This window comes from Peromyscus eremicus, chromosome 2, assembly GCF_949786415.1.
Source record: "Peromyscus eremicus chromosome 2, PerEre_H2_v1, whole genome shotgun sequence".
In the NCBI taxonomy this organism is placed as follows: domain Eukaryota; kingdom Metazoa; phylum Chordata; class Mammalia; order Rodentia; family Cricetidae; genus Peromyscus; species Peromyscus eremicus.
In genome coordinates, this window is record NC_081417.1 from 103896607 (window position 1) to 103999604 (window position 102998).

General features: G+C 49.0%; 14 protein-coding genes and 2 pseudogenes across 14 annotated transcripts; all 16 read left to right on the forward strand.

The window, feature by feature from the left end:
• The first annotated feature begins 3274 nt into the window (after positions 1–3274).
• On the forward strand, positions 3275–3847 carry LOC131905008 (interferon alpha-12-like). The gene has a single exon (XM_059255978.1). It carries the CDS (start codon positions 3275–3277, stop codon positions 3845–3847), a length of 573 nt encoding a protein of 190 aa, XP_059111961.1.
• A 4716-nt stretch (positions 3848–8563) lies between these two features.
• LOC131905009 (interferon alpha-12-like) lies at positions 8564–9136 on the forward strand. Its single transcript, XM_059255979.1, has one exon. It carries the CDS (start codon positions 8564–8566, stop codon positions 9134–9136), a length of 573 nt encoding a protein of 190 aa, XP_059111962.1.
• A 5801-nt stretch (positions 9137–14937) lies between these two features.
• Positions 14938–15510, forward strand: LOC131905011 (interferon alpha-12-like). Its single transcript, XM_059255980.1, has one exon. It carries the CDS (start codon positions 14938–14940, stop codon positions 15508–15510), a length of 573 nt encoding a protein of 190 aa, XP_059111963.1.
• Positions 15511–20300: 4790 nt separating this feature from the next.
• On the forward strand, positions 20301–20872 carry LOC131905012 (interferon alpha-13-like; annotated as a pseudogene).
• Positions 20873–26672: 5800 nt separating this feature from the next.
• On the forward strand, positions 26673–27245 carry LOC131905013 (interferon alpha-12-like). Its single transcript, XM_059255981.1, has one exon. The coding sequence runs from the start codon at positions 26673–26675 to the stop codon at positions 27243–27245; it is 573 nt and encodes a 190-aa protein (XP_059111964.1).
• Positions 27246–31861: 4616 nt separating this feature from the next.
• LOC131905014 (interferon alpha-12-like) lies at positions 31862–32434 on the forward strand. The gene has a single exon (XM_059255983.1). The coding sequence runs from the start codon at positions 31862–31864 to the stop codon at positions 32432–32434; it is 573 nt and encodes a 190-aa protein (XP_059111966.1).
• Positions 32435–37204: 4770 nt separating this feature from the next.
• LOC131905015 (interferon alpha-12-like) lies at positions 37205–37777 on the forward strand. Its single transcript, XM_059255984.1, has one exon. The coding sequence runs from the start codon at positions 37205–37207 to the stop codon at positions 37775–37777; it is 573 nt and encodes a 190-aa protein (XP_059111967.1).
• A 9399-nt stretch (positions 37778–47176) lies between these two features.
• On the forward strand, positions 47177–47749 carry LOC131905016 (interferon alpha-13-like). The gene has a single exon (XM_059255985.1). It carries the CDS (start codon positions 47177–47179, stop codon positions 47747–47749), a length of 573 nt encoding a protein of 190 aa, XP_059111968.1.
• Positions 47750–49998: 2249 nt separating this feature from the next.
• LOC131905017 (insulin-induced gene 1 protein-like) lies at positions 49999–50751 on the forward strand (annotated as a pseudogene).
• Positions 50752–58964: 8213 nt separating this feature from the next.
• LOC131904808 (interferon alpha-1-like) lies at positions 58965–59387 on the forward strand. The gene has a single exon (XM_059255828.1). The coding sequence runs from the start codon at positions 58965–58967 to the stop codon at positions 59385–59387; it is 423 nt and encodes a 140-aa protein (XP_059111811.1).
• A 3679-nt stretch (positions 59388–63066) lies between these two features.
• Positions 63067–63489, forward strand: LOC131904809 (interferon alpha-1-like). The gene has a single exon (XM_059255829.1). It carries the CDS (start codon positions 63067–63069, stop codon positions 63487–63489), a length of 423 nt encoding a protein of 140 aa, XP_059111812.1.
• A 3683-nt stretch (positions 63490–67172) lies between these two features.
• Positions 67173–67595, forward strand: LOC131904810 (interferon alpha-1-like). Its single transcript, XM_059255830.1, has one exon. It carries the CDS (start codon positions 67173–67175, stop codon positions 67593–67595), a length of 423 nt encoding a protein of 140 aa, XP_059111813.1.
• Positions 67596–71277: 3682 nt separating this feature from the next.
• On the forward strand, positions 71278–71700 carry LOC131904811 (interferon alpha-1-like). The gene has a single exon (XM_059255831.1). The coding sequence runs from the start codon at positions 71278–71280 to the stop codon at positions 71698–71700; it is 423 nt and encodes a 140-aa protein (XP_059111814.1).
• A 3709-nt stretch (positions 71701–75409) lies between these two features.
• Positions 75410–75832, forward strand: LOC131904812 (interferon alpha-1-like). Its single transcript, XM_059255832.1, has one exon. The coding sequence runs from the start codon at positions 75410–75412 to the stop codon at positions 75830–75832; it is 423 nt and encodes a 140-aa protein (XP_059111815.1).
• Positions 75833–79535: 3703 nt separating this feature from the next.
• On the forward strand, positions 79536–79958 carry LOC131904813 (interferon alpha-1-like). Its single transcript, XM_059255833.1, has one exon. The coding sequence runs from the start codon at positions 79536–79538 to the stop codon at positions 79956–79958; it is 423 nt and encodes a 140-aa protein (XP_059111816.1).
• Positions 79959–83710: 3752 nt separating this feature from the next.
• Positions 83711–84133, forward strand: LOC131904815 (interferon alpha-1-like). The gene has a single exon (XM_059255834.1). The coding sequence runs from the start codon at positions 83711–83713 to the stop codon at positions 84131–84133; it is 423 nt and encodes a 140-aa protein (XP_059111817.1).
• Positions 84134–102998: the final 18865 nt, after the last annotated feature.

Below are 102998 nucleotides of genomic sequence, written 5' to 3' on the forward strand. Positions count from 1 at the left end.
GGCCTCACCAACAGATCAAGCCACACAAGGTTCAGTCACATTCAGAGGGCATAGTTGGGTCCCATGCAGGTCCCCCAGATGTCAGTCCAGTGTTCCTGAGGTCCCATTAGCTCAGGTCAGCTGTCTCTGTGGTTTTCCCCATCATGATCTTGACTCCCTGCCCCCTTTGCTTCTAGGTTCCCACCTCCCTCTCTTCTGATCTCCAGGAGCTCAGCCCTGTGCTTGGACTAGGAGCAATGAATCTGTTTGTTAACTGTCCCCAGTGGTGCATATATACACGGCCATCTAGTGAAACCCGGGCAACCTCTCAGGGGCCCCATTACTAAGGATAACTGAATCTTCCTCTCCCAGCAGCCATCAGATGAAAATAGTTCCTCAGCTAGGGCTGGGATTTCCTGACATGCTCCCTACTTGAAACTTTTATTTTATCTATCTGTATCATACTTAGACTGTGCATGCAGTCACAGCTGCTATCAATATGGACCTGCACCTACTATATTGTGTCTACAAACCCTGTTTCCTACAGTCAGAATCTGTCTCTGGGAATCCCCATCTTCCTGCCAGCTCTTGTGTAAAGAGTACTGCCCTATGGAAGCTAGGAAATCAATAATGGTCTTTATTCAGACACCTATTCCCTGTACATTAACCACTTGTAAGTGTCTGTGTCCAGTCATCTATTTCCAGAAGAACCTCCTCTGAGGAGCACTGAGAGGTGCACTTATCCTCTGTGAGATATGGACGGTGATGTATAAAATCATGCCTTTTGACACCACGGCCATTGCTCTTATTCTTGACATTCCTGCTCTCCAGCAGCTTCCTGTTTCCACAGGTGTGTTAAGATTGATGTTGCCAGGAAGAAAATCATTGAAATTTTGAGTGTGATTGCATTGACTCTACAGTTCAAGTTCCAAAATGCACTCGGTTTGATGTAAAATTATTTTATTTTATGCTATTGAACTTTTTGTTTTGTTTTGTTTTGTTTTGTTTTGTTTTTCGAGACAGGGTTTCTCTGTGTAGCTTTGCGCCTTTCCTGGAACTCACTTGGTAGCCCAGGCTGGCCTCGAACTCACAGAGATCCGCCTGGCTCTGCCTCCCGAGTGCTGGGATTAAAGGCGTGCGCCACCACCGCCCGGCTATGCTATTGAACTTTTAAGTTGAACACTCTCAACATTGTTGCTTTTGCTTCCCCTTTGGGATGACATCATTTCCTTTCTCTTGCTTTCATTTCAAGTGACACCACAATTTGAGTTCATTGCCACCAACAACGTCAGTATCTTCTCTCTAGGAAAGTGGAATAAAGAAACAAAATATTCAATGCAATGAAAATTCAAAAGAGAAATGACATCCACCATGGAGCCTCCATCACCATAGAAAAATTAAATGAAAAATTATACACATTGGCAGTACTGAAACTCTTCTATGTGATGGAATCCCTCAAGGCTCTTCTGCTCAGCTTTCAAATGGACAAAGACAGAGTTTGGGCAGTATCTACTACTAAAGTAAAAATGCATAAATATCTGTAGGGACAAACTTCTGGGTAACTAATAGGCAATCAGAGTCACTGCTATCACTGTGTCTTCTGGTCTGTATTTCTACCTCCTAATTTCAGGCACAGCAAGCACTCAGTGAGCAAACATTGATCATAAAACTAGATTTTGGAAAAACCACAAATACTTATCTCTTACAAATGTAAACTGGGATATTTACACATCACTGCGGATCACAGGGTCTTCTGCTTTTGACATCTGGGGATTCTTGACACTGTGATCACTGGTCATGTGTTCACTGCTGAAAACACAAGCCTTTCTAATGAATCCACTGAAATGAGAGCAGCGATCTTCTAGGCCTTATGTCCCCAAAAAACAAGCAAACACCACACTGTGTGTGAGTGCTGATGTCATGAAGGGATGGTGAGCACTCTCAAGGAGTGGGGTACAAGAAGAGGGCTGAGGACACTGTACCACTGTGCAACAGAGGCTGTGAGTCGACTCAAACTCCACTGAAGAAGTCACAGGGCACTTAGAGAAAAGGCAGCAACCAGGGATCACAGTCTCTAAACTCACACACAGCTAGAAAGAATGTGCATTTTGTTTTGGGTAATGTCATTAGTCGAAAAATCCTTTATAAGGGAATATGGGCCAGAAAGGGAGATGTATCCATAGATCCTGACTTTGAAGGCACCGTGAAGCACAACCCTAAGGCTAATGAAATTGGTCCATGACAGAGAGAAATTTCAGAGATGCTCTGTTAACAGTAGAAGTCACAATGGCTATAACACAGAGAAGCCCAGAATGTTCTTCATTCAGACGAATGGTCTTCTCTAACACTAAACAGTTCATGAAAGCTACAGGCCAAGACGGCATCCCTTTCCATCTTAAGGTCAGAGGACACCAAAAGTGGCAAAATAACGCCGAAACTTTCCTTAGACCAAAGCATAGATGATACATCTTATGAGTTTTTGTGAACATATGTGTGTGTACAGCAAAGATGTGGAGTGAGAGAACAACTTCCATGAATAAGTTTTCTGCTCCCACCATGAGTTCCAAGCATCAACATGAATATGTCAGTCTTGATCAGGAAGCTCTTGTTGATTGTGCCATAATAACCAACAAATGATCATTCAATATGTACCTAATAATATGCAATAAAAACAAAATTTGATCCTTCATATACTTAAGAACTCAAGTGTATTAAGACAATTAGAATAAAGTAACACAACCTCGCAACCCTAACCAACATAGACAAGATTTTCACATGTGTCATTGTTTCAAATCACACCTGTAGACTCACAAAAAATTAGTTGAAACAAAATTGACTTTACAATACAAGTAGCTATATTACAAATAAATATGATGCACGAAATTCAACAGCAGCATGAAATTCAAGAAATTTCCAGGCCAAGTATTAGAGGTAAGGTTTTATGCTTTACAAGAGTGTGATTTCACACAGGAAAGGTATATCTGTAACATAAATATCAACCATAATTTCTTTCAGGAATAAACTCTAGAAAAAGTTTGTTGAGTGGGAACATTAAAAGTGGAAGCAATAATGAAAACAAAAATGGCAGAAAAAAATGGCCAAACACAAGCAGAGAATGACTGAAAGAAAGTGAAAAGTACATGGGAGAGTATTGGGAGGGCAATCAAAAAATGGAAACTAATGCTTTCTCTTATTTAAGACACATGGACCCAGCCAGGAGGGACTTCAGAGAACCTAGAGGGGAAGATTCAGGACCACAGAGCCCAGAGGACCAGCAGCATCTGCCACATTCACAATGGCCAGGCCCTGTGCTCTGCTGACATTCCTGGTGGTGATGCACTCCTGGTCAAGCTGCTGTCTGGGATGTGACCTGCCTCAGACTCATCACCTCAGGAACAAGAGAGCCTCCACACTCCTGGCACAAATGAGGAGACTCTCCCCTCTCTCCTGCCTGAAGGACAGAATGGACTTTGTATTCCCTCTGAAGAAGGTGGATGCCCAGCAGATCCAGAAGGCCCAAGCCATCCCTGTCCTGCAGGAGCTGACCCAGCAGGTCCTGATCCTCTTCAGCTCAAAGGACTCATCTGCTGCTTGGGAGACAAGCCTCCTAGACACATTCTGCACTGGCCTCCACCACCAGCTCAAAGACCTGCAAGCTTGTCTGAAACAGCATGTGCAGGTGCAGAAACCTTCCCTGAGCCAGGAAAACTCCCTGGTGGCTGTGAGGAACTACTTCCACAGGATCACTGTCTACCTGAAGGAGAAGAAACACAGTCCCTGTGCCTGGGAGGTGGTCAGAGCAGAAGTAAGGAGAGCCCTGTCTTCCTCAGCCAAGCTGCTGGCAGGACTGACTGAGGAGAAGGATTAAGTCCTGAGCCAAAGTGGAGAGGACTCTCCTAGGCTAGGATCCTGAAACTCACTGCTGAGATTTGGACTTCTCCAAGATCTCTTTGACTTTGACCTCATTGGTTCAACTTGCCTGGATAGTTATCCTAATATTGGGTTTTATTGTGTTGATCTGTAAGGGCATTTGCTTATTGACTCAGATGTTTTATTTGTTTGTTGGTTTATTTATTGTTTTATTTATTTATTAGTTCTTCTGCTTGTTTGTGTATCTAAATGATTTTAGTTATTTTTTTAATACCACAGAATTTTATTTCTTTTATTTAAACCATTACTGTTAATTTATTTCTTCTATTCAATAAATTTTTGACTATACATGCTTAATCTTATGTGTCTGCCACACGATCTTTTGAAAACGGTTTGATGCTTGTAAACTCATTCTGTACACCATAAATATAACACACCTGGACTTGGTAGGAAAAAATACTGAAGCAATGTGTACTGATTTGACTTAAGAGGTGAGTGGATGCAGCCATCTCATAGTTTTTGTTCACTGAAGGCAAAAATCTTACTTCTCTCCATGAGATAGTACTCCTCTGGATGTATAGCCAGCATGCTGTACAGAAGGAAACCAGAACATCTTGCTTGTGTTCCATTGTGCCTTAGTCCTCCTCACGTGCAATTCCCCCTAACCTCTCTGGCCTCCCCTAACTAACATTTGACTCCCAATTTCTATCAGATGAACTCGATTGGATTCCAAAGATGAGGGAGACCATAAAACCAACATAAAATGAAGTACAAACCAAATGAGGATTTTCCTACGTACCATTAAAAAAGTGAAACATGATAAAAGAAAAATATGGAGTGTCAGCCCTGTCTTGGTGATGGCTTCAATTGAAGAGACAAAATATCATGATCTAAAGCTTTTGGGGGTAGAAATGTTTTATTATAGTTTAAGATCACAGCACATTCCATCACTGACAGAGCTTTGGCAGGATCTTCAACAGGGCAGGAACCTGAAGGCAGTGGCTGATATAGAGGCCATGGAGGAACACACTGTCTACTGCCTTGATGACTCAAGACCTACTCAGCCTGCTTTCTAATACTCATCAGGACCAACTGCCCAGTGGATGGATCACCCATAGTGTGATGGACACTCCTACAGCAGTCATCAGTTATTAAAATGATTTAGATACTGGTCTCCAGTGTGATTCTGTAGAGACATCTTCCCTGGTGAGATCCCTTCTTCCCACATGACCCTATCAGGGGTCAAGTTGAACTTAGAATTATCTAGGGTAAATTCCCTGCATAATAGCCTCAAAAAACATGCCCTGAAATAAATCTAACAAGGGAGGTGAAAGCAATTCTTCTAAAACAACACAGCTCATCCCTCTCAATTTCATTTTTTTATTTCAATTCTTTTATTTTACATACTAAGCCAAGTTGCCCCTTCCTCCCCTTCTCGTGCCCTCACCTTCCCCCCATGAAACTCCCCCTATTCTAATCCTCAGAGGAGATAAGGCCTCCCTTGGGTTGTCAACAAAGTGTAGCATACCAAGTTGAGCATATCTTCCCACTGTTTCATGGCTGACAAGATATCCCAGCACAGGGTTTAGTCTCCCAAAAGCGAGTTCTTGCACTTGGGATAAGTCCTGGGCCCACTGCCAGGGGTCTACAAGCAGATCAAGCCACACAAGTGTCAGCCGCATTTTGAGGACCTAGTTGGTTCCCATGCAAGTCCCCCAGCTGTCAGTTTAGTGTCCCTGAGCTCCCACTAGCTAGTCAGCTGTCTCTGTATTTTCCCCATCATGATCATGACTCCCCGCCCTCTTTGCTTCTAGGTTCCCACCTCCCTCTCTTCTGATCTCCAGGAGCTCAGCCCAGTGCTTGGACTAGAATCAATGAATCTGTTTGCCAACTGTTGCCAGTGGTGCATGGATACACCGCCATCTAGTGGGACAGGGGCAACCTCTCAGGGGCCCCATTACTGAGCATAACTGAATCATCCTCTTGCAGCAGTCATCAATTGAAAATAGTTCCCCAGCAAGAGCTGGGATTTCCTGACATGCTCCCTGCTTGAAACTGGAATTTTATCTGTCTCCATCATACTCAGACTGTGCATTCAATCACAGCTGAGATCAATATGTACCTTCAGCTACTATATTGTGTCTACAAACTCCTGTATCCTACACTCAGAAACTGTCTCTGGGATTCCCCATCTTCCTGCCAGCTCTTGTGTAAAGAGTACTGCCCTATGGAAGCGAGGAAAGCCATACAGATCTTTGCTCAGACACCTATTCCCTGTACATTAACCACCTGTAAGTGTCTGTGTCCAGTCATCTATTGCCAGAAGAACCTCCTCTGAGGAGCACTGAGAGATGCCCTTATCCTCTGTGAGATGTGGAGGGTGGTGTATAAAATCAGGCCTTTTGACACCACGGCCATTGCTCTTATTCTTGACATCCCTGCTCTCCAGCAGCTTCCTGTTTCCACAGGTGTCTTAAGACTGATGTTGCTGGGAAGAAAATCATTGATATTTTGACTGTGATTGCATTGACTCTCAGTTCATGTTCCAAAATGCACTCGGTTTGATGTAAAATTACTTTATTTCGCGGCCATTGAACTTTTAAGTTGAACACTCTCAACATGGTTGCTATTGTTTCCCCAATGGGATGACATCACTTTCTTTCTTCTGCTTTCATTTCAAGTGACACCACTATTTCAGTTCAATGCCACCAGCAATGTCAGTATCTTCTCTCTAGGAAAGTGGAAAAAAGAAACAAAATATTCAAGGCAACGAAAATTCAAAAGAGAAATGACTTCCACCATGGAGCCTCCATCACCATAGAAAAGTTAAATGAATAATTATACACATTGGGAATACTGAAACTCTTCTATGTGATTGAATCCCACAAGGCTCTTCTGCTCAGTTTTCAAATGGACAAAGACAGAGTGTGGGCAGTATCCACTACTAAAGGAAAACTGTATAAATATTTGAGAGTCCAAACTTCTGGGTAACTTGTAGGCAATCAGAGGCACTGCTACCACTGTGTCTTCTGGTCTGTATTTCCACCTCCTAACTTCAGGCACAGCAAGTATTCAGTGAGCAAATATTGATCACAAAACTAGATTTTGGAAAAACCACAAATACTTATCTCTTACAAATGTAAACTAAAACATTTACACATCTGTAGATCACAGGGTCTTCTGCTGATGACATCTGGGGAGTCTTGACAATTTGATCTCTGGCCATGTGTTCACTGCTGAACACAAAAGCCTTTCTAATGAATCCACTGGATTGAGAGTAGTGATCTTCTAGGAGTTAGGACCCCCCAAAACAAGCAAACACCACACTGTGTGTGAGTGCTGACGTCATGAAGGGATGGTGAGCATTCTCAAGAATTGTGGTACAAGAAGAGGGCTGAGGACACTGTACCACTGTGTAACAGAGGGTGTGAGTCGACTCAAACTCCACTGAAGAAGTCACAGGGCACTTAGAGAAAAGGAAGCAATCAGGGATCACAGTATCTAAACACAGACACAGCTAGAAAGAATGTGCATTCCATTTTGGGTAGTTGTCATTAGTCGAAAAATCCTTGATATGGGAATATTGGGCAGAAAGGGTGATGTATCCATGGATCCAGACTTAAGGCACTATAAAACACAACCCCAAGGCTGACAAAATTGGTCCATGACAGAGAGAAATTTCCGAGACGCTCTGTTAACAGTAGAAGTCACAATGGCTATAACATAGAGAAGCCTGGAATGTTTTTCATTCAGATAAATGGTCTCCCGGAACACTAAATAGTTCATGAAACCTACAGGCCAAGACAGCATCCCTTTCCATCTTAAAGTCAGAGGACACCAAAAGTGTCAAAATAATGCTGAAACTTTTCCTTAGAGCAAAGCATAGACGATACATTTTATGAGTTTCTGTGAACATATGTGTGTGTGCAGCAAAGATGTGGAGTGAGAGAAACACTTCCATGAATGAGTTTTCTGCTCCAACCATTAGCCAGGGATCAACATGAATATGTCAGTGTTGATGTGGAAGCTCTTGTTGATTGTGCCATAATAACCACAAAATGATCATTCAGTAAATACCTAATACACAATAAAAACCATGTTTGAACCTTCATATACTTAAGAACTCAAGTGTATTAAGCAAATAGAATAAAATAACTCAACCTCACAACCCTAACCAACACAGACAAGATTTTCACATGTGCCATTGTTTCAAATAACACCTGTAGACTCACAAAATATTAGTTGAAACAAAATTTACATTACAATTCAAGTAACTATATTGAGAAATAAATATGACCCACAAAATTCAACTGCAGCATGGAATTCAAGAAATTTCCAGGCCAAGTATTAAAGGTAAAGTTTTATGCTTTAGAGTGGTGATTTCACACAGGAAAGGTATATCTGTAATATAAATATCAACCATAATGTCTTTCAGCAATAAACTCTACAGAAGGTTTGTTGAGGGGGAGCATTAAAAGTGGAAGCAATAATGAAAACAAAAATGGCAGAAAAAAATGGCCAGACACAAGCAGAGAATGACTGACAGAAAGTGAAAAGTACATGGGAGAGTATGGGTGGGCAATCAGAAAATGGAAACTAGTGCTTTCTCTTATTTAAGACACATGGACCCAGACAGGAGGGACTTCAGAGATCCTAGAGGGGAAGGTTCAGCACCACAGAGCCCAGAGGACCAGCAGCATCTGCTACATTCACAATGGCCAGGCCCTGTGCTCTGCTGACATTCCTGGTGGTGATGCACTACTGGTCAAGCTGCTGTCTGGGATGTGACCTGCCTCAGACTCATCACCTCAGGAACAAGAGAGCCTCCACGCTCCTGGCACAAATGAGGAGACTCTCCCCTCTCTCCTGTCTGAAGGACAGAATGGACTTTGCATTCCCTCTGGAGAAGGTGGATGCCCAGCAGATCCAGAAGGCCCAGGCCATCCCTGTCCTGCAGGAGCTGACCCAGCAGGTCCTGATCCTCTTTAGCTCAAAGGACTCATCTGCTGCTTGGGAGACAAGCCTCCTAGACACATTCTGCACTGGCCTCCACCACCAGCTCAAAGACCTGCAGGCCTGTCTGAAGCAGCACGTGGAGGTGCAGGAACCTTCTCTGAGCCAGGAAGACTCCCTGGTGGCTGTGAGGAACTACTTCCACAGGATCACTGTCTACCTGAAGGAGAAGAAACACAGTCCCTGTGCCTGGGAGGTGGTCAGAGCAGAAGTCAGGAGAGCCCTGTCTTCCTCAGCCAAGCTGCTGGCAGGACTGACTGAGGAGAAGGAGTAAGTCCTGGGCCAACGTGGAGAGGACTCTTCTGGGCTAGGATCCTGCACCTCACTGCTCAGATTTGGCCTTCTCCAAGAACTCTTTGACTTTGACCTCATTGGTTCAACTTGCCTGGATAGTTCTCCTAATATTGGGTTATAGTGTGTTGATCTGTAAGGGCATTTGCCCTATTCATTCAAATGTTTTATTTGTTTGTTTGCTTTTTTATTTATTTATTTATTTATTTATTTATTTATTTATTTATTTATTTATTTATTTATTTATTTGTTTGTTCTTCTGCTTGTTTGCCTATCTACATGATTTTAGTTATTTTTTAATACCATAGAATTTTTTATATCTTTTAAATTATCAAACTGTTATTGTTAATTTATTTCTTCTATTCAATAAATTTTTGACTCTACATGCTTAATCTTATGTGTCAGCCACACGATCTTATGAAAACTGTTTGATGCTTCTAAACTCATTCTGTACACCATAAATATAACACACCTGGACTTGGTAGGAAATAATACTGAAGCAATGTGTACTGCTTAGACTTAAGAGGTGAGTTGATGCAGCCACCCAGTAGTTCCTGTTCACTGATGTTAAAAATCTTACTTCTCTCCATGAGATAGTACTCCTCTAGATGAATAGCCAGCATGCTGTACAGAAGAAAACCAGAACATCTTGCTTGTGTTCCATTGTGCCTTAGTCCTCCTTACCTACAATTCACCCCGACCTCTCTGGCCTCCCCTAACTAACATTTGACTCCAAACTTCTATCAGATGAACTGGATTGGATTCCAAAAATGAGATATACCATAAAACCAAAATAAAATAAAGTACAAAACAAATGAGGATCTTCCTACATATCATAAAAAAGTGAAACATGATAAAAGAAAAATATGGAGTGTCAGCCCTGTCTTGGTGATGGCTTCAATTGAAGAGACAAAATATCATGATCTAAAGCATTTTGGGGTAGAAATGTTTTATTATAATTTAAGATCACAGCACATTCCTTCACTGACAGAGCTTTGGCAGCATCTTCAACAGGGCAGGAACCTGAAGACAGTGGCTCATATAGAGGTCCTGGAGGAACACACTGTCTACTGCCTTGATGCCTCAAGGCCTACTCAGCCTGCTTTCTAATATTCATCAGTACCACCTGCCCAGTGGATGGATCACCCATAGTGTGCTGGACACTCCTACAGCAGTCATCAGTTATTAAAATGATTTAGAGACTGGTCTCCAGTGCGATTCTGTAGAGACATCTTCCCTGGTGAGATCCCTTCTTCCCACATGACCCTATCAGGGGTCAATTTGAACTTAGAATTATCCAGGATAAATTCCCTTCATAATGGCCTCCAAAAACATACCTTGAAATAAATCTAACAAGGGAAGTAAATGCAATTCTTCTAAAACGACACAGCTCATCCCTCTCAATTTCATTTGGTATCTTTTTTTTATTTCAATTTTTTTTCATTTCCCATACTAATCCCAGTTGCCCCTCCCTCCCCTTCTCTGGTCTTCAACTACCCCCGACAATCCGATCACCCAACAACTCCTGAGAGTAGGGAAGGTCTCCCTTGGGAGTCACCAAAGTGTAGCATACCAAGTTGAGCATGGCTACTCACTGCTTCAAGGCTGAGCAACGTGTTTCATCATAGGGTTTGGGCTCCCAAAAGCCAGTTCTTGCACTTGGGACAAGTCCTGGTCCCTCTGCCAGGGGCCTCACAAACACATCAAGCCACACAAGGTTCAGTCACATTCAGAGGGCATAGTTGGGTCCCATGCAGGTCCCCCAGCTGTCAGTCCAGTGTCTCTGAGGTCCGACTAGCTCAGGTGAGCTGTCTCTGTGGTTTTCCCCATCATGATCTTGACTCCCTGCCCCCTTTGCTTCTAGATTCCCACCCCCCTCTGGGCTCTGAGCTCAGCCCAGTGCTTGGACTTGGATCAATTAATCTGTTTGCTAACCTTTGCCAGTGGTGCATGGATACACTGCCATCTATTGGAACCCGGGTAACCTCTCAGGGGCCCCATTACTGAGGATAACTGTATCTTCCTCTCCCAGCAGCCATCAGTCGAAAATAGTTCCTCAGCTAGGGCTGGGATTTCCTGACATGCTCCCTACTTGAAACTGGAATTTTATCTGTCTCCATCATACTGAGACTGTACATGCAGTCACGGCTGCTATCAATATGGACCTTCAGCTACTATACTGTGTCTAAAAACTCCTGTTTCCTACAGGCAGAAACTGTCTCCAGGCATCCCCATCTTCCTGCCAGCTCTTGTGTAAAGAGTACTGCCCTATGGAAACCAGGAAAGCCACACTGGTCTTTGCTCAGACACCTATTCCCTGTACATTAACCACCTGTAAGTGTCTGTGTCCAGTCATCTATGGCCAGAAGAACCTCCTCAGAGGAGCACTGAGAGATGCACAAACTCTGTGAGATGTGGAGGGTGATGTATAAAATCAGGCCTTTTGACACCACGGCCATTGCTCTTATTCTTGACATTCCTGCTCTCCAGCAGCTTCCTGTTTCCACAGGTGTCTTAAGATTGATGTTGCTAGGAAGGAAATCATTGAAATTTTGAGTGTGATTGCATTGACTCTCAGTTCACATTCCAAGGTGCACTCGGTTTGATGTAAAATTACTTTATTACGCAGCCATTGAACTTTTAAGTTGAACACTCTCAATATTGTTGCTATTGCTTCCCCTCTGAGATGACATCACTTCCTTTCTTTTGCTTTCATTTCAAGTGACACCACAATTTGAGTTCATTGCCACCAACAACGTCAGTATCTTCTCTCTAGGAAAGTGGAAAAAAGAAACAAAATATTCAATGCAATATAAAATCAAAAGAGAAATGACATCCACCATGGAGCCTCCATCACTAGAGAAAAATTAAATGAATAATTATACACATTGGCAGTACTGAAACTCTTCTATGTGATGGAATCCCTCAAGGCTCTTCTGCTCAATTTTCAAATGGACAAAGACAGAGTTTGGGCAGTATCCACTACTAAAGTAAAAATGCATAAATATCTGTAAGTCCAAACTCTTGGGTAACTAATAGGCAATCAGAGTCACTGCTATCACTGTGTCTTCTGGTCTGTATTTCTATCTCCTAACTTCAGGCACACAAGCAGTCAATGAAAAATATTGATCACAAAACTAGATTTTGGACAAACCACAAATACTTATCTCTTACAAATGTAAACTGGGACATTTACACATCACTGCAGATCACAGGGTCTTCTGCTTTTGACATCTGGGGATTCTTGACACCGATCTCTGGCCTTGTGTTCACTGCTGAAAACACAAGCCTTTCTAATGAATCCACTGAAATGAGAGCAGGGATCTTCTAGGCTTTATGGCCCCAAAGAACAGGCAAACACCACACTGTGTGTGAGTGCTGACGTCATGAAGGGATGGTGAACATTCTCAAGGAGTGTGGTACAAGAAGAGGGCTGAGGACACTGTACCACTGTGCAGCAGAGCGTGTGAGTCGACTCAAACTCCACTGAAGAAGTCACAGGGCACTTAGAGAAAAGGCAGGAACCAGGCATCGCAGTCTCTAAACTCAGACACAGCTAGAAAGAACATGCATTCTGTTTTGGGTAGTTGTTGTTAGTCGAAAACTCCTCGATACGGGAATATTGGGCAGAAAGGGTGATGTATCCATGGATCCTGACTTTGAAGGCACTGTATAGCACAACCCCAAGGCTGACAAAATTGGTCCATGACAGAGAGAAATTTCCGAGACGCTCTGTTAACAGTAGAAGTCACAATGGCTATAACACAGAAAAGCCCAGAATGTTCTTCATTCAGACGAATGATCTGGAACACTAAACAGTTCATGAAATCTACAGGCCAAGACGGCATGCCTTTCCATCTTAAGGTCAGAGGACACCAAATGTGGCAAAATAACGCCAAAACATTTCCTTAGAGCAAAGCATAGATGATACATTTCATGAGTTTTTGTGAACATATGTGTGTGTGCAGCAAAGATTGAGAGTGAGAGAACAACTTGATGAAATAGATTTTCTGGTGGTATTATGTTCCCTGAAATATTGTGCACCCTAATAAACTTATCTGGGGTCTGAGACAGAACAGCCACTAGATACAAAGGCTAGAAAACGGTGGCACTCACACCTTTGATCCTAGCACTCCAGAGGTAGAAATCCCTCTGGATCTCTGTGAGTTCACGGCCACATTGGAAATGGCAGGCATGGTGACACACACCTTTAATCCTAGAAATCGAGCCTTTAAACTCAATGAGTGGTGGTAGAAAGCAGAAAGGTATATAAGGCGTGAGGACCAGAAACTAGAAGCATTTTGGCTGGTTAAGCTTTTAGCTGGTTAAGCTTCAGGCTTTCAAACAGCAGTTCAGCTGAGAGCCATTGGGATGAGGACACAGAAGCTTCCAGTCTGAGGAAACAAGACCAAGCAGAGAAGTTGGCCAGGTGAGGTTAGCTGTGGTTTGTTCTGGTTCTCTAATCTTCCAGTTCACCCCAATACCTGACTCAGGTTTGATTTTATTAATAAGAACTTTTAAAATTCATGCTAAATCAATGTGGTGGTATTGTGTTCCCCAAAATATTGTGCACCCTAATAAACTTAACTGGGGTTAGAGACAGAACAACCACATTATTAAACATAGAGGATAGACAGTGGTAGCACATGCCTTTAATCCTAGCATTCCAAAGGCAGAAATCCATGTGTTCAAGGATACAGCCAAGCCTGGTGACACATGCCTTTAATCCCAGAAAGTGAGCCTTTAATCCCAAGGAGTGATGGTAGAAAGCAGAAAGGTATATAAGGCGAGAGGACCAGAAACTAGAGGCATTTGGCTGGTTAAGCTTTCAGGCTTCTAGCAGTAGTTCAGCTGAGAGCCATTGGGATGAGGAAACAGAAGAATCCAGTCTGAGGAAACAAGACCAGCTGAGAAGTTGGCCAGGTGAGGTTAGCTATGACATGTTCAGTCTCTCTGATCTTCCAGAATTCACCCCAATATCTGGTCCGGGTTTTATTTTATTAATAAGAACTTTTTCAGATTCATGCTACAAGTTTTCTGCTCCAACCATGAGTTCCAGGCATCAACATGAATATGTCAGTCTTGATCAGGAAGCTCTTGTTGATTGTGCCATAATAACCACCAAATGATCATTCAATCAATACCTAATATACAATACAAACCAAATTTGATCCTTCATATACTTAAGAACATAAGTGTATTAAAACAACTAGAATAAAATAACTCAACCTCACAACCCTAACCAACACAGACAAGATTTTCACATGTGCTATTTTTTCAAATAACACCTGTAGACTCACAAAAAATTAGTTGAAACAAAACTGACATTACAATTCAAGTAGCTATATTAAGTACTAAATATGACCCACAAAATTCAACTGCAGCATGAAATTCAAGAAATTTCCAGGCCAAGTATTAGAGGTAAGGTTTTATGCTTTACAAGTGAGTGATTTAACACAGGAAAGGTATATCTGTAATATAAGTATCAACAATAGTATCTGTCATGAATAAACTCTACAGAAGGTTTGTTGAGGGAGAGTATTGAAAGTGGAAGCAATAATGGAAACAAAAATGGCGGGAAAAAATAGCAAGACACAAGCAGAGAATGACTGAAAGAAAGTGAAAAGTACATGGGAGAGTATGCGTGGGCAATCAGAAAATGGAAACTAGTGCTTTCTCTTATTTAAGACACATGGACCCAGCCAGAAGAGACTTCAGAGAACCTAGAGGGGAAGGTTCAGGACCACAGGGCCAAGAGGACCAGCAGCATCTGCCACATTCACAATGGCCAGGCCCTGTGCTCTGCTGACATTCCTGGTGCTTATGCACTACTGGTCAAGCTGCTGTCTGGGATGTGACCTGCCTCAGACTCATCACCTCAGGAACAAGAGAGCCTCCACACTCCTGGCACAAATGAGGAGACTCTCCCCTCTCTCCTGTCTGAAGGACAGAATGGGCTTTGCATTCCCTCTGGAGAAGCTGGATGCCCAGCAGATCCAGAAGGCCCAGGCCATCCCTGTCCTGCAGGAGTTGACCCAGCAGGTCCTGATCCTCTTCAGCTCAAAGGACTCATCTGCTGCTTGGGAGACAAGCCTCCTAGACACATTCTGCACTGGCCTCCACCACCAGCTCAAAGACCTGCGTGCCTGTCTGATGGAGCAGGGTGAGGTACAGGAACCTTCCCTGAGCTTGGAAGATTCCCTGGTGGCTGTGAGGAAATACTTCCACAGGATCACTGTCTACCTGAAAGAGAAGAAACACAGTCCCTGTGCCTGGGAGGTGGTCAGAGCAGAAGTCAGGAGAGCCCTGTCTTCCTCAGCCAAGCTGCTGGCAGGACTGACTGAGGAGAAGGAGTAAGTCCTGGGCCAACGTGGAGAGGACTCTTCTGGGCTAGGATCCTGCACCTCACTGCTCAGATTTGGCCTTCTCCAAGAACTCTTTGACTTTGACATCATTGATTCAACTTGCCTGGATAGTTATCCTAATATTGGGTTATATTGTGTTGATCTGTAAGGGCATTTGCCCTATTCATTCAGATGTTTTATTTGTTTGTTTGCTTATTTATTTATTTATTTATTAGTTCTTCTGCTTGTTTGCCTATCTACATGATTTTAGTTATTTTTTAATACCATAGAATTGTATACATCCTTTAAATTATCAAACCGTTATTGTTAATTTATTTCTTCTATTCAATAAATTTTTGACTCTACATGCTTAATCTTATGTGTCAGCCACACGATCTTATGAAAACTGTTTGATGCTTCTAAACTCATTCTGTACACCATAAATATAACACATCTGGACTTGGTAGTAAATAATACTGAAGCAATGTGTACTGCTTAGACTTAAGAGGTGAGTTGATGCAGCCATCTCGTAGTTCCTGTTCACTGAAGGCAAAAATCTTACTTCTCTCCATGAGATAGTACTCCTCTGGATGTATAGCCAGCATGCTGTACAGAAGGAAACCAGAACATCTTGCTTGTGTTCCATTGTGCCTTAGTCCTCCTTACCTACAATTCCCCCCCCCCGACCTCTCTGCCCTCCCCTAACTAACATTTGACTCCAAACTTTTATCAGATGGACTCCATTGGATTCCAAAGATGAGGGAGACCATAAAACCAAAATAGAATAAAATACAAAACAAATGAAGATCTTCCTACATATCATTAAAAAAGGGAAACATGATAAAAGAAAAAAAATGGAGTGTCAGCCCTGTCTTGGTGATGGCTGGAATTGCTGAGACAAATTATCATGATCAAAAGCATTTGGGGTAGAAATGTTTTATTCTAGTTTAAAATCACAGCACATTCCATCACTGACAGAGCTTTGGCAGGATCTTCAACAGGGCAGTCACCTGAAGACAGTGGCTCATATAGAGGTCCTGGAGGAACACACTGTCTACTGCCTTGATGCCTCAGGGCCTACTCAGCCTGCTTTTAAATACTCATCAGGACCACCTGCCAAGGGGTTGGGTCACACATAGTGTGCAGTCATCAGTTATTCAAATGATTTAGAGACTGGTCTCCAGTGCGATTCTGTAGAGACAACTTCCCTGGTGAGATCCCTTCTTCCCACATGACCCTATCAGGGGTCAATTTGAACTTGAATTATTCAGGGTAAATTCCATTCATAATGGCCTAAAAAAACATACCCTGAAATAAATCTAACAAGGGAAGTGAATGCAATTCTTCTAAAACGACACAGCTCATCCCTCTCAATTTCATTTGGTATCTTTTTTTTTTATTTCAATTTTTTTCATTTCACATACTAAGCCCAGTTGTCCCTCCCTCCCCTTCTCTGGTCCTCACCTTTCCCCCATCAACCCCATCACCCAACAACTCCTCAGAGGAGGGAATGTCTCCCTTGGGAGTCAACAAAGTGTAGCATACAAAGTTGAGCACAGCTACTCACTGCTTCAAGGTTGAGCAACGTGTTCCAGCATAGGGTTTGGACTCCCAAAAGCTAGTTCTTGCACTTGGGACAAGTTCTGGTCCCTCTTCCAGGGGCCTCACCAACAGATCAAGCCACACAAGTGTCAGCCGCATTCAGAGGGCATAGTTGGGTCCCATGCAGGTCCCCCAGCTGTCAATCCAGTGTCCCTGAGCTCCCACTAGCTCAGGTCAGCTGTCTCTGTGGTTTTCCTCATCATGATCTTGACTCCCTGCCCCCCTTTGCTTCTAGGTTTCCACCTCCTTCTCTTCTGATCTCCAGGAGCTCAGCCCTGTGCATGGACTAGGATCAATGAATCTGTTTGCTAACTGTTGCCAGTGGTGCATGGGTACACCGCCATCTTTTGGAACCCGGGCAACCTCTCAGGGGCCCCATTACTGAGGATAACTGAATCTTCCTCTCCCAGCAGCCATCAGATGAAAATAGTTCCTCAGCTAGGGCTGGGATTTCCTGACATGCTCCCTACTTGAAACTGGAATTTTATCTATCTGTATCATACTCAGACTGTGCATGCAGTCACAGCTGCTATCAACATGGACCTTCAGCTACTATACTGTGTCTACAAACTCCTGTTTCCTACAGTCAGAAACTGTCTCTGGGAATCCCCATCTTCCTGCCAGCTCTTGTGTAAAGAGTACTGCCCTATGGAAACCAGGAAATCCACACTGGTCGTTGCTCAGACACTTATTCCCTGTACATTAACTACCTGTAAGTGTCTGTGTCCAGTCATCTATTGCCAGAAGAACCTCCTCTGAGGAGCACTGAGAGATGCACTTATCCTCTGTGAGATGAGGAGGGTGATGTATAAAATCAGACCTTTTGACACCACAGCCATTGCTCTTATTCTTGACATTCCTGCTCTCCAGCATCTTGCTGTTTCCATAGGTCTGTTAAGATTGATGTTGCCAGGAAGAAAAGCATTGAAATTTTGAGTATGATTGCATTGACTCTACAGTTCACATTCCAAAATGTACTCGGTTTGATGTAAAATTACTTTATTTTATGCTATTGAACTTTTAGGTTGAAAACTCTTAACATTGTTGCTATTGCCTCCCCAACGGGAAACATCACTTCCTTTTTCTTTCATTTCGAGTGACACCACAATTTCAATTCAATGCCACCAACAACGTCAGTATCTTCTCTCTAGGAAAGTGGAAAAAAGAAACAAAATATTCAATGCAATGAAAATTCAATACAGAAATGACATCCGCCATGGAGCCTCCATCACCATAGAAAAATTAAGGCAGGGCGGTGGTGGCGCAAGCCTTTAATCCCAGCTCTCGGGAGGCAGAGCCAGGCGGATCTCTGTGAGTTCGAGGCCAGCCTGGGCTACCAAGTGAGCTCCAGGAAGGCGCAAAGCTACACAGAGAAACCCTGTCTCGAAAAAAAAAAAAAAAAAAAAAAAAAAGAAAAATTAAATGAATAATAATACACATAGGCAGTACTGAAACTCTTCTATGTGATGAAATCCCTCAAGACTCTTCTGCTCAATTTTCAAATGGACAAAGACAGAGCATGTGCAGTATCCACTACTACAGTAAAATTGCATAAATATCTGTAAATCCAAACTTCTTATAGGTAACTAATAGGCAATCAGAGGCACTGCTATTACTGTGTCTTCTGGTCTGTATTTCCACCTCCTAACTTCAGGCACAGCAATCAGTCAATGAAAGATATTGATCACAAAACTAGATTTTGGAAAAATCACAAATACTTATCTCTTACAAATGAAAACTAGGACATTCACACATCACTGCAGATCACAGGGTTTTCTGCTCTTGACATCTGGGGATTCTTGACACTCTGATCTCTGGCCATGTGTTCACTGCTGAACACAAAAGCCTTTCTAATGAATCCACTGAAGTGAGAGCAGCGATCTTCTAGGACTTATGACCCCAAAATACAAGCAAACACCACACTGTGTCTGAGTGCTGATGTCATGAAGGGATGGTGAGCATTCTCAAGAAGTGTGGTACAAGAAGAGGGCTGAGGACACTGTACCACTGTGCAACAGAGGGTGTGAGTCGACTCAAACTCCACTGAAGAAGTCACAGGGCACTTAGAGAAAAGGCAGGAACCAGGCATCACAGTCTCTAAACTCAGACACAGCTAGAAAGAACGTGCATTCCATTTTGGGTAATTGTCATTAGTCGAAAAATTCTCCAAATGGGAATATTGGGCAGAAAGGGAGATGTATCCATGGATCCTGACTTTGAAGGCACTGTGAAGCACAACCCCAACGCTGACAAAATTGGACCATGACAGAGAGAAATTTCAGAGACGCTCTGTTAACAGTGGAAGTCACAATAGCTATAACACAGAGAAGCCTGGAATGTTCTTCATTCAGACCAATGGTCTCCTGGAACACTAATGAGTTCATGAAACCTACAGGCCAAGACGGCATTCCTTTCCATCTTAAGGTCAGAGGACACCAAAAGTGTCAAAATAATGTCGAAACTTTTCCTTAGACCGAAGCATATATGATACATTTTATGAGTTTTTGTGAACATATGTGTGTGTGCGCAGCAAAGATGTGGAGTGAGAGAACAACTTCCATGAATAAGTTTTCTGCTCCCACCGTGAGTTCCAGGGATCAACATGAATATATCAGTCTTGATCAGGAAGCTCTTGTTGATTGTGCCATACTAACCACCAAATAGTCATTCAATAATTACCTAATAATATACAATACAAACCAAATTTGATCCTTCATATACTTAAGAACTCAAGTGTATCAAGACAACTAGAATAAAATAAGTCAACCTCACAACCCTAACCAACATAGACAAGATTTTCACATGTGCCATGGTTTTAAATAACACCTGTAGAATCACAAAAAAACTAGTGGAAACAAAATTGACATTACAATTCAAGTAGCTTTATTAAAAAATAACTATGACCCACAAAATTCAACTGCAGCATGGAATTCAAGAAAGGCCAAGTATTAGAGGTAAGGTTTTATGCTTTACAAGTGAGAGATTTAACACAGGGAAAAAAATGGCCAGACACAAGCAGAGAATGACTGACAGAAAGTGAAAAGTACATGGGAGAGTATTGGGAGGGCAATCAGAAAATGGAAACTAGTGCTTTCTCTTATTTAAGACACATGGACCCAGCCAGGAGAGACTTCAGAGAACCCAGAGAGAAGGTTCAGGACCACAGGGCCCAGAGGACCAGCAGCATCTGCCACATTCACAATGGCCAGGCCTTGTGCTCTCCTGACATTCCTGGTGGTGATGCACTCCTGGTCAAGCTGCTGTCTGGGATGTGACCTACCTCAGACTCATCACCTCAGGAACAAGAGAGCCTCCACACTCCTGGCACAAATGAGGAGACTCTCCCCTCTCTCCTGTCTGAAGGACAGAATGGACTTTGCATTCCCTCTGTAGAAGTGGATGCCCAGCAGATCCAGAAGGCCCAGGCCATCCCTGTCCTGCAGGAGCTGACCCAGCAGGTCCTGATCCTCTTCAGCTCAAAGGACTCATCTGCTGCTTGGGAGACAAGCCTCCTAAACACATTCTGCACTGGCCTCCACCACCAGCTCAAAGACCTGCGTGCCTGTTTGATGGAGCCGGGTGAGGTACAGGAATATTCTCTGAGTCAGGAAGACTCCCTGGTGGCTGTGAGGAACTACTTCCACAGGATCACTGTCTACCTGAAGGAGAAGAAACACAGTCCCTGTGCCTGGGAGGTGGTCAGAGCAGAAGTCAGGAGAGCCCTGTCTTCCTCAGCCAAGCTGCTGGCAGGATTGACTGATGAGAAGGAGTAAGTCCTGAGCCAAAGTGGAGAAGACTCTCCCTGGCTAGGATCCTGCACCTCACTGCTCAGATTTGGCCTTCTCCAAGAACTCTTTGACTTTGACATCATTGATTCAACTTGCCTGGATAGTTATCCTAATATTGGGTTATATTTTGTTGATCTGTAAGGGCATTTGCCCTATTCATTCAGATGTTTTATTTGTTTGTTTGCTTATTTATTTATTTATTTATTTATGTATTTTATTTATTTATTTATTTATTTATTTATTTCTTCTGCTTGTTTGCCTATCTACATGATTTTAGTTATTTTTTAATACCATAGAATTTTATATATCTTTTAAATTATCAAACCTTTATTGTTAACTTATTTCTTCTATTCAATAAATTTTTGACTCTACATGCTTAATCTTACGTGTCAGCCACACAATCTTATGAAAACTGTTTGATGCTTCTAAACTCATTCTGTACACCATAAATATAACACATCTGGACTTGGTAGGAAATAATACTGAAGCAATGTGTGCTGCTTAGACTTAAGAGGTGAGTAGATGCAGCCACCCAGTAGTTCCTGTTCACTGATGATAAAAATCTTACTTCTCTCCGTTAGATAGTACTCCTCTGGATGTATAGCCAGCATGCTGTACAGAAGGAAACCAGAACATCTTGCTTGTGTTCTATTGTGCCTTGGTCCTCCTGACCAACAATTCGCCCCGACCTCTCTGGCCTCCCCTAACTAACATTTGACTCCAAACCTCTATCAGATGAACTGGATTGGATTCCATAAATGAGATATACCATAAAATCAAAATAAAATAAAGCACAAAACAAATGAGGATCTTCCTACGTACCATTAAAAAAGTGAAACATGATAAAAGAAAAATATGGAGTGTCAGCCCTGTCTTGGTGATGGCTTCAATTGAAGAGACAAAATATCATGATCTAAAGCATTTTGGGGTAGAAATGTTTTATTATAATTTAAGATCACAGCACATTCCTTCACTGACAGAGCTTTGGCAGCATCTTCAACAGGGCAGGAACCTGAAGACAGTGGCTCATATAGAGGTCCTGGAGGAACACACTGTCTACTGCCTTGATGCCTCAAGGCCTGCTCAGCCTGTTTTCTAGTATTCATCAGGACCACCTGCCCAGTGGATGGATCACCCATAGTGTGCTGGACACTCCTACAGCAGTCATCAGTTATTAAAATGATTTAGAGACTGGTCTCCAGTGCGATTCTGTAGAGACATCTTCCCTGGTGAGATCCCTTCTTCCCACATGACCCTATCTGGGGTCAATTTGAACTTAGAATTATCCAGGATAAATTTCCTTCATAATGGCCTCCAAAAACATACCTTGAAATAAATCTAACAAGGGAAGTAAATGCAATTCTTCTAAAACGACACAGTTCATCCCTCTCAATTTCATTTGGTATCTTTTCTTTTATTTCAATTTTTTTTCATTTCACATACTAATCCCAGTTGTCCCTCCCTCCCCTTCTCTGTTCCTCAACTTCTGCCCATCAATCCGATCACCCAACAACTCCTGAGAGGAGGGAAGGTCTCCCTTGGGAGTCAACAAAGTGTAGCATACAAACTCCAGCATAGCTACTTACTGCTTCAAGGCTGAGCAACGTGTCCCAGCATAGGGTTTGGACTCCCAAAAGCCAGTTCTTGCACTTGGGACAAGTCCTGGTCCCTCTGCAAGGGGCCTCACCAAGAGATCAAGCCACACAAGGTTCAGTCACATTCAGAGGGCATAGTTGGGTCCCATGCAGGTCTCCCAGCTGTCAGGCCAGTGTTCCTGAGGTCCGACTAGCTCAAGTCAGCTGTCTCTGTGGTTTTCCCCATCATGATCTTGACTCCCTGCCCCCTTTGCTTGTAGGTTCCCACCTCCCTCTCTTCTGATCTCCAGGAGCTCAGCCCTGTGCTTGGACTAGGATCAATGAATCTGTTTGTTAACTGTCCCCAGTGGTGCATATATACACGGCCATCTAGTGGAACACGGGCAACCTCTCAGGGGCCCCATTACTGAGGATAACTGAATCTTCCTCTCCCAGCAGCCATCAGATGAAAATAGTTCCTCAGCTAGGGCTGGGATTTCCTGACATGCTCCCTACTTGAAACTGGGATTTTATCTATCTGTATCATACTTAGACTGTGCATGCAGTCACAGCTGCTATCAATATGGACCTGCAGCTACTATATTGTGTCTACAAACCCTGTTTCATACAGTCAGAATCTGTCTCTGGGAATCCCCATCTTCCTGCCAGCTCTTGTGTAAAGAGTACTGCCCTATGGAAGCTAGGAAATCAATAGTGGTCTTTATTCAGACACCTATTCCCTGTACATTAACCACTTGTAAGTGTCTGTGTCCAGTCATCTATTGCCAGAAGAACCTCCTCTGAGGAGCACTGAGAGATGCACTTATCCTCTGTGGGATTAGAGTGTGATGTATAAAATCAGACCTTTTGACACCACGGCCATTGCTCTTATTCTTGACATCCCTGCTCTCCAGCAGCTTCCTGTTTCCACAGGTGTCTTAAGATTGATGTTGCTAGGAAGGAAATCATTGAAATTTTGAGTGTGATTGCATTGACTCTACAGTTCACATTCCAAGATGCACTCAGTTTGATGTAAAATTACTTTATTTCGCGGCCATTGAAGTTTTAAATTGAACACTCTCAACATTGTTGCTATTGCTTCCCCTCTGGGATGACACCACTTCCTTTCTCTTGCTTTCATTTCAAGTGACACCACAATTTGAGTTCATTGCCACCAACAACGTCAGTATCTTCTCTCTAGGAAAGTGGAAAAAAGAAACAAAATATTCAAGGCAATGGAAATTCAAAAGAGAAATGACACCCACCACAGAGCCTCCATCACCACAGAAAAATTTAATGAATAATTATACACATTGGCAGTACTGAATCTCTTCTATGTGATGGAATCCCTCAAGACTCTTCTGCTCAATGTTCAAATGGACAAAGACAGAGTTTGGGCAGTATCCACTACTAAAGTTAAAATGCATAAATATCTGTAAGTCCAAACTCTTGGGTAACTCATAGGCAATCAGAGTCACTGCTATCACTGTGTCTTCTGGTCTGTATTTCTATCTCCTAACTTCAGGCACACAAGCAGTCAATGAAAAATATTGATCACAAAACTAGATTTTGGACAAACCACAAATACTTATCTCTTACAAATGTAAACTGGGACATTTACACATCACTGCAGATCACAGGGTCTTCTGCTTTTGACATCTGGGGATTCTTGACACTGATCTCTGGCCATGTGTTCACTGCTGAAAACACAAGCCTTTCTAATGAATCCACTGAAATGAGAGCAGGGATCTTCTAGGCCTTATGGCCCCAAAGACCAAGCAAACACCACACTGTGTGTGAGTGCTGACGCCATGAAAAGATGGTGAACATTCTCAAGGAGTGTGGTACAAGAAGAGGGCTGAGGACACTGTACCACTGTGCAGCAGAGCGTGTGAGTCGACTCAAACTCCACTGAAGAAGTCACAGGGCACTTAGAGAAAAGGCAGGAACCAGGCATCGCAGTCTCTAAACTCAGACACAGCTAGAAAGAACATGCATTCTGTTTTGGGTAGTTGTTGTTAGTCGAAAACTCCTCGATACAGGAATATTGGGCAGAAAGGGTGATGTATCCATGGATCCTGACTTTGAAGGCACTGTATAGCACAACCCCAAGGCTGACAAAATTGGTCCATGACAGAGAGAAATTTCAGAGATGCTCTGTTAACAGTAGAAGTCACAATGGCTATAACACAGAAAAGCCCAGAATGTTCTTCATTCAGACGAATGATCTGGAACACTAAACAGTTCATGAAACCTACAGGCCAAGACGGCATCCCTTTCCATCTTAAGGTCAGAGGACACCAAATGTGGCAAAATAACACCAAAACATTTCCTTAGAGCAAAGCGTAGATGATACATTTCATGAGTTTATGTGAACATATGTGTGTGTGCAGCAAAGATTGAGAGTGAGAGAACAACTTCCATGAAATAGATTTTCTGGTGGTATTATGTTCCCTGAAATATTGTGTACCCTAATAAACTTATCTGGGGTCAGAGACAGAACAGCCACTAGATACAAAGGCTAGAAAACGGTGGCACTCACACCTTTAATCCCAGCACTCCAGAGGTAGAAATCCCTCTGGATCTCTGTGAGTTCACGGCCACATTGGAAATGGCAGGCATGGTGACACACACCTTTAATCCTAGAAAGCGAGCCTTTAAACTCAATGAGTGGTGGTAGAAAGCAGAAAGGTATATAAGGCGTGAGGACCAGAAACTAGAAGCATTTTGGCTGGTTAAGCTTTTAGCTGGTTAAGCTTCAGGCTTTCAAACAGCAGTTCAGCTGAGAGCCATTGGGATGAGGACACAGAAGCTTCCAGTCTGAGGAAACAAGACCAAGAAGAGAAGTTGGCCAGGTGAGGTTAGCTGTGGTTTGTTCTGGTTCTCTAATCTTCCAGTTCACCCCAATACCTGACTCAGGTTTGATTTTATTAATAAGAACTTTTAAAATTCATGCTAAATCAATGTGGTGGTATTGTGTTCCCCAAAATATTGTGCACCCTAATAAACTTAACTGGGGTTAGAGACAGAACAGCCACATTATTAAACATAGAGGATAGACAGTGGTAGCACACGCCTTTAATCCTAGCATTCCAAAGGCAGAAATCCATGTGTTCAAGGATACAGCCAAGCCTGGTGACACATGCCTTTAATCCCAGAAAGTGAGCCTTTAATCCCAAGGAGTGATGGTAGAAAGCAGAAAGGTATATAAGGCGAGAGGACCAGAAACTAGAGGCATTTGGCTGGTTAAGCTTTCAGGCTTCTAGCAGTAGTTCAGCTGAGAGCCATTGGGATGAGGAAACAGAAGAATCCAGTCTGAGGAAACAAGACCAGCTGAGAAGATGGCCAGGTGAGGTTAGCTATGGCGTGTTCTGTCTCTCTGATCTTCCAGAATTTACCCCAATATCTGGTATGAGTTTTATTTTATTAATAAGAACTTTTTTAGATTCATGCTACAAGTTTTCTGCTCCAACCATGAGTTCCAGGCATCAACATGAATATGTCAGTCTTGATCAGGAAGCTCTTGTTGATTGTGCCATAATAACCACCAAATGATCATTCAATCAATACCTAATATACAATACAAACCAAATTTGATCCTTCATATACTTAAGAACATAAGTGTATTAAGACAACTAGAATAAAATAAGTCAGCCTTGCAACCCTAACCAACACAGACAAGATTTTCACGTGTCCTATTGCTTCAAATAACACCTGTAGACTCACAAAAAATTAGTTGAAACAAAACTGACATTACAATTCAAGTAGTTATATTAAGTACTAAATTTGACCCACAAAATTCAACTGCAGCATGAAATTCAAGAAATTTCCAGGCCAAGTATTAGAGGTAAGGTTTTATGCTTTACAAGTGAGTGATTTAACACAGGAAAGGTATATCTGTAATATAAATATCAACCATAGTTTCTGTCAGGAATAAACTCTACAGAAGGTTTGTTGAGGGAGAGTATTGAAAGTGGAAGCAATAATGGAAACAAAAATGGCAGGAAAAAAATAGCAAGACACAAGCAGAGAATGACTGAAAGAAAGTGAAAAGTACATGGGAGAGTATGGGTGGGCAATCAGAAAATGGAAACTAGTGCTTTCTCTTATTTAAGACACATGGACCCAGCCAGGAGAGACTTCAGAGAACCTAGAGGGGAAGGTTCAGGACCACAGGGCCCAGTAGACCAGCAGCATCTGCCACATTCACAATGGCCAGGCCCTGTGCTCTCCTGACATTCCTGGTGCTGATGCACTACTGGTCAAGCTGCTGTCTGGGATGTGACCTGCCTCAGACTCATCACCTCAGGAACAAGAGAGCCTCCACACTCCTGGCACAAATGAGGAGACTCTCCCCTCTCTCCTGCCTGAAGGACAGAATGGACTTTGCATTCCCTCTGGAGAAGGTGGATGCCCAGCAGATCCAGAAGGCCCAGGCCATCCCTGTCCTGCAGGAGCTGACCCAGCAGGTCCTGATCCTCTTCAGCTCAAAGGACTCATCTGCTGCTTGGGAGACAAGCCTCCTAGACACATTCTGCACTGGCCTCCACCACCAGCTCAAAGACCTGCGTGCCTGTCTGATGGAGCAGGGTGAGGTGCAGGAACCTTCCCTGAGCTTGGAAGACTCCCTGGTGGCTGTGAGGAACTACTTCCACAGGATCACTGTCTACCTGAAGGAGAAGAAACACAGTCCCTGTGCCTGGGAGGTGGTCAGAGCAGAAGTCAGGAGAGCCCTGTCTTCCTCAGCCAAGCTGCTGGCAGGACTGACTGAGAAGAAGGAATAAGTCCTGAGCCAACGTGGAGAGGACTCTTCTGGGCTAGGATCCTGCACCTCACTGCTCAGATTTGGCCTTCTCCAAGAACTCTTTGACTTTGACATCATTGATTCAACTTGCCTGGATAGTTATCCTAATATTGGGTTATATTGTGTTGATCTGTAAGGGCATTTGCCCTATTCATTCAGATGTTTTATTTGTTTGTTTGCTTATTTATTTATTTATTTATTGATTAGTTCTTCTGCTTGTTTGCCTATCTACATGATTTTAGTTATTTTTTAATACCATAGAATTTTTTATATCCTTTAAATTATCAAACCGTTATTGTTAATCTGTTTCTTCTATTCAATAAATTTTTGACTCTACATGCTTAATCTTATGTGTCAGCCACACGATCTTATGAAAACTGTTTGATGCTTCTAAACTCATTCTGTACACCATAAATATAACACATCTGGACTTGGTAGTAAATAATACTGAAGCAATGTGTGCTGCTTAGACTTAAGAGGTGAGTTGATGCAGCCATCTGGTAGTTCCTGTTCACTGATGGTAAAAATCTTACTTCTCTTCATGAGATGGTACTCCTCTGGATGTATAGCCAGCATGCTGTACAGAAGGAAACCAGAACATCTTGCTTGTGTTCTATTGTGCCTTAGTCCTCCTTACCTACAATTCCCCCCCCGACCTCTCTGCCCTCCCCTAACTAACATTTGAGTCCCAACTTTTATCAGATGGACCCGACTGAATTCCAAAGATGAGGGAGACCATAAAACCAAAATAGAATAAAATACAAAACAAATGAGGATATTCCTACATATCATTAAAAAAGGGAAACATGATAAAAGAAAAAAAATGGAGTGTCAGCCCTGTCTTGGTGATGGCTTGAATTGCTGAGACAAATTATCATGATCAAAAGCATTTGGGGTAGAAATGTTTTATTCTAGTTTAAAATCACAGCACATTCCATCACTGACAGAGCTTTGGCAGTATCTTCAACAGGGCAGGAACCTGAAGAAAGTGGCTCTATAGAGGTCCTGGAGGAACACACTGTCTACTGCCTTGATGCCTCAGGGCCTGCTCAGCCTGCTTTTAAATACTCATCAGCACCACCTGCCAAGGGGTTGGATCACCCATAGTGTGCAGTCATCAGTTATTAAAATGATTTAGAGACTGGTCTCCAGTGCGATTCTGTAGAGACAACATCCCTGGTGAGATCCCTTCTTCCCACATGACCCTATTGGGGTCAATTTGAACTTAGAATTATTCAGGGTAAATTCCATTCATAATGGCCTAAAAAAAATACCCTGAAATAAATCTAACAAGGGAAGTGAATGCAATTCTCCTAAAACCACACAGCTCATCCCTCTCAATTTCTTTTGGTATCTTTTTTTTTTTATTTCAATTTTTTTCATTTCACATACTAAGCTCAGTTGCCCCTCCCTCCCCTTCTCTGGTCCTCACCTTTCCCCCATCAACCCCATCACCCAACAACTCCTCAGAATAGGGAAGGTCTCCCTTGGGAGTCAACAAAGTGTGGCATACCAAGTTGAGCATAGCTACTCACTGCTTCAAGGCTGAGCAACGTGTTCCAGCATAGGGTTTGGACTCCCAAAAGCCAGTTCTTGCACTTGGGACAAGTTCTGGTCCCTCTTCCAGGGGCCTCACCAACAGATCAAGCCACACAAGTGTCAGCCACATTCAGAGGGCATAGTTGGGTCCCATGCAGATCCCCCAGCTGTCAGTCCAGTGTTCCTGAGCTCCCAATAGCTCAGGTGAGCTGTCTCTGTGGTTTTCCCCATCATGATCTTGACTCCCTGCCCCCTTTGCTTCTAGGTTCCCACCTCCCTCTCTTCTGATCTGCAGGAGCTCAGCCCAGTGCTTGGACTAGGATCAATGAATCTGTTTGCTAACTGTCCCCAGTGGTGCATATATACACCGCCATCTAGTGGAACCCGGGCAACTTCTCAGGGGCCCCATTACTGAGGATAACTGAATCTTCCTCTCTGTGCAGCCATCAGTTGAAAATAGTTCCTCAGCTAGGGCTGGGATTTCCTGACATGCTCCCTGCTTGAAACTGGAATTTTATCTATCTGTATCATACTCAGACTGTGCATGCAGTCACAGCTGCTATTAATATGGACCTTCAGCTACTATACTGTGTCTACAAACTCCTGTTTTCTACAGTCAGAAACTGTCTCTGGGCATCCCCATCTTCCTGCCAGCTCTTGTGTAAAGAGTACTGCCCTATGGAAGCCAGGAAAGCCATCGTGGTCTTTGCTCAGACACCTATTTCCTGTATATTAACCACCTGTAAGTGTCTGTGTCCAGTCATCTATTGCCGTGTGAACCTCCTCTGAGGAGCACTGAGAGATGCCCTTATCCTCTGTGGGATGTGGAGGGTGATGTATAAAATCAGGCCTTTTGACACCACAGCCATTGCTCTTATTCTTGACATTCCTGCTCTCCAGCAGCTTCCTGTTTCCACAGGTGTCTTAAGACTGATGTTACCAGGAAGAAAATCATTGAAATTTTGAGTGTGATTGCATTGACTCTACAGTTCACATTCCAAAATGCACTCGGTTTGATGTAAAATTACTTTATTTTATGCTATTAAACTTTTAAGTTGAAAACTCTTAACATTGTTGCTATTGCCTCCCCAATGGGAAACATCACTTCCTTTTTCTGCTTTCATTTCAAGTGACACCACAATTTCAATTCAATGCCACCAACAACGTCAGTATCTTCTCTCTAGGAAAGTGGAAAAAAGAAACAAAATATTCAATGCAACAAAAATTCAATAGAGAAATGACATCCACCATCGAGCCTCCATCACCATAGAAAAATTAAATGAAATATTATACACATTGGCAGTACTGAAACACTTCTATGTGATGGTATCCCTCAAGACTCTTCTGCTCAATGTTCAAATGGACAAAGACAGAGCATGTGCAGTATCCACTACTAAAGTAAAATTGCATAAATATCTGTAAGTCCAAACTTCTTATAGTTAACTAATAGGCAATCAGAGTCACTGCTATCACTGTGTCTTCTGGTCTGTATTTCCACCTCCTAACTTCAGGCACAGCAATCAGTCAATGAAAAATATTGATCACAAAACTAGATTTTGGAAAAATCACAAATACTTATCTCTTACAAATGAAAACTAGGACATTCACACATCACTGCAGATCACAGGGTTTTCTGCTCTTGACATCTGGGGATTCTTGACACTCTGATCTCTGGCCATGTGTTCACTGCTGAACACAAAAGCCTTTCTAATGAATCCCCTGAAGTGAGAGCAGCGATCTTCTAGGACTTATGACCCCAAAATACAAGCAAACACCACACTGTGTGTGAGTGCTGACGTCATGAAGGGATGGTGAGCATTCTCAAGAAGTGTGGTACAAGAAGAGGGCTGAGGACACTGTACCACTGTGCAACAGAGGGTGTGAGTCGACTCAAACTCCACTGAAGAAGTCACAGGGCACTTAGAGAAAAGGCAGCAACCAGGCATCACAGTCTCTAAACTCAGACACAGCTAGAAAGAACGTGCATTCCATTTTGGGTAATTGTCATTAGTCGAAAAATTCTCCATATGGGAATATTGGGCAGAAAGGGAGATGTATCCATGGATCCTGACTTTGAAGGCACTGTGAAGCACAATCCCAAGGCTGACAAAATTGGTCCATGACAGAGAGAAATTTCAGAGACGCTCTGTTAACAGTAGAAGTCACAATGGCTATAACACAGAGAAGCCTGGAATGTTCTTCATTCAGACCAATGGTCTCCTGGAACACTAATGAGTTCATGAAACCTACAGGCTAAGACGGCATTCCTTTCCATCTTAAAGTCACAGGACACCAAAAGTGTCAAAATAATGTCGAAACTTTTCCTTAGAGCAAAGCATATATGATACATTTTATGAGTTTTTGTGAACATACATGTGTGTGCAGCAAAGACGTGGAGTGAGAGAACAACTTCCATGAATAAGTTTTCTGCTCCCACCATGAGTTCCAGGGATCAACATGAATATATCAGTCTTGATCAGGAAGCTCTTGTTCATTGTGCCATAATAACCACCAAATGATCATTCAATAATTACCTAATAATATACAATACAAACCAAATTTGATCCTTCATATACTTAAGAACTCAAGTGTATCAAGACAACTAGAATAAAATAAGTCAACCTCACAACCCTAACCAACATAGACAAGATTTTCACATGTGCCATGGTTTTAAATAACACCTGTAGAATCACAAAAAAACTAGTGGAAACAAAATTGACATTACAATTCAAGTAGCTTTATTAAAAAATAACTATGACCCACAAAATTCAACTGCAGCATGGAATTCAAGAAAGGCCAAGTATTAGAGGTAAGGTTTTATGCTTTACAAGTGAGAGATTTAACACAGGGAAAAAAATGGCCAGACACAAGCAGAGAATGACTGACAGAAAGTGAAAAGTACATGGGAGAGTATTGGGAGGGCAATCAGAAAATGGAAACTAGTGCTTTCTCTTATTTAAGACACATGGACCCAGCCAGGATGGACTTCAGAGAACCCAGAGGGGAAGGTTCAGGACCACAGAGCCCAGAGGACCAGCAGCATCTGCCACATTCACAATGGCCAGGCCCTGTGCTCTGCTGACATTCCTGGTGCTGATGCACTACTGGTCAAGCTACTGTCTGGGATGTGACCTGCCTCAGACTCATCACCTCAGGAACAAGAGAGCCTCCACACTCCTGGCACAAATGAGGAGACTCTCCCCTCTCTCCTGCCTGAAGGACAGAATGGACTTTGCATTCCCTCTGGAGAAGGTGGATGCACAGCAGATCCAGAAGGCCCAAGCCATCTCTGTCCTGCAGGAGCTGACCCAGCAGGTCCTGATCCTCTTCAGCTCAAAGGACTCATCTGCTGCTTGGGAGACAAGCCTCCTAGACACATTCTGCACTGGCCTCCACCACCAGCTCAGAGACCTGCGCGCCTGTTTGATGGAGCAGGGTGAGGTACAGGAACCTTCCCTGAGCCAGGAAGACTCCCTGGCGGCTGTGAGGAACTACTTCCACAGGATCACTGTCTACCTGAAGGAGAAGAAACACAGTCCCTGTGCCTGGGAGGTGGTCAGAGCAGAAGTCAGGAGAGCCCTGTCTTCCTCAGCCAAGCTGCTGGCAGGATTGACTGAGGAGAAGGAGTAAGTCCTGAGCCAACGTGGAGAGGACTCTTCTGGGCTAGGATCCTGCACCTCACTGCTCAGATTTGGACTTTTCCAAGAACTCTTTGACTTGGACATCATTGATTCAACTTGCCTGGATAGTTATCCTATTATTGGGTTATATTGTGTTGATCTGTAAGGGCATTTGCCCTATTCATTCAGATGTTTTATTTGTTTGTTTGCTTATTTATTTATTTATTTATTTATTTATTTATTTATTTATTTATTAGTTCTTCTGCTTGTTTGACTATCTACATGATTTTAGTTATTTTTTAATACCATAGAATTTTATATATCCTTTAAATTATCAAACCATTATTGTTAATTTATTTCTTCTATTCAATAAATTTTTGACTCTACATGCTTAATCTTATGTGTCAGCCACACGATCTTATGAAAACTGTTTGATGTTTCTAAACTCATTCTGTACACCATAAATATAACACATCTGGACTTGGTAGGAAATAACATTTTGAAGCAATGTGTGCTGCTTAGACTTAAGAGGTGAGTGGATGCAGCCACCCAGTAGTTCCTGTTCACTGATGGCAAAAATCTTACTTCTCTCCATGAGATAGTACTCCTCTGGATGTATAGCCAGCATGCTGTACAGAAGGAAACCAGAACATCTTGCTTGTGTTCCATTGTGCCTTAGTCCTCCTTACCTACAATTCCCCCGACCTCTTTGCCCTCCCCTACCTAACATTTGACTCCCAACCTCTATCGGATGAAACCGATTAGATACCAAAAATGAGATATACCATAAAACCAAAATAAAATAAAGTACAAAACAAATGAGGATATTCCTACATACCATTAAAAAAGTGAAACATGATAAAAGAAAAATATGGAGTGTCAGCCCTGGCTTGGTGATGGCTTTAATTGAAGAGACAAAATATCATGATCTAAAGCATTTTGGGGTAGAAATGTTTTATTATAATTTAAGATCACAGCACATTCTTTCACTGACAGAGCTTTGGCAGCATCTTCAACAGGGCAGGAACCTGAAGCCAGTGGCTCATATAGAGGTCCTGGAGGAACACACTGTCTACTGTCTTGATGTCTCAAGGCCTATTCAGCCTGCTTTCTGATACTCATCAGGACCACCTGCCCAGTGGATGGATCACCCATAGTGTGCTGGACACTCCTACAGCAGTCATCAGTTATTAAAATGATTTAGAGACTGGTCTCCAGTGCGATTCTGTAGAGACATCTTCCCTGGTGAGATCCCTTCTTCCCACATGACCCTATCAGGGGTCAATTTGAACTTAGAACTATCCAGGATCAATTCCCTTCATAATGGCCTCCAAAAACATACCTTGAAAAAAATCTAACAAAGGGAAGTAAATGCAATTCTTCTAAAGCAACACAGTTCATCCCTCTCAATTTCATTTGGTATCTTTTTTTTATTTCAATTTTTTTTCATTTCACATACTAATCCCAGTTGCCCCTCCCTCCCCTTCTCTGGTCCTCAACTTCCGCCCATCAATCTGATCACCCAACAACTCCTGAGAGGAGGGAAGGTCTCCCTTGGGAGTCAACAAAGTGTAGCATACCAACTTGAGCATAGCTACTCACTGCTTCAAGGCTGAGCAACGTGTCCCAGCATAGGGTTTGGGCTCCCAAAAGCCAGTTCTTGCACTTGGGACAAGTCCTGGTCCCTCTGCCAGGGGCCTCACCAACAGATCAAGCCACACAAGGTTCAGTCACATTCAGAGGGCATAGTTGGGTGCCATGCAGGTCCCCCAGCTGTCAGTCCAGTGTTCCTGAGGTCCCACTAGCTCAAGTGAGCTGTCTCTGTGGTTTTCCCCATCATGATCTTGACTCCCTGCCCCCTTTGCTTGTAGGTTCCCACCTCGCTCTCTTCTGATCTCCAGGAGCTCAGCCCTGTGCTTGGACTAGGATCAATGAATCTGTTTGTTAACTGTCCCCAGTGGTGCATATATACACCGCCATCTAGTGGAACACGGGCAACCTCTCAGGGGCCCCATTACTGAGGATAACTGAATCTTCCTCTCCCAGCAGCCATCAGATGAAAATAGTTCCTCAGCTAGGGCTGGGATTTCCTGACATGCTCCCTACTTGAAACTGAGATTTTATCTATCTGTATCATACTTAGACTGTGCATGCAGTCACAGCTGCTATCAATATGGACCTGCAGCTACTATATTGTGTGTACATACCCTGTTTCCTACAGTCAAAATCTGTCTCTGGGAATCCCCATCTTCCTGCCAGTTCTTGTGTAAAGAGTACTGCCCTATGGAAGCTAGGAAATCAATAGTGGTCTTTATTCAGACACCTATTCCCTGTACATTAACCACTTGTAAGTGTCTGTGTCCAGTCATCTATTGCCATAAGAACCTCCTCTGAAGAGCACTGAGAGATGCCCTTATCATCTGTGAGATATGGAGAGTGATGTATAAAATCAGACCTTTTGACACCAGGGCCTTTGCTCTTATTCTTGGCATTCCTGCTCTCCAGCAGCTTCCTGTTTCCATAGGTGTGTTAAGATTGATGTTGCCAGGAAGAAAATCATTGAAATTTTGAGTGTGATTGCATTGACTCTCAGTTCACATTCCAAAATGCACTCGGTTTAATGTAAAATTACTTTATTTTATGCTATTGAACTTTTAAGTTGAACACTCTCAACATTGTTGCTTTTGCTTCCCCTCTGGGATGACATCATTTCCTTTCTCTTGCTTTCATTTCAAGTGACACCACAATTTGAGTTCATTGCCACCAACAACGTCAGTATCTTCTCTCTAGGAAAGTGGAAAAAAGAAACAAAATATTCAAGGCAATGAAAATTCAAAAGAGAAATGACATCCACCATCGAGCCTCCATCACCATAGAAAAATTAAATGAAAAATTATACACATTGGCAGTACTGAAACTCTTCTATGTGATGGAATCCCTCAAGGCTCTTCTGCTCAGCTTTCAAATGGACAAAGACAGAGTGTGGGCAGTATCTACTACTAAAGTAAAACTGCATAAATATCTGTAGAGACAAACTTCTGGGTAACTAATAGGCAATCAGAGTCACTGCTATCACTGTGTCTTCTGGTCTGTATTTCCACCTCCTAACTTCAGGCACAGCAAGCACTCAGTGAGCAAACATTGATCACAAAACTAGATTTTGGAAAAACCACAAATACTTATCTCTTACAAATGTAAACTGGGATATTTACACATCACTGCGGATCACGGGGTCTTCTGCTGTTGACATCTGGGGATTCTTGACACTCTGATCACTGGTCATGTGTTCACTGCTGAACACAAAAGCCTTTCTAATGTATCCACTGAAATGAGAGCACCGATCTTCTAGGCCTTATGGCCCCAAAAAACAAGCAAACACCACACTGTGTCTGAGTGCTGATGTCATGAAGGTATGGTGAGCACTCTCAATGAGTGGAGTACAAGAAGAGGGCTGAGGACACTCTGCCCCAATGTGCAGCAGAGTGTGTTTGTAGACTCAAAAGCCACCGAAGAAGTCACAGGGCACCTAGAGAAAAGGCAGCTACCAGGCATCACAGTCTCTAAACTCAGACACAGCTAGAAAGAATGTGCATTTCATTTTGGGTAATGTCATTAGTCGTCAAATCCTTTATATGGGAATATGGGCCAGAAAGGGAGATGTATCCATGGATCCTGACTTTGAAGGCACCGTGAAGCACAACCCTAAGGCTAATGAAATTGTTCCATGAGAGAGAGAAATTTCAGAGATACTCTGTTATCAGTAGAAGTCACAATGGCTATAATACAGAGAAGCCCATAATGTTCTTCATTCAGACGAATGGTCTTCTCTAACACTAAACAGTTCATGAAATCTACAGGCCAAGACAGCAACCCTTTCCATCTTAAGGTCAGAGGACACCAAAAGTGGCAAAATAACGCCGAAACTTTCCTTAGACCAAAGCATAGATGATACATCTTATGAGTTTTTCTAAACATATGTGTGTGTACAGCAAAGATGTGGAGTGAGAGAACAACTTCCATGAATAAGTTTTCTGCTCCCACCATGAGTTCCAAGCATCAACATGAATATGTCAGTCTTGATCAGGAAGCTCTTGTTGATTGTGCCATAATAACCAACAAATGATCATTCAATATGTACCTAATAATATACAATAAAAACAAAATTTGATCCTTCATATACTTAAGAATTCAAGTGTATTAAGACAGTTAGAATAAAATAACACAACCTCGCAACCCTAACCAACATAGAGAAGATTTTCACATGTGTCATTGTTTCAAATCACACCTGTAGACTCACAAAAAATTAGTTGAAACAAAATTGACTTTACAATACAAGTAGCTATATTACAAATAAATATGATGCACTTAATTCAACAGCAGCATGAAATTCAAGAAATTTCCAGGCCAAGTATTAGAGGTAAGGTTTTATGCTTTACAAGTGAGTGATTTCACACAGGAAAGGTATATCTGTAACATAAATATCAACCATAATTTCTTTCAAGAATAAACTCTAGAAAAAGTTTGTTGAGTGGGAACATTAAAAGTGGAAGCAATAATGAAAACAAAAATGGCAGAAAAAAATGGCCACACACAAGCAGAGAATGACTGAAAGAAAGTGAAAAGTACATGGGAGAGTATTGGGAGGGCAATCAAAAATGGAAACTAGTGCTTTCTCTTATTTAAGACACATGGACCCAGCGAGGAGGGACTTCAGAGAACCTAGAGGGGAAGGTTCAAGACCACAGGGCCCAGAGGACCAGCAGCATCTGCCACATTCACAATGGCCAGGCCCTGTGCTCTGCTGACATTCCTGGTGCTGATGCACTACTGGTCAAGCTGCTGTCTGGGATGTGACCTGCCTCAGACTCATCACCTCAGGAACAAGAGAGCCTCCACACTCCTGGCACAAATGAGGAGACTCTCCCCTCTCTCCTGTCTGAAGGACAGAAAGGACTTTTCATTCCCTCTGGAGAAGCTGGATTCCCAGCAGATCCAGAAGGCCCAAGCCATCCCTGTCCTGGAGGAGCTGACCCAGCAGGTCCTGATCCTCTTCAGCTCAAAGGACTCATCTGCTGCTTGGGAATCAAGCCTCCTAGACACATTCTGCACTGGCCTCCACCACCAGCTCAAAGACCTGCAAGCCTGTCTGATGCAGCAGGTGGGGGTGCAGGAACCTTCCCTGAGCCAGGAAGACTCCCTGGTGGCTGTGAGGAACTACTTCCACAGGATCACTGTCTACCTGAAGGAGAAGAAACACAGTCCCTGTGCCTGGGAGGTGGTCAGAGCAGAAGTCAGGAGAGCCCTGTCTTCCTCAGCCAAGCTGCTGGCAGGATTGACTGAGGAGAAGGAGTAAGTCCTGAGCCAAAGTGGAGAGGACTCTCCTGGGCTAGGATCCTGCACCTCACTGCTCAGATTTGGCCTTCTCCAAGAACTCTTTGATTTGGACATCATTGATTCAACTTGCCTGGATGGTTAATCTAATATTGGGTTATATTGTGTTGATCTGTAAGGGCATTTGCTTATTGATTCAGATGTTTTATTTGTTTGTTGGTTTATGTATTTGTTTTATTTATTTATTAGTTCTTCTGCTTGTTTGTGTATCTACATGATTTTAGTTATATTTCAATATCATAGAATTTTATATTTCCTTTAAATTATCAAACTGTTATTGTTAATTTATTTCTTCTATTTAATAAATTTTTGACTCTACATGCTTAATCTTATGTGTCAGCCACACGATCTTTTGAAAACTGTTTGATGCTTCTAAGCTCATTCTGTACTCCATAAATATAACACACCTGGACTTGGTAGGAAATAATACTGAAGCAATGTGTACTGCTTAGACTTAAGAGGTGAGTGGATGCAGCCATCTCATAGTTCCTGTTCACTGATGGTAAAATCTTACTTCTGTCCATGAGATAGTACTCCTCTGGATGTATAGCCAGCATGCTGTACAGAAGGAAACCAGAACATCTTGCTTGTGTTCCATTGTGCCTTAGTCCTCCTGACCTACAATTCTGTCCGAAATCTCTGGCCTTCCCTAACTAACATTTGACTCCAAACTTCTATCAGATGAACTAGATTGGATTTCAACCATGCGGGAGACCATAAAACCAAAATAAAATAAAGTATAAAAAAATGAGGATCTTCCTACATGCCATTAAAAAAGTGAAACATGATAGAGAAAAAATGGGGTGTCAGCCCTGTCTTGGTGATGGCTTCAATTGCTGAGATAAAATATCATGATCTAAAGCTTTTTGGGGTAGAAATGTTTTATTATAGTTTAAGATCACAGCACATTCCATCACTGACAGAGCTTTGGCAGGATCTTCAACAGGGCAGGAACCTGAAGGCAGTGGCTGATATAGAGGCCATGGAGGAACACTCTGTCTACTGCCTTGATGCCTCAAGGCCTATTCAGCCTGCTTTCTAATACTCATCAGGACCACCTGCCCAGTGGATGGATCACCCATAGTGTGCTGAACACTCCTACAGCATGCATCAGTTATTAAAATGATTTAGAGACTGGTCTCCAGTGCGATTCTGTAGAGACATCTTCCCAGGTGAGATCCCTTCTTCCCACATGAACCTATTTTGTGTCATTTTGAACTTAGAATTATCCAAGTTACATTCCGTACATAATAGCCTCAAAAAACATACCTTGAAATAAATCTAACAAGGGAAGTGAATGCAATTCTTCTAAAACGACACAGCTCATCCCTCTCAACTTCATTTGGTATCTTTTTTTATTTCAGTTTTTTTTATTTTACATACTAAGCCCAGTTGCCTCTCTCTCCCCTTTCTGTCCCATCACCCACCCCCCATCACCCTCCCCCCAGGTTTTCTAAACCATAGAGGAGATATGGCCACCCTTGGGTCTTCAACAAAGTGTAGCATACCCAGTTGAGCATAGCTCCTCTCTGCTTCAAGGCTGAGCATGGTATCCCAGCATAGAATTTGGGCTCCCAAAAGGTAGTTCTTGCACTTGGGACAAGTCCTGGTCCCACTGCCATGGGCCTCACAAACAGATCAAGCCACACAAGTGTCATCCACATTCAAAGGGCCTACTTGGGTCCCATGCAGGTCCCCCAGCTGTCAGTCCAGTGTCCCTGAGCTCTCATTAGCTATGTCAGCTGTCTCTGTGGTTTTCCCCATCATGATCTTGACTCCCTGCTCCCTTTGCTTCTAGGTTCCTACCTCCCTCTCTTTGATATCCAGGAGCTCAGCTCAGTGCTTGGACTAGGATCAATGAATCTGTTTGCTAACTGTTGCTACTGGCGCATGGATATGCTGCCATCTAGTGGAACCCGGGCAACCTCTCAGGGGCCCCATTACTGAGGATAACTGAATCTTCCTCTCTGTGCAGCCATCAGTTGAAAATAGTTCCTCAGCTAGGGCTGGGATTTCCTGACATGCTCCCTGCTTGAAACTGGAATTTTATCTATCTGTATCATACTCAGACTGTGGATGCAGTCACAGCTGCTATCAATATGGACCTGCAGCTACTACATTGTGTCTACTAACCCCTGTTTCCTACAGTCAGAAACTGTCTCTGGGAATCCCCATCTTCCTGCCAGCTCTTGTGTAAAGAGTACTGCCCTATGGAAGCCAGGAAAGCCATACTGATCTTTGCTCAGACACTGATTCCCTGTACATTAACCACCTGTAAGTGTCTGTGTCCAGTCATCTATTGCCAGAAGAACCTCCTCTGTGGAGCACTGAGAGACGCACTTATCCTCTGTGAGATGTGAAGGGTGATGTATAAAATCAGGCCTTTTGACACCACGGCCATTGCTCTTATTCTTGACATTCCTGCTCTCCAGCAGCTTCCTGTTTCCACAGGTGTCTTAAGATTGATGTTACCAGGAAGAAAATTATTGAAATTTTAACTGTGATTGCATTGACTCTGCAGTTCATGTTCCAAAATGCACTAGGTTTGATGTAAAATTACTTTCTTTTGTGGCCATTGAACTTTTAAGTTGAACACTCTCAACATTGTCTGTATTGTTTCCCCAATGAGTTGACATCACTTTCTTTCTTTTGCTTTCATTTCAAGTGACACCACAATTTCAGTTCAATGCCACCAACAATTTCAGTATCTTCTCTCTAGGAACGTGGAAAAAAGAAACAAAATATTCAGTGCACTGAAAATTCAAAATAGAAATGACATCCACAATGGAGCCACCACCATCACCACAGAAAACCTGAATGAAAAATTATACACATTGGCAGTACTGAAACTCTTCTATGTTCTGGAATCCCTCAAGGCTCTTCTGCTCAGTGTTCAAATGGACAAAGACAGATTGAATGCAGTATCCATTACTAAAGTAAAACTGCATAAATATCTGTAAGTCCAAACTTCTGGGTAACTCATAGGTAATCAGCGGCACTGCTATCCCTGTGTCTTCTGGTCTGTATTTCCATCTCCTAACTTCAGGCACAGCAAGCACTCAGTGAGCAAATATTGATCACAAAACTAGGTTTTGGAAAAACCACAAGTACTTTCCTAGTGCATATGTCCTCAGGACAAACTGGGACATTTACACATCACTGTAGATCACAGGGTCTTCTGCTCTTGACATCTGGGGATTCTTGACACTCTGATCTCTGGCCATGTGTTCACTGATGAACACAAAAGCCTTTCTAATGAATCCACTGAAATGAGAGCAGCCATCTTCTAGCACTTATGATGCTAAAAACCAAGCAGACACCACACTGTGTGTGAGTGCTGATGTCATCAGGGTATGGTGAACAGTCTCGGGGAGTGGGGTACAAGAAGATGGCTGAGGACACTGTACCCCACTGTGCAGTAGGGAGTTTTTGTAGACTCAAACTCCACCGAAGAAGTCACAGGGCACTTAGAGTAAAGGCAGCTACCAGGGATATCAATCTCTAAACTCATACTAGCCTAGAATGAACCCGCATTCTGTGTTGGTGTAATTGTATAGGTTAAAGAACTCTCAATATGTGAAATGTGGACAGAGAATAGTATACATGGATGCTGACTGTGAAGTACATCTCCATGACTGACAAAACTGGTCCATGAGAGAGAAATTTCAGAGAAGCTCTCTTAACTGTGTAAGTCACACTGGCTATAACACAGGTAAGCTCTGTCTGTTCTTCATTCTGATGAATGCTGTTCTGGAGTACTAAACACTTAAATAAAGCCACAGACCAGTACAGCATCCCTTTTTCATCCTAAGGACAGAGAAACAACAGTGTAAAGAACACGTTGAAACTTGGTCCTTAGAGCAAAGCATATATGATTAACTTTATGACAGTGTGTGTACATATATGTGTAAAAGTGTGTGTGTAGGCACATGTGTGTGCACATAAGTGTGTGTGACTACTAGTATGCAGGCTAGATCATGCCACAGTAAGCATGTGGAGTAAGAGAACAACTTCATTCCCACCATGGGTTCCAGATTTGGTGGGTAGCCCCATGGCAGGTCTTGGGAGCACTACCAATCAGCTGAGATGGGGATAGTGTGTAGCATAGGGACAAAATTGTTGTTAATCCCATATTATCAAGTGCACAAGAGTGACAGACTGGATGAGACTTTATATCCTTACCGGGCCCCTCAGGAGGAAGCCCTCTGTGGCCCCAGAGGGGGCCGTTCTCCATCAGCCTGGAGTCCCACAGTGCACTGGGTCAGGCATGCTGAGAGCTATGTGAGACCCCAGGCAGCTCCTGCCTTCTCCATGCCATGTTGCAAAGTTTCCACCAGAGGATCCCTGCAAGGAGGCCTGGCCTCAAACCTGCCATGTCTGGCCCCTTGGTGCTCATGGCCTGCCCTAGCACCCAGCAGCTAGGTAGCACCCCCAGTCCCCACGGCAGCTCCTGAGCCACCTGACCGCCACTGCCAGACATGTTTCACAACAGTGCTCTCCCCACCTGCTGCTGCATGTGCTCTGGGTCAGAGAGCAGGGAAGCAATGGGGGGTAGAAGTACTCTAAGTCTGTCCCAGTTCAACCAATGGGACCCTCTGTCCCTTCTGCTGGCCATCTGGCCCCAAAGGCTGTCCATGTACAGTTTTTATCTGGAGTCACAACACATACATAAACCAGGCACAAAACATGCACACTTGTGGCCACATTTCTCACACATTCACACATCTATATAGGCAGGACATTCCAACAAAAAGGCAAACAATTTTTCCAGGGAAACAGTATCAGCTGACCAACTCAAAAAACCCTAAAATAAGAGTCTACAGTTCTTGTTAGTCAGGAAAAGAACAAAATTATAACACACAACACAAAAAAACAGCTCTCTTGGCACCTGGAGACAAAACCAAATGGAAGATGCTGGCCTCATGCCATCCAGGTCTGTACAAATCAAATTCAAATACAAATCAACCAAAGGAATTCAAACTCATCCAAAGAACCTTCTGCAGGTACTTCCTGTAAATAGGCCAAAAGGCCCATTTACAAAAGGATATCCAAATGAAAGTAAGCAAGAAAACATGAACATAAACACAGAATCACAGAAAACTTGCTGGCCGGCGTCAGGCTCTATGGGCAGTTGTCTCGGTGGGCTTGGGGATCCTGGATGAGCCCCCAGATGTTATGCCAAGATGGTGAGGAACCCCAAAAGACCACCAGAGACCAAATCACTTATGTAAGAGACCAAATCACTTATGTAAAAGCAAAGAGCCTTTATTTTCAAGCTCGGAGCTTGGACTCTGTCTGAAGCAGCAGTAAGAGCAGAGAGCCCAGAGCCCAGGCAGGATAGGGTTTTTATCGTAGCAGAAATTGAGGTGAGAGGATTTCCAGGGTTCAGGACCCTGATTGACTGACATTTGTCTAGGGATATAGGGAATGTTTGAAATGTCAGCTATTTCCCCTTAGATTCAGGCCCCATTGGGTGGGGTCAGCTTATGGCTTTTCCTGGGTCCAGGTGTTGCCTGCCAGAAGCTGTCTCTGGGCCTCTAAGTCTGTCATGGCAGCTGTGTGGTCAAGCTATTTTGCTCTCCACCGCACATTTAGATGATTTAATATACCCATCTCACACTTCTCATTCATTGATGAAAAAACCCGCCGGGCGGTGGTGGCGCACGCCTTTAATCCCAGCACTTGGGAGGCAGAGCCAGGCGGATCTCTGTGAGTTCGAGGCCAGCCTGGGCTACCAAGTGAGTCCCAGGAAAGGCGCAAAGCTACACAGAGAAACCCTGTCTCGAAAAAAAAAAAAACATTATATTTCTCTAGTATAGAGTACTTTTCTGTTTATGTAACCAGCATGCTGTGCGTAAACCAGGATGTCTTGCTCCTGTCAAATTATGACTTAGTCCTCTTTGACCAAATATTACCCAGACTTTCTTGCTCCTGAATTCCTTGACCTACTCCTATTGTTCTACTCTCAAGTTCTGCGGGTTTACCTGAAAACAAACGTACTTCATATGAACAGCTAGAGATAAAAGCAGTAATCTTCTAGGATTCATGAAACTTAAACCCAGAGGCCATGACTTCCAGTATGACTTCTGAAGTCATCCTTGAAGCCCTCTGTCATGGAGTAAGTACAAGAGGGAGGGCTGAGGATGAGATTTCACTGTGCAGCAGAGAGTGGTAATGAACTTGAGAGCTACTGAGTAAGTCCCATGGTATTAGAAGTAACACCATCCTGGGGGCAGGCTCTGCACACACATACACACCAAGGAGGAACCAGCACTGCAGGTCTGGGTGATTGTCACAGGTTGAAGAACACTATAGACCTCAGTGCACAGGGGATGAGCAGAAAGGGAGGTGTCAACACTGATCCTGACTTGGACGGACCAGAAAAAGCACAGCCATGTAGTTCTTGAGAGGGAGAATTTATTCCTGAAACGAGAAATGTCAGAGAACCCCTTTGTAATGAGTCACCTATGGAAATAAAGAGGAAAAGCACCATCTGGTTCTCCATTCTGAAGAGACTGCTATGAAGGCTCTGACAAATCTACTACCTACCAAGGGGCCATGGAGTATCACTTTCAGCTTAAAGTAGGCAAGAAAACTAAGTTGTAAATCTTGTCTTTCTAAGATAAATACCTACATATTGAATGAATTAAGTAACTCTGTGTGTGTGCCTGTGCACATACGTATGTATGCATGTTTGTGTGCACAGGCACAAAACTGTGTTCTTGAAATAGAGGACTGATGAACTTTCAGACAAACACACATGCTAAAGAACTCTGCTATCAGTAGATCATCCCTATGAACATGCTTAAGGGATTCCTATATTTCTTTCACCTTCCTAAACATTTGAAATTCACGTTAGTCCTGTTATCCATGTGCATCCACAGGAATGACAGAAAGACAGACTTCCTGAGTAAAGATTCCAAGACAAACATCAGAAGGCCATGGAGACTGAGGGGAGGAAAGGGCACTAGGAAGTTTCTGCACAGCCAGGCAAACCATCACAAGGGTCAGTAGACACAGAGATGAGGGGACAGGTTTCCAAAGAAATTATCAACAGTAGAGAAGCAAATATTCCAGTTAGATGCAGTTTGGAGGTGAGGGGAATAGTGACTCTAATGTTCTCCTACACAGAAGGGCTTTTACATAACATATAACAAATGTAACATTATTGTTGTGGCTATTTAAATTAATTTATTTGTTATTTACAGAATGAAGACAAAGACTTTGATGTTACACACACACACAGAAATGACCCTGCAGATCCCTAGCTGCTGTAGGAGACGTTGAGGAGCTAGAACTGCTTCTCTTATGATTTGACACAAACATTGTTTATAGGAACTCAACCGTATTGCAGTGTCCTGTGCATGAGGATAAACATCACATGCTGATTAAAATTATTATAAATTTGGTATGATTGTAATAGTACTCATGGCATAGCATTTGAGATCCTAAGCCTTTGAAATCGAGTGTTCAGACACTTTACCTATGTGTGGTTTGGATATGGAGTGTCTCTCGAGGTTTCCTGTGCTGGAGGCTGGTACTCATGGGATCAGTGTTCACAGGGAACATGAGCCTTCATCATCCTCAAGGAACAAACTGTATCAGTGAAAGCCCATTGATTGTTAGAGATGAGTGGACTACTAGGTAGTGAGGCTTTGCTGGAGGAAGGTTAGGGGGCTCCATCTAAGGACACACTTCGTCCCTGTCTGCATCTTTGGCCACCATGAAGTGAATGACTTTGTGAGTCCCATTGTCTTCCTACTATGCAGTGGATCCAAAAATCCAAGGAGTTAATGTTCAAATTTGTGAGACAAAATAAGTGAAAATTAACCTTTGACATTTTTAATAGCTTCTCACTCTTGTGTATGTATGTGAGTGTGTGTCTATGCAAGTATTTGTGTGTGACTATATATGTGTATCAGTTTGAGTGTGTGTGCATGTGTATTGTGTTTGTGTATATATGTGAGAAAGTATGTATGTTAATGTGTGTGTAAGGATATGCATGTATGTTTCTGTGTGTTAGTTTGTGTATGTTGTATATATGTGTGGAATGTGTGATTATGTATATGTGTGTGTTTGTGCAAATGTGTGTGTATATGTGGAAATTTGTGCACGTGTGTGAATGTTTATGTTTAACTGATGGTATGTATTTGTATGTGTTGGAATGTGTACATTGGTGTGTGCTTGTGTGTTTTCATGTATAGCTGTGTGTATATGTGTTGAAAATCTGTATCAAGTGTGAGAATATGTGTATGTGTGTGTCTGTGTGCATGTGTGTGCGAGTCTGTTTATGTGTGCATATTGTGGGAATATGTGTATGTGTGTGCATGTGTTTGTCTGTGAGTGTGTATATGCGTGGATATTTGTGTGATGGTGTATCAATGCTCTCCTCTGTCTGTGAGTATGTATCTGTGTGTGATGGTATGTGTGTGTGTTTATGTGTCCTGTGCATGTGTATATGAGAGTGTGTGTCTGTGTGTTTGTGGATGTTCATGAATGAGTGTGTGTATCTGTGTTAGTGTGTATGTGTGTCATGGTTGGGGGGCTCTGTGTGTACCTGCATACATTGAGTGTGTGTTTGCAGGCACAAGGTTGTCAAATTGTGAACGTAGTGGTTGGAGCCCACCTTATAGGAGTCAGTTTCTTTATTTCAGCAATGGGTTCCAGGAATCAAATACAGCTCATCAAGCCTGAACAGCAAGCCTTTACACACCGAGACCTGATGATGGCATGACAATCGTTGGATGAATAATTAAGATACACTGTTAATTCAATTAACATTTTATATAAATTAATAGTAGAATTAATGAATGTAATTTGAAGAAAATAAGTTTTAGTCTTTAAACATTGGAAAAATTTAAAGTATACCATTGCATCAATACTTTAACTTCGGAACACTTTTTTGCATTATACCATACATTATGACAAATATTTATTTAAATGATAGAAATAAAAAAATATAAAGTGAGTTACAATAACTTTGAAATATAATTTTTAGAGAAAAATTTTGTCTTTACAATGGACGTGTACATTTCAAACAAAGGGTGTCTGTCTGTGGAGTAATAGTTAATGACAATTCTATTTAGAAAAAAACCTGTAAAACGGCTTTCTGAGGGCAGCAGTGAAAGAGGAAGCAATGATGAGAACCAAAATGGCTTAGAAAAAAATTCCCAAAAACAATCAGAATGAGTTAAAGAAAGTGAAAAGACAATTGGGAAATAAGGGGAGCGCATTCAGAAAATGGAAAGTGGTGTTTTCTGCTATATAAGACACATGTACACAGCGTGGTCTTCAGAGACTCTAAAGAGCAAGGTTCAGGACCACAGAGCCCAGAGGACCAGCAGCATCTGCCACATTCACAATGGTCAGGCCCTGTGCTCTGCTGACATTCCTGGTGGTGATGCACTCCTGGTCAAGCTGCTGTCTGGGATGTGACCTGCCTCAGACTCATCACCTCAGGAACAAAAGAGCCTCCACACTCCTGGCACAAATGAGGAGACTCTCCCCTCTCTCCTGCCTGAAGGACAGAATGGACTTTGAATTCCCTCTGGAGAAGGTGGATGCCCTGCAGATCCAGAAGGCCCAAGCCATCCAGGTCATGGGTGAGCTGATCCAGCAGGTCCTGATCCTCTTCACCTCCAATGAATCATCTGCTGCTTGGGAGACAACCCTCCTAGACACCTTCTGCGATGAGCTACACCAGCTGCTCAATGACCTGCAGGACTGTCTGATGGAGCAGGTGGAGGTGCAGGAAACTTCCTTGAGCCAGGAAGACTCCCTGGTGGCTGTGAGGAACTACTTCCACAGGATCACTGTCTACCTGAAGAAGAAGAAACACAGCCCCTGTGCCTGGGAAGTGGTCAGAGCAGAAGTCAGGAGAGCCCTGTCTTCCTCAGCCAACCTCCTTGCAAGATTGACTGAGGAGAAGAAGTAAGTCCCCAACCCAAGTGGTGAGAACTCTCCTGGGCTACAACACTGCATAAATTATCCTTTAAAGACTCATTTATTTTAACATGAATTCAATCAACTTACCTAGATGTTTCGGCAAAACAGCACAAATTTTATCTATATATAAGGGCATTTGTTTCTGCATCCATTTGGGTATCTCTGTGTATTATGTGTGTATTTATTTTACTATTTATGTAATTTAAGTTATTTAAGTTAAATCTTGTAGTTTTGTATTTTCTTTAATGTAACAAACCATCATATGCAATTAAATTATTTTGAATCCCATTCAATCTTGCTGTATAAAACACTTTTGATTTGTTAATTCTGTAACTTTTCAAATTTTTCTAGTCTTTTTAAGGTGATACTCTAAACCATAAAAATTTTACAAATGGACAGAGTATTGAAAATTGCACTGATACAAGTGTTCACTGCATGGAGTTTAGACAAACCCTAAATCTATGTCCCTAATTCTCCCAATATATAGTATTCTCTGTATGTAAAGCCAGCATACTGCCTGGTAAGAAGCCAGAGAATCTTGCTTCTGTCACATTGTGACTTAGTCTTCTTTGACATATATTTCCCAGAGGAATCCTCCCTCTGACCTCCATGACCTCTGGTACCTTTCATCTACTCTCAACTTCTATGAGTTTAACAGTTTTGGGTTCTAAATATGAGTGCGATCATGTACAGTGATAGAAGCAGATCACAGAAAAGTGATTAGCCTGCCTGAATACCACAGACAAACATACCAAGAAGAAATCGGGAAATCAAACTCATTCATAACAGCCTCATGAAACATCCCTGAAATAAATCCCACCAGGGAAGTGAAACGCCTCTAAAATTAATCCTTTGCAATATCACTATTCCCTCTCAGTTTTCATGGCTTTCTTGTCCTCCTCCTACTCTTCCTCCTCCTCCTTCTCACCCTTCTTCTCTTGGAACTTCCAGTTGTACATGGATACATGGCCATCTCCTGGAGCCTAGGTAGCCTCTCTGAGGGGCCCCAACCTTGAGGACAACTGAATTTCTCTCTCAGAAGCTATCAACTGCCACAGCTCCTCAGCTAGAAGAGAACTTTCCTCCATTTTCCAAGCTGGGATTTTGTCCACCCTGGTCTTGTCCATTAGGTCATACCCACTCTCAGTTCATTAGTGCAACTGCCCTATTGTGTCTGAGAACACTGCTTTGCTGTGGTCATCATCCGCTGCCTCTGGATCTTACAATTCTTCTGCTCCCTCTTCTGCAATGATCCTTGGGGCAGGAAGTCAGCCCTTTATTTTGTGCTCATGGATCAGTTGTGGGTCTCTGTGTTTATTGCCATTGACTGTGAGAGGCTTCTGTGGTAAGGAGTAGTAATCCTGCAGTAACTCTCTCGTAGACATATAGTTGTAATGTGAATTCAGGTATTGTGACACCACAACACTGCTTTTATTCTTTTGTATCTTCATGATTCCATATGTGTTTTAAAAGTGATACTTCTGGGAGAAACATCTTTTTTTTTTTTTTTTTTTGGATTTGGATTATGTGGTGGTTTGAATAGGAAAGGCCTCCATAGACTCATATGTTTGAATACTTGTCCCATGGGGAGTGGCACTATTAGGAGATATGGCTTTGTTGGAGCAGGTGTGGCATTTTTGTAGGAAGTGTGTCACTGTGGAGGTGGGCTTTGAGGTCTTACATGTTCAAGCTTGGTCTAATGTGACAGTTTCCTTTTTCTGCCTGTGGATCAAAATGTAGAACTCTCAGGTCCTTCTTCAGCATCATGTCTGCCTGCATGTTGCCATGTTTACCACAATGACGATAATGGACTTAACCTCTGAAGCGTAAGCCAGCCCCAATTAAATGTTTTTCTTTAAAAGAGTTGCTATGGTCATGGTGTCTCGTCACAGCAATAGAAACCCTAACTTAGACAGGAGCCATTCTCTTTCAAACCACCATAATTCACATCATATGTGTAAAGTAAAAGTATTGAAGTAACAGACTACAAAATTATCAAGAAATATAAATGAATAAGGCTAACATAGTTCATGCTATATTGTATTGTTCAGGTTCACAGGGAAAAAACACAAAACTTCATTATTTATGTGATTCTATTTATACAAAATGATACAAAAACAATAATATGTTCATTCACAAAAAACATTAGTCAGAGACTACTCCTAGGCTCTCTGGGTATGCTACATGTGCTATTGTAGTGTGTGCCTGACCTTGGATGCCCAGGCTGCACGGCCTTGGATGCCCAGGCTGCACAGCCTCATCTGGAGCTGCCCAAGTGCCGGCATCACAAGGCCATACAGCCTCCCGAGAAGCATGATTGAGGCAGCCTGCTGTCAGTAGGGCCTCCCAGATCCCTAGAGCCTAAGCCCCGGGGCCAGAGAGCCGGAAGAGCAGAATGCAGTGTGTGGCCTGGCGACTGGCACATGGCCTGGTGCCCCGGAGCCTCATGCTCGTCTCATTAGGCATGGTCCTGCTCTGGTGCTCAACCTGCTACAGATCCAGCAGAATGCCATGCTCCTCCCTGACAAGGTGATCGCCAACGTCTTCTCCTCTGCCTGGTGGGTGGCCCCATGCAGCCACAGTTGTTAGCCTTCTGTACCCCTATAGTGACGTCACCTGGGAGAACCACATAAGAGCGTGAGCCAGTGTAACATGCTGTACTGCAGTGTTCGTTGGCATCAATCGTGCCAATGCCCAATTGGTTTTCGCCAATAATGTCCAACTGTACTTGATTTTAACAGCCTGTCTTTGGGCCTGTGATGAACGATTGATTGCCCCAGAAGCAGCCTTAGGCTCAGGCTCACCATCGCCTTCCTAGCTACGCTGATCACTCAGTTTCTGGTATATGGTGGTGTCTGCCAGGATACATCCCCAGATTTCCTCTGTATTTGTTCTTGGCTCCCATGCGTATTTTTCTCAGGAGGCATCACAGTGGGAAACACAGGACAGCAGTTATCTATGGGTGATCCAGAAAAGCTCCACAGTGACTGAGCTTCAGAGCATGGTTCAGAGCAGAGGCAGGATGAGGAGACACTGGTGCTGGTGTGATGAAGACCTTTTTTCCTCAATGTCCCATTTAGACTGGGCTGACGATGATAAAAGACTCCTGAAGAAGTGCTCACATGGTCTCCACTAACAAATGGAGGCAAGGGCGACTTACATGAAAGTCTCACCTTGCTCACCCACCCTCATACCTGTCCGCACTGGAACATTCCATCCCAGGCTGAATGTGAGAGTGGGATGGAAGGCTAGCTTCCCAAGTATTATATTTTTTCATCAATCAGAGCAAGTGGCTGTATTCCAAAGCCTTGGATCAAAATGAATGACCAACCTGTGGTTTTGTGTCAGCGCCTAAAGGAGAGAGGTTGATAGTGCTTAACAGACATAAAGAATGTGTAGTAAGAATATTTGTTCAGAATTAAAATAGAGGGTTGTGTAAGGGGGGCGGGGAACAGCAGTGAGTTGAAGGACGGTCACATTCCCATTCCCAGTGCAGCCGCATCTCCAGGTCGCTCGCAGGTGGACTCTCACATGTGGGTCTCATCCGTGTGGGAACTACGCTTTTCATGGCCAGAGGTTTGTAGACAAGCCTACTGAGAGCCAAGGACAGCTCAATGTCGTGACTCCGCACTGTGATGCTGGACTTTTCACCTCCATTTACATGAAGTTTTGTCCAAGATCTGGACTAAGAGTGTCTCTGCTGTTTCAGTGTTAATGAGCCAAAATTGTTTCTGTCACTCCAGAGTGGAGAGGACTTTTCCACAGATGAGTGGAGCTTGCAATCTGTGATCACCTTGTAAAAGGTTGAGTGCACACATCACGTCACTGCATTAAACACGCAGTACCCTGTATGTGTTAATGGCATAGACCACATGGGACCTAATCTGCAAGTATTGGGTCTTCGGCTTCAAGTGCAATGTGTATGAAAACCAATCTGAGTCTTGTATTCTCTTAAATATTTTATTTATTTGTTTGTTTTTTGTTTGTTTGTTTATTTATTTATTTTAATGCATGAGCTCTTCCAGAGAAGGGTTCTCGGGTCATTTCAGAGCCGTGTGGAGGTGAGCTCAAAACACTAGTGTCAGCTGTGACGCTCCCTGGGTCACACCCTCCACTACACCCTAGTCCTCTGGCATACTCCAGTTCTATGAGTTTAGTAATTTTTACTTACAAATTTGCCTTTTTTTGTATTCTGCAATGCAAGTGGGTTTGTTTTGCTTCAATTCTGTGGCACTGACTCGATGAAGCAGAATTTGATCCCCAGGCAGAACAGGAGCTTGGCGCCTGTGTGGACATTTGGTTTGGGGTTCACTCACATGGTGATGTTCATTGGAGTTTTGCTTATCTTGTTTTGAAGTAAATGTCTGGAATAAATTGGTTTTCAAAAACTACTTTGGTTGAGAGAAAATGGGTTGTTCTGAACTTTGGAACAATCTTTGAAATTTCCTGAAAATGAAAACAAATGATTGATCCTTTGAAGGCATTCTTCAGCTAAGATTTAAGTGTCTTATAAAAACCACAAGTGACTAGAAGCAAAGCAAGTGAACTTGGTGATGTACTTGACTGTATCCAGTGAGGTGTTTCCTCTTAAACTGGAAATAAATCTGTTAGAAATAATGTAGCCAGACACTGTGAATCAAACAAAGGATGTACTGGCCAATAGTTTACTATAGGTACACTGAACCAAAGTGATTGAATTTGTAAAAATGGTAATTAGTACCAAACACATTCACTGTCCCAGATAGGAACACCCATTGACGTTCACGTTTATACTAAGTTTGCAGCATTGTGCTCTTTTCCCTTTCTTCAAATTGTTATTAAAGATTCAAAATCAAAAAATAAAGCTTGTCATAAAATATACAGAGGAAAAATTACTGAATATCATTAAGTGCCTACTGAATCATGAAATTACAGAAGTATAATTGGCAATAGGGTGTATAGTTCTATAATTAATGACATGGGTAGAGATATAAATCCAAATTAGGATTCCACACAAGGTAATGAGGACAGGAAATAGATTTTTATTTGCTGCTATTATGTATAGTCTGACAATCCATTTTGTGCCTGAGTAGAGAGGATACAGGTATAAGTCTCCCTGCTTTATCAGTAACATTTACACACAACAATTTTGGAAAGAGCTCAGACAATAGAAACATAGCTCAAAGATAATTTGAAGGATCTTTGCAACCACTCAAAGAAGACAAGACATAAACACAAAAGCAACGCATACCCTAGCCTACAAAGAAAGACCACAAGGAGATGGAACTTGTGGCTGTGTGCACATTTACTAAGTCAACCCATGTAACTTGAGAAAACAAACAAGAAAAGGTGGTGTCAGAATTAATTGTACAGTAAGAACATGAATAGAATGAAAATAAACTTAACAAATAGGAAAAAATATCTACTGCTCATCTAAAAACTAAGATAGACTACAATCTAATGACAATAGGTAGAAAACACAAAGATGGAAACAATGAAGAAAACTGCACAGAAAGGCAAATTTGATTAATAGTGTGCACAATAATCAAAGGAGTATTGCATTCAGAAAAGAAAGATAGAGCATTCCTTAAGTGAAACTATGAGAGACAAAAGAGAGACAGAGAAACAAGATGAACATACTTCAAAGTATATGTAGATTTGGGAAACGTCATATGCACATGTAAGTCATGTGTAAAATGAGAATGGAAAAATTGGATTGACAAAAAAAATGAAAAAAAAATATCCACAGAGATGTAACAAGTGAAGAAATGAAAAACTTAAAAAAAAATGAAACACATAATCAGAAGAACGACAAAATTAAATGTTTATGGACGGCTTCCAGCAAACCTTCATCAGAGACATCACCAGGGGCCAGCAACTGTCACAACAAAGGGCACATGGAGCTTACACCCAGGAGGAGGAGCACAACACCAATGTATTCAGACCATTCAGCTAAAGAGAGTAGGGATCTCAATAAATATATAAGGAGTGAATGAAGGAGAGATACATATAGCCTGAGAAGAGAGAAACAAAACATAAAAAAAATAAAGAGAGGCCAACAACTCAGAGAACTCCATAGATATCCAGAAAAAAAAAAAATTCTCACAACGCACTGAAAAAAGGATATTATAATAATCCAGAAAGGGGAGGGAGCAGAGAGGGTAATGTCCGGGGAGGAGGAATTGAAACTTCTGTTTTGGTTCATGAGGGACAGAGGATCTGAAGAGTACCAGAGACTGGGTCACTTCAAGAAAGCACACAGAGGCAGAGCAAGGGGCTGTCTATCTGAGGACAGGAAATGCCATTGCATTGGGCTGAGTGTGTGGTTCAAGCAAAAGGAGGCAGAGAGCTGCCCAGCGGGAGCGCGATCCTCCTGCTTCAAGTCCCTCTGGGCTGAAGTCAGCGCTGGCTGGTTCGGGAGCACGCGTGGGGCAAGCCCTGACCCGTGCCCTCTTTGGGACCCTCTTCCTTCCCGGGCAGAGCTCTCCTCTTTCCCACCCCTCACTTCCGGGTTCCCCAGGTTCCCAGCTCCTGCGGGAGAGCAGGAAGGCTACCAAGTCCCAAACACACCACTCGCGGGGAGCTTGAGACCAGAGGAAAGCATAACCAAACAAAGTGGGGCTCCCTGGGATTGGAGCCTCCACATTTGGCCCGCAATGAGTCCTCTGTCCAAGCGAGTCCGTGTGGGCTTGGATTCCAGGCCCCCGTGTGCCGAACCCAAAGAACTCAGGCAGGACGAGGCCGGCGGTCGATCGGGCTCCTGTGCGGCGCTCGATTTCGGGCGAATGGACGAGCCTGCTCAGCCAGAGCCCAAACAATGCTGGAGCCTTCAGCCTGCACTATTAAAGTAGAAACCAAAACTCCGTGCCCAATGGGTCTGCAGCCTTGCTTTACGCGCGCGCCCCCTGTCGGCCAGATCCGGAATCGTTACGCTTGGGCATGGTGCCTGGGCTTCCCCTCCTCCTGGGAGTGATGCTGGGCTGCAGCACAGCCTGCTCACTTGACAGGGGTGCATCTTGGAGACTGCACCTGCAGAGCAGGGAAAGCGCCAGGTTGTTAGGGCAGCTGAAAAGCCTGCCGGGCCACCAGTGCCTGCAGGACAGAATGGATTTCAGATGTCCCTGGAAGAAAGGGCGGATCACCCAAGGGAAGCAGAAAGAAGATGCCACCTGTTGCCACTCGGAGATGCTCAGGCAGCTCCTCCAGCTCTTCGGGACAGAGGCCAGCAGAGATGCCTGGGCAGAGAGGCCGCTTGGGCAACTTGTCACTAGTCTGTTGAGTGGCCTGGAAGCGCTGGAGGGGAGAGCAGCAGAGCCAAGCCCGTCCTGTGCGCCTCCTTTGGCCATGGCCATCCGCACCTACTTTTTGGGCATCTCCCGCTATCTCGAGGGAAAGGGATATAGCCCTTGCTCCTGGGAGATCGTCAGAGCGGAAATGCAAGTGGCCCTTTCAACATTCCCAGTGCCTGCAGAGAGAAGCCCCAAGAAGAGAAGAAGGTCCATGGAGGAATCCCCGCTGCTCAGGTGACAGCATGCTCAGGGCCTCAAGTCCTCAAGTCGGAAAACACAGTCGACTCCGGAACCGGATGAAAGGGGTCCGAATGGAAAAGGAGGACACGAGCATCCATTTCTTGGAAGCATCCCGACGAACATCACGCTCTACGAATGGGAGACTTGAAGGGCTGGGTGTGCCATATCACATCTGTTTCCTAATAAAGCTATGATTCCAAATCTTCTCGATCGGTTTCCATTCCTGGTTGGGGTCGGGCACCAGCCACGGGTGGGAAAGATTTTTCCACGTGGCAGCATGGATTGAAGCTGAGCGGGTCCTGGCTTCCTTCTGTTAGCTAGGAACTCAAGACTCTGGAGTCTGGAGGCAGAAGGCTGCCTCCTCTTTGCTCACTGAAAGGGCCCTAGGGAGAGGGATTGCAAAGCCCCTGGATGAATGCTGCCAGCATGGCCCTCGTGCAAGACCTGGGCGTTGCGCGTCTCTGTGCCTTCCAAGACAGGAGACGCCAACTGTGTCCCTGGTGTTGGCAAGATGGGTGGCCATCACTCGAGGAGGAGTAAGGGTCCAGCGATTCACCTGGGGTGGTGCACTGGGACCGGGTGACTAGACCGTCCTAATACTCCAGGAGACACACAAGACTCTGCCCTGTTCGCTCAGCCTGCTTCTGTTCTCACAGGACAGCAGTGCCTTGGGCTTATCAGCCCAAAGCTAGCCACTGGGTGACCAGAGGCAGGAGGAGGCAAGTGTAGGAACACTGAGGAGACCCTTCCTGGTCACCCTCTTTGTGGCCCTGCTGCTTGCCAGCTTGCTCAGACATGTCTCTTGTGCTTTCCCTTCCCTTTATCCTGTGGAGACACACAGGTGCGTCAAATAGCAATATGGGCCTGGTATGGAGAATGAGACTCACAGAAGATGTCAGCTATTGAAGTTCACAGACTCTAGGCGACTTTCAAGAAGCACTGCAGCAGACAGACTCAGGAAGGAATCTAGGCTGTTGAGTGCAGGAGTGTGTGTGTGCCTGTGTGCGTGTGCCTGTGTGTGTGTGTGTGTGTGTGTGTGTGTGTGTGTGTGTGTGTTTGGTGGCTATGAGGCAAGGCCACCCGTAGACAAGCTGACCCAAAGGCCCCAGGAGGTGGGGAGGCCTGATCATGTAAGTCCTTGCAGGGCACCACAGTGACCCAGACACCACACTGGCCGGCCAGGCAGCCCTGCCTTCTTCACAGACTCCTTCTCTCTAAAGCCAGGGCTGGGGTGCTTGGAGTCTGCCCGGTGCACTTGCAAGGTTCCTGCCACACTCCTCGGGCTCTCCTCAGGGTACCGAGTTCTGGGTTCTGCTGCTGATGCCCACTAAGAGCCACCGAGAAGTGAAGGCTGTCTTCTGGTCTCCTATCCTCTGTCCCCAGCTGCCTTCTCCACTGCCAGGGCACATTCACCTCCCAGCCTCCCCTTACTGATCCATTCCCCACAAGAAGCAGAATTCCCAGACAGGACACTGGGCTCAAGACTGAGTTGCTAACACATCCCTGGGAAGTCTGCTCACAGGACTTTCCTAGGAGCCCCTCGTGAGGGGTCTTGTAGAGCCTGGCCTTCCTCTTGTCCAAAGGTCCCATTCTAGGCCATCCCAAGAGAAGAGAGCCATGCCTCATGCAGACCCAGGTCTTCCCTGGCCAAAATGATCATCTGATGACTGAGAACCCACTGAGAAGCCCAAGAGCTCAGGTGCCCCACAGGCCACCCCTGTCCCACTGGAAGGAGCACCCCGGGCTATTGAAAAATGGAGGCATCCCCACAAGAAGCTCAGACTACACCAAGCAGCACAGCCAGATAGAGGCAGCACATGAGCTGTGAGCACTGTGGCTCCCGGCCTGGGCCTTTTCCTGGAGAGGCAGCCTGGTGCAAGAGATGCTGTGGATACCCAGCAGGTGGCTTCTGGAACTTCCCAGTGCCTGTGGTCCCCCAGTACTTCATTCAACTTCCAAGGTGGTGTCAGTTCCCGGGTTGCACGTCCCTTTCCCATTCCTGTTCGCTGTTTGGAGTTTTTGGGAGTTGAGAGACATTGGTGCTTTCCCCACTCTCAATCTTCCTGAAAACCACCTGTGCAGGTGCTGCTGTTGTGCCTGAGGTCAGCTTCTTGGGATCAGAGTGTCCTTGGATCTGCCCGGGAGTCATGAAGTTGCCTGGGGAAGAGGAGAAGGCAGCTGAGCTGAGCGGGGCTGACTGACTCCTGGGGTCCCATGTCCTTGTGAGTGAAGAAGGGTCAGCGGCAGAGGGACAGAGGACCTCCCTCTGGGACCACTGCTGCTGGGGTGAAGAAGGGCAAAGGAGGCCCTGGGAACTCCTGAAAGCCTGCTGGGCAAACAGTTGTTTCAGGTTGCCCTGCACTGTTTCCCACAAAACTCCATCAGAGTCACCAGGCTCCACCCACTGACACAGCAGAGAAGCTCTTGGAGCCTCAGGCCTGCAAGAGGAGCCCAATGCCAATGCTTTAGGACCATTCAGCTAAAGACAGGAGAGATCTGACTAAACGTTTCAAGAGAGAATGAGGGAGAGGTCCATATAGCCAGGAACGATAGAAAAATATATAAAATAAAATAAAATAAAATAAAATAAAATAAAATAAAATAAAATAAAATAAAATAAAATAAAATAAATAGAGAACCCGACAATCCCTAGTACTCCCTAGACACCCAGTGAAAGAATTTCTGCAAGCAGGCTGAGAAGAAGAGGACATCATCATAATCCGGGTGGGGGAGGTCCGGGCCGGGGCGGGGCGGCTGGAGTCACTAGGAGGGGTGTTCAAACTTGTGTTTCCGTTCCAGAGGGTCAGTGGATCTGAGGAGTACCAGAGATTTGTCACTTCAAGAAAGCACACTGGGGCAGAGCAAGGGGCTGTCTATCTGAGGACAGGAAATGCCATTGCATTGGGCTGAGTGTGTGGTTCAAGCAAAAGGAGGCAGAGAGCTGCCCAGAGGGAGCGCGATCCTCCTGCTTCAAGTCCCTCTGGGCTGAAGTCAGCGCTGGCTGGTTCGGGAGCACGCGTGGGGCAAGCCCTGACCCGTGCCCTCTTTGGGACCCTCTTCCTTCCCGGGCAGAGCTCTCCTCTTTCCCACCCCTCACTTCCGGGTTCCCCAGGTTCCCAGCTCCTGCGGGAGAGCAGGAAGGCTACCAAGTCCCAAACACACCACTCGCGGGGAGCTTGAGACCAGAGGAAAGCATAACCAAACAAAGTGGGGCTCCCTGGGATTGGAGCCTCCACATTTGGCCCGCAATAAGTCCTCTGTCCAAGCGAGATCGTGTGGGCTTAGATTCCAGGCGCCCGTGGGCCGAACCCAAAGAGCTCAGGCAGGACGAGGCCGGCGGTCGATCGGGCTCCTGTGCGGTGCTCGATTTCGGGCGAATGGACGAGCCCGCTCAGCCAGAGCCCAAACAATGCTGGAGCCTTCAGCCTGCACTATTAAAGTAGAAACCAAAACTCCGTGCCCAATGGGTCTGCAGCCTTGCTTTACGCGCGCGCCCCCTGTCGGCCAGATCCGGAATCGTTACGCTTGGGCATGGTGCCTGGGCTTCCCCTCCTCCTGGGAGTGATGCTGGGCTGCAGCACAGCCTGCTCACTTGACAGGGGTGCATCTTGGAGACTGCACCTGCAGAGCAGGGAAAGCGCCAGGTTGTTAGGGCAGCTGAAAAGCCTGCCGGGCCACCAGTGCCTGCAGGACAGAATGGATTTCAGATGTCCCTGGAAGAAAGGGCGGATCACCCAAGGGAAGCAGAAAGAAGATGCCACCTGTTGCCACTCGGAGATGCTCAGGCAGCTCCTCCAGCTCTTCGGGACAGAGGCCAGCAGAGATGCCTGGGCAGAGAGGCCGCTTGGGCAACTTGTCACTAGTCTGTTGAGTGGCCTGGAAGCGCTGGAGGGGAGAGCAGCAGAGCCAAGCCCGTCCTGTGCGCCTCCTTTGGCCATGGCCATCCGCACCTACTTTTTGGGCATCTCTCGCTATCTCGAGGGAAAGGGATATAGCCCTTGCTCCTGGGAGATCGTCAGAGCGGAAATGCAAGTGGCCCTTTCAACATTCCCAGTGCCTGCAGAGAGAAGCCCCAAGAAGAGAAGAAGGTCCATGGAGGAATCCCCGCTGCTCAGGTGACAGCATGCTCAGGGCCTCAAGTCCTCAAGTCGGAAAACACAGTCGACTCCGGAACCGGATGAAAGGGGTCCGAATGGAAAAGGAGGACACGAGCATCCATTTCTTGGAAGCATCCCGACGAACATCACGCTCTACGAATGGGAGACTTGAAGGGCTGGGTGTGCCATATCACATCTGTTTCCTAATAAAGCTATGATTCCAAATCTTCTCGATCGGTTTCCATTCCTGGTTGGGGTCGGGCACCAGCCACGGGTGGGAAAGATTTTTCCACGTGGCAGCATGGATTGAAGCTGAGCGGGTCCTGGCTTCCTTCTGTTAGCTAGGAACTCAAGACTCTGGAGTCTGGAGGCAGAAGGCTGCCTCCTCTTTGCTCACTGAAAGGGCCCTAGGGAGAGGGATTGCAAAGCCCCTGGATGAATGCTGCCAGCATGGCCCTCGTGCAAGACCTGGGCGTTGCGCGTCTCTGTGCCTTCCAAGACAGGAGACGCCAACTGTGTCCCTGGTGTTGGCAAGATGGGTGGCCATCACTCGAGGAGGAGTAAGGGTCCAGCGATTCACCTGGGGTGGTGCACTGGGACCGGGTGACTAGACCGTCCTAATACTCCAGGAGACACACAAGACTCTGCCCTGTTCGCTCAGCCTGCTTCTGTTCTCACAGGACAGCAGTGCCTTGGGCTTATCAGCCCAAAGCTAGCCACTGGGTGACCAGAGGCAGGAGGAGGCAAGTGTAGGAACACTGAGGAGACCCTTCCTGGTCACCCTCTTTGTGGCCCTGCTGCTTGCCAGCTTGCTCAGACATGTCTCTTGTGCTTTCCCTTCCCTTTATCCTGTGGAGACACACAGGTGCGTCAAATAGCAATATGGGCCTGGTATGGAGAATGAGACTCACAGAAGATGTCAGCTATTGAAGTTCACAGACTCTAGGCGACTTTCAAGAAGCACTGCAGCAGACAGACTCAGGAAGGAATCTAGGCTGTTATGTGCAGGAGTGTGTGTGTGCCTGTGTGCGTGTGCCTGTGTGTGTGTGTGTGTGTGTGTGTGTGTGTGTGTGTGTGTGTGTGTGTTTGGTGGCTATGAGGCAAGGCCACCCATAGACAAGCTGACCCAAAGGCCCCAGGAGGTGGGGAGGCCTGATCATGTAAGTCCTTGCAGGGCACCACAGTGACCCAGACACCACACTGGCCGGCCAGGCAGCCCTGCCTTCTTCACAGACTCCTTCTCTCTAAAGCCAGGGCTGGGGTGCTTGGAGTCTGCCCGGTGCACTTGCAAGGTTCCTGCCACACTCCTCGGGCTCTCCTCAGGGTACCGAGTTCTGGGTTCTGCTGCTGATGCCCACTAAGAGCCACCGAGAAGTGAAGGCTGACTTCTGGTCTCCTATCCTCTGTCCCCAGCTGCCTTCTCCACTGCCAGGGCACATTCACATCCCAGCCTCCCCTTACTGATCCATTCCCCACAAGAAGCAGAATTCCCAGACAGGACACTGGGCTCAAGACTGAGTTGCAAACACATCCCTGGGAAGTCTGCTCACAGGACTTTCCTAGGAGCCCCTCGTGAGGGGTCTTGTAGAGCCTGGCCTTCCTCTTGTCCAAAGGTCCCATTCTAGGCCATCCCAAGAGAAGAGAGCCATGCCTCATGCAGACCCAGGTCTTCCCTGGCCAAAATGATCATCTGATGACTGAGAACCCACTGAGAAGCCCAAGAGCTCAGGTGCCCCACAGGCCACCCCTGTCCCACTGGAAGGAGCACCCCGGGCTATTGAAAAATGGAGGCATCCCCACAAGAAGCTCAGACTACACCAAGCAGCACAGCCAGATAGAGGCAGCACATGAGCTGTGAGCACTGTGGCTCCCGGCCTGGGCCTTTTCCTGGAGAGGCAGCCTGGTGCAAGAGATGCTGTGGATACCCAGCAGGTGGCTTCTGGAACTTCCCAGTGCCTGTGGTCCCCCAGTACTTCATTCAACTTCCAAGGTGGTGTCAGTTCCCGGGTTGCACGTCCCTTTCCCATTCCTGTTCGCTGTTTGGAGTTTTTGGGAGTTGAGAGACATTGGTGCTTTCCCCACTCTCAATCTTCCTGAAAACCACCTGTGCAGGTGCTGCTGTTGTGCCTGAGGTCAGCTTCTTGGGATCAGAGTGTCCTCGGGTCTGCCCGGGAGTCATGAAGTTGCCTGGGGAAGAGGAGAAGGCAGCTGAGCTGAGCGGGGCTGACTGACTCCTGGGGTCCCATGTCCTTGTGAGTGAAGAAGGGTCAGCGGCAGAGGGACAGAGGACCTCCCTCTGGGACCACTGCTGCTGGGGTGAAGAAGGGCAAAGGAGGCCCTGGGAACTCCTGAAAGCCTGCTGGGCAAACAGTTGTTTCAGGTTGCCCTGCATTGTTTCCCACAAAACTCCATCAGAGTCACCAGGCTCCACCCACTGACACAGCAGAGAAGCTCTTGGAGCCTCAGGCCTGCAAGAGGAGCCCAATGCCAATGCTTTAGGACCATTCAGCTAAAGACAGGAGAGATCTGACTAAACGTTTCAAGAGAGAATGAGGGAGAGGTCCATATAGCCAGGAACGATAGAAAAATATATAAAATAAAATAAAATAAAATAAAATAAAATAAAATAAAATAAATAGAGAACCCGACAATCCCTAGTACTCCCTAGACACCCAGTGAAAGAATTTCTGCAAGCAGGCTGAGAAGAAGAGGACATCATCATAATCCGGGTGGGGGAGGTCCGGGCCGGGGCGGGGCGGCTGGAGTCACTAGGAGGGGTGTTCAAACTTGTGTTTCCGTTCCAGAGGGTCAGTGGATCTGAGGAGTACCAGAGATTTGTCACTTCAAGAAAGCACACTGGGGCAGAGCAAGGGGCTGTCTATCTGAGGACAGGAAATGCCATTGCATTGGGCTGAGTGTGTGGTTCAAGCAAAAGGAGGCAGAGAGCTGCCCAGAGGGAGCGCGATCCTCCTGCTTCAAGTCCCTCTGGGCTGAAGTCAGCGCTGGCTGGTTCGGGAGCACGCGTGGGGCAAGCCCTGACCCGTGCCCTCTTTGGGACCCTCTTCCTTCCCGGGCAGAGCTCTCCTCTTTCCCACCCCTCACTTCCGGGTTCCCCAGGTTCCCAGCTCCTGCGGGAGAGCAGGAAGGCTACCAAGTCCCAAACACACCACTCGCGGGGAGCTTGAGACCAGAGGAAAGCATAACCAAACAAAGTGGGGCTCCCTGGGATTGGAGCCTCCACATTTGGCCCGCAATGAGTCCTCTGTCCAAGCGAGATCGTGTGGGCTTAGATTCCAGGCGCCCGTGGGCCGAACCCAAAGAGCTCAGGCAGGACGAGGCCGGCGGTCGATCGGGCTCCTGTGCGGCGCTCGATTTCGGGCGAATGGACGAGCCCGCTCAGCCAGAGCCCAAACAATGCTGGAGCCTTCAGCCTGCACTATTAAAGTAGAAACCAAAACTCCGTGCCCAATGGGTCTGCAGCCTTGCTTTACGCGCGCGCCCCCTGTCGGCCAGATCCGGAATCGTTACGCTTGGGCATGGTGCCTGGGCTTCCCCTCCTCCTGGGAGTGATGCTGGGCTGCAGCACAGCCTGCTCACTTGACAGGGGTGCATCTTGGAGACTGCACCTGCAGAGCAGGGAAAGCGCCAGGTTGTTAGGGCAGCTGAAAAGCCTGCCGGGCCACCAGTGCCTGCAGGACAGAATGGATTTCAGATGTCCCTGGAAGAAAGGGCGGATCACCCAAGGGAAGCAGAAAGAAGATGCCACCTGTTGCCACTCGGAGATGCTCAGGCAGCTCCTCCAGCTCTTCGGGACAGAGGCCAGCAGAGATGCCTGGGCAGAGAGGCCGCTTGGGCAACTTGTCACTAGTCTGTTGAGTGGCCTGGAAGCGCTGGAGGGGAGAGCAGCAGAGCCAAGCCCGTCCTGTGCGCCTCCTTTGGCCATGGCCATCCGCACCTACTTTTTGGGCATCTCTCGCTATCTCGAGGGAAAGGGATATAGCCCTTGCTCCTGGGAGATCGTCAGAGCGGAAATGCAAGTGGCCCTTTCAACATTCCCAGTGCCTGCAGAGAGAAGCCCCAAGAAGAGAAGAAGGTCCATGGAGGAATCCCCGCTGCTCAGGTGACAGCATGCTCAGGGCCTCAAGTCCTCAAGTCGGAAAACACAGTCGACTCCGGAACCGGATGAAAGGGGTCCGAATGGAAAAGGAGGACACGAGCATCCATTTCTTGGAAGCATCCCGACGAACATCACGCTCTACGAATGGGAGACTTGAAGGGCTGGGTGTGCCATATCACATCTGTTTCCTAATAAAGCTATGATTCCAAATCTTCTCGATCGGTTTCCATTCCTGGTTGGGGTCCGGCACCAGCCACGGGTGGGAAAGATTTTTCCACGTGGCAGCATGGATTGAAGCTGAGCGGGTCCTGGCTTCCTTCTGTTAGCTAGGAACTCAAGACTCTGGAGTCTGGAGGCAGAAGGCTGCCTCCTCTTTGCTCACTGAAAGGGCCCTAGGGAGAGGGATTGCAAAGCCCCTGGATGAATGCTGCCAGCATGGCCCTCGTGCAAGACCTGGGCGTTGCGCGTCTCTGTGCCTTCCAAGACAGGAGACGCCAACTGTGTCCTTGGTGTTGTCAAGATGGGTGGCCATCACTCTAGGAGGAGTAAGGGTCCAGCGATTCACCTGGGGTGGTGCACTGGGACCGGGTGACTAGACCGTCCTAATACTCCAGGAGACACACAAGACTCTGCCCTGTTCGCTCAGCCTGCTTCTGTTCTCACAGGACAGCAGTGCCTTGGGCTTATCAGCCCAAAGCTAGCCACTGGGTGACCAGAGGCAGGAGGAGGCAAGTGTAGGAACACTGAGGAGACCCTTCCTGGTCACCCTCTTTGTGGCCCTGCTGCTTGCCAGCTTGCTCAGACATGTCTCTTGTGCTTTCCCTTCCCTTTATCCTGTGGAGACACACAGGTGCGTCAAATAGCAATATGGGCCTGGTATGGAGAATGAGACTCACAGAAGATGTCAGCTATTGAAGTTCACAGACTCTAGGCGACTTTCAAGAAGCACTGCAGCAGACAGACTCAGGAAGGAATCTAGGCTGTTGAGTGCAGGAGTGTGTGTGTGCCTGTGTGCGTGTGCCTGTGTGTGTGTGTGTGTGTGTGTGTGTGTGTGTGTGTGTGTGTTTGGTGGCTATGAGGCAAGGCCACCCGTAGACAAGCTGACCCAAAGGCCCCAGGAGGTGGGGAGGCCTGATCATGTAAGTCCTTGCAGGGCACCACAGTGACCCAGACACCACACTGGCCGGCCAGGCAGCCCTGCCTTCTTCACAGACTCCTTCTCTCTAAAGCCAGGGCTGGGGTGCTTGGAGTCTGCCCGGTGCACTTGCAAGGTTCCTGCCACACTCCTCGGGCTCTCCTCAGGGTACCGAGTTCTGGGTTCTGCTGCTGATGCCCACTAAGAGCCACCGAGAAGTGAAGGCTGTCTTCTGGTCTCCTATCCTCTGTCCCCAGCTGCCTTCTCCACTGCCAGGGCACATTCACCTCCCAGCCTCCCCTTACTGATCCATTCCCCACAAGAAGCAGAATTCCCAGACAGGACACTGGGCTCAAGACTGAGTTGCAAACACATCCCTGGGAAGTCTGCTCACAGGACTTTCCTAGGAGCCCCTCGTGAGGGGTCTTGTAGAGCCTGGCCTTCCTCTTGTCCAAAGGTCCCATTCTAGGCCATCCCAAGAGAAGAGAGCCATGCCTCATGCAGACCCAGGTCTTCCCTGGCCAAAATGATCATCTGATGACTGAGAACCCACTGAGAAGCCCAAGAGCTCAGGTGCCCCACAGGCCACCCCTGTCCCACTGGAAGGAGCACCCCGGGCTATTGAAAAATGGAGGCATCCCCACAAGAAGCTCAGACTACACCAAGCAGCACAGCCAGATAGAGGCAGCACATGAGCTGTGAGCACTGTGGCTCCCGGCCTGGGCCTTTTCCTGGAGAGGCAGCCTGGTGCAAGAGATGCTGTGGATACCCAGCAGGTGGCTTCTGGAACTTCCCAGTGCCTGTGGTCCCCCAGTACTTCATTCAACTTCCAAGGTGGTGTCAGTTCCCGGGTTGCACGTCCCTTTCCCATTCCTGTTCGCTGTTTGGAGTTTTTGGGAGTTGAGAGACATTGGTGCTTTCCCCACTCTCAATCTTCCTGAAAACCACCTGTGCAGGTGCTGCTGTTGTGCCTGAGGTCAGCTTCTTGGGATCAGAGTGTCCTCGGGTCTGCCCGGGAGTCATGAAGTTGCCTGGGGAAGAGGAGAAGGCAGCTGAGCTGAGCGGGGCTGACTGACTCCTGGGGTCCCATGTCCTTGTGAGTGAAGAAGGGTCAGCGGCAGAGGGACAGAGGACCTCCCTCTGGGACCACTGCTGCTGGGGTGAAGAAGGGCAAAGGAGGCCCTGGGAACTCCTGAAAGCCTGCTGGGCAAACAGTTGTTTCAGGTTGCCCTGCATTGTTTCCCACAAAACTCCATCAGAGTCACCAGGCTCCACCCACTGACACAGCAGAGAAGCTCTTGGAGCCTCAGGCCTGCAAGAGGAGCCCAATGCCAATGCTTTAGGACCATTCAGCTAAAGACAGGAGAGATCTGACTAAACGTTTCAAGAGAGAATGAGGGAGAGGTCCATATAGCCAGGAACGATAGAAAAATATATAAAATAAAATAAAATAAAATAAAATAAAATAAAATAAAATAAAATAAAATAAATAGAGAACCCGACAATCCCTAGTACTCCCTAGACACCCAGTGAAAGAATTTCTGCAAGCAGGCTGAGAAGAAGAGGACATCATCATAATCCGGGTGGGGGAGGTCCGGGCCGGGGCGGGGCGGCTGGAGTCACTAGGAGGGGTGTTCAAACTTGTGTTTCCGTTCCAGAGGGTCAGTGGATCTGAGGAGTACCAGAGATTTGTCACTTCAAGAAAGCACACTGGGGCAGAGCAAGGGGCTGTCTATCTGAGGACAGGAAATGCCATTGCATTGGGCTGAGTGTGTGGTTCAAGCAAAAGGAGGCAGAGAGCTGCCCAGAGGGAGCGCGATCCTCCTGCTTCAAGTCCCTCTGGGCTGAAGTCAGCGCTGGCTGGTTCGGGAGCACGCGTGGGGCAAGCCCTGACCCGTGCCCTCTTTGGGACCCTCTTCCTTCCCGGGCAGAGCTCTCCTCTTTCCCACCCCTCACTTCCGGGTTCCCCAGGTTCCCAGCTCCTGCGGGAGAGCAGGAAGGCTACCAAGTCCCAAACACACCACTCGCGGGGAGCTTGAGACCAGAGGAAAGCATAACCAAACAAAGTGGGGCTCCCTGGGATTGGAGCCTCCACATTTGGCCCGCAATGAGTCCTCTGTCCAAGCGAGATCGTGTGGGCTTAGATTCCAGGCGCCCGTGGGCCGAACCCAAAGAGCTCAGGCAGGACGAGGCCGGCGGTCGATCGGGCTCCTGTGCGGCGCTCGATTTCGGGCGAATGGACGAGCCCGCTCAGCCAGAGCCCAAACAATGCTGGAGCCTTCAGCCTGCACTATTAAAGTAGAAACCAAAACTCCGTGCCCAATGGGTCTGCAGCCTTGCTTTACGCGCGCGCCCCCTGTCGGCCAGATCCGGAATCGTTACGCTTGGGCATGGTGCCTGGGCTTCCCCTCCTCCTGGGAGTGATGCTGGGCTGCAGCACAGCCTGCTCACTTGACAGGGGTGCATCTTGGAGACTGCACCTGCAGAGCAGGGAAAGCGCCAGGTTGTTAGGGCAGCTGAAAAGCCTGCCGGGCCACCAGTGCCTGCAGGACAGAATGGATTTCAGATGTCCCTGGAAGAAAGGGCGGATCACCCAAGGGAAGCAGAAAGAAGATGCCACCTGTTGCCACTCGGAGATGCTCAGGCAGCTCCTCCAGCTCTTCGGGACAGAGGCCAGCAGAGATGCCTGGGCAGAGAGGCCGCTTGGGCAACTTGTCACTAGTCTGTTGAGTGGCCTGGAAGCGCTGGAGGGGAGAGCAGCAGAGCCAAGCCCGTCCTGTGTGCCTCCTTTGGCCATGGCCATCCGCACCTACTTTTTGGGCATCTCTCGCTATCTCGAGGGAAAGGGATATAGCCCTTGCTCCTGGGAGATCGTCAGAGCGGAAATGCAAGTGGCCCTTTCAACATTCCCAGTGCCTGCAGAGAGAAGCCCCAAGAAGAGAAGAAGGTCCATGGAGGAATCCCCGCTGCTCAGGTGACAGCATGCTCAGGGCCTCAAGTCCTCAAGTCGGAAAACACAGTCGACTCCGGAACCGGATGAAAGGGGTCCGAATGGAAAAGGAGGACACGAGCATCCATTTCTTGGAAGCATCCCGACGAACATCACGCTCTACGAATGGGAGACTTGAAGGGCTGGGTGTGCCATATCACATCTGTTTCCTAATAAAGCTATGATTCCAAATCTTCTCGATCGGTTTCCATTCCTGGTTGGGGTCCGGCACCAGCCACGGGTGGGAAAGATTTTTCCACGTGGCAGCATGGATTGAAGCTGAGCGGGTCCTGGCTTCCTTCTGTTAGCTAGGAACTCAAGACTCTGGAGTCTGGAGGCAGAAGGCTGCCTCCTCTTTGCTCACTGAAAGGGCCCTAGGGAGAGGGATTGCAAAGCCCCTGGATGAATGCTGCCAGCATGGCCCTCGTGCAAGACCTGGGCGTTGCGCGTCTCTGTGCCTTCCAAGACAGGAGACGCCAACTGTGTCCTTGGTGTTGTCAAGATGGGTGGCCATCACTCTAGGAGGAGTAAGGGTCCAGCGATTCACCTGGGGTGGTGCACTGGGACCGGGTGACTAGACCGTCCTAATACTCCAGGAGACACACAAGACTCTGCCCTGTTCGCTCAGCCTGCTTCTGTTCTCACAGGACAGCAGTGCCTTGGGCTTATCAGCCCAAAGCTAGCCACTGGGTGACCAGAGGCAGGAGGAGGCAAGTGTAGGAACACTGAGGAGACCCTTCCTGGTCACCCTCTTTGTGGCCCTGCTGCTTGCCAGCTTGCTCAGACATGTCTCTTGTGCTTTCCCTTCCCTTTATCCTGTGGAGACACACAGGTGCGTCAAATAGCAATATGGGCCTGGTATGGAGAATGAGACTCACAGAAGATGTCAGCTATTGAAGTTCACAGACTCTAGGCGACTTTCAAGAAGCACTGCAGCAGACAGACTCAGGAAGGAATCTAGGCTGTTATGTGCAGGAGTGTGTGTGTGCCTGTGTGCGTGTGCCTGTGTGTGTGTGTGTGTGTGTGTGTGTGTGTGTGTGTGTGTGTGTGTTTGGTGGCTATGAGGCAAGGCCACCCGTAGACAAGCTGACCCAAAGGCCCCAGGAGGTGGGGAGGCCTGATCATGTAAGTCCTTGCAGGGCACCACAGTGACCCAGACACCACACTGGCCGGCCAGGCAGCCCTGCCTTCTTCACAGACTCCTTCTCTCTAAAGCCAGGGCTGGGGTGCTTGGAGTCTGCCCGGTGCACTTGCAAGGTTCCTGCCACACTCCTCGGGCTCTCCTCAGGGTACCGAGTTCTGGGTTCTGCTGCTGATGCCCACTAAGAGCCACCGAGAAGTGAAGGCTGACTTCTGGTCTCCTATCCTCTGTCCCCAGCTGCCTTCTCCACTGCCAGGGCACATTCACCTCCCAGCCTCCCCTTACTGATCCATTCCCCACAAGAAGCAGAATTCCCAGACAGGACACTGGGCTCAAGACTGAGTTGCAAACACATCCCTGGGAAGTCTGCTCACAGGACTTTCCTAGGAGCCCCTCGTGAGGGGTCTTGTAGAGCCTGGCCTTCCTCTTGTCCAAAGGTCCCATTCTAGGCCATCCCAAGAGAAGAGAGCCATGCCTCATGCAGACCCAGGTCTTCCCTGGCCAAAATGATCATCTGATGACTGAGAACCCACTGAGAAGCCCAAGAGCTCAGGTGCCCCACAGGCCACCCCTGTCCCACTGGAAGGAGCACCCCGGGCTATTGAAAAATGGAGGCATCCCCACAAGAAGCTCAGACTACACCAAGCAGCACAGCCAGATAGAGGCAGCACATGAGCTGTGAGCACTGTGGCTCCCGGCCTGGGCCTTTTCCTGGAGAGGCAGCCTGGTGCAAGAGATGCTGTGGATACCCAGCAGGTGGCTTCTGGAACTTCCCAGTGCCTGTGGTCCCCCAGCACTTCATTCAACTTCCAAGGTGGTGTCAGTTCCCGGGTTGCACGTCCCTTTCCCATTCCTGTTCGCTGTTTGGAGTTTTTGGGAGTTGAGAGTCATTGGTGCTTTCCCCACTCTCAATCTTCCTGAAAACCACCTGTGCAGGTGCTGCTGTTGTGCCTGAGGTCAGCTTCTTGGGATCAGAGTGTCCTTGGATCTGCCCAGGAGTCATGAAGTTGCCTGGGGAAGAGGAGAAGGCAGCTGAGCTGAGCGGGGCTGACTGACTCCTGGGGTCCCATGTCCTTGTGAGTGAAGAAGGGTCAGCGGCAGAGGGACAGAGGACCTCCCTCTGGGACCACTGCTGCTGGGGTGAAGAAGGGCAAAGGAGGCCCTGGGAACTCCTGAAAGCCTGCTGGGCAAACAGTTGTTTCAGGTTGCCCTGCACTGTTTCCCACAAAACTCCATCAGAGTCACCAGGCTCCACCCACTGACACAGCAGAGAAGCTCTTGGAGCCTCAGGCCTGCAAGAGGAGCCCAATGCCAATGCTTTAGGACCATTCAGCTAAAGACAGGAGAGATCTGACTAAACGTTTCAAGAGAGAATGAGGGAGAGGTCCATATAGCCAGGAACGATAGAAAAATATATAAAATAAAATAAAATAAAATAAAATAAAATAAAATAAAATAAAATAAATAGAGAACCCGACAATCCCTAGTACTCCCTAGACACCCAGTGAAAGAATTTCTGCAAGCAGGCTGAGAAGAAGAGGACATCATCATAATCCGGGTGGGGGAGGTCCGGGCCGGGGCGGGGCGGCTGGAGTCACTAGGAGGGGTGTTCAAACTTGTGTTTCCGTTCCAGAGGGTCAGTGGATCTGAGGAGTACCAGAGATTTGTCACTTCAAGAAAGCACACTGGGGCAGAGCAAGGGGCTGTCTATCTGAGGACAGGAAATGCCATTGCATTGGGCTGAGTGTGTGGTTCAAGCAAAAGGAGGCAGAGAGCTGCCCAGAGGGAGCGCGATCCTCCTGCTTCAAGTCCCTCTGGGCTGAAGTCAGCGCTGGCTGGTTCGGGAGCACGCGTGGGGCAAGCCCTGACCCGTGCCCTCTTTGGGACCCTCTTCCTTCCCGGGCAGAGCTCTCCTCTTTCCCACCCCTCACTTCCGGGTTCCCCAGGTTCCCAGCTCCTGCGGGAGAGCAGGAAGGCTACCAAGTCCCAAACACACCACTCGCGGGGAGCTTGAGACCAGAGGAAAGCATAACCAAACAAAGTGGGGCTCCCTGGGATTGGAGCCTCCACATTTGGCCCGCAATGAGTCCTCTGTCCAAGCGAGATCGTGTGGGCTTAGATTCCAGGCGCCCGTGGGCCGAACCCAAAGAGCTCAGGCAGGACGAGGCCGGCGGTCGATCGGGCTCCTGTGCGGCGCTCGATTTCGGGCGAATGGACGAGCCCGCTCAGCCAGAGCCCAAACAATGCTGGAGCCTTCAGCCTGCACTATTAAAGTAGAAACCAAAACTCCGTGCCCAATGGGTCTGCAGCCTTGCTTTACGCGCGCGCCCCCTGTCGGCCAGATCCGGAATCGTTACGCTTGGGCATGGTGCCTGGGCTTCCCCTCCTCCTGGGAGTGATGCTGGGCTGCAGCACAGCCTGCTCACTTGACAGGGGTGCATCTTGGAGACTGCACCTGCAGAGCAGGGAAAGCGCCAGGTTGTTAGGGCAGCTGAAAAGCCTGCCGGGCCACCAGTGCCTGCAGGACAGAATGGATTTCAGATGTCCCTGGAAGAAAGGGCGGATCACCCAAGGGAAGCAGAAAGAAGATGCCACCTGTTGCCACTCGGAGATGCTCAGGCAGCTCCTCCAGCTCTTCGGGACAGAGGCCAGCAGAGATGCCTGGGCAGAGAGGCCGCTTGGGCAACTTGTCACTAGTCTGTTGAGTGGCCTGGAAGCGCTGGAGGGGAGAGCAGCAGAGCCAAGCCCGTCCTGTGCGCCTCCTTTGGCCATGGCCATCCGCACCTACTTTTTGGGCATCTCTCGCTATCTCGAGGGAAAGGGATATAGCCCTTGCTCCTGGGAGATCGTCAGAGCGGAAATGCAAGTGGCCCTTTCAACATTCCCAGTGCCTGCAGAGAGAAGCCCCAAGAAGAGAAGAAGGTCCATGGAGGAATCCCCGCTGCTCAGGTGACAGCATGCTCAGGGCCTCAAGTCCTCAAGTCGGAAAACACAGTCGACTCCGGAACCGGATGAAAGGGGTCCGAATGGAAAAGGAGGACACGAGCATCCATTTCTTGGAAGCATCCCGACGAACATCACGCTCTACGAATGGGAGACTTGAAGGGCTGGGTGTGCCATATCACATCTGTTTCCTAATAAAGCTATGATTCCAAATCTTCTCGATCGGTTTCCATTCCTGGTTGGGGTCCGGCACCAGCCACGGGTGGGAAAGATTTTTCCACGTGGCAGCATGGATTGAAGCTGAGCGGGTCCTGGCTTCCTTCTGTTAGCTAGGAACTCAAGACTCTGGAGTCTGGAGGCAGAAGGCTGCCTCCTCTTTGCTCACTGAAAGGGCCCTAGGGAGAGGGATTGCAAAGCCCCTGGATGAATGCTGCCAGCATGGCCCTCGTGCAAGACCTGGGCGTTGCGCGTCTCTGTGCCTTCCAAGACAGGAGACGCCAACTGTGTCCTTGGTGTTGTCAAGATGGGTGGCCATCACTCTAGGAGGAGTAAGGGTCCAGCGATTCACCTGGGGTGGTGCACTGGGACCGGGTGACTAGACCGTCCTAATACTCCAGGAGACACACAAGACTCTGCCCTGTTCGCTCAGCCTGCTTCTGTTCTCACAGGACAGCAGTGCCTTGGGCTTATCAGCCCAAAGCTAGCCAATGGGTGACCAGAGGCAGGAGGAGGCAAGTGTAGGAACACTGAGGAGACCCTTTCTGGTCACCCTCTTTGTGGCCCTGCTGCTTGCCAGCTTGCTCAGACATGTCTCTTGTGCTTTCCCTTCCCTTTATCCTGTGGAGACACACAGGTGCGTCAAATAGCAATATGGGCCTGGTATGGAGAATGAGACTCACAGAAGATGTCAGCTATTGAAGTTCACAGACTCTAGGCGACTTTCAAAAAGCACTGCAGCAGACAGACTCAGGAAGGAATCTAGGCTGTTGAGTGCAGGAGTGTGTGTGTGCCTGTGTGCGTGTGCCTGTGTGTGTGTGTGTGTGTGTGTGTGTATGTGTGTGTGTTTGGTGGCTATGAGGCAAGGCCACCCGTAGACAAGCTGACCCAAAGGCCCCAGGAGGTGGGGAGGCCTGATCATGTAAGTCCTTGCAGGGCACCACAGTGACCCAGACACCACACTGGCCGGCCAGGCAGCCCTGCCTTCTTCACAGACTCCTTCTCTCTAAAGCCAGGGCTGGGGTGCTTGGAGTCTGCCCGGTGCACTTGCAAGGTTCCTGCCACACTCCTCGGGCTCTCCTCAGGGTACCGAGTTCTGGGTTCTGCTGCTGATGCCCACTAAGAGCCACCGAGAAGTGAAGGCTGTCTTCTGGTCTCCTATCCTCTGTCCCCAGCTGCCTTCTCCACTGCCAGGGCACATTCACCTCCCAGCCTCCCCTTACTGATCCATTCCCCACAAGAAGCAGAATTCCCAGACAGGACACTGGGCTCAAGACTGAGTTGCAAACACATCCCTGGGAAGTCTGCTCACAGGACTTTCCTAGGAGCCCCTCGTGAGGGGTCTTGTAGAGCCTGGCCTTCCTCTTGTCCAAAGGTCCCATTCTAGGCCATCCCAAGAGAAGAGAGCCATGCCTCATGCAGACCCAGGTCTTCCCTGGCCAAAATGATCATCTGATGACTGAGAACCCACTGAGAAGCCCAAGAGCTCAGGTGCCCCACAGGCCACCCCTGTCCCACTGGAAGGAGCACCCCGGGCTATTGAAAAATGGAGGCATCCCCACAAGAAGCTCAGACTACACCAAGCAGCACAGCCAGATAGAGGCAGCACATGAGCTGTGAGCACTGTGGCTCCCGGCCTGGGCCTTTTCCTGGAGAGGCAGCCTGGTGCAAGAGATGCTGTGGATACCCAGCAGGTGGCTTCTGGAACTTCCCAGTGCCTGTGGTCCCCCAGCACTTCATTCAACTTCCAAGGTGGTGTCAGTTCCCGGGTTGCACGTCCCTTTCCCATTCCTGTTCGCTGTTTGGAGTTTTTGGGAGTTGAGAGTCATTGGTGCTTTCCCCACTCTCAATCTTCCTGAAAACCACCTGTGCAGGTGCTGCTGTTGTGCCTGAGGTCAGCTTCTTGGGATCAGAGTGTCCTCGGGTCTGCCCGGGAGTCATGAAGTTGCCTGGGGAAGAGGAGAAGGCAGCTGAGCTGAGCGGGGCTGACTGACTCCTGGGGTCCCATGTCCTTGTGAGTGAAGAAGGGTCAGCGGCAGAGGGACAGAGGACCTCCCTCTGGGACCACTGCTGCTGGGGTGAAGAAGGGCAAAGGAGGCCCTGGGAACTCCTGAAAGCCTGCTGGGCAAACAGTTGTTTCAGGTTGCCCTGCACTGTTTCCCACAAAACTCCATCAGAGTCACCAGGCTCCACCCACTGACACAGCAGAGAAGCTCTTGGAGCCTCAGGCCTGCAAGAGGAGCCCAATGCCAATGCTTTAGGACCATTCAGCTAAAGACAGGAGAGATCTGACTAAACGTTTCAAGAGAGAATGAGGGAGAGGTCCATATAGCCAGGAACGATAGAAAAATATATAAAATAAAATAAAATAAAATAAAATAAAATAAAATAAAATAAAATAAAATAAAATAAAATAAAATAAAATAAAATAAAATAAATAGAGAACCCGACAATCCCTAGTACTCCCTAGACACCCAGTGAAAGAATTTCTGCAAGCAGGCTGAGAAGAAGAGGACATCATCATAATCCGGGTGGGGGAGGTCCGGGCCGGGGCGGGGCGGCTGGAGTCACTAGGAGGGGTGTTCAAACTTGTGTTTCCGTTCCAGAGGGTCAGTGGATCTGAGGAGTACCAGAGATTTGTCACTTCAAGAAAGCACACTGGGGCAGAGCAAGGGGCTGTCTATCTGAGGACAGGAAATGCCATTGCATTGGGCTGAGTGTGTGGTTCAAGCAAAAGGAGGCAGAGAGCTGCCCAGAGGGAGCGCGATCCTCCTGCTTCAAGTCCCTCTGGGCTGAAGTCAGCGCTGGCTGGTTCGGGAGCACGCGTGGGGCAAGCCCTGACCCGTGCCCTCTTTGGGACCCTCTTCCTTCCCGGGCAGAGCTCTCCTCTTTCCCACCCCTCACTTCCGGGTTCCCCAGGTTCCCAGCTCCTGCGGGAGAGCAGGAAGGCTACCAAGTCCCAAACACACCACTCGCGGGGAGCTTGAGACCAGAGGAAAGCATAACCAAACAAAGTGGGGCTCCCTGGGATTGGAGCCTCCACATTTGGCCCGCAATGAGTCCTCTGTCCAAGCGAGATCGTGTGGGCTTAGATTCCAGGCGCCCGTGGGCCGAACCCAAAGAGCTCAGGCAGGACGAGGCCGGCGGTCGATCGGGCTCCTGTGCGGCGCTCGATTTCGGGCGAATGGACGAGCCCGCTCAGCCAGAGCCCAAACCATGCTGGAGCCTTCAGCCTGCACTATTAAAGTAGAAACCAAAACTCCGTGCCCAATGGGTCTGCAGCCTTGCTTTACGCGCGCGCCCCCTGTCGGCCAGATCCGGAATCGTTACGCTTGGGCATGGTGCCTGGGCTTCCCCTCCTCCTGGGAGTGATGCTGGGCTGCAGCACAGCCTGCTCACTTGACAGGGGTGCATCTTGGAGACTGCACCTGCAGAGCAGGGAAAGCGCCAGGTTGTTAGGGCAGCTGAAAAGCCTGCCGGGCCACCAGTGCCTGCAGGACAGAATGGATTTCAGATGTCCCTGGAAGAAAGGGCGGATCACCCAAGGGAAGCAGAAAGAAGATGCCACCTGTTGCCACTCGGAGATGCTCAGGCAGCTCCTCCAGCTCTTCGGGACAGAGGCCAGCAGAGATGCCTGGGCAGAGAGGCCGCTTGGGCAACTTGTCACTAGTCTGTTGAGTGGCCTGGAAGCGCTGGAGGGGAGAGCAGCAGAGCCAAGCCCGTCCTGTGCGCCTCCTTTGGCCATGGCCATCCGCACCTACTTTTTGGGCATCTCTCGCTATCTCGAGGGAAAGGGATATAGCCCTTGCTCCTGGGAGATCGTCAGAGCGGAAATGCAAGTGGCCCTTTCAACATTCCCAGTGCCTGCAGAGAGAAGCCCCAAGAAGAGAAGAAGGTCCATGGAGGAATCCCCGCTGCTCAGGTGACAGCATGCTCAGGGCCTCAAGTCCTCAAGTCGGAAAACACAGTCGACTCCGGAACCGGATGAAAGGGGTCCGAATGGAAAAGGAGGACACGAGCATCCATTTCTTGGAAGCATCCCGACGAACATCACGCTCTACGAATGGGAGACTTGAAGGGCTGGGTGTGCCATATCACATCTGTTTCCTAATAAAGCTATGATTCCAAATCTTCTCGATCGGTTTCCATTCCTGGTTGGGGTCCGGCACCAGCCACGGGTGGGAAAGATTTTTCCACGTGGCAGCATGGATTGAAGCTGAGCGGGTCCTGGCTTCCTTCTGTTAGCTAGGAACTCAAGACTCTGGAGTCTGGAGGCAGAAGGCTGCCTCCTCTTTGCTCACTGAAAGGGCCCTAGGGAGAGGGATTGCAAAGCCCCTGGATGAATGCTGCCAGCATGGCCCTCGTGCAAGACCTGGGCGTTGCGCGTCTCTGTGCCTTCCAAGACAGGAGACGCCAACTGTGTCCTTGGTGTTGTCAAGATGGGTGGCCATCACTCTAGGAGGAGTAAGGGTCCAGCGATTCACCTGGGGTGGTGCACTGGGACCGGGTGACTAGACCGTCCTAATACTCCAGGAGACACACAAGACTCTGCCCTGTTCGCTCAGCCTGCTTCTGTTCTCACAGGACAGCAGTGCCTTGGGCTTATCAGCCCAAAGCTAGCCAATGGGTGACCAGAGGCAGGAGGAGGCAAGTGTAGGAACACTGAGGAGACCCTTCCTGGTCACCCTCTTTGTGGCCCTGCTGCTTGCCAGCTTGCTCAGACATGTCTCTTGTGCTTTCCCTTCCCTTTATCCTGTGGAGACACACAGGTGCGTCAAATAGCAATATGGGCCTGGTATGGAGAATGAGACTCACAGAAGATGTCAGCTATTGAAGTTCACAGACTCTAGGCGACTTTCAAAAAGCACTGCAGCAGACAGACTCAGGAAGGAATCTAGGCTGTTGAGTGCAGGAGTGTGTGTGTGCCTGTGTGCGTGTGCCTGTGTGTGTGTGTGTGTGTGTGTGTGTATGTGTGTGTGTTTGGTGGCTATGAGGCAAGGCCACCCGTAGACAAGCTGACCCAAAGGCCCCAGGAGGTGGGGAGGCCTGATCATGTAAGTCCTTGCAGGGCACCACAGTGACCCAGACACCACACTGGCCGGCCAGGCAGCCCTGCCTTCTTCACAGACTCCTTCTCTCTAAAGCCAGGGCTGGGGTGCTTGGAGTCTGCCCGGTGCACTTGCAAGGTTCCTGCCACACTCCTCGGGCTCTCCTCAGGGTACCGAGTTCTGGGTTCTGCTGCTGATGCCCACTAAGAGCCACCGAGAAGTGAAGGCTGTCTTCTGGTCTCCTATCCTCTGTCCCCAGCTGCCTTCTCCACTGCCAGGGCACATTCACCTCCCAGCCTCCCCTTACTGATCCATTCCCCACAAGAAGCAGAATTCCCAGACAGGACACTGGGCTCAAGACTGAGTTGCAAACACATCCCTGGGAAGTCTGCTCACAGGACTTTCCTAGGAGCCCCTCGTGAGGGGTCTTGTAGAGCCTGGCCTTCCTCTTGTCCAAAGGTCCCATTCTAGGCCATCCCAAGAGAAGAGAGCCATGCCTCATGCAGACCCAGGTCTTCCCTGGCCAAAATGATCATCTGATGACTGAGAACCCACTGAGAAGCCCAAGAGCTCAGGTGCCCCACAGGCCACCCCTGTCCCACTGGAAGGAGCACCCCGGGCTATTGAAAAATGGAGGCATCCCCACAAGAAGCTCAGACTACACCAAGCAGCACAGCCAGATAGAGGCAGCACATGAGCTGTGAGCACTGTGGCTCCCGGCCTGGGCCTTTTCCTGGAGAGGCAGCCTGGTGCAAGAGATGCTGTGGATACCCAGCAGGTGGCTTCTGGAACTTCCCAGTGCCTGTGGTCCCCCAGCACTTCATTCAACTTCCAAGGTGGTGTCAGTTCCCGGGTTGCACGTCCCTTTCCCATTCCTGTTCGCTGTTTGGAGTTTTTGGGAGTTGAGAGTCATTGGTGCTTTCCCCACTCTCAATCTTCCTGAAAACCACCTGTGCAGGTGCTGCTGTTGTGCCTGAGGTCAGCTTCTTGGGATCAGAGTGTCCTCGGGTCTGCCCAGGAGTCATGAAGTTGCCTGGGGAAGAGGAGAAGGCAGCTGAGCTGAGCGGGGCTGACTGACTCCTGGGGTCCCATGTCCTTGTGAGTGAAGAAGGGTCAGCGGCAGAGGGACAGAGGACCTCCCTCTGGGACCACTGCTGCTGGGGTGAAGAAGGGCAAAGGAGGCCCTGGGAACTCCTGAAAGCCTGCTGGGCAAACAGTTGTTTCAGGTTGCCCTGCACTGTTTCCCACAAAACTCCATCAGAGTCACCAGGCTCCACCCACTGACACAGCAGAGAAGCTCTTGGAGCCTCAGGCCTGCAAGAGGAGCCCAATGCCAATGCTTTAGGACCATTCAGCTAAAGACAGGAGAGATCTGACTAAACGTTTCAAGAGAGAATGAGGGAGAGGTCCATATAGCCAGGAACGATAGAAAAATATATAAAATAAAATAAAATAAAATAAAATAAAATAAAATAAAATAAAATAAAATAAAATAAAATAAAATAAAATAAAATAAATAGAGAACCCGACAATCCCTAGTACTCCCTAGACACCCAGTGAAAGAATTTCTGCAAGCAGGCTGAGAAGAAGAGGACATCATCATAATCCGGGTGGGGGAGGTCCGGGCCGGGGCGGGGCGGCTGGAGTCACTAGGAGGGGTGTTCAAACTTGTGTTTCCGTTCCAGAGGGTCAGTGGATCTGAGGAGTACCAGAGATTTGTCACTTCAAGAAAGCACACTGGGGCAGAGCAAGGGGCTGTCTATCTGAGGACAGGAAATGCCATGCATTGGGCTGAGTGTGTGGTTCAAGCAAAAGGAGGCAGAGAGCTGCCCAGAGGGAGCGCGATCCTCCTGCTTCAAGTCCCTCTGGGCTGAAGTCAGCGCTGGCTGGTTCGGGAGCACGCGTGGGGCAAGCCCTGACCCGTGCCCTCTTTGGGACCCTCTTCCTTCCCGGGCAGAGCTCTCCTCTTTCCCACCCCTCACTTCCGGGTTCCCCAGGTTCCCAGCTCCTGCGGGAGAGCAGGAAGGCTACCAAGTCCCAAACACACCACTCGCGGGGAGCTTGAGACCAGAGGAAAGCATAACCAAACAAAGTGGGGCTCCCTGGGATTGGAGCCTCCACATTTGGCCCGCAATGAGTCCTCTGTCCAAGCGAGATCGTGTGGGCTTAGATTCCAGGCGCCCGTGGGCCGAACCCAAAGAGCTCAGGCAGGACGAGGCCGGCGGTCGATCGGGCTCCTGTGCGGCGCTCGATTTCGGGCGAATGGACGAGCCCGCTCAGCCAGAGCCCAAACAATGCTGGAGCCTTCAGCCTGCACTATTAAAGTAGAAACCAAAACTCCGTGCCCAATGGGTCTGCAGCCTTGCTTTACGCGCGCGCCCCCTGTCGGCCAGATCCGGAATCGTTACGCTTGGGCATGGTGCCTGGGCTTCCCCTCCTCCTGGGAGTGATGCTGGGCTGCAGCACAGCCTGCTCACTTGACAGGGGTGCATCTTGGAGACTGCACCTGCAGAGCAGGGAAAGCGCCAGGTTGTTAGGGCAGCTGAAAAGCCTGCCGGGCCACCAGTGCCTGCAGGACAGAATGGATTTCAGATGTCCCTGGAAGAAAGGGCGGATCACCCAAGGGAAGCAGAAAGAAGATGCCACCTGTTGCCACTCGGAGATGCTCAGGCAGCTCCTCCAGCTCTTCGGGACAGAGGCCAGCAGAGATGCCTGGGCAGAGAGGCCGCTTGGGCAACTTGTCACTAGTCTGTTGAGTGGCCTGGAAGCGCTGGAGGGGAGAGCAGCAGAGCCAAGCCCGTCCTGTGCGCCTCCTTTGGCCATGGCCATCCGCACCTACTTTTTGGGCATCTCTCGCTATCTCGAGGGAAAGGGATATAGCCCTTGCTCCTGGGAGATCGTCAGAGCGGAAATGCAAGTGGCCCTTTCAACATTCCCAGTGCCTGCAGAGAGAAGCCCCAAGAAGAGAAGAAGGTCCATGGAGGAATCCCCGCTGCTCAGGTGACAGCATGCTCAGAGCCTCAAGTCCTCAAGTCGGAAAACACAGTCGACTCCGGAACCGGATGAAAGGGGTCCGAATGGAAAAGGAGGACACGAGCATCCATTTCTTGGAAGCATCCCGACGAACATCACGCTCTACGAATGGGAGACTTGAAGGGCTGGGTGTGCCATATCACATCTGTTTCCTAATAAAGCTATGATTCCAAATCTTCTCGATCGGTTTCCATTCCTGGTTGGGGTCCGGCACCAGCCACGGGTGGGAAAGATTTTTCCACGTGGCAGCATGGATTGAAGCTGAGCGGGTCCTGGCTTCCTTCTGTTAGCTAGGAACTCAAGACTCTGGAGTCTGGAGGCAGAAGGCTGCCTCCTCTTTGCTCACTGAAAGGGCCCTAGGGAGAGGGATTGCAAAGCCCCTGGATGAATGCTGCCAGCATGGCCCTCGTGCAAGACCTGGGCGTTGCGCGTCTCTGTGCCTTCCAAGACAGGAGACGCCAACTGTGTCCCTGGTGTTGGCAAGATGGGTGGCCATCACTCGAGGAGGAGTAAGGGTCCAGCGATTCACCTGGGGTGGTGCACTGGGACCGGGTGACTAGACCGTCCTAATACTCCAGGAGACACACAAGACTCTGCCCTGTTCGCTCAGCCTGCTTCTGTTCTCACAGGACAGCAGTGCCTTGGGCTTATCAGCCCAAAGCTAGCCACTGGGTGACCAGAGGCAGGAGGAGGCAAGTGTAGGAACACTGAGGAGACCCTTCCTGGTCACCCTCTTTGTGGCCCTGCTGCTTGCCAGCTTGCTCAGACATGTCTCTTGTGCTTTCCCTTCCCTTTATCCTGTGGAGACACACAGGTGCGTCAAATAGCAATATGGGCCTGGTATGGAGAATGAGACTCACAGAAGATGTCAGCTATTGAAGTTCACAGACTCTAGGCGACTTTCAAGAAGCACTGCAGCAGACAGACTCAGGAAGGGATCTAGGCTGATGAGTGCAGGACTCTGTGTGTGTGTGTGTGTGTGTGTGTGTGTGTGTGTGTGTGCGTGTGTGCGTGTGTGCGTTTGTGTGTTTGTGTGTTTGTGTGTCTGTGTGTTTGTGTGTGTTTGGTGGCTATGAGGCAAGGCCACCCATAGACAAGCTGGCCCAAAGGCCTCAGGAGGTGGGGGAGGCCTGATCATGTAAGTCCTTGCAGGGCACCACAGTGACCCAGACACCACACTGGCCGGCCAGGCAGCCCTGCCTTCTTCATAGACTCCTTCTCTCTAAAGCCAGGGCTGGGATGCTTCGAGTCGGCAAGGTGCAATAGCAAGGTTCCTGCCACACTCCTCGGGCTCTCCTCAGGGTACCGAGTTCTGGGTTCTGCTGCTGATGCCCACTAAGAGCCACCGAGAAGTGAAGGCTGACTTCTGGTCTCCTATCCTCTGTCCCCAGCTGCCTTCTCCACTGCCAGGGCACATTCACCTCCCAGCCTCCCCTTACTGATCCATTCCCCACAAGAAGCAGAATTCCCAGACAGGACACTGGGCTCAAGACTGAGTTGCAAACACATCCCTGGGAAGTCTGCTCACAGGACTTTCCTAGGAGCCCCTCGTGAGGGGTCTTGTAGAGCCTGGCCTTCCTCTTGTCCAAAGGTCCCATTCTAGGCCATCCCAAGAGAAGAGAGCCATGCCTCATGCAGACCCAGGTCTTCCCTGGCCAAAATGATCATCTGATGACTGAGAACCCACTGAGAAGCCCAAGAGCTCAGGTGCCCCACAGGCCACCCCTGTCCCACTGGAAGGAGCACCCCGGGCTATTGAAAAATGGAGGCATCCCCACAAGAAGCTCAGACTACACCAAGCAGCACAGCCAGATAGAGGCAGCACATGAGCTGTGAGCACTGTGGCTCCCGGCCTGGGCCTTTTCCTGGAGAGGCAGCCTGGTGCAAGAGATGCTGTGGATACCCAGCAGGTGGCTTCTGGAACTTCCCAGTGCCTGTGGTCCCCCAGTACTTCATTCAACTTCCAAGGTGGTGTCAGTTCCCGGGTTGCACGTCCCTTTCCCATTCCTGTTCGCTGTTTGGAGTTTTTGGGAGTTGAGAGACATTGGTGCTTTCCCCACTCTCAATCTTCCTGAAAACCACCTGTGCAGGTGCTGCTGTTGTGCCTGAGGTCAGCTTCTTGGGATCAGAGTGTCCTTGGATCTGCCCGGGAGTCATGAAGTTGCCTGGGGAAGAGGAGAAGGCAGCTGAACTGAGCGGGGCTGACTGACTCCTGGGGTCCCATGTCCTTGTGAGTGAAGAAGGGTCAGCGGCAGAGGGACAGAGGACCTCCCTCTGGGACCACTGCTGCTGGGGTGAAGAAGGGCAAAGGAGGCCCTGGGAACTCCTGAAAGCCTGCTGGGCAAACAGTTGTTTCAGGTTGCCCTGCACTGTTTCCCACAAAACTCCATCAGAGTCACCAGGCTCCACCCACTGACACAGCAGAGAAGCTCTTGGAGCCTCAGGCCTGCAAGAGGAGCCCAATGCCAATGCTTTAGGACCATTCAGCTAAAGACAGGAGAGATCTGACTAAACGTTTCAAGAGAGAATGAGGGAGAGGTCCATATAGCCAGGAACGATAGAAAAATATATAAAATAAAATAAAATAAAATAAAATAAAATAAAATAAAATAAAATAAAATAAAATAAAATAAAATAAAATAAAATAAAATAAAATAAATAGAGAAACCGACAATCCCTAGTACTCCCTAGACACCCAGTGAAAGAATTTCTGCAAGCAGGCTGAGAAGAAGAGGACATCATCATAATCCGGGTGGGGGAGGTCCGGGCCGGGGCGGGGCGGCTGGAGTCACTAGGAGGGGTGTTCAAACTTGTGTTTCCGTCCAGAGGGTCAGTGGATCTGAGGAGTGCCAGAGATTTGTCACTTCAAGAAAGCACACTGGGGCAGAGCAAGGGGCTGTCTATCTGAGGACAGGAAATGCCATTGCATTGGGCTGAGTGTGTGGTTCAAGCAAAAGGAGGCAGAGAGCTGCCCAGAGGGAGCGCGATCCTCCTGCTTCAAGTCCCTCTGGGCTGAAGTCAGCGCTGGCTGGTTCGGGAGCACGCGTGGGGCAAGCCCTGACCCGTGCCCTCTTTGGGACCCTCTTCCTTCCCGGGCAGAGCTCTCCTCTTTCCCACCCCTCACTTCCGGGTTCCCCAGGTTCCCAGCTCCTGCGGGAGAGCAGGAAGGCTACCAAGTCCCAAACACACCACTCGCGGGGAGCTTGAGACCAGAGGAAAGCATAACCAAACAAAGTGGGGCTCCCTGGGATTGGAGCCTCCACATTTGGCCCGCAATGAGTCCTCTGTCCAAGCGAGTCCGTGTGGGCTTGGATTCCAGGCCCCCGTGTGCCGAACCCAAAGAACTCAGGCAGGACGAGGCCGGCGGTCGATCGGGCTCCTGTGTGGCGCTCGATTTCGGGCGAATGGACGAGCCTGCTCAGCCAGAGCCCAAACAATGCTGGAGCCTTCAGCCTGCACTATTAAAGTAGAAACCAAAACTCCGTGCCCAATGGGTCTGCAGCCTTGCTTTACGCGCGCGCCCCCTGTCGGCCAGATCCGGAATCGTTACGCTTGGGCATGGTGCCTGGGCTTCCCCTCCTCCTGGGAGTGATGCTGGGCTGCAGCACAGCCTGCTCACTTGACAGGGGTGCATCTTGGAGACTGCACCTGCAGAGCAGGGAAAGCGCCAGGTTGTTAGGGCAGCTGAAAAGCCTGCCGGGCCACCAGTGCCTGCAGGACAGAATGGATTTCAGATGTCCCTGGAAGAAAGGGCGGATCACCCAAGGGAAGCAGAAAGAAGATGCCACCTGTTGCCACTCGGAGATGCTCAGGCAGCTCCTCCAGCTCTTCGGGACAGAGGCCAGCAGAGATGCCTGGGCAGAGAGGCCGCTTGGGCAACTTGTCACTAGTCTGTTGAGTGGCCTGGAAGCGCTGGAGGGGAGAGCAGCAGAGCCAAGCCCGTCCTGTGCGCCTCCTTTGGCCATGGCCATCCGCACCTACTTTTTGGGCATCTCCCGCTATCTCGAGGGAAAGGGATATAGCCCTTGCTCCTGGGAGATCGTCAGAGCGGAAATGCAAGTGGCCCTTTCAACATTCCCAGTGCCTGCAGAGAGAAGCCCCAAGAAGAGAAGAAGGTCCATGGAGGAATCCCCGCTGCTCAGGTGACAGCATGCTCAGGGCCTCAAGTCCTCAAGTCGGAAAACACAGTCGACTCCGGAACCGGATGAAAGGGGTCCGAATGGAAAAGGAGGACACGAGCATCCATTTCTTGGAAGCATCCCGACGAACATCACGCTCTACGAATGGGAGACTTGAAGGGCTGGGTGTGCCATATCACATCTGTTTCCTAATAAAGCTATGATTCCAAATCTTCTCGATCGGTTTCCATTCCTGGTTGGGGTCGGGCACCAGCCACGGGTGGGAAAGATTTTTCCACGTGGCAGCATGGATTGAAGCTGAGCGGGTCCTGGCTTCCTTCTGTTAGCTAGGAACTCAAGACTCTGGAGTCTGGAGGCAGAAGGCTGCCTCCTCTTTGCTCACTGAAAGGGCCCTAGGGAGAGGGATTGCAAAGCCCCTGGATGAATGCTGCCAGCATGGCCCTCGTGCAAGACCTGGGCGTTGCGCGTCTCTGTGCCTTCCAAGACAGGAGACGCCAACTGTGTCCTTGGTGTTGTCAAGATGGGTGGCCATCACTCTAGGAGGAGTAAGGGTCCAGCGATTCACCTGGGGTGGTGCACTGGGACCGGGTGACTAGACCGTCCTAATACTCCAGGAGACACACAAGGACTCTGCCCTGTTCGCTCAGCCTGCTTCTGTTCTCACAGGACAGCAGTGCCTTGGGCTTATCAGCCCAAAGCTAGCCACTGGGTGACCAGAGGCAGGAGGAGGCAAGTGTAGGAACACTGAGGAGACCCTTCCTGGTCACCCTCTTTGTGGCCCTGCTGCTTGCCAGCTTGCTCAGACATGTCTCTTGTGCTTTCCCTTCCCTTTATCCTGTGGAGACACACAGGTGCGTCAAATAGCAATATGGGCCTGGTATGGAGAATGAGACTCACAGAAGATGTCAGCTATTGAAGTTCACAGACTCTAGGCGACTTTCAAGAAGCACTGCAGCAGACAGACTCAGGAAGGGATCTAGGCTGATGAGTGCAGGACTCTGTGTGTGTGTGTGTGTGTGTGTGTGTGTGTGTGTGTGTGTGCGTGTGTGCGTGTGTGCGTTTGTGTGTTTGTGTGTTTGTGTGTCTGTGTGTTTGTGTGTGTTTGGTGGCTATGAGGCAAGGCCACCCATAGACAAGCTGGCCCAAAGGCCTCAGGAGGTGGGGGAGGCCTGATCATGTAAGTCCTTGCAGGGCACCACAGTGACCCAGACACCACACTGGCCGGCCAGGCAGCCCTGCCTTCTTCACAGACTCCTTCTCTCTAAAGCCAGGGCTGGGATGCTTCGAGTCGGCAAGGTGCAATAGCAAGGTTCCTGCCACACTCCTCGGGCTCTCCTCAGGGTACCGAGTTCTGGGTTCTGCTGCTGATGCCCACTAAGAGCCACCGAGAAGTGAAGGCTGTCTTCTGGTCTCCTATCCTCTGTCCCCAGCTGCCTTCTCCACTGCCAGGGCACATTCACCTCCCAGCCTCCCCTTACTGATCCATTCCCCACAAGAAGCAGAATTCCCAGACAGGACACTGGGCTCAAGACTGAGTTGCAAACACATCCCTGGGAAGTCTGCTCACAGGACTTTCCTAGGAGCCCCTCGTGAGGGGTCTTGTAGAGCCTGGCCTTCCTCTTGTCCAAAGGTCCCATTCTAGGCCATCCCAAGAGAAGAGAGCCATGCCTCATGCAGACCCAGGTCTTCCCTGGCCAAAATGATCATCTGATGACTGAGAACCCACTGAGAAGCCCAAGAGCTCAGGTGCCCCACAGGCCACCCCTGTCCCACTGGAAGGAGCACCCCGGGCTATTGAAAAATGGAGGCATCCCCACAAGAAGCTCAGACTACACCAAGCAGCACAGCCAGATAGAGGCAGCACATGAGCTGTGAGCACTGTGGCTCCCGGCCTGGGCCTTTTCCTGGAGAGGCAGCCTGGTGCAAGAGATGCTGTGGATACCCAGCAGGTGGCTTCTGGAACTTCCCAGTGCCTGTGGTCCCCCAGTACTTCATTCAACTTCCAAGGTGGTGTCAGTTCCCGGGTTGCACGTCCCTTTCCCATTCCTGTTCGCTGTTTGGAGTTTTTGGGAGTTGAGAGACATTGGTGCTTTCCCCACTCTCAATCTTCCTGAAAACCACCTGTGCAGGTGCTGCTGTTGTGCCTGAGGTCAGCTTCTTGGGATCAGAGTGTCCTTGGGTCTGCCCGGGAGTCATGAAGTTGCCTGGGGAAGAGGAGAAGGCAGCTGAGCTGAGCGGGGCTGACTGACTCCTGGGGTCCCATGTCCTTGTGAGTGAAGAAGGGTCAGCGGCAGAGGGACAGAGGACCTCCCTCTGGGACCACTGCTGCTGGGGTGAAGAAGGGCAAAGGAGGCCCTGGGAACTCCTGAAAGCCTGCTGGGCAAACAGTTGTTTCAGGTTGCCCTGCACTGTTTCCCACAAAACTCCATCAGAGTCACCAGGCTCCACCCACTGACACAGCAGAGAAGCTCTTGGAGCCTCAGGCCTGCAAGAGGAGCCCAATGCCAATGCTTTAGGACCATTCAGCTAAAGACAGGAGAGATCTGACTAAACGTTTCAAGAGAGAATGAGGGAGAGGTCCATATAGCCAGGAACGATAGAAAAATATATAAAATAAAATAAAATAAAATAAAATAAAATAAAATAAAATAAAATAAAATAAAATAAAATAAAATAAAATAAAATAAAATAAAATAAAATAAAATAAAATAAATAGAGAAACCGACAATCCCTAGTACTCCCTAGACACCCAGTGAAAGAATTTCTGCAAGCAGGCTGAGAAGAAGAGGACATCATCATAATCCGGGTGGGGGAGGTCCGGGCCGGGGCGGGGCGGCTGGAGTCACTAGGAGGGGTGTTCAAACTTGTGTTTCCGTCCAGAGGGTCAGTGGATCTGAGGAGTGCCAGAGATTTGTCACTTCAAGAAAGCACACTGGGGCAGAGCAAGGGGCTGTCTATCTGAGGACAGGAAATGCCATTGCATTGGGCTGAGTGTGTGGTTCAAGCAAAAGGAGGCAGAGAGCTGCCCAGCGGGAGCGCGATCCTCCTGCTTCAAGTCCCTCTGGGCTGAAGTCAGCGCTGGCTGGTTCGGGAGCACGCGTGGGGCAAGCCCTGACCCGTGCCCTCTTTGGGACCCTCTTCCTTCCCGGGCAGAGCTCTCCTCTTTCCCACCCCTCACTTCCGGGTTCCCCAGGTTCCCAGCTCCTGCGGGAGAGCAGGAAGGCTACCAAGTCCCAAACACACCACTCGCGGGGAGCTTGAGACCAGAGGAAAGCATAACCAAACAAAGTGGGGCTCCCTGGGATTGGAGCCTCCACATTTGGCCCGCAATGAGTCCTCTGTCCAAGCGAGTCCGTGTGGGCTTGGATTCCAGGCCCCCGTGTGCCGAACCCAAAGAACTCAGGCAGGACGAGGCCGGCGGTCGATCGGGCTCCTGTGTGGCGCTCGATTTCGGGCGAATGGACGAGCCTGCTCAGCCAGAGCCCAAACAATGCTGGAGCCTTCAGCCTGCACTATTAAAGTAGAAACCAAAACTCCGTGCCCAATGGGTCTGCAGCCTTGCTTTACGCGCGCGCCCCCTGTCGGCCAGATCCGGAATCGTTACGCTTGGGCATGGTGCCTGGGCTTCCCCTCCTCCTGGGAGTGATGCTGGGCTGCAGCACAGCCTGCTCACTTGACAGGGGTGCATCTTGGAGACTGCACCTGCAGAGCAGGGAAAGCGCCAGGTTGTTAGGGCAGCTGAAAAGCCTGCCGGGCCACCAGTGCCTGCAGGACAGAATGGATTTCAGATGTCCCTGGAAGAAAGGGCGGATCACCCAAGGGAAGCAGAAAGAAGATGCCACCTGTTGCCACTCGGAGATGCTCAGGCAGCTCCTCCAGCTCTTCGGGACAGAGGCCAGCAGAGATGCCTGGGCAGAGAGGCCGCTTGGGCAACTTGTCACTAGTCTGTTGAGTGGCCTGGAAGCGCTGGAGGGGAGAGCAGCAGAGCCAAGCCCGTCCTGTGCGCCTCCTTTGGCCATGGCCATCCGCACCTACTTTTTGGGCATCTCCCGCTATCTCGAGGGAAAGGGATATAGCCCTTGCTCCTGGGAGATCGTCAGAGCGGAAATGCAAGTGGCCCTTTCAACATTCCCAGTGCCTGCAGAGAGAAGCCCCAAGAAGAGAAGAAGGTCCATGGAGGAATCCCCGCTGCTCAGGTGACAGCATGCTCAGGGCCTCAAGTCCTCAAGTCGGAAAACACAGTCGACTCCGGAACCGGATGAAAGGGGTCCGAATGGAAAAGGAGGACACGAGCATCCATTTCTTGGAAGCATCCCGACGAACATCACGCTCTACGAATGGGAGACTTGAAGGGCTGGGTGTGCCATATCACATCTGTTTCCTAATAAAGCTATGATTCCAAATCTTCTCGATCGGTTTCCATTCCTGGTTGGGGTCGGGCACCAGCCACGGGTGGGAAAGATTTTTCCACGTGGCAGCATGGATTGAAGCTGAGCGGGTCCTGGCTTCCTTCTGTTAGCTAGGAACTCAAGACTCTGGAGTCTGGAGGCAGAAGGCTGCCTCCTCTTTGCTCACTGAAAGGGCCCTAGGGAGAGGGATTGCAAAGCCCCTGGATGAATGCTGCCAGCATGGCCCTCGTGCAAGACCTGGGCGTTGCGCGTCTCTGTGCCTTCCAAGACAGGAGACGCCAACTGTGTCCCTGGTGTTGGCAAGATGGGTGGCCATCACTCGAGGAGGAGTAAGGGTCCAGCGATTCACCTGGGGTGGTGCACTGGGACCGGGTGACTAGACCGTCCTAATACTCCAGGAGACACACAAGACTCTGCCCTGTTCGCTCAGCCTGCTTCTGTTCTCACAGGACAGCAGTGCCTTGGGCTTATCAGCCCAAAGCTAGCCACTGGGTGACCAGAGGCAGGAGGAGGCAAGTGTAGGAACACTGAGGAGACCCTTCCTGGTCACCCTCTTTGTGGCCCTGCTGCTTGCCAGCTTGCTCAGACATGTCTCTTGTGCTTTCCCTTCCCTTTATCCTGTGGAGACACACAGGTGCGTCAAATAGCAATATGGGCCTGGTATGGAGAATGAGACTCACAGAAGATGTCAGCTATTGAAGTTCACAGACTCTAGGCGACTTTCAAGAAGCACTGCAGCAGACAGACTCAGGAAGGAATCTAGGCTGTTGAGTGCAGGAGTGTGTGTGTGCCTGTGTGCGTGTGCCTGTGTGTGTGTGTGTGTGTGTGTGTGTGTGTGTGTGTGTGTGTGTGTTTGGTGGCTATGAGGCAAGGCCACCCGTAGACAAGCTGACCCAAAGGCCCCAGGAGGTGGGGAGGCCTGATCATGTAAGTCCTTGCAGGGCACCACAGTGACCCAGACACCACACTGGCCGGCCAGGCAGCCCTGCCTTCTTCACAGACTCCTTCTCTCTAAAGCCAGGGCTGGGGTGCTTGGAGTCTGCCCAGTGCACTTGCAAGGTTCCTGCCACACTCCTCGGGCTCTCCTCAGGGTACCGAGTTCTGGGTTCTGCTGCTGATGCCCACTAAGAGCCACCGAGAAGTGAAGGCTGTCTTCTGGTCTCCTATCCTCTGTCCCCAGCTGCCTTCTCCACTGCCAGGGCACATTCACCTCCCAGCCTCCCCTTACTGATCCATTCCCCACAAGAAGCAGAATTCCCAGACAGGACACTGGGCTCAAGACTGAGTTGCAAACACATCCCTGGGAAGTCTGCTCACAGGACTTTCCTAGGAGCCCCTCGTGAGGGGTCTTGTAGAGCCTGGCCTTCCTCTTGTCCAAAGGTCCCATTCTAGGCCATCCCAAGAGAAGAGAGCCATGCCTCATGCAGACCCAGGTCTTCCCTGGCCAAAATGATCATCTGATGACTGAGAACCCACTGAGAAGCCCAAGAGCTCAGGTGCCCCACAGGCCACCCCTGTCCCACTGGAAGGAGCACCCCGGGCTATTGAAAAATGGAGGCATCCCCACAAGAAGCTCAGACTACACCAAGCAGCACAGCCAGATAGAGGCAGCACATGAGCTGTGAGCACTGTGGCTCCCGGCCTGGGCCTTTTCCTGGAGAGGCAGCCTGGTGCAAGAGATGCTGTGGATACCCAGCAGGTGGCTTCTGGAACTTCCCAGTGCCTGTGGTCCCCCAGTACTTCATTCAACTTCCAAGGTGGTGTCAGTTCCCGGGTTGCACGTCCCTTTCCCATTCCTGTTCGCTGTTTGGAGTTTTTGGGAGTTGAGAGACATTGGTGCTTTCCCCACTCTCAATCTTCCTGAAAACCACCTGTGCAGGTGCTGCTGTTGTGCCTGAGGTCAGCTTCTTGCGATCAGAGTGTCCTTGGGTCTGCCCGGGAGTCATGAAGTTGCCTGGGGAAGAGGAGAAGGCAGCTGAGCTGAGCGGGGCTGACTGACTCCTGGGGTCCCATGTCCTTGTGAGTGAAGAAGGGTCAGCGGCAGAGGGACAGAGGACCTCCCTCTGGGACCACTGCTGCTGGGGTGAAGAAGGGCAAAGGAGGCCCTGGGAACTCCTGAAAGCCTGCTGGGCAAACAGTTGTTTCAGGTTGCCCTGCACTGTTTCCCACAAAACTCCATCAGAGTCACCAGGCTCCACCCACTGACACAGCAGAGAAGCTCTTGGAGCCTCAGGCCTGCAAGAGGAGCCCAATGCCAATGCTTTAGGACCATTCAGCTAAAGACAGGAGAGATCTGACTAAACGTTTCAAGAGAGAATGAGGGAGAGGTCCATATAGCCAGGAACGATAGAAAAATATATAAAATAAAATAAAATAAAATAAAATAAAATAAAATAAAATAAAATAAAATAAAATAAAATAAAATAAAATAAATAGAGAAACCGACAATCCCTAGTACTCCCTAGACACCCAGTGAAAGAATTTCTGCAAGCAGGCTGAGAAGAAGAGGACATCATCATAATCCGGGTGGGGGAGGTCCGGGCCGGGGCGGGGCGGCTGGAGTCACTAGGAGGGGTGTTCAAACTTGTGTTTCCGTCCAGAGGGTCAGTGGATCTGAGGAGTGCCAGAGATTTGTCACTTCAAGAAAGCACACTGGGGCAGAGCAAGGGGCTGTCTATCTGAGGACAGGAAATGCCATTGCATTGGGCTGAGTGTGTGGTTCAAGCAAAAGGAGGCAGAGAGCTGCCCAGCGGGAGCGCGATCCTCCTGCTTCAAGTCCCTCTGGGCTGAAGTCAGCGCTGGCTGGTTCGGGAGCACGCGTGGGGCAAGCCCTGACCCGTGCCCTCTTTGGGACCCTCTTCCTTCCCGGGCAGAGCTCTCCTCTTTCCCACCCCTCACTTCCGGGTTCCCCAGGTTCCCAGCTCCTGCGGGAGAGCAGGAAGGCTACCAAGTCCCAAACACACCACTCGCGGGGAGCTTGAGACCAGAGGAAAGCATAACCAAACAAAGTGGGGCTCCCTGGGATTGGAGCCTCCACATTTGGCCCGCAATCAGTCCTCTGTCCAAGCGAGTCCGTGTGGGCTTGGATTCCAGGCCCCCGTGTGCCGAACCCAAAGAACTCAGGCAGGACGAGGCCGGCGGTCGATCGGGCTCCTGTGTGGCGCTCGATTTCGGGCGAATGGACGAGCCTGCTCAGCCAGAGCCCAAACAATGCTGGAGCCTTCAGCCTGCACTATTAAAGTAGAAACCAAAACTCCGTGCCCAATGGGTCTGCAGCCTTGCTTTACGCGCGCGCCCCCTGTCGGCCAGATCCGGAATCGTTACGCTTGGGCATGGTGCCTGGGCTTCCCCTCCTCCTGGGAGTGATGCTGGGCTGCAGCACAGCCTGCTCACTTGACAGGGGTGCATCTTGGAGACTGCACCTGCAGAGCAGGGAAAGCGCCAGGTTGTTAGGGCAGCTGAAAAGCCTGCCGGGCCACCAGTGCCTGCAGGACAGAATGGATTTCAGATGTCCCTGGAAGAAAGGGCGGATCACCCAAGGGAAGCAGAAAGAAGATGCCACCTGTTGCCACTCGGAGATGCTCAGGCAGCTCCTCCAGCTCTTCGGGACAGAGGCCAGCAGAGATGCCTGGGCAGAGAGGCCGCTTGGGCAACTTGTCACTAGTCTGTTGAGTGGCCTGGAAGCGCTGGAGGGGAGAGCAGCAGAGCCAAGCCCGTCCTGTGCGCCTCCTTTGGCCATGGCCATCCGCACCTACTTTTTGGGCATCTCCCGCTATCTCGAGGGAAAGGGATATAGCCCTTGCTCCTGGGAGATCGTCAGAGCGGAAATGCAAGTGGCCCTTTCAACATTCCCAGTGCCTGCAGAGAGAAGCCCCAAGAAGAGAAGAAGGTCCATGGAGGAATCCCCGCTGCTCAGGTGACAGCATGCTCAGGGCCTCAAGTCCTCAAGTCGGAAAACACAGTCGACTCCGGAACCGGATGAAAGGGGTCCGAATGGAAAAGGAGGACACGAGCATCCATTTCTTGGAAGCATCCCGACGAACATCACGCTCTACGAATGGGAGACTTGAAGGGCTGGGTGTGCCATATCACATCTGTTTCCTAATAAAGCTATGATTCCAAATCTTCTCGATCGGTTTCCATTCCTGGTTGGGGTCGGGCACCAGCCACGGGTGGGAAAGATTTTTCCACGTGGCAGCATGGATTGAAGCTGAGCGGGTCCTGGCTTCCTTCTGTTAGCTAGGAACTCAAGACTCTGGAGTCTGGAGGCAGAAGGCTGCCTCCTCTTTGCTCACTGAAAGGGCCCTAGGGAGAGGGATTGCAAAGCCCCTGGATGAATGCTGCCAGCATGGCCCTCGTGCAAGACCTGGGCGTTGCGCGTCTCTGTGCCTTCCAAGACAGGAGACGCCAACTGTGTCCTTGGTGTTGTCAAGATGGGTGGCCATCACTCTAGGAGGAGTAAGGGTCCAGCGATTCACCTGGGGTGGTGCACTGGGACCGGGTGACTAGACCGTCCTAATACTCCAGGAGACACACAAGGACTCTGCCCTGTTCGCTCAGCCTGCTTCTGTTCTCACAGGACAGCAGTGCCTTGGGCTTATCAGCCCAAAGCTAGCCACTGGGTGACCAGAGGCAGGAGGAGGCAAGTGTAGGAACACTGAGGAGACCCTTCCTGGTCACCCTCTTTGTGGCCCTGCTGCTTGCCAGCTTGCTCAGACATGTCTCGTGTGCTTTCCCTTCCCTTTATCCTGTGGAGACACACAGGTGCGTCAAATAGCAATATGGGCCTGGTATGGAGAATGAGACTCACAGAAGATGTCAGCTATTGAAGTTCACAGACTCTAGGCGACTTTCAAGAAGCACTGCAGCAGACAGACTCAGGAAGGGATCTAGGCTGATGAGTGCAGGACTCTGTGTGTGTGTGTGTGTGTGTGTGTGTGTGTGTGTGTGTGTGTGCGTGTGTGCGTGTGTGCGTTTGTGTGTTTGTGTGTTTGTGTGTCTGTGTGTTTGTGTGTGTTTGGTGGCTATGAGGCAAGGCCACCCATAGACAAGCTGGCCCAAAGGCCTCAGGAGGTGGGGGAGGCCTGATCATTTAAGTCCTTGCAGGGCACCACAGTGACCCAGACACCACACTGGCCGGCCAGGCAGCCCTGCCTTCTTCATAGACTCCTTCTCTCTAAAGCCAGGGCTGGGATGCTTCGAGTCGGCAAGGTGCAATAGCAAGGTTCCTGCCACACTCCTCGGGCTCTCCTCAGGGTACCGAGTTCTGGGTTCTGCTGCTGATGCCCACTAAGAGCCACCGAGAAGTGAAGGCTGTCTTCTGGTCTCCTATCCTCTGTCCCCAGCTGCCTTCTCCACTGCCAGGGCACATTCACCTCCCAGCCTCCCCTTACTGATCCATTCCCCACAAGAAGCAGAATTCCCAGACAGGACACTGGGCTCAAGACTGAGTTGCAAACACATCCCTGGGAAGTCTGCTCACAGGACTTTCCTAGGAGCCCCTCGTGAGGGGTCTTGTAGAGCCTGGCCTTCCTCTTGTCCAAAGGTCCCATTCTAGGCCATCCCAAGAGAAGAGAGCCATGCCTCATGCAGACCCAGGTCTTCCCTGGCCAAAATGATCATCTGATGACTGAGAACCCACTGAGAAGCCCAAGAGCTCAGGTGCCCCACAGGCCACCCCTGTCCCACTGGAAGGAGCACCCCGGGCTATTGAAAAATGGAGGCATCCCCACAAGAAGCTCAGACTACACCAAGCAGCACAGCCAGATAGAGGCAGCACATGAGCTGTGAGCACTGTGGCTCCCGGCCTGGGCCTTTTCCTGGAGAGGCAGCCTGGTGCAAGAGATGCTGTGGATACCCAGCAGGTGGCTTCTGGAACTTCCCAGTGCCTGTGGTCCCCCAGTACTTCATTCAACTTCCAAGGTGGTGTCAGTTCCCGGGTTGCACGTCCCTTTCCCATTCCTGTTCGCTGTTTGGAGTTCTTGAGAGTTGAGAGACATTGGTGCTTTCCCCACTCTCAATCTTCCTGAAAACCACCTGTGCAGGTGCTGCTGTTGTGCCTGAGGTCAGCTTCTTGGGATCAGAGTGTCCTTGGGTCTGCCCGGGAGTCATGAAGTTGCCTGGGGAAGAGGAGAAGGCAGCTGAGCTGAGCGGGGCTGACTGACTCCTGGGGTCCCATGTCCTTGTGAGTGAAGAAGGGTCAGCGGCAGAGGGACAGAGGACCTCCCTCTGGGACCACTGCTGCTGGGGTGAAGAAGGGCAAAGGAGGCCCTGGGAACTCCTGAAAGCCTGCTGGGCAAACAGTTGTTTCAGGTTGCCCTGCACTGTTTCCCACAAAACTCCATCAGAGTCACCAGGCTCCACCCACTGACACAGCAGAGAAGCTCTTGGAGCCTCAGGCCTGCAAGAGGAGCCCAATGCCAATGCTTTAGGACCATTCAGCTAAAGACAGGAGAGATCTGACTAAACGTTTCAAGAGAGAATGAGGGAGAGGTCCATATAGCCAGGAACGATAGAAAAATATATAAAATAAAATAAAATAAAATAAAATAAAATAAAATAAAATAAAATAAAATAAAATAAAATAAAATAAAATAAAATAAAATAAATAGAGAAACCGACAATCCCTAGTACTCCCTAGACACCCAGTGAAAGAATTTCTGCAAGCAGGCTGAGAAGAAGAGGACATCATCATAATCCGGGTGGGGGAGGTCCGGGCCGGGGCGGGGCGGCTGGAGTCACTAGGAGGGGTGTTCAAACTTGTGTTTCCGTCCAGAGGGTCAGTGGATCTGAGGAGTGCCAGAGATTTGTCACTTCAAGAAAGCACACTGGGGCAGAGCAAGGGGCTGTCTATCTGAGGACAGGAAATGCCATTGCATTGGGCTGAGTGTGTGGTTCAAGCAAAAGGAGGCAGAGAGCTGCCCAGCGGGAGCGCGATCCTCCTGCTTCAAGTCCCTCTGGGCTGAAGTCAGCGCTGGCTGGTTCGGGAGCACGCGTGGGGCAAGCCCTGACCCGTGCCCTCTTTGGGACCCTCTTCCTTCCCGGGCAGAGCTCTCCTCTTTCCCACCCCTCACTTCCGGGTTCCCCAGGTTCCCAGCTCCTGCGGGAGAGCAGGAAGGCTACCAAGTCCCAAACACACCACTCGCGGGGAGCTTGAGACCAGAGGAAAGCATAACCAAACAAAGTGGGGCTCCCTGGGATTGGAGCCTCCACATTTGGCCCGCAATGAGTCCTCTGTCCAAGCGAGTCCGTGTGGGCTTGGATTCCAGGCCCCCGTGTGCCGAACCCAAAGAACTCAGGCAGGACGAGGCCGGCGGTCGATCGGGCTCCTGTGTGGCGCTCGATTTCGGGCGAATGGACGAGCCTGCTCAGCCAGAGCCCAAACAATGCTGGAGCCTTCAGCCTGCACTATTAAAGTAGAAACCAAAACTCCGTGCCCAATGGGTCTGCAGCCTTGCTTTACGCGCGCGCCCCCTGTCGGCCAGATCCGGAATCGTTACGCTTGGACATGGTGCCTGGGCTTCCCCTCCTCCTGGGAGTGATGCTGGGCTGCAGCACAGCCTGCTCACTTGACAGGGGTGCATCTTGGAGACTGCACCTGCAGAGCAGGGAAAGCGCCAGGTTGTTAGGGCAGCTGAAAAGCCTGCCGGGCCACCAGTGCCTGCAGGACAGAATGGATTTCAGATGTCCCTGGAAGAAAGGGCGGATCACCCAAGGGAAGCAGAAAGAAGATGCCACCTGTTGCCACTCGGAGATGCTCAGGCAGCTCCTCCAGCTCTTCGGGACAGAGGCCAGCAGAGATGCCTGGGCAGAGAGGCCGCTTGGGCAACTTGTCACTAGTCTGTTGAGTGGCCTGGAAGCGCTGGAGGGGAGAGCAGCAGAGCCAAGCCCGTCCTGTGCGCCTCCTTTGGCCATGGCCATCCGCACCTACTTTTTGGGCATCTCCCGCTATCTCGAGGGAAAGGGATATAGCCCTTGCTCCTGGGAGATCGTCAGAGCGGAAATGCAAGTGGCCCTTTCAACATTCCCAGTGCCTGCAGAGAGAAGCCCCAAGAAGAGAAGAAGGTCCATGGAGGAATCCCCGCTGCTCAGGTGACAGCATGCTCAGGGCCTCAAGTCCTCAAGTCGGAAAACACAGTCGACTCCGGAACCGGATGAAAGGGGTCCGAATGGAAAAGGAGGACACGAGCATCCATTTCTTGGAAGCATCCCGACGAACATCACGCTCTACGAATGGGAGACTTGAAGGGCTGGGTGTGCCATATCACATCTGTTTCCTAATAAAGCTATGATTCCAAATCTTCTCGATCGGTTTCCATTCCTGGTTGGGGTCGGGCACCAGCCACGGGTGGGAAAGATTTTTCCACGTGGCAGCATGGATTGAAGCTGAGCGGGTCCTGGCTTCCTTCTGTTAGCTAGGAACTCAAGACTCTGGAGTCTGGAGGCAGAAGGCTGCCTCCTCTTTGCTCACTGAAAGGGCCCTAGGGAGAGGGATTGCAAAGCCCCTGGATGAATGCTGCCAGCATGGCCCTCGTGCAAGACCTGGGCGTTGCGCGTCTCTGTGCCTTCCAAGACAGGAGACGCCAACTGTGTCCCTGGTGTTGGCAAGATGGGTGGCCATCACTCGAGGAGGAGTAAGGGTCCAGCGATTCACCTGGGGTGGTGCACTGGGACCGGGTGACTAGACCGTCCTAATACTCCAGGAGACACACAAGACTCTGCCCTGTTCGCTCAGCCTGCTTCTGTTCTCACAGGACAGCAGTGCCTTGGGCTTATCAGCCCAAAGCTAGCCACTGGGTGACCAGAGGCAGGAGGAGGCAAGTGTAGGAACACTGAGGAGACCCTTCCTGGTCACCCTCTTTGTGGCCCTGCTGCTTGCCAGCTTGCTCAGACATGTCTCTTGTGCTTTCCCTTCCCTTTATCCTGTGGAGACACACAGGTGCGTCAAATAGCAATATGGGCCTGGTATGGAGAATGAGACTCACAGAAGATGTCAGCTATTGAAGTTCACAGACTCTAGGCGACTTTCAAGAAGCACTGCAGCAGACAGACTCAGGAAGGAATCTAGGCTGTTGAGTGCAGGAGTGTGTGTGTGCCTGTGTGCGTGTGCCTGTGTGTGTGTGTGTGTGTGTGTGTGTGTGTGTGTGTGTGTGTGTGTGTGTTTGGTGGCTATGAGGCAAGGCCACCCGTAGACAAGCTGACCCAAAGGCCCCAGGAGGTGGGGAGGCCTGATCATGTAAGTCCTTGCAGGGCACCACAGTGACCCAGACACCACACTGGCCGGCCAGGCAGCCCTGCCTTCTTCACAGACTCCTTCTCTCTAAAGCCAGGGCTGGGGTGCTTGGAGTCTGCCCAGTGCACTTGCAAGGTTCCTGCCACACTCCTCGGGCTCTCCTCAGGGTACCGAGTTCTGGGTTCTGCTGCTGATGCCCACTAAGAGCCACCGAGAAGTGAAGGCTGTCTTCTGGTCTCCTATCCTCTGTCCCCAGCTGCCTTCTCCACTGCCAGGGCACATTCACCTCCCAGCCTCCCCTTACTGATCCATTCCCCACAAGAAGCAGAATTCCCAGACAGGACACTGGGCTCAAGACTGAGTTGCTAACACATCCCTGGGAAGTCTGCTCACAGGACTTTCCTAGGAGCCCCTCGTGAGGGGTCTTGTAGAGCCTGGCCTTCCTCTTGTCCAAAGGTCCCATTCTAGGCCATCCCAAGAGAAGAGAGCCATGCCTCATGCAGACCCAGGTCTTCCCTGGCCAAAATGATCATCTGATGACTGAGAACCCACTGAGAAGCCCAAGAGCTCAGGTGCCCCACAGGCCACCCCTGTCCCACTGGAAGGAGCACCCCGGGCTATTGAAAAATGGAGGCATCCCCACAAGAAGCTCAGACTACACCAAGCAGCACAGCCAGATAGAGGCAGCACATGAGCTGTGAGCACTGTGGCTCCCGGCCTGGGCCTTTTCCTGGAGAGGCAGCCTGGTGCAAGAGATACTGTGGATACCCAGCAGGTGGCTTCTGGAACTTCCCAGTGCCTGTGGTCCCCCAGTACTTCATTCAACTTCCAAGGTGGTGTCAGTTCCCGGGTTGCACGTCCCTTTCCCATTCCTGTTCGCTGTTTGGAGTTTTTGGGAGTTGAGAGACATTGGTGCTTTCCCCACTCTCAATCTTCCTGAAAACCACCTGTGCAGGTGCTGCTGTTGTGCCTGAGGTCAGCTTCTTGGGATCAGAGTGTCCTTGGATCTGCCCGGGAGTCATGAAGTTGCCTGGGGAAGAGGAGAAGGCAGCTGAGCTGAGCGGGGCTGACTGACTCCTGGGGTCCCATGTCCTTGTGAGTGAAGAAGGGTCAGCGGCAGAGGGACAGAGGATCTCCCTCTGGGACCACTGCTGCTGGGGTGAAGAAGGGCAAAGGAGGCCCTGGGAACTCCTGAAAGCCTGCTGGGCAAACAGTTCTTTCAGGTTGCCCTGCACTGTTTCCCACAAAACTCCATCAGAGTCACCAGGCTCCACCCACTGACACAGCAGAGAAGCTCTTGGAGCCTCAGGCCTGCAAGAGGAGCCCAATGCCAATGCTTTAGGACCATTCAGCTAAAGACAGGAGAGATCTGACTAAACGTTTCAAGAGAGAATGAGGGAGAGGTCCATATAGCCAGGAACGATAGAAAAATATATAAAATAAAATAAAATAAAATAAAATAAAATAAAATAAAATAAAATAAAATAAAATAAAATAAAATAAATAGAGAAACCGACAATCCCTAGTACTCCCTAGACACCCAGTGAAAGAATTTCTGCAAGCAGGCTGAGAAGAAGAGGACATCATCATAATCCGGGTGGGGGAGGTCCGGGCCGGGGCGGGGCGGCTGGAGTCACTAGGAGGGGTGTTCAAACTTGTGTTTCCGTCCAGAGGGTCAGTGGATCTGAGGAGTGCCAGAGATTTGTCACTTCAAGAAAGCACACTGGGGCAGAGCAAGGGGCTGTCTATCTGAGGACAGGAAATGCCATTGCATTGGGCTGAGTGTGTGGTTCAAGCAAAAGGAGGCAGAGAGCTGCCCAGCGGGAGCGCGATCCTCCTGCTTCAAGTCCCTCTGGGCTGAAGTCAGCGCTGGCTGGTTCGGGAGCACGCGTGGGGCAAGCCCTGACCCGTGCCCTCTTTGGGACCCTCTTCCTTCCCGGGCAGAGCTCTCCTCTTTCCCACCCCTCACTTCCGGGTTCCCCAGGTTCCCAGCTCCTGCGGGAGAGCAGGAAGGCTACCAAGTCCCAAACACACCACTCGCGGGGAGCTTGAGACCAGAGGAAAGCATAACCAAACAAAGTGGGGCTCCCTGGGATTGGAGCCTCCACATTTGGCCCGCAATGAGTCCTCTGTCCAAGCGAGTCCGTGTGGGCTTGGATTCCAGGCCCCCGTGTGCCGAACCCAAAGAACTCAGGCAGGACGAGGCCGGCGGTCGATCGGGCTCCTGTGTGGCGCTCGATTTCGGGCGAATGGACGAGCCTGCTCAGCCAGAGCCCAAACAATGCTGGAGCCTTCAGCCTGCACTATTAAAGTAGAAACCAAAACTCCGTGCCCAATGGGTCTGCAGCCTTGCTTTACGCGCGCGCCCCCTGTCGGCCAGATCCGGAATCGTTACGCTTGGGCATGGTGCCTGGGCTTCCCCTCCTCCTGGGAGTGATGCTGGGCTGCAGCACAGCCTGCTCACTTGACAGGGGTGCATCTTGGAGACTGCACCTGCAGAGCAGGGAAAGCGCCAGGTTGTTAGGGCAGCTGAAAAGCCTGCCGGGCCACCAGTGCCTGCAGGACAGAATGGATTTCAGATGTCCCTGGAAGAAAGGGCGGATCACCCAAGGGAAGCAGAAAGAAGATGCCACCTGTTGCCACTCGGAGATGCTCAGGCAGCTCCTCCAGCTCTTCGGGACAGAGGCCAGCAGAGATGCCTGGGCAGAGAGGCCGCTTGGGCAACTTGTCACTAGTCTGTTGAGTGGCCTGGAAGCGCTGGAGGGGAGAGCAGCAGAGCCAAGCCCGTCCTGTGCGCCTCCTTTGGCCATGGCCATCCGCACCTACTTTTTGGGCATCTCCCGCTATCTCGAGGGAAAGGGATATAGCCCTTGCTCCTGGGAGATCGTCAGAGCGGAAATGCAAGTGGCCCTTTCAACATTCCCAGTGCCTGCAGAGAGAAGCCCCAAGAAGAGAAGAAGGTCCATGGAGGAATCCCCGCTGCTCAGGTGACAGCATGCTCAGGGCCTCAAGTCCTCAAGTCGGAAAACACAGTCGACTCCGGAACCGGATGAAAGGGGTCCGAATGGAAAAGGAGGACACGAGCATCCATTTCTTGGAAGCATCCCGACGAACATCACGCTCTACGAATGGGAGACTTGAAGGGCTGGGTGTGCCATATCACATCTGTTTCCTAATAAAGCTATGATTCCAAATCTTCTCGATCGGTTTCCATTCCTGGTTGGGGTCGGGCACCAGCCACGGGTGGGAAAGATTTTTCCACGTGGCAGCATGGATTGAAGCTGAGCGGGTCCTGGCTTCCTTCTGTTAGCTAGGAACTCAAGACTCTGGAGTCTGGAGGCAGAAGGCTGCCTCCTCTTTGCTCACTGAAAGGGCCCTAGGGAGAGGGATTGCAAAGCCCCTGGATGAATGCTGCCAGCATGGCCCTCGTGCAAGACCTGGGCGTTGCGCGTCTCTGTGCCTTCCAAGACAGGAGACGCCAACTGTGTCCCTGGTGTTGGCAAGATGGGTGGCCATCACTCGAGGAGGAGTAAGGGTCCAGCGATTCACCTGGGGTGGTGCACTGGGACCGGGTGACTAGACCGTCCTAATACTCCAGGAGACACACAAGACTCTGCCCTGTTCGCTCAGCCTGCTTCTGTTCTCACAGGACAGCAGTGCCTTGGGCTTATCAGCCCAAAGCTAGCCACTGGGTGACCAGAGGCAGGAGGAGGCAAGTGTAGGAACACTGAGGAGACCCTTCCTGGTCACCCTCTTTGTGGCCCTGCTGCTTGCCAGCTTGCTCAGACATGTCTCTTGTGCTTTCCCTTCCCTTTATCCTGTGGAGACACACAGGTGCGTCAAATAGCAATATGGGCCTGGTATGGAGAATGAGACTCACAGAAGATGTCAGCTATTGAAGTTCACAGACTCTAGGCGACTTTCAAGAAGCACTGCAGCAGACAGACTCAGGAAGGAATCTAGGCTGTTGAGTGCAGGAGTGTGTGTGTGCCTGTGTGCGTGTGCCTGTGTGTGTGTGTGTGTGTGTGTGTGTGTGTGTGTGTGTGTGGTTTGGTGGCTATGAGGCAAGGCCACCCGTAGACAAGCTGACCCAAAGGCCCCAGGAGGTGGGGAGGCCTGATCATGTAAGTCCTTGCAGGGCACCACAGTGACCCAGACACCACACTGGCCGGCCAGGCAGCCCTGCCTTCTTCACAGACTCCTTCTCTCTAAAGCCAGGGCTGGGGTGCTTGGAGTCTGCCCAGTGCACTTGCAAGGTTCCTGCCACACTCCTCGGGCTCTCCTCAGGGTACCGAGTTCTGGGTTCTGCTGCTGATGCCCACTAAGAGCCACCGAGAAGTGAAGGCTGTCTTCTGGTCTCCTATCCTCTGTCCCCAGCTGCCTTCTCCACTGCCAGGGCACATTCACCTCCCAGCCTCCCCTTACTGATCCATTCCCCACAAGAAGCAGAATTCCCAGACAGGACACTGGGCTCAAGACTGAGTTGCAAACACATCCCTGGGAAGTCTGCTCACAGGACTTTCCTAGGAGCCCCTCGTGAGGGGTCTTGTAGAGCCTGGCCTTCCTCTTGTCCAAAGGTCCCATTCTAGGCCATCCCAAGAGAAGAGAGCCATGCCTCATGCAGACCCAGGTCTTCCCTGGCCAAAATGATCATCTGATGACTGAGAACCCACTGAGAAGCCCAAGAGCTCAGGTGCCCCACAGGCCACCCCTGTCCCACTGGAAGGAGCACCCCGGGCTATTGAAAAATGGAGGCATCCCCACAAGAAGCTCAGACTACACCAAGCAGCACAGCCAGATAGAGGCAGCACATGAGCTGTGAGCACTGTGGCTCCCGGCCTGGGCCTTTTCCTGGAGAGGCAGCCTGGTGCAAGAGATGCTGTGGATACCCAGCAGGTGGCTTCTGGAACTTCCCAGTGCCTGTGGTCCCCCAGTACTTCATTCAACTTCCAAGGTGGTGTCAGTTCCCGGGTTGCACGTCCCTTTCCCATTCCTGTTCGCTGTTTGGAGTTTTTGGGAGTTGAGAGACATTGGTGCTTTCCCCACTCTCAATCTTCCTGAAAACCACCTGTGCAGGTGCTGCTGTTGTGCCTGAGGTCAGCTTCTTGGGATCAGAGTGTCCTTGGATCTGCCCGGGAGTCATGAAGTTGCCTGGGGAAGAGGAGAAGGCAGCTGAGCTGAGCGGGGCTGACTGACTCCTGGGGTCCCATGTCCTTGTGAGTGAAGAAGGG

What these genes read in the sequence shown, in the direction of transcription:
- LOC131905008 (XM_059255978.1), top strand. Translation starts at nt 3,275, where the DNA reads ATGGCCAGGCCCTGTGCTCTGCTGACATTCCTGGTGGTGATGCACTCC.
- LOC131905009 (XM_059255979.1), top strand. Translation starts at nt 8,564, where the DNA reads ATGGCCAGGCCCTGTGCTCTGCTGACATTCCTGGTGGTGATGCACTAC.
- LOC131905011 (XM_059255980.1), top strand. Translation starts at nt 14,938, where the DNA reads ATGGCCAGGCCCTGTGCTCTGCTGACATTCCTGGTGCTTATGCACTAC.
- LOC131905013 (XM_059255981.1), top strand. Translation starts at nt 26,673, where the DNA reads ATGGCCAGGCCCTGTGCTCTCCTGACATTCCTGGTGCTGATGCACTAC.
- LOC131905014 (XM_059255983.1), top strand. Translation starts at nt 31,862, where the DNA reads ATGGCCAGGCCCTGTGCTCTGCTGACATTCCTGGTGCTGATGCACTAC.
- LOC131905015 (XM_059255984.1), top strand. Translation starts at nt 37,205, where the DNA reads ATGGCCAGGCCCTGTGCTCTGCTGACATTCCTGGTGCTGATGCACTAC.
- LOC131905016 (XM_059255985.1), top strand. Translation starts at nt 47,177, where the DNA reads ATGGTCAGGCCCTGTGCTCTGCTGACATTCCTGGTGGTGATGCACTCC.
- LOC131904808 (XM_059255828.1), top strand. Translation starts at nt 58,965, where the DNA reads ATGGATTTCAGATGTCCCTGGAAGAAAGGGCGGATCACCCAAGGGAAG.
- LOC131904809 (XM_059255829.1), top strand. Translation starts at nt 63,067, where the DNA reads ATGGATTTCAGATGTCCCTGGAAGAAAGGGCGGATCACCCAAGGGAAG.
- LOC131904810 (XM_059255830.1), top strand. Translation starts at nt 67,173, where the DNA reads ATGGATTTCAGATGTCCCTGGAAGAAAGGGCGGATCACCCAAGGGAAG.
- LOC131904811 (XM_059255831.1), top strand. Translation starts at nt 71,278, where the DNA reads ATGGATTTCAGATGTCCCTGGAAGAAAGGGCGGATCACCCAAGGGAAG.
- LOC131904812 (XM_059255832.1), top strand. Translation starts at nt 75,410, where the DNA reads ATGGATTTCAGATGTCCCTGGAAGAAAGGGCGGATCACCCAAGGGAAG.
- LOC131904813 (XM_059255833.1), top strand. Translation starts at nt 79,536, where the DNA reads ATGGATTTCAGATGTCCCTGGAAGAAAGGGCGGATCACCCAAGGGAAG.
- LOC131904815 (XM_059255834.1), top strand. Translation starts at nt 83,711, where the DNA reads ATGGATTTCAGATGTCCCTGGAAGAAAGGGCGGATCACCCAAGGGAAG.